This window comes from Xiphophorus couchianus, chromosome 14 (assembly GCF_001444195.1).
Source record: "Xiphophorus couchianus chromosome 14, X_couchianus-1.0, whole genome shotgun sequence".
Lineage (NCBI taxonomy): Eukaryota > Metazoa > Chordata > Actinopteri > Cyprinodontiformes > Poeciliidae > Xiphophorus > Xiphophorus couchianus.
In genome coordinates, this window is record NC_040241.1 from 24,084,688 (window position 1) to 24,188,124 (window position 103,437).

The 103,437-nt window shown below is 40.9% G+C and overlaps 6 protein-coding genes across 7 annotated transcripts; 1 reads left to right on the forward strand and 5 right to left on the reverse strand.

Moving 5' to 3' along the window:
• Positions 1–26,082: 26,082 nt before the first annotated feature.
• On the reverse strand, positions 26,083–40,044 carry rbm46 (RNA binding motif protein 46). The gene is made up of 11 exons (XM_028037689.1): positions 39,919–40,044; positions 38,078–38,260; positions 37,239–37,419; positions 37,005–37,161; positions 36,536–36,665; positions 35,557–35,654; positions 34,682–35,042; positions 30,791–30,990; positions 30,310–30,412; positions 27,519–27,774; positions 26,083–26,810 (listed from the first exon to the last, which is right to left on the reverse strand). The coding sequence occupies exons 1-10, from the start codon at positions 39,935–39,937 to the stop codon at positions 27,521–27,523; spliced, it is 1,686 nt and encodes a 561-aa protein (XP_027893490.1). The 5' UTR covers positions 39,938–40,044; the 3' UTR covers positions 26,083–26,810; positions 27,519–27,520.
• A 791-nt stretch (positions 40,045–40,835) lies between these two features.
• On the reverse strand, positions 40,836–44,045 carry lratb.2 (lecithin retinol acyltransferase b, tandem duplicate 2). The gene is made up of 5 exons (XM_028037395.1): positions 43,594–44,045; positions 43,124–43,229; positions 42,562–42,636; positions 42,143–42,295; positions 40,836–41,163 (listed from the first exon to the last, which is right to left on the reverse strand). Exons 1-5 carry the CDS (start codon positions 43,785–43,787, stop codon positions 41,008–41,010), a joined length of 684 nt encoding a protein of 227 aa, XP_027893196.1. The 5' UTR covers positions 43,788–44,045; the 3' UTR covers positions 40,836–41,007.
• Positions 44,046–45,536: 1,491 nt separating this feature from the next.
• On the reverse strand, positions 45,537–52,241 carry LOC114158010 (lecithin retinol acyltransferase-like). The gene is made up of 2 exons (XM_028039310.1): positions 51,576–52,241; positions 45,537–46,294 (listed from the first exon to the last, which is right to left on the reverse strand). Exons 1-2 carry the CDS (start codon positions 52,134–52,136, stop codon positions 46,142–46,144), a joined length of 714 nt encoding a protein of 237 aa, XP_027895111.1. The 5' UTR covers positions 52,137–52,241; the 3' UTR covers positions 45,537–46,141.
• Positions 52,242–56,357: 4,116 nt separating this feature from the next.
• LOC114157578 (uncharacterized) lies at positions 56,358–82,128 on the reverse strand. Of its 2 annotated transcripts, XM_028038658.1 has the most exons (21): positions 81,796–82,128; positions 81,136–81,236; positions 77,134–77,203; positions 76,926–77,056; positions 76,753–76,841; positions 76,385–76,484; positions 75,329–75,372; positions 74,905–74,982; positions 74,241–74,437; positions 71,728–71,792; positions 71,528–71,634; positions 71,296–71,398; positions 70,416–70,515; positions 67,880–67,919; positions 67,751–67,802; positions 67,516–67,633; positions 66,637–66,720; positions 65,259–65,376; positions 64,200–64,290; positions 60,525–60,626; positions 56,358–56,775 (listed from the first exon to the last, which is right to left on the reverse strand). In XM_028038658.1, exons 1-20 carry the CDS (start codon positions 82,016–82,018, stop codon positions 60,552–60,554), a joined length of 1,986 nt encoding a protein of 661 aa, XP_027894459.1. In that variant the 5' UTR covers positions 82,019–82,128; the 3' UTR covers positions 56,358–56,775; positions 60,525–60,551. The 2 variants fall into 2 exon arrangements, with proteins under 2 accessions (XP_027894459.1, XP_027894458.1); XM_028038657.1 differs by having other exon boundaries at positions 56,359–60,626.
• Positions 78,329–81,019, reverse strand: LOC114157579 (zinc finger BED domain-containing protein 1-like). The gene is made up of 2 exons (XM_028038659.1): positions 79,738–81,019; positions 78,329–79,369 (listed from the first exon to the last, which is right to left on the reverse strand). Exons 1-2 carry the CDS (start codon positions 80,713–80,715, stop codon positions 78,467–78,469), a joined length of 1,881 nt encoding a protein of 626 aa, XP_027894460.1. The 5' UTR covers positions 80,716–81,019; the 3' UTR covers positions 78,329–78,466.
• A 14,425-nt stretch (positions 82,129–96,553) lies between the features above and the next one.
• On the forward strand, positions 96,554–98,352 carry LOC114156859 (uncharacterized). The gene is made up of 2 exons (XM_028037391.1): positions 96,554–96,690; positions 97,431–98,352. The coding sequence occupies exon 2, from the start codon at positions 97,434–97,436 to the stop codon at positions 98,262–98,264; it is 831 nt and encodes a 276-aa protein (XP_027893192.1). The 5' UTR covers positions 96,554–96,690; positions 97,431–97,433; the 3' UTR covers positions 98,265–98,352.
• Positions 98,353–103,437: the final 5,085 nt, after the last annotated feature.

Below are 103,437 nucleotides of genomic sequence, written 5' to 3' on the forward strand. Positions count from 1 at the left end.
ACCATCTGGTTCTACACCATCTGGTTCTACACCACCCAGTTCTACACCATCTGGTTCTACACCACCCAGTTCTACACCACCCAGTTCTACACCACCCAGTTCTACACCACCCGGTTCTACACCATCTGGTTCTACACCATCTGGTTCTACACCACCCGGTTCTACACCATCTGATTCTACACCACCCAGTTCTACACCATCTGGTTCTACACCATCTGGTTCTACACCACCCAGTTCTACACCACCCAGTTCTACACCATCTGGTTCTACACCACCCGGTTCTACACCATCTGGTTCTACACCACCCAGTTCTACACCACCCAGTTCTACACCATCTGGTTCTACACCATCTGGTTCTACACCATCTGGTTCTACACCACCCGGTTCTACACCATCTGATTCTACACCACCCAGTTCTACACCACCCAGTTCTACACCATCTGGTTCTACACCACCCGGTTCTACACCATCTGGTTCTACACCACCCAGTTCTACACCACCCACTTCTACAGTCCTTCAGTGAGAGAAGAGACTTTAAATCCTGCTTGTAGTTTATAAATCACTGAACGGATTAAAGATCTGCTGCTGTTGTATCAACCTTCCAGACCTCTCAGGTTCTGGTTCTGATCTACATCCAGAACCAGAACCAAAAGTGGAGAAGCAGCATTCAGCTTCTATGCACCACAAATCTGGAACAAACTTCCAGAAAACTGCAAAACAGCAGAAACACTGAGTTCCTTTAAATCCAGACTAAAACCCAGCTGGTTAGATTAATATTCAATGAAACATTAATCAATAATCTGATGAGTGATGACACCACTAGGCAAAATGTAATGATTTAATTATTGACTCTGTTTCTATGACTTTGTATTTTTTGATATAAAGCATTTTGAACTGCCTGGTTGCTGAAATGTGGGACATAAATAAACTTGACTGAAATGTTCCCACCTCTGCACAGCTACTGTCAGTAGACAGGTGAACTAAAGTTACTAATCAGGGATTATGACAGTATTTTCTGGGGACTTTTGTGGTATGAAGTGTTTCTCAGCAGAGATGCTGGTTGTTTAAAATCACCAAACAACCAGCTCCAGATTATCTACCAGAGGCGTAAAAACAAATCCGTATAAAAGGACTCAGCCTCCGCAGCCGTCAGTAAGAGCTTCTCCTGCTCCGAAGCTCCTTGGATTCTCCTTTGTTTCCCCAGTAAACTATAAATCCTGCAGGCTATCAGGATGGATTATTCATGTCTGTATTTAGATGCCCTTTAAAGAAACAAACGGCAGCTCCGTGTTTTTCTTTCTGCCTCCAGTTGGGAGCCTGAAAACGCTCCGCAGGATTAACCTTCATCTCACATCACGGTGATCTGCAGGCCTGTCATGTTCTTCCTGCTGAAGTCTGAGAGCGAGTCCAGGTTCTGCTGCCCGATCCTGATATCAGCGCCGCGCAGTGATCCGTCTGCACACAGCGCTGGGTCCGCTTCTCTCCAGCCTTTATTTACAGGGTCAGAGTTCACTGAGCGTGACGCCGTGTTGTCAGGACGCTAATATCTGCTAAGCAACACAGAAGAACTGGACCGTTTTTACCAAACTGCCTCATTTTTTTTAATCACAAGTAGAAATAACTGTTCACATGTTTACCGTTAACTTAATCTGAGAAATAATTAGAGAAGAAGAAAAGCTGAACTGGTTTCCTGCCTCTGCAGTCAAAATGTGACCTCAGCAGAACAACTTCAGGACTTTTCTTCCTCTTCTCGCCTCGGTTCCCCTGAGTTACAACTTCCTCAGTTATTTCCAGTTCAAAGCCTGTGGCGCTCACTCCCAGAACTGGGACCACTGGGATTTAACATTCAGGAATAATCTGTCCGGTTATCTGGCTGCTTCACTCCAACCTTAAGACATGAGATTCACTCCAGCAACTGAACTGTTAGCATTCAGGAAGCTAGCTATGTCAATGGTATATGGAATATCTGATAAAAATGTGTAAATAAATTTAACAATTAATTCATTGTTGGTCCAACAAATCTGACAAGCTGGTAACATGTTAAACAAATAAACCAAAGACTAATGAAGGGAAATGTTTACTCCTTATTGATGTTTTCTGCATATTTTCCTATTTACGTCTTTAAACAACAGACAGCACCGTGTTGTTCCATAAAATATGTTCCCCAAAGTGAAAATGATCAAACTTTTACATGTAAAATCTCTTTTAACGCCCAGAATGTGGAGTTAACACTTAAATCTCTGTGTTTTTACTAAAACATCAATTATTGTTTAAATTCATAGAACTGCATCAAATAAAAACACCTCAACTGATGTAAGTTTTAAATAAAGTACAATGTTTTCAAAACATGCTTTAATTAAAAAAACAACTGAAATCTTTTGGGGCCGCCCCAACACTTGGCGCCCTGGGCTAGAGCCCGTTTCAGCCTGGTCTAAACTCAGGACAGTCCATAACTCATGTTCAGAACATCTATGTTGTTTTATCTATATTTGAACTGAAGCCTGTTCGCTTCTCCTGCACATATAGAAACAACATCAACTTCATTATTTCTTATTTCCACATTTTTAGAATGTAATTTGAATATAAATGAGAAAAACAGTCATTTTCCTGTAAATGTCACCAATAATTTGTTTTGCAAGATGCAAGAAAATAAGTTGACAGCCGTCACTGTTTGAGATGCAAGAGCTGGAGATTGGCAGCGTCACGAGGTTATGATTAGAAAAAAGTTTGTTTTCAAGCCTGAAGGAAGGAAAATATTTACTCTAAATGATTAAAATCATAAATATCCAGTAGAAGAAAGCCTCGTTCAGACATGATGAAGGCTGGCTGCAGGCAGGTTGTAATCGGTCGTTCATTAGACCTGCCGTTAGAGAAACAGGAGAATTGCAGGCTGGGATGTTGATGGAGAGAAAATCCTCCAGCAGATTCAGCCGTTATGGATTTGATCTGCATGTACGAGACGACAACGAGTGAAACGGAAACACTCATCAGCTTTTCAACTTTTCATAAATTTAACCTCAAAGAGCCGAACGAAGCTGATCCAAGTCAATCCATTACAAACAGTCTGGAGAGTTTGACTGGCAAAGAAACTGGTTGTCTAATTTGATGTATTTTTCATATATTGCTTTTATTAGGTAAATATTTATATCAGTACCAGTTACAGTCACTGGCTAAGTTAATATGCATGATCATGAACTGAATAGAGGAATTGAATAATTATTTATGATATGATATGATGGACAACATTGTTGTTAATGACTGAAGGATCCACTAAAATAACTTCAGTTGGACGGAAATAAGTTTGAAAAATTAACCAAAGAAAATCAAACATTGCTTTTTAAATGTGATTAAACACAATTCTTTTAAGAAATAAATAACTGATGTATATTCAATCTGGAAAAGGTTGAATATAATTTGACATTAAACAGTGATTGGCTCAAAATGTTGTGGAAGAAAATATTAAGTTACAGATACAATCATCCACATCCAGGCCTGTTTCATTTGTTTTTGTTTTAAATTATGCAATGTCTGATTTTCATCTTTATTACTATTACTGTCTCAGAAACCATTGCTGCTGTTCCTGCCATGAACAGAGGAGCAACAGTGAAAATCAGTTTTCAATGTGACCTTAAAGGCTCATTTGGTCAAAAATGTTACATTTTGTTCATCATTATTGATTTAAAACCAATTAAAAGGATAAAACATCTTAGAAGATGATTTTTTTTTACATTATTTTTGATGTAAACCAGTTGAAATGTCCTAAAGTTTACCAACCAAAATATGAAGATTATCGTTGGGAGCTGATGAAGTTTAGAAGACGGACGATCAACAGCCACACGATGCAAACTTTAAGAATCCTGGAAAACTGAAAATGGCAACAATATTTATTTTGTTTACCTTCTTTAGCGTAGCAAAGCCTGAGGGAGGGGACAGAGGATAAGCAGTTTAGTGTCTCCTTAATCTATTTAAATGCAGCCAGCAGATTATTGTTAGAAGTGTAGCAGAGATTATCTACAGCCATTCAGGCTTGTGATAAATATCCAGGGATCACTGCTAAAGTTACAGTTTAAATGAAGGACCAGAGGTTAACATCTCTAGGCAGATCAGTAATGACCCAAAGTTAATGAGGTGACAAATAAATGCGTGTTTTATGGGATGAATTACAGTCTGATCAAGGCGGAGGCCTTTAGCACCTCTTGAAAGTTAATTAAAGGTTTTATGAGACATAAAATCCACTGGACAATCATGATGAAATAAACATGATGTACTGGCCTCTGCTAATGGTACCGGCACTGGAAAGTCAAAGTCAGCAGTCCACTTAATCTGCCTGTGTCGTGATTTATCACATGGGACTCCATCGCCTTCACAGCGCTTTAAATTCCTCCCTCCTGGTCTGCAGGCGCCGTTTTCACTTATTTAGCAGATGCTGTAATGTGTTGGCCCTGCGGAGCGTTTGGAGGTTCTAGACTTGATCCCTGGGTTAAAAGCAGCTCAGCGCTGGAGAGATTTCCTGCAGTGTGTTTGTCTCCTGAAGGAACGAAGTGGAATCAGGATTAAGAAAGCGTCGATGACGCACGGCGTCAGCTTGCTCCATCAACGTCTCCGTCGATACCAGCAAACATGAGTGAAGGGCCTGACGACGGCGCTCATCAACGCCCCTTACGGCTGTTATTGGAGGGAGGGCCGCAGGTATCGACTCCACGCCGTGGTGTTGATGATGACGGTTCAGAGCAGTAAAATCAATGAGCTGCTCTATGATGCTCATTTTAGAGGCTCAATCAGCTTTTCACCGGCTCTCAGGGAGCAACAGGCGATGATACAAAACACCTGCTGTGTCTGGCTTTTAGCTTGTTTTGTTCATTTGCCTTTTCAAAACGCTGCGTCGATGTTCAAGCCACTGGAAGCTGATTTCCATTAGACATGAGCAGGAAGACATCAGCTCTACTGATTGTACTCATAACCATAAAGGCAGCATAACAGGCTGTTAAGTGAGAAAAGTTTCTCTGAATCACATCTAACTGGTTTTATACCAGTTAAATGGGAAATCATAACCATTTGACCAACTTCTGCCAGAGTATAAGCATTCATCTTAAACATTAAACATTTGATATTGTGTAATGTTCCTGTTTCCAAAGGTTGTAACACAAACACCTGGTCCAAGATGAGAAGCACCCAGACGTACTGATGCGTCGCTTCAAACTGACTGGAGAAACGTGACACCATGAGGGAACCTGAGAAGGTTCTGCTGAGAAAGCCTGTTTCTGGGCCTTCAGTTTTCACAGATGTTACTTCAGACTGGAGGAACTTTGTTAGGATTTAAGAAAATAGTTTTTTTAATTGTTTTTTCAGACATTTCTATGAATATTTGTGGATGTATTGAAAAAATAAACATGTTACACAAGTCTAAATGTTGGTCAAATAATTGGATTTTGTAAAACATGAAGGTTTGTCTCTTCAATTTAGTGTTTCATTTTTAATGTACTTACTTTCTGAATAGGATCAAGTGGAATTCACTTTTGTTTTTCTAATTTAGCTTCGAGTTCACAGTGTTTTTATTTAACATGTTTCATTTCTGAGGCTGGAGAATCAGAAAATCATCAGAAAGTATTTCAAACCGTCAGTTTCACTGAGAGTTTTAAGCATTCAGCATGTCGAGGCGAGTGACTCTTTATCAGTGAAGCTCTTTATTCAATAGAATGAGATTAATTTTATTATTGGGTTGCTGTGTAATAGTGGCTCACATACGCTGTACATGTGAGACGTGACGTTTTCAGGATTTCATCCACTCCTCTTTGCAGAATTGTTTTAATTTTATCACATTGAAGGAGTTTAAATCCTGAATGGTCAGATCTAAAATTCTTTGTTTCAGTCATTCAGATATAAACTTTCAGTTGTGCTTTGAATTCATAAAACTCTTGAGTTCATTAAGATATTTGGAGGGAAATGTGAAACGGCCCTTTGAGTTTTTCAGTATTTCTATCCATCGTTTTCCATGAATCAATTCAAATTCCTTATTATAATTAAACGGTCTTTGGACCTTAAACGCCTGCCTGCTGCCTGTGATGGAGTATTGATCGTTGCTGTCCTGATTCGCCTCCAGTTGGTATTAAAAGCTTCACCATGAATCACTTTAAATCCTACCTGACAAATACGAGTTTTTAAGCCTTTCGTCTGAAGCTCCATACGTCAGTTAGCCGTTATTTTCAAGGACAAACCACTTTGTGTTTAAAGATTTTCTCCCAATGTGAACACAAGTCGGTCTTTTAAATGTGCAAATAAAATCCATATTCGAATTAAATAAGCCCTTGAAGTGGATTTCTTGTTGTTTGTCTGGTTTACGGTTAGCAGCCGTTGTTTCCAACTCTGAAAGGTTCATCAGAGCCGTGTTGCACAGCCAGATCTCCTGACCTGTTAAGAACAACTAGAATCACCGCCATGAATTTACATGAGCTTTAAGAGCCTCATCTGTATTCATTTAGCAGTTCAGCTGATTAATACGCTCCAGACTTGAAGAGGCGGCGCGGCGGCGCTGACCTCCAGCGACCCGCCGGCTTGTTGAGGGTTCTGCCCTCATGTCACCTTCCTGCTGACGTGAAACCTGACTGTCATCCTGAACAAACAACGAGCCGCAATCTGACATTCAGAGCAGCGTGACCTTTTACTTTACGAACTATTTACATAAGAATCACTGTCAGGACTCAAAGACGGCATGTAAATACCCAGAGGAGAGCAATGCAGAGGAAAAGTGGTACATTGTCATGCAAAAATACATGACATTTCTTTGTCACTGCAGGTATTATTATTTATACTGGTTATGTCAATAACCAGCTGTGTGTTTCTCCCCAATGCACATAAATCAACATGACAACCACTAACAGTAATGCAACAAAGAGCCATCAGAGGAATACACAATGCTAGTTTTCTTACACACACAAACCTTTTATTTGTCAAGTCTAATTTAATAAAAACGCAGGACAATGTGAAATACTATTTATGTATAAAATCTGTTATAATCTGTTAAACATCTTCGGGAAATGTTTTATAAAAGGGAAGGTTGAATTTTACACTAAATTTCAAATACATGGCATCTGAACAACTATGAAAAGATTTTACTGTAACTGGAGTCAAACAAAGGAACAAACTGAATATGGAACTAAAACAATGCCCAAACATCAACCAGATTAAAAATAAATAAATGTTCACAAGTAAATAAGTAATTTTGTTCTAATTATGTGTCATCATCTTTTCTCTGTCCTACTGGTTGCTTGTTTTCCTGTTTTTAAAAACCAGTTTGGAATAAAATAAAAATAAAAATCAAACCAACTGGTTCACCAGCCGATTTTCTCTCTAGTTACAGAAAATCTTCCTGGTTAAGGAGAAATTGATGTAAACTTTGTGCAAACTGTTAAAAGTTTCTGAGCTAAATGAAACGGATCCTGAACCCAGAAATTCTCAGTTCAGTTGTTTCTGAACTGATGAAGTCACTGATTCTTCGGTGTTTTTCTTCGATCTGTTTTCCCAGATAACCAGTCAGTTGTGGCTGGTTGTTGCTCACACCGAAGTTCTGCTTCTGCTGAAGTTTCGTCCTGTTGAACTTTAACAGGTTTCTGCTCTCATGTTCATCCAGGAGGAATTAATGCTGCAAGTCAAAGAATGGAAACAATCTGCTGGGATTCCTTAGATAGAAAACCTTCAACTGAATAATGAGCCAAACTTGATGTAATGTTTGATAAATGGGCAATTTGATTTTGAATCTGTCGAGAAAAGATTATTTATGAATAGGTGCTCTGTATATTGTTGATGCTTGCTTTGCAGACTGCTGGTGCAAAAACCGTGTGAAGCACAAAATTAGAGGATGCAGTAACTCCTCAAAATTTAGACTTAAGGACTTTAAACTCCTCATTCAGACCAAATGCTATTTAAAATATGAAGAAAGCCTTTAGGGCTTCACTTCCGTCCTCAGGGGCATAAATGACACACCAACCACATCCGACCGTGACATTTCCCCTGACTGCCACCAGCCAATCAGAGCAAGGTTTACTCCACAAAGGTTACCCAACGACGTAGCGAAGCAGGAACAACGATGAGGACAAACACTGACGTGATTTCTGAGACTTTTTCCCTTCCTTCCATGAACAAGAGGTCACGTGTCTCTGCGCCGTCGTCAGGGTTCGGTTCTGAGAAGCCTTCGCCTCAACCTTTGCCACACGTCGTCCCCCGTTAGCGTCCTGCGCGGGATTCCTGCACATCCTTTACTAACGAGAAATGCCACCAGGAGAATGTCAAACAAAGGTTTCTGGTGGAACTGAGCGCCGTCAGGCTGCTGTCAGATGGGAAACATTAACTGCTGACTCAATTCGCCATGTCCTTGTTTATACCCAAACCTCCCAGGTTTTAGGTATAAACGATGTTTTGGCAGATTCCAGGACTGGGTATGCATGGAGAGACTGGCGTAGTCCGAGATGAGGGCCTCAGCATCACGTCTGTCATGGACCTCATGGAGTCTGGACTTCTAGGAAAGGGCCATCATTTATATGTGGATCATTTCTACAGTAGCCCTTACTTATTTCAAAAACTGTTTTCCAACAACACTGCTGCATGTGGCGCCGTCCGCCAAAATTGGTGGGATTCCCCAAAACAACACAGAACAACCGTCTGTGGGGAGAAATGAGGCAGATACGGAAAAACGGACTCCTACTGGTCAAGTGGAAGGACTTTAACCAAGGAGGAGACGGTCTGCCGCACCTTTCACAGAGCTGACAGAGGAGAAACCGAGAGGAGAGTCAGGCAGGGCAGTGGGTGGTGAACGAAGTTACTGAGCCTGACTGTGAAAGACTAATAAATTCATGGGAGGAGTCGATTTGTCAGATGCTCTGATCCAATACTATTCAGTCAGAGAAAAGACCATGAAGCGGTATAAGATCTTTTTGTACCATTTCATTGACATTTCTGCTGTGAATAGTTACATCATTTTCAAAATGCTGGCCATAGCAAGAGGGGAAATAACCATTTCTCAGTGAGAAACCAATGGAGGAGATAATAAAGGACAGCAGCAGCTCCTCCTCAACCCGGCACATCCAGGAAACGCAGGCCCAGATAGTTTGGAGGAGCAGCAGGGGACAAGCGGAGGATTTGTTTGTGGTGCAAACAGAAGTTCATTACCAAATAAACCCAGCGGTGTCGTCCACAGTGTGAACCGTTTCTGTCTTCAGCCGGACAGAAACCGTTTCGAAGACTAACACGAAGATCAGGAAGTTCTGCTTCTCTGTGTTGAACATGTTTATTGTTCTCTGGTGGTTTTTCACAATTGTTTATTTGTTCTGCAAGAAAAATCTTTTTTGTACATAGTTTTGTTTTGAAAAATTCTTCTATTTGATAACTGTAATTAAAAAAGTTATTTACACTGTTTTACTAAGTTTCAATAAAAGTTTTCCAGTTGGAGCCAAAATAATAGAATTCAGGTCATTATTATTATACTGTGCACAATAATATACTTCACATATATGCAGGGTAAATGTCATGATCAATGGTTATGTTACATGTAGAAAGTGTCATATAATGGAAATCAGCCATTTAATTTGAACAGATTCCCAGTTATGATGTGAAAAACACATTTAGCAGTGAGGTGACATTTTGAGATAAATATGAAAAAACTTTCCTCTCCGCCTGGTAAACGTCTCACTAACACTTTTATAAAATCAAGACATTTTAAGTGACTCAGAACCAATTTGGTCAATTTTAGAGAAGATGAAGATTTAAATGTCCAAACCACTTTTGCCAACAGGATGAGGTGTGTTTTTTATTTTGGTCATATCGAAATCATTACATTTTTTTGCATCATGAGTCACATGGTCAACAACCGGATGTTACTACTGGCACAAACCAGGAAGAAGAAGAAGAAGGCAGGAAGTAGTTGGAGGATGATGGCAGAGGTAGAATTGTTTCTTATTTAATGGAAATACTGTTTGGGTTTTTTTTATATTAGCAGAATCTCATTTGTGATGGAAACGCAGCCGAGAGGCGTGACGTGATGAGCAGCTCTGCTCTCCAGGTAAATGTTTCTGGTTCTCTGTAGAAAACACAGCAGCGCCGTTTTATTTGCAGTCAGGGAACTGAAACAGCGGCACGTCTCTAAAACAAACATCTCAGAATTACCATGTAGACCTGCTCGTTTCCCTGATTGGCCGCGCCGCGTCCTGCGAGGCGTGGGGACGGAAATCACGCAGCTCGTTCTCCTGACGGCGCCGCGGTTCAGCCGCTGCACACTGATGAGTCTGCACAGGGCAGGGAGTCGAATAATGTGAAGTTATTTCACCGTCATCTCAGAGAGCAGCAGGCTGTGAGTCAGAGGGGCGGACGGGTCGGACGGGTTCTGACAGAAAATCAAAGTTATGGCTCAGTTATGGCCATAAATCCAGGATCTGTACCAACAGTTTCACAAAGAGCAACTGGATGTTTAGGTTGATCAGACAATCTGCAAAAATATTTCATGCAGAAGTTTGATTTCTTTAGGATCTCCCTGAAGCTTTATTTCCAGCACATAAATAAAGTTATGAAACAAATTCATGGATCAGAGACAGAAAATAATAAAAATATCAGCTGCAGGAGATTTTGGCAGAAAGATGAAGGATCGTTTCCAGGCAGGTTGTAGGAGGAACTGAGGCTGATTTACTGTGAGCTGGTTTAAAAAAATAAAATAAAAACGATCCAGTTACTTTAAATGGAAACAAGGAGTGTGTCTGAGGTAAAACGAAAACTGGAACAAATACAACAAAAAACTATTTACAACAAAAAACTATTTACAAACTGGGGCTCATATTAAATAGCTTCCATTACTTATTCACTATTATTATGTAATAGTGTAAAACTTACAGCATTACAACAGCCTGACAGTAAAAGGTTATAAGAAAATGCTTAGAATAGATTAAATTATTACAATGTAATTAACAAGTTAAGATTGAGACTAAATGTTTTTAAGTTTAAATGTAATAATTTGGTAAAACTATCTAATTACAATGTAATTAAACAGCAAAAGGGTTATAATATGAAGTGAATATAAAGTTCAGGGTTACCATGGTAACATCAATTTTACCCAACGATGAGCCACATAGGAGTTGTTGAGATTCACCTGCAGCATTTTCTCTGTAATAGGATCAGATTATGGCTGCAGAGTGAAGGAGGTGGTTCAGATTTCACCTCCACATCCTGTCATTGTTGAGTGGGTTTCTACCCACTCAGTGGGATTCTACCCACTCACTGGGTTTCTACCCACTCACTGGGTTTCTACCCACTCACTGGGATTTTACCCACTCACTGGGTTTCTACCCACTCACTGGGTTTCTACCCACTCACTGGGTTTTTACCCACTCACTGGGTTTCTACCCACTCACTGGGATTTTACCCACTCACTGGGTTTCTACCCACTCACTGGGTTTCTACCCACTCACTGGGTTTTTACCCACTCACTGGGTTTCTACCCACTCACTGGGGGTCTACCCAGTGACTGGGTTTCTACCCACTCACTGGGTTTCTACCCACTCACTGGGTTTCTACCCACTCAGTGGGCAACTTTGTTGTTGTGTGGAAACTCAACCAAACATTGTTGTGAAAATGAGTTCAAAGAACCAACAAGGTCATAAACCTGAAATGAAGACGTTTTACGGACGTTTTACGGACAGACTTGCTGAGGACATCGCCGCGCCGCTGTGGTCGTCTCGGTAACGGCGAGGGATTCTTTTCCTCTCTGCTGAGTTTTGTGACAGAAAACCCAAAACGGAGAGGCTGACACCTGAGAAATGCCACGGAAGGTGCTGGAGCGTTTTATCACGGCCGACGGATCAGATTCAGCTGCGTCGTATCTGAAATGGATCGGACCAGAACCGGCAGGTGTCATCTGTCACCAGAAACAATCAACCCGTCCACTCAATCAAGCTAAAGAAGGTCCGAGTCGTCCAGGACAGAAGTTAATAAAACCGACTGGTTGAGTATTTTAAACGCAGATTTAAATTCTTTACTCGCCTCTAAATTACACCTGAAAGGCGTCCAGAGGAAACTTTAATTACATCCTGATTTTAATCTTTTAATGTTCTTTTAGTCCTTGGGAAGAAAACGGGTCAGGAAAAAATTTAATCGCTTTCCTGGTTGGAGATCTGTTATATTATATTAAGACACAATTATTACACCCGGCGCTGAGACTCTAGTTTATTAAACTATATTACCAAAAGTATTCGCTCACCTGCCTCGACTCACAGATGAACTTCCCATTCATCCCATTCCTCATCCAGAGGGTTCAGTGTGTCGTGTCCTTTGCAGCTGGATCAGCTACATTTCTTCTGTCCACAAGGTTTAGGACTGTTTATGGGGATTTTTGACCATTTCTCCAGAACCGCATTAGTGAGGTCACACACCGATGTTGGACAACAAGGTCTGGTTCTCAGTCTCTGCTCCAATTCATCCCAAAGATATTCTGTTGGGTGGAGGTCAGGACTCTGTGCAGGCCAGTCCACACCAGAGTCTCTGTCCATGTTTTTACAATCAAGCTGCAGGCCTCAGTGATTCATTTTATACAGCTGCAGCAGTGACAGTTATTCAAACACCTGATTCTGATCATTTCATTGCCAAACACTTTTAGCAGTATAACGTAGGAACCTGAACCCTGAGAAAGTTTTCACAGCCACTTGAAGTTGGTTCAGATTCCTAAAGATTGAGCTTCAATAAGGAATCTTGTCAAAAGAAAAACCTGTTTTTGTCTCGGAAGGATTTTTAATATTTGATTAAAAGTGCAAAGCTGGGAAGAAAAGAGAGTAGAAAACTCCAGCGGGTGAAACAAACACAATCAGCCTGTTGTAAAGTCAGGGAGGCGATGGCATCCTGTTTTATATAATAATAAATTAATATGACTATCAAAGGGTCTGGAAGTTCAGCGTTTGTTTGATGGAAGTGTTTTCAAAAGCAGAAACATGTTAGTCTGTCATCTAAACGACTAAAAACCTACAAAATAAGATGTGTACCTTCTCACTTGCTCTATCCTTTTCACCTAATCTATTATTTACAGTATTGATGACACCATGGAGCAGCTTTAGTTCAATGCTTTCTGATATAAACTTGCTAAAAGGACACAAAAATCTGAATGAAAACGTTTGGAAACTCTTGAGGATCAATCTTCAAACGTGGAAACTCTCGTCGCCCGTCATTCCGTGGATCTGAAGCCGAGCGCTTTGCATCAACGAGGCGACGAAGCTGAAACAAAAATCTGTTTAAAAATGAATCACAGGCAGCAGGAGATTCAGGAGGCTGAGAGAGATAAAGTCTGAGGAAACAGCAGCAGCTGATTGGGTTTAATGAAGCTGCTGCTGTGATCCGATCCCGTCTTAATCTCCTCTGTTTGATTTCTCCTTGAAGAGGCACAAAGGAGAAGGAAGTCTAAGGAAGCCTCTTCCATCGAGTCACTGACTCTACAGCAATCTTTCCTCCAGAGCAAGCATGTGGTGACAGTAGAGAGAAATACGTCACTTTAACACATTGGCAAAGCAAAGGGAATACAAAACAATTTGGTATTCACCTGGGGGCTCAGAAAAAAATATTGTTTTCAAGCATTTCCTGATCCTCAGAGAGCAAGAGAAACCCAACGCTGGCAGAGAGAGAGGGAGCAGGACTGAAATAAATCATAATGGAAAAACTTCATTTGGTCATAAAGAATGAAATTTGACATGGTCCAGTTTTTTGACGGACATTTCCATGTCTGCAGAAGGTGAACAGGCCATGTGTTTCCAGCTTTAATGGGAGAATTTTAAAGTCCTGCAGCAGAGAGCAGCACACAGTCAACACAAACATCCACACTTCATGTGGAGACAAAACTCTGAATTTGTCTGAATATTCTGGTTTAAAATCTCCCAAAAGTCCTGAAGCCTAAACTTTGGCCGTATAAACTTCAAACTTCAAACATCAAACTCGGACAGGAATCATTTCTTCCAGTAGGTGAACAGCTTGGTGTCGTCTCTGAATCCACCCAGATCTCCATAAAACCCAGGAAATGTTTCCCTTTTCACCGTTAATGAACAGGAAACCTTTCAGTTCTGGTTCCAGGTGACCGGATGACCTCACACCTCCAGCCCGGTGTGAGACCAGCGGCCTAATTATCCCTGATGCGGAGAAGCCTCTTCATTTTGACGGGGCCTTTTTAGCCCGCCTGTGCTGCTCCTGCGGGAGGTCCGGTCATTATGTTGTTGTGGTGAGTGTCCGGTAAAGTTCAGCGCCGGACTTTCTGCTGTTGTGGGTCCACCCGGCCTCCTCTGCAGCTCTCCTCCAGCTGTTTGTGTGGATTTGCATCTGCTTGTCCAGGCCTGAGTTGGGCTGTTTGTGTCGGAGGAAATGAGCTTATTTCCACCCCAGGACTGAATCAGGAGCTGTTCCGGTACTTTGTGTCGCTGCTGTGTGATTGTGTGACGAGCAAACAGACAGCGGCGGTAATGGAGAGATCGTCTTCAGCGATGTCTGGCCTAGTGTTCTGGGAACCGTCGGCGCTCGGGTGGATCCAATATCTGCTGCAGTAAAAGACTGTGTGAAGGTGAGCAGAGTTAAAGGTTGTCACCTGAGGACGGTTACTCTCCCTCTGTGTTTGGATTTGTTTATTGAGGAAACGGTGACTGGATGCAGACGGACACTTTGGCTCCGGGGAGCCGACTGCAGCTGCCCAATCCTGTTTATCCGACTCCGTCAAGGACACCTTGACTCAGCGAGGGAGTGAAAACTCCCACAGGGGAAAGTAATGATGATAAAAGCACTGGAGAACTTTATTGATTTGAAAAGATTTATAAAGACTTTGCTTGAAATTCAACATCCATCCCCTGACAAATCAGAATCAAGAGCATTTCTGTCAAAAGAAACTGATGAAAGATGATGATGAAAGCCAGAGGAAAACACAAAACAATGCAGGAGGTAGAGAAAAACATCAGGAATAAAAACTATCTGAGGGGAGGCAAAGAGTCGGAGTAATTCCAGATGACGGTTGGTTCTTGTTTATCGGTTCTGTTTCTGGATGCAGAAACAACTCAAACAATCTGCAGGTCAGATTTCAGTGTTTAAAGGAAATCCAGTTCTGGGCTGTTACTTGATCTCATTAATTTCCACAAACCTTCACAAAGTTAAAGATCTGTGAGTCTGAATTTATTAAACATTCTTGATCTTGATCACCCAGTTCATGTGAAGCATGTGAGAAACATGCAAAGGTGACGAGACGAAGTGTCAGTTTGAGCTTCACCAGAGGAATGAACAAAAGAGAAACATGAGTTAGCAGCTGATGTCTGAGTTGGATGAGGATTCAGTCAAAGATGATCTGATTGGTTTTTATAAGCAGAAGCTAAAACAGAAAATTACAAAGAAATGTAAAAATGACAGAGAGATAAATCTTCTGTAATTCACCACCACTGATGGTAGAAAACAGGCGTCTGTAGCAAAGTTTTTTCATACTTTATGTTACATGTCCCGTGATTGTTACCATGGTAACAAAGTGACAAGTCTACAAAAATACATTAAAAGCATAGCAGCAACAAACACAACGGTTAGCATTTGTCATCAAGTTTGCGTCTCATTAATTTGCAAAAGCCTTTTTTATACTAATATTTCCCTGAGCTCTGATTCCTAAACTTTAAACACGAGTTCGTTAAAATGTCTTCAATTAAATCTGCTCACATCTAAATCTGTAGTGTTTTGTATTGCATTTTCACCAAGAGGGCTTTAATATCAAACATTAAATATATAAGAAGTTATATAGATTACTATGTGGACATAATGTAAATAACAGTAGATTCAGACGCGCTCAACGATTTCCTGAATTGAAATGTTTAAGCACTTAAGCTTATCAGCAAACCTTAACCTTAAACAATCAACCTTAAACAAATGAACATGCTTTCCAAAATACTTTTTCTCAGCAGTTAATTTTTTAGTTATCACTCTAAATAAAACACATAACATAGAAACCAATCAGTTTAACGTGGCGACATGCCTTCAAGACAATGCACAGGGCGAACTGACCCACCAACACTAAGCTAGTGGGGCAAACAAATATGGGGCCAAAAGAACCCCACCTTTGTTAGCTAAGCTAGTTCATCGAGCTACCGGGCCAGAAGGGACTTTATATAAATAAAACAATAAATAAAAGTTTAGCATGTCAATAAAATGAAAAAAAAAAACAAACTCTGAGACGACAGGAACTGGAGGACATTTCATTGTTTTGTTTTCAGTCAGAAAATAAGACAAAGCTTTGAGGTTTTGTTGAAAGACGACAGTTTTGTTGTTCATTTTCAAAAATCAAAGTCATTTCCAACAAAGCTGTGACTTTTTAAGGTCAGCTGCCAAATCACGACTTTGTGAAATGAAAGAGTTTAACAGAAGCAGGTTTCTGTGAAACTGGGACTCATTTCAGGGTTTGAAACATTTCAGACTTTTTTATGGTTTGTTTCTGCTGACCTTGTAGCTCTGCCTCTGAATTACAGCTCACAGCAGCGGCCAGCCTGAATACCAATCCTGCGGCTGCCGCCGGCGTTTCTGAGCTCCTGTAACTGCATCAAAGTCTACATGATGGTAATTTACATCACACAGGAGAAAACCGGTCAGCTTCAGAGATTCATCAGCCGTGGAGCTTAACATCATGTTTGACGTCCAGATATCAGAACCTAAGGACTCCTGAGGGACTGAGGTTCAGTTTCAGCTAACGGCTCCTCCGGGTTCTGCTAACCTTGCTCCCATACAAGGTGGGAGATATTTAGGCCGACAAATAGGAGGGAGAGGAGAAACAATTTCCTGACCTGTCAGGTGAGTCTGACAGAGTCCCACTGGAGAAAATCAGCCCGTTTGTCTCTGTGTGTTTGTTAATGCTGGACCCGTTCAAAGTCACCCTGAGGAGCTCGGGTTGGGAATATTTTAATGACCAGGAGGAATCAGAACCGCTAACGTCTACTCCTAACCGTCCAAACGGGTCTTCATGACGGCTCCTCATCCGTTTATCACCGCATCAATCTCAGCCACCTCAGATGAATCTCATGAAATTATTTCCAGCTCAGCACTTCTGTGTGGCGTGATGGATCATGGCAGCGTCATCACAGCTTCAGAGCGTAATGAGGTGAAAGACGAGTTTCATTCCCCTGAAATCAGCCAAACAGAAACAGGACGACTAAAAATCCTGCCGATAACGTCCATCCATCCGGGCTGCACGTTTCTGAAAGGGAGGCTGATCTTTCAGGTCAGCGTCTCTCAAACTGTTTCAGACCGAAGACGACTTCATTTGATGCTCCTCAACACAACATCTTAATATAACTTGAAATGAAAATATTAGTCTCTTAACTCGTTGTCTTTGTTTCTCCTAATGTGAAGGGTGGCGCTGTTTTGAAAATGTGACTGGCCATGAATATGTACATTTGGGGCTTTGAGTCAATTACAGATTCTGAAAGTATCAATGATAGAAAACACACAAAAATCTAAAACTTTCTGTGCTCTTTCAGCCAGTAGCCCAACATAAATCATTTTATTTTCGGTGTTAAGATGCAGTTAGTCAGCGTGGGGCGCAGCGCTGCTCACCGCCTCGTCACAGTCACTTCGCTCTTAGCACAGCCTCAGATCTGCATGCTTGTATTATGCTATGTACGGTAATAATGTTGAAAAACAAAAGCTCTGCAACTTTCCCTGACAAACTTTCCACTGGTATCTTCAGGCTTTATTTTTAGTGACTCGGTTTTCAATATTATCTTCACAATCACTTGGTAAGCTAACTGCAGCGACGCACTTTGAGCTCACATCACCTCTGAGACATTGGCGCCCTGAACAGCTGATTTAAAAAGCCCCTGTGAAAGCATCGCCAGCTCCCTGGAAAATATTCAACCCTCCCACCGAAGTGGGCGGAGCCAAGGTAGACGGAGAGGCGTGGCCCAGTGTGTGTCACATGGTGGTAATTTATAGCACAAATACGTAACTGTTACTTTCAGTTGTTATAAAAACATGACTTAAATAAATTTGACTTTGTAATTTATTGGGCCTCTGTCTCTTTAAAAACTACAGCAGCTGTTTGCTAATTCCTGCTGGCTAGTCTGAAGGAGTGAGGAGGAGCTGCGTCTGGTAGGCGGGGCTAGGCTCACCCAGGCGTTTTGCATAGCTGATTCGTTGCTATGGAGATGAAAGGATTTCTGAAACATGCATGAAAGAATCAAAGCAACACTACAGGGATGTTTTTGATGAGAAATTTATTTTTAAAGTCAATTTTACATAGTGATGCCCTTTTAAAGGATTTAATGAAGGCGTGTTTTGAATAAATTGTTATTGTAATAAAGCATTTTGTTACAAACTGAATGTATTTATGTCCTGCTGAGTCTCACACTCAGACACACCTGCGCCGCTCTGACACACAGATCAGTAATTTTCCAGAGATTTGCTGGTAAAAGGTGGAAACTGTTGCGGATTGTTGCAGAGGGACGGACACTGAGGACACCCAGCAGCCGTCCAGGTGACTCCGGGGGACAGCAGGAGGTGTGACTGTGGACAGTTTGACACCTGCTTAACGGAGCAGAAACTTTGTCAACTTGAGAGGCGAGAGGAATCCCTGAAAGAGCCGCCTGACCTCCAGACACTCCGGCCTCAGTCTGATGGGTCTGGAGGGCGCAGCGGCAACATGGCGGTGACTGGCTGACGCTGCGCCGCCACCGACAGGAAATGAAGCCATGAGCAGTGAGCGAGTATTAGCATGTTAGCCTGAGATGATTTATGGAGCTGCTGGGATAAAATGAAAGATTAACATCAATAAATCATTTCATTCAGTCTGGAAAACTGAAAAAGGCTTTGAAGTAAATTTTAGAGGTTCTGAAAAACAATCTTTTTCATCAAACACATTATTTAACTATGAAATAAATCATAACCTACATTTAGTTTTTACTCTTAAGCTTTTAAATGATTTGACTAGGCACAATATTCCAGGCCAAACCTTCTGTTCATTCAGGAATAAAATGCTGAGTCTCTTCGGTTTGTTGCCTTTCTGAATGTAAATAAAACCATTTTCATAACGAGGATTCGTTAAGGCAGGGCTGTCCAACCTGTGGCGCGGGGGCCATGTGTGGCCCTTTAACTGGTGTTTGTCCTGTACATGTGGTTGATGCAGATGGAGACGTTTTATTTACTAATCAGTAAAATTATTACCATTAGTTATGATTTGTTGCCTTTCCACTCAAACCTGTTTTGTTTTATGAAACGTTGCTACATATAGCAAACATTTTGAAAGAACGTAACAAAATCCTGTTTCTATAGCTAAGAGTCATTTGTTCGATGGAGGACAAAACAATTTAAAAACTAAATGTTTTTATTTCAATAAACCAAATGAGCCAAATCTTTTTTAAGTTCCGGATCTATGATGAATAACGTTCATTTCCTACAAAAAATAATAAATAAATTAAAATTTTATCTGTTTGATTCATTTTTAAAAGTTATTTTTACATATTTTGACTCAGAGAAAGGTTTGTTCTCTCCAGCCTTAAGTTGTTCCTTTAAGCGTCCGGCTGTGAGGTCAGCAGCAGGACTCGGGTTGGTTCACCTGATTAGTGCGGAGCGTCAGGTTGGCCTTCATCTCCGCTGAGCTAACAGGAAGTAGCAGGTCAGGTCTCTGCAGGATGCTAACCCAGCTCCGTCTGAGTCCTGATGGCGTTCCGCCGTTCTCGTTGTTTCCTCATCAAACATTGGTATGCTGTGTAGCCGCCGCTTCCAGCTGCTGTCAGCAGATAAAATAAATCTGTTGCGCAGCGCCGTGTTTGATAAACGGCGTGTCGCGGGCCCCGCAGCCCGGAGGCTGCTGCTTTATCCAGGACAACAGAGACATGAGCGACCGCACTGGAATAATCAGGAAAATGTTGCATAACTCTGACTTTTAGTCCTCACCTCGCTCCACTTCAGTACAAGAAACTCAGAAAAAACCTCAGATTTTTCATAACTTTTTTTCTGAAAAAAAAAAAAACTTCTGAAATGATGCTGGTTCTTAAGCATCATTAATTTAATTTACATCATGAGATAATTTAATTAACAGAACTGGACGCCCCTCAAGCTATGCGACATCAGTTCTGGAGATTTGCTCCTCAAACAGGCGGAGGACGTCTCAGCGGGGGGGCCGGAGAGGTCAGAGACCCTCAGGTCAGAGGTCAGAGACCCTCAGGGCTTCTGCACTGCATCCTGTTGGTTCCTGCTGCAGTTAGTCCCAGTAATGCATCTCCATAAGGATGTCACTTGTTTTTGCATAAATTTGCTCGACAGGAAACATTTTTCACCTTCTGCTGCTGAGTGGGAGGCAGTGGATCCCTTTGGCTTCAGTTTGTCCAACTTACCAACTGCTGCACTGAAATGAAGAAACTTCAGTATTAGATGAGAAAATATGAAGAATTCATGAGTCGTTTTGCAGAAATCAGCCAGTAAATAAAACTTATTCCAACACCAGTTTACAGGAAAGTTTTATTTGGATTTTATGTGATGGAAACAGGAAGTAGGTCATCAGTGTGAAGTCAGACAGATGAGAAGCTCGTCCATCTTTGGTCCCAGTTCAGACGGGATCTAAAATCCCTCCAGTGAGTTCTGGATCTCCTCCCAGAGGGAAATGTCTGGAAAACTCTCAGAGAGGCTTTCTGATCAGACTGATTCCTGTCGGTGTGGAGAAGCGGAGGCTCTACTGAATGACGGAGCTCCTCACCGTCTCCAACCCTGGAGTTTCACCACATGTGACCTCAAAAGATGTTCAGCTGTAACAAAATCAAGAGCAATTCCACCCGTTTAAATTCCTGCTTCATGATCCGGTCCATTTCCGTCACCGCAAAGAGACGGTTCTGGACGTTCTGGACCAACCTGAGATGCCCTGAATCCTTCATACTGCAGCTGAATCAGAAAACTTCCCCATCAGCTGCAGTTTGCTGTAAAGTGACAATGGCTGCATGTTTTCCTCCTTCAGTCTGCTGAGTAGTGAAGATCTCCAGCGCTCTCTGCGACGACCCATCATGCATCTGGCGGCTGCAGAAAGGCTGGCAGGAATGTGCTGAGGGATGTACCTGAAGAGGAATCCGTCTGCGTTTCCCTCTGCAGACAGTCCAATCCAAACTGAAACCGAACAAAAGAGCCTTTTAACATCCGTTTCCTGGGACGCAGTGATGACAAAAACTAATTTCTCTCATTCTACAGTGAGCCGGCGCCGCAGAATAAACCCAGAGCAGGACGAGGAGTCGGTCCTCACGCCGCCAGGAGGCCCCGCTTTCACACACAGGAAGTTCTGTGGAGATCCAACGTGGAATCCTGCTGGGCTGGACTTCAAAGCCTCCGGCTGAACGTGTAGATCAGAAAAAAGCCCGGCTCTCCATGGACCCCCGGGTCTCCTGGGGCCTCCCGCATTCACAGCAGCTGAAATAAATCGCCTCTAATGTAAATCTGCTCTACTGCGCAGCTTCACCCGGTCCTGTGGGACACATTGGTTCTGGACGGTTCTGTTGAAAGTTTAGCTGCGGATAAATGGAGCTGACATTCCAGAGGAGCTCATTAAATTCCCGGTTCGGTTGCCAGTAAAACAGTGACGAGGAGAAAAGGCTTTTAAAGCGTTCCCACTTCCATATATTTACCGTCTGCAGAGCGTGGAGTTCTGGTCCAACGGTCCCACCGCGGTTCTGGCAGAAACTCCTCTGGAGAGCCAACAGAGACCATTAAAAATATCATTTTAATCCGCAGCTCAGAGCTTCTTTGTTAGATACACCGGCAGCCCAACATCCTCCAGTCACCAGATCTCAGAATAAACAAATCTGCAGCAGCAGATTGATGCTATCAGGCTAACATGAAGGAAAACCTCATGATATCATGAGGAATTCAGGCAGTTCTGAGGACAGAAACAGGAATTATTGGAGGCATAATGAGAGTTTATGGTATTAAAACTGAATATTTGACACTAAAGTGAAGCTAGTCCTACTAGCATTGGTGGTTTTTAATGTGGGCGGTTGCACAGGGCGCTAACATGAAAGGGGGCACACAAACATCTTGTTTTTAAAATATATATGTATTTATCAGTGGGTTGAACTCTGAGCAAGTTTTTTATTGCTTTTATGCATGGACAGGGACCCCCGAGTGCCGAGAAGGTACGACTGCTAACTGTTAGCAAACAGAACCTGATCTCCAGTTCTCCTGTTTCCTACATTTAGTGCATTTACTTATGCAAAACCAGGACATTTTAAGGAATCGGGATTTGAGAAACAGCTGTTAGAGGCAGTAGTGGAGGTTTGCCCAGGGCGGCATCCATGAAGGGGCTGAAACTATCAGCGTCTGCATTGCTATGTGTTAGCTACTATGCTAATATCCTGGTCTGCAGGGTTTGGACTGGGTTTTTCTTCCCCGTCTGTCTTGTCACCAGTCAGCAGCATCTCAGTCGTGTTTTTGGGAAAAACTCAACGACCCTCTGAGCCAGCTGTGTAGCCAGCTGTGCAGCCAGCTGTGTAGCCAGCATGTACACAGCTGGCTGCACAGCTGGCTACATGAATGACTGCAGATTAAAGTCCTTGGATTTGATAAAGCTATTCAAATGAAGGCCACTCTGTATTTGGTGATGAAAATATCTGCATTTGCTTTGTAAATGCAGAGCTTCAGGTATTCTAAGCTACTTAAAAAGAAATGAAAGCAGATGGCAGAGCGAGCTGAGGCGTCCACAGAGGTGCCTGACTGTCTGATGAACTCCCAGCGCCGATGAAAACCCAGGGACTGGAAACGAGGAGCCGGGCTCAGGTTTTTGGGCTGACCGAGCAGCAAAGCGTTTCATCGTTTAAAATCAGAGGAGGAATTAGGAGTTCTGCTGCAGACGCACAAAATGAAACATGAACTGTGTCGACTCTGATGCACCGACTCTCCTGCTGACAAGCCAACTGCTCACCCTGATTTTACCCTCCACAAATATTACTCTTCCTCTGATCCTCCTCCTCTTCATCTTTTGGCCCTCTCTCTCTCTCTCTTGCTTTCATCTGTTCTGCAGCTCCTCCTCCTTCCTCTAGTTTTAGGCTCAGCTGGCGGAAAACTAAAAACCTCGTTATCCACTCAAGGATCTAAAACGAAACAAAGGAGCAGATGCATGTTGGAAATGAATGTTGTATTAAATTCTGCTTTACAACTTTTGAGCACTTTGTTTTCATAAAGGAACAAAGTAAAACTGAAAGGATTTAAAAAATAAAATGAGCTTAGATGTATAAATTCTCAGTTTGAACATCTGAACGACATCCAGGTCGGGCTCTACTAGTCGTTAAATGTTTGGACCAGGAAGCAGCAACGACTTGGAGGTCAGGCCACATTAATGACTGACGACCAATTACTGATTCTTCTGAGTACAACTTATTAACCTCTTAATGACTTCATTTTTCTAATGCAGAACTTAGAAAAAAACGTTTTGGAACGTGTGAGAAAAAATGTTTATAAGAAACACGAGAAGTCCAGTTTTTTTTCTCATTTAGTTTGTTCTGTGGGGGTTTGAGCCGTTTCATCCTCTGACGCAGCAGCTCATGTTCCTGAGCAGCACAAAGGAAAAAAGACTCTAATGTGAGTTAAAACAACAACAGCCCCGGTGAAAACAAAGCTGCAGAGCTCTGGGTGTGAAAACAGGAATGGAAACTAAACCCAAGGACGGAGAAGAGAGAGAGAGAGAGGGAAGAACGGAGAAAAAGAGACATTTAGAGGAGAACAAATGCAAATGTGCAGCAGAGAGGAGAAAAGTTGTTTCTGTCCAAACAGCGTTCAAACGCTGACAGGACGCCACTTCCTGGGTTTTATAAAGCCGACCTTCAGAACAGCAGGGCCTAATGTTCGTTACATCAAAATGGCAGACGACTCATTAAACTTTTATTCTGACACATAATTATCCTGATGGAACATGACAGGGATTTTCACTGAGCTCCTAATGCTGCTGAATACAGAAAATAATCCACAAATCAAAGGAGCTGAAAGAGCCGAGTCATCACTTCCATGACGACATGATGGTGAACGTATGAAACTATCAGCAGTTGCTCCGGGTCCATTTCTAATGGGATGGAAAGAGAAGGAAAAGAAGGAGAAAAGAAAAGTCTAAACCTGCAGAGAGAGAAAACAAAACCGAGAAACCACAACAACAAACAACATCAAGTAAAGGTAAAGTCTGATTTAGTCATTTAAATGATATAAAACCCACATAAGATAAAAATGAAATATTTCTATCCTTTCACAGTCAGCATTTGTTAATTAAACTCTACATCTGGACATAAAGAAGACAGACGTCAAGGTCAACTTTATTTTAAAGCACATTTAAAAACAGCAATGTTGCTCCAAAGTGCTTCAAGAGGCAGAAATAAAAACAATTATCAACATACGTGAGTGAAATAACCGCTGATGCAGATGTGGAGGCGAACAGACTGGAGAAGTTTAAAATGTTTGGTAAATAAATGAGTTTTATTTAAAGACTCACCAGCATCTGTTTGTTTTGGCCGGAGAAATGAAACCGTTTCAACATTTAAGCACAAAACATTTCATCTTCAGCTAGATTGATCATCAGCAATCAAAGCCTTCATTTGTTTCACAGCAGCTGAAAACACTTCATGTTTTATCTGTTTTAATAAATAGGGTGACCTTCACACAAATGAATAATTTACTTTGCACAGACCTTTCAAACTCCAGAGCTGCGCGCCTGATTTGTGATTTCCCTTTAGTCTTTGGACTGTTAAATATTTCTTTGCTCAGGTTTAGATTGTTCTGATAATCAAGGCGATTTGAAAGTCGGATTAAAAACATATATTTGTGGTTGTTCATTCACAGCGTCGGGACAAACTCAGATTCAAAATGGCTGTTTGGCTGCAGACTACACACTAAATTAACTCCAACAACGACAAATAAACCACCAGTGAAACAAACATGAATATCGACTTTCTGTGTCGGGAAACAAAAAAAAGAATAAAATAAAAATAAAGAACATTTCTGAGCTGTTCAGCCTGAACAGATCAACGAGAATAAAACACTTGAGCCAAAACAATAAAACTCAGGCTCAGAACAATAAAACACGTTCAGAGCCACAAACGTTTCAGCAGCTGCAGCTGGAAACTCGTCTGTTTGCTCTGAATGAAACTTCAGTTGGTTCAGACGGTCCTCTCGTCTTCTGTGCAGAAACTTTCCCTCCTCCTCCTCCTCATCCTCCTCATCCTCTCCTCTCTCTCATTAACAGGTTAGAAAAACAGCGGCACGTTTTCTCTTCCTTATTACTCAGAATGTTAAAACCGGTTTCTCTACAAACGCAGGAACGTCCTGAAATCTGACCGCAAACAAATAAACCTAAACTAATCTATGCTTTGTATGGAAAGCCATTCTGGCCATTATATTAAATGGAAAAAAATAATTTAAACATAATCATAAAGAAAAACATTTAAATGAAGATTTAAAAAAGACTAATTTATTTGTTCCTGAAAATCCTTAATTAATGAAAGTTTAACTCCTGAAATGCATTTAATGACTTTATGTTAATAAATAAGGCCTTTCAAAATAAAATAATTTTTTTTAAAAATGTTTTACAAATATTAAGTATTTTGTTTCCAAGCATAAATAAGTAATTTGTAAAACAATTTAACAAAAAAAAAGATTATCTCCTTAAATAAATGTAGCTTCAAAATAAAAATAAAAAAGTAAAACATTTGAAAGTGGAAGATCTGAGAAAATGAATAAATGAACTTATTAATAAATAAACTTTAAAATAAGTCACCTAAATCTAAAATTTCAAAAACAAAATACTCCTTCAACAAAAAAGACTTTTTAAATAAGTAATCTTAACAATTAAAACAAAAATCAAAAAAGTATTTTTGAAAAAGGTGCATATTAAATGTAATAATATTCCTTACATACTATTTTAAACCAATAAAAGTGAAAACCGCTGGCCTAAAGTAAGAAAATGTTTATTTTCATTAAATTATTAACTTTATGTATGTGTTCATATTTACCTTATTATTGTACTTTGGAATTGTTTTACAGCCATGTTGTGTTATTACTATTATTAGTAATATAATAGATTCCTGTAGATCGGCTAAAGACATGCCGCCATGTCTGTTAATCATAGAGAATATTAACAGTGAATTATTTCCATATTTTTATCTGAATCTGCAGAGAAAACACAAACAAACCTGTTTAGTTTCTATGGCTTAAAAATAAAGTTTTATTCCTGTTTGACATTTAAACGCTACAGTCTATTTATAATTATTAAATCTGCTTTTTTAGGCCTTTTTTCTGAGAAGTTGAAGCCTTAAAAATCATAAAATGAGTTTTGTTTTGCTTGGAGAAGCTCATGGATTACTCAGGTTTACATGAAAGCGGTGAGCAGCTACAAACGGGGAGATGAATCTGTTTTCAGCTGCTGAGAGGATGAGAGGAAGCGGAGAGGAGGCGGCCATATTATCCCTGCTCCGTCTGAATCATTAGCTCAACACGCCAACATTTCCTGAAAGGCTTCAGAAGTTGGATCTGTGGAGAAAGACGAGCTCTGCTGCTGTTTATGTAACCGGATCTGAGGGCAGGAGGTCAGATCGGGCCGGTTCTGGACTCGGTGGGACATGATGAGGAGACGAGGACAGAGAGACGGGAAGATGAGAGGACGTTCTGAGATCTGACAAACGCCAGGAAAACCAGAGAACCGTTGCGTTAACTCCGAATATCAAACGGAGAGAAGAGAGTGAGCGGCTGGAAACCTGCATGGACACACTGCTGCCTGCCTTCCTCACCCTCCTCTTCCTCCGGGGACGCAGCTCGCTCCCTGGGCGACAAACAACTCCCTGCAATCAGGAAAAAACAAAAACAAACAGTTCCTACACATTCTGTCCAATAGAGGTAAGAAAAGAAGGTTTCCATGGCACCAGGGTGAAGGACAAACCTTCATCAAACAAAAGAGATAAACGGACCATCATCATCATCATCATCATGATGAGTGAGGCTCCTCTATAGAAGCAGCGGTTTGTGTTAACACAATGCCAAGAAGGAAAGACATCAGCAATCAGTAAAAGCTCTATGACGGAAAATACAGTCAAAATGTTTCATTTCATCTCCGGATCGGTTTTAAATTCTGGATTTATAAAGTTACAGCTGATCTCGTTTCTCATTGTTACTTTACCAAGAGGACAGCTTTTCATCCACTTTCTCTTTATTTTCTTCTTCTACTCCATATTCATAAGAGAGTTTCTAATTCCAAGTTTGACCAAAAGTTTTTTTCTCAGAATTTGAACCTTTTTCCTCAGACTTGACTTTTTCTCCAAATTTTGGCTTTTTTCTCAGATTCTGACTTTAATCTGCTGAGATCAAAAGTCAAAATTCTGAATGAAAAAAATGTCTGAATTATTGTTTTTGTCAGTGACCCTAAACATAAAGACCTGCTCTGAGAACATAGCTTAACAAAAATAATCTCTTGTTTCCATTTTGTACAGACGGATGTGAAAACACATTAGCTTGAGGTGAGATAAGTGAAGTGTGGAGAGTTTTAGCCTCACCGTCAGTAGAACGGAGTCTGGGAGTTGAAGTAGAGCCGCTGGGCTTGGGACGCAGCGGGGGAGAAGGCGGAGAGAGAGGGCAGGGGGGAGATGGGGAAGGGCGACGGCGGCGGAGGAGGAGGAGCGGGGAGGCAGGGCGTGAAGGTGCGGCCGCCGCAGCTCAGGAGGCTGGGGCTGCAGTCGGACGGCGACATGGCGAGCGGCGGAGAGAGGCTGCTGGGAGAATCAAAGGAAGCTCCGGTCAGGATGGACGAATCTGGACGGAAACAGAGGAGGTTGGGAATGAGACGCAAAGGTCTGGATAAAACTTCACCTGGTTATGGCAGCAAAAATAAATCATCTGAGGTTCACCAGATTAATAACTTTCCATCAATTAGTATGGAATGATCAACTTCCAGAAAACTGAAAAACTGCCGAAACGCTGAGTTCCTTTAAATCAAGATTGTTAGATTTACTTTTGATTAGAGGTAAATGAAACATTGATCAACATATTTGATTTGTTTTTGCTCAAAGTGTTTATGATGTAAAGAACTTTAAACTTCCTTGTTGCTGAAATGTTTTTCATTAATCAATTTAACTATAATAAACGGAAGAGAAACAAACAGTTTAGTGAGAACAAAATCCAGATGAAACCGTTTTCCTCATGAGAGATTCTTCTTCTTCTTCTTCTGCAGCAGGAGGATTCAGACATGAAGACATCAAGAAGAGATGAAATAGAAATAAATATATTTAAAATAAACCCTATAAGGATATTTTTTATCAGAACCAAAGATATTCAGGCTCCTGTGCAGCAGAGAGGGGATAAAAAATTCATGCAGTTTGAGAGTTTAATAAAAAAATCCTCCAGTGGATGAAACTCCTGCTGCTCTCCTTTGATTAAGCTGGTTCTGGTCCAGAATGAGATTCTCTAAACTCTTTAGATAGGAGCAGCTTTCTGCAGCTCTGACCGATTCTACCACTTTGTCTCTTTTTCCATTTCATGCTGATGTTCGAACTTCATTGGTTCTGGATTAATGGACCGGTCCGGCTCCGTCGCAGAAACACCAAAGTCTGATTTATTTATAGGAAAATGTCGTTCAAAGAAATAAAAATCTAAGAGATTTGACCAAATCTGAGCCTGACATTTCAGACCTGCTGGTTCAGGAAGAAAAAAAACTGAAAAAAAGATTTTTGAACTAAAAATTTTGCGCATTTTGTTGACAAAATAACTTGGTGCTTAATTTTAACATTTAAAATAAAATATCTATAATACAGTTTTTGAATACAATTCAATTAATTAAAGACATGCAATTACCTCATTAAAAATTTGACTTCTAAAACACTAATTAAACCATAAAAGTCGTACAAGTTGCAGGCCTTCAGTCTCTGACTAGACAGAAGAGATTTAAATCAATACTGACATTTTGCTACACGCTGCTTTAATGATGAATTAGTTTTGCATTGCAGAAAAGCCAAAGTTTCAGTGAAATGGAAAATGTCATTTGGATTATTGAGCTGAATGGAAAAGTTTCCTGAGAAAATCTTCCAAAAATCATTTTGGTTCTTAATCCTCAGAGCTGGCAGACAGGAAGTAACACTGGTTACCAACGGTTACCACATAAACCCAAACAGAAACCAACTTAACCGAAAACAGCAGACAAGTTCAGACCAGCCTCCTACTGATGTAGTTAAAGAAGCAACACTGAAACGTTCCCCAGCTTCCAGGTGAGGATCATTAAAACATCTGGAATATTTTAAATGAATCATTAAAAAGTCGGGAATAAATAAAGCCGCTCCACTGGGCGCCAACATGGCCGCCAACATGGCCGCTCTGTCAGCCCTGCTCTCCAGACTATCCAGGTGTTTCTCTTCCAGCCTCGTTGCTCCTTCAGGGTTCAGATGATCTGCTGTGTGATTTGGTAAATCAATGTTCCAGTCTGAGCTGCTGGGACCTAAACAGATGATGGCGGCTGAAACTCCAGCAGCAGCTGCAGTGAGTTTTGAACGTGTGAGTGGAGACGTGCTGCAGGTTGTTATCACCTCATCATTAAAACTAAAGGGTCATTGTTTACGACGCTCAACTCCATCCATAAAACATGCAGCTGCTGTCAGACACACAGGCTGCATATCTCTGCATACGTTTCCGAGCCAGCGCCACGCCCCGCTGACCTTTTAACAAACCGGAGGAAGTGACGCGTGGGGAGCAGCCAGAGTTACGTTCAACACAGCCGCAGGCTGGAATCAGCTCCGGCCACGACTCACCGATCAACTCTGACTCCAAACCTCAGAAAAAACCAGCAGCAGAATCAGATTTCAGTAGGAGGAATAATGGAACCAAAGGGTTTCTGTCCTTTTAAACATTTATGTCATTTTAACCAGATTTTTAATTAAATCAGGAACCAATGTTTGATGAAAGCAGAGATCAGCCAAACTGCAGGCCAGCAGAAATCAGCTCAATTCAAAACTAGTTTATTGATCCCAGACAAAAATTCAATGTCATATTATTCAGAGTTGTAGACACTGATGGCTGTGGACAGGACGGGGCTCCTCTAGCAGTCTGTATTGCAACGTACTCTAGAAGCCTCTGACTGAACACAATCTATATAATTTAATTTCTTTTTTATTCTCTTTAAAACTGATATAAACAGGACTAAAACTGGTTCAGTAAAGAAATGTTTCTGTCCTCAATATCGAATATTTCCATTTCCTTCCTGTTTGTGTCTCAGATTTCCCAGCCAATCAGGCGGCTCCATGTCAGTAGCCCAACATGGACGCCGTGTTCCTGCAGACTGCGGTGTGAGTGAGACGTTACCCAGGTTCCACAGTGTGGTCTGGGCAGCCAGCTCCTTGGCGTCGTCCAGCAGCACACACAGCTTATCAGGGATGTAGGTGGCTCGCGTGGACGGCAGCACCACCTACACACACACACACACACACACACACACACACACACACACACAGAGAGAGAGAGGAATGAAGAATGTGGCCTCGGGTTTCTGTTGTGAAGGTCGGTGTTGTCAGGTTCTGCTGCTGCTTGTTTCTGTAAAAGTGAAGCTTCCTGAGGTGAAGCAGGTGAAGCCAAACCAGATGTTTCTGTTTCACAGCGCTGAACAGCTGCTCTGTGGGATCCTAATGCTTTAGAACAGCTGATCATTAAAGATACGGTTCAGTTCAAGATGTTGGCTCTTCGATAAGTGGGTCATGAACTACAGGCTGCTGTGTAAATATCAAGGTGTGAGAGAGGCTACCAGCACAGCGTGTGTGTGTGGGGCAGTGTGTGTGTGTGTGTGGACCTTGTAGATGAGCAGCAGTTTCCCGTCCTGTCCTGGGGTGGAGTACAGGTGGTACTCGGGTGGAGACCAGCAGTTCTTGTGGCAGTGGTACTCCAGCAGGCTGACGGCCGAGCCGATCTGGCTCTGCTTCAGGGCGAGCAGACTGATGGGCGTCAGGGGGGTGCAGGGCAGCAGGGGGAACATGAAGCGCTCCGGGTCCTCTGAACCACACACACACACACACCATCTATTTAAATCAGATTATTTTAGTAAAACATCCAGGTCACACTAATAACAACAAACTGATGCTAAATTTGTTGAAGAATCAAAAGTTAGTTTCATTTTCTGTACGTCTTCAAAATAGAGTCAGACTGGAGGAAACTGGTTTCCATGGAAACATTGGCAGATAACAAGAAGGCTGAATAGATCATAATAGACGTTTCTGTTTTACTCTATTTTATCAAATTATATCCAGCTTGGTCCAGTTTTATCCAGTATTTATAAAGTTTTATCCAATTTTATCCTGTTTTATTGTGTTTTGATGGACAGTAAAATATGATGCTACAGTGAGTTGTAATAATAAACAGAATTAAAAAGAAATTATAGTAAACACTCTTTCACAACGTCACATCTGCTCCTAACAGTTTTAAACGCCATGAAGATGAAAATAAACTAATGTTAACGCTTGTTGTAAAATAATCTTAGGATAAAAAATGTAAGTCAATGTCAGTTGGAGAGCCAGCAGGCTGTTTTAATTCAGTTTATTTATGCAGCACATCATCTCAATTCAATTTACAAAAAACAAACAAAAACAGAGCAGAGATTTCTAAGCAGCAGCTGAATGTGTGTCTTGTTGTCCAGAACGTCTCGTTTCTGTCCAAAGTGTCATAAAGCCTCACTGAGAGCCTGACGACCCGATTCTGCACTGCGCTGATCATTAAACCCAGAGCCTGGAAATATTGTTGCAACATTTCATCATTTGCTCCATGCTGCTCTCAGAAAATTCAGACATTTTGTTTGGTATTTTGTAAAGTGAGGAGAAGCTCAGAGGAGTTAGCGCTGTCGTACACAGAAGTGGGAGGGAACTGTGGATGAACTGGTACCAGAACCGACCCGTTGATTTATCTGACTTACTGTAACCTGGACACACTGAGCTAAGCTAGTGGTTATATGAGTATCAGTGAATATGTCGCTGCCCTTGTTATGAATGACATTTATGTCTGACAGCTTAAAGCAATAAAGCTGCAGTTCACATTTACAATCTTTCTAATCATCTCAACGAGACCAGAGCTATTTATATGCTAAACAGCTATAAATAATATTTTAATGACTTTTTTCTTGTAGAAAATATTTTAAAAAAGGTACAAAACCCCTGAATGGCCCTGAAGTGATGGGAAGAGGCTCCATGCGAGTCTTTTCTGTCCTGATGTTTGTGACGTTGTTTTGATACGTTTCTGATCCCAGTTGAGTCTAAGCCTGTGTTGAAGCTACAGCTCCTCTGATTAACGACGCTCTTCATCACCTCGTCTCATCTCTTCATTAAGACACCATGATGGAGTGACTGACTTCCTCTTTAGAGGGTTTTTACCCCAGAAAACCTTAGCTCAGCAGCCGAGACGCCCAGATTACCCACAATGCTCTCTGGTAACTGAACCTGACGTCCTGAATAATCACTATTAGCTGTTAGGAGACAAAACATAACTAACTAAGTGTTGCTGATCAGCCCCATCAGTGTAAAACACTTTAATGTCCTGATTAGATGGGGATGAATGCTGCTCTCTGCTTTGGTCTTATTTATGAAACTGATTAGTGTTCAAGATGTTGTGCAACAAATGATGCGTGTTTGTTTGAGAAACACTTTGAAGTTGTTTGGGTAATTATGTCCCTCATTACTCCCCATAGAGGGTTTGTCTCCAGGACAACAGGACGTGGACGGGTTCACGTGTTTAATGGGTGAGACAGTCTCTCACTGTCATTGTTTAGAGATGATTAAGCAACTATTCACTCACTTCCTGCCTGGCAGCCATGTTGTTTGTTTATGTTTGGCTCCATGATTTGTGGAGCGCCTTGAGCTTGGAAGTAAAACTGTCAGACTGGGAATATTTAAAGCTTCAAGCTGATTCAACCTCTGCAGTGAAGTCTGGAGCTCAGGTTCACTTCCTGTTTTAACTAAATATAAACAAGCTGAACTGACTTTAATTAAATATAACTCCATTCACTGCCTCTCTTCCAGGCAGCTTCAGCATCACTAAGTTGGTTTTATTTAGATGTTTTTGTGCTCCTGCTCAGCCTCTACTGATCAGATGTTTTGGTGACTTTAAATGGCTTCCTGCCGGTTTGATGGCTTGGTTTCTGCTACGGCAATGAAAGTAAAGGGACTTTTCCTTTAAGGGATTTTCATTCAACTAACTATTATGTGGTTTAAACTCTCTAAAATCAACTAATCAATTGACCAAACTTCTGACTAACCAACCAACAAACCCACTGACTGAAACATCAGCCAGACCAATAAATCAATAATAGAAACTAACCAACATCAAAATCAGCTGCAGACACGACGACTCACTGACCACCTAACGGTTCAACCAACTGACTGAACGACGATCAGATCAACCAAACTAGAAACCAGCCCAGAGATGACCAACATACAAACTGAAAGTTTTCTGAATACAGACAAATTTCAGCAGGTTTCTTGGCTTTCACTGCCTTCTGTAACTCGATGAATTAATCGTCCAGCCCTTGCTCCCCTGCTGTACCCATCTTTTCGTGGACAATAAAAAAAAATTTGTCCTGATTATTGTTTTTCTCATTATGGAGTTGTTGAGTCCCACTTGCAACAACCTGCAGGCCAGATTTATTGGAAAAAGGATCTTTTGTTTCAGTGTTTTTGTAATCACTCATCACTATTCCATCTCTCCTTCCTGCTATATGTGCTCTACCCACATCCTGCCATGAATCATTCATGGCTCATTTGTGGGAGAGCTCATTTTAAAACTTTTATTTACAGGAAATATCTGCAGGCGTCATGAAAAAGGGTTGTAGCTTCACAGTTGGATTAATACAGAGTGTTTGTAACCTTTATCCTGGAAAGCACAGCCTGCATTTAAAGACAAAGTGGACGTTTGAGGACGTCTCTCCAGAGACACCTTGAGGGCGAAGAAGGTTTTAATATTGGAGAAGCAACGCGGAGCACGAGTGAGCTCTCAGGAGAGGAAGCATGGACGTCCGTGTGGTCAGGCTGAAGGGAAGCCTGGGGTGTTTAGTTTGGTAAGAGGCCTCTTACCAAACTGCTCAGAAACACAAAGGTCAGGATCTGATCTAAAGTCAGAGAATCCAACTCCTCAAACTAAAAGATCAAATCTGTCCTTGTTTGTTTTTATCTGACTTAAAAGCAGTTTTAGGCCATAAAATAAAGTTTAAAAGTGACAGAGGGGCTGTTTGAGATGTTAAAAAAGAAATCTGTCTTAAAGCTGCAGAAGCTAGCATCGCGATCTCTGCTCTTGGTGGCTCAGCCAATCAGCACTAAGCAAAATAAATGCAGCTCCTGGATTGGCCAGCCTGTGGTGTGTCAAGTGTTTCGGCGTCAGCTTGCAGAGCAAATGCTTAAAGGCTGAACTTTGACTAGGCGTGGGGCTTGGCTGTAGAGGTGAACAGGTGTTTGGGGGCGGGGCTCGGCTGTAGAGGTGAACAGGTGTTTGGGGGCGGGGCTCGGCTGTAGAGGTGAACAGGTGTTTGGGGGCGGGGCTCGGCTGTAGAGGTGAACAGGTGTTTGTGTGATTACGTTCAATAAAATGAAAAGAGTTTGAACCATAAAGAGAAACGAAGCTACACCAACAGCCTTTATGTGTTTACAGCAGATGTAAAATCTAATCATGTCTCTAGAGTTTCAGGTTGTGTTCAAGCCTTCCTCACCTCCTCCGTTGTAATAGGGGTTTCCCAAGCGAGTCTGCAGGGGCGTGGCTCTGAGCGAGCAGTGGCCGTCGCCGATGCCCCCCGCGGCCGTGTTTCCCAGGTAACCCCTGGTGTTGTACCTCCGCCCGGCGGCGCTCCCGTCCTTGATCCCGGCCGGCTTGGCCAGGGTGACCTCCACGGTGGCGCCGTCGATCTGGGCGCCGTTCATCAGGGTGAGGGCGGCGATGGCGTCACTGCGGCTGCGGTAGTGGATGAAGGCGTAGTCGGTGAGCTTCTTGACGCGCTCCACGGAGCCGGGTTTGAAGCTGGAGAACTCCCGGTGGAGCGTTTCCTCCGTCGTGTCCATCATCAGGTTACGCACCTGCAGCAGGAGGACAGACAGAGTCAGCTGGCAACAGGTGGGGGGTCACACTTCAGAACCAGTCCTGGTGTTCTCTGTAATGACCGTCAGGCCGTGTGTGTGTGTGTGTGTGTTGACTGTAGGGAGACGCGTCACCCTGCTGAGCTGCTCAGAGGAAAATCAATGACTCACGTCTCCAGGCCTCTAATTGTTTTCCACTTAAAGCTCATCTGAGGAACATTTCAAGCAGCAGCAGCAGTGGGAGTCTCTCCAGGTGGGATCTTCAGCCTTAAACACAGCTCTGATCCGGAGCTTAAATTCACTCCCCACCGGCATGCGGGCCAGGATAATTATGGGGTTTTAATGATTTTCCTTACCTTTCAATGACTTTCAAGAACAAAAACTCTGTAAAATATTTGAGTTTATGGTGATTTTTCTCATTAATCCAAACTGCAGTTTTCTGGTGGAATCCAGGCTCAATATTTGACCAATGTAGCCGTCGTGTTAGCAGGCGGAAACGGACGGGGGTACGTACGTAGAGGACCCGAACACGTTGCATCACCTCCTCATCCACATCCTTCTCCGGCTCCGCCCAGTCCACCTGGATGGAGTGGCCCCACAGCTGGAAGGTTCCTGCAGGAACAACAGAACCAGCTCACAACCAGAACCAGTTGACAACCAGAACACTATGAACTCTGACAGTGGAAACAAGGAGCTGCTCTCGTGTTTCTCAGCTGTTTTCCAGAATAAAAGTCAAATAAATCAGATTGAAAAGGTTTTTCTGGAAGTGTTCTGGTGTGGGCGGGGCTTCAGTCCAGGTGAAGCCACCTGCTGGGCAGCTGAACTTCAGCTTAAACTGGATCCAAATGGATCCATACTGGTGTTGAACTCAAACCCAGTTTGTCCCAAAGGTTCTCCACAGTGATCCAAGAGGCTGACGAAGTCAGATGAAAAACAATAAGCTGTTGGATGATGGGGTGTACTTACTTTTTATCACATCAGTCTCTCATGTTGGCTTCAAGTTTCTTCTGTTGTTTTTGATCATTTCAGATCCGTTTATTACATCCTGATGCATCAAACCCTGAGGAGTTATTGGTAATAAATGTAAACATTAAGCTCTGTGGTTTATATTATATTATATTATATTATATTTAACGTGGTCTTGTTTTACAGTCTGTCTGGACGTTAATTTATGTGTTTATTCAGTTTCTACAGCGCTGATGCTGAGAACTGATTTAGGGATTTGACCTATTCATAAACTCTTTACTGCGCTGCATTCACTGACACCAGGAATTCTGAGTTTCTCCTCACTAACTGGGGAAGATAACGGAGCAGGAAGTAGATTCCATCGAGATCAGGACGACGTCTTTAACTCAGACTGATTCACCTGCTCCATGACTCACCTGCTTCATCATCCTGTTCTTAAAAAGCAGATCACAACAGTGTGTTGCTATGCTGTGCCTCCCCCTGCTGGACGCAGACAGGAAGTGACAGGGGCGGTGTGGAGACAGTACCGGGTATGAGCGTCCTGCGGGCCATGGCAGCCGCCTTGTGGGACTCGTACTCCACGAAGGCGAAGCCTCGGTTGCGGCTCTTATCCATAGAGCTGGGGTAGACGATGACGTCCACCACGCCGTCCGTCACCTGGGAGCACATGCCCCCACACACACACACACACAAACACACACACACACACACTCTGACTCATGAGGACAAGCTGTCACTTTAAATCCAGACACATGACAGCAGCTGCTCTGAGATCAGCTGGACTGACAGGACAGAAGCAGCATAACATGAAACAACCTGGACAGGTGAGCCTCTGAGTGGCTGATCAGGTGGTGTTCACATTCAGGTTTTATGAAAGTTTTTACTGTCCTTTTAACCCTATGATAGAAGGAGGATTTAAAGAAATAGCCCAGGTCCAAGAGTAGCTGAACACATTTAGTTTGAATTGAGTAAAGAGAAACGGTGCGTGTTCCCAACCTTCTTCATCTCCTCCATGATCTCCTCCTTCTTCTTGTCTTTGGGGATGGAGCCGATGAAGAGGCGGCAGTTGTCCAGACTCACGCAGACGCCGATGAACTTCCCGGGTCGGACCTCACAGTTGTCCAGCATCTGGATGGCCCGCTGAGCCGCTTCTCTGGACCAGAACCGACAGCGTCATTCACTAATCTGCTCAGCTCACCTGGCGGGACCGACGCAGTCACGGAGCGCCACCTGTTGGTGTACATGACGAAGGCGTAGCCGCGGTTCTCTCCGCTGAACTCCATCATGAGGCGGAACTCGTAGATCTTGCCGGCCTTCTCGAACAGCGGCACCAGCTCGTCCTCGAACATGTCTCTGGGGATCTTCCCCACGAAGACCTCGCAGCCCCGCGGCGGCGCCGGCCCCTCCCAACCTGGACCGCACAGCCAGGGTCAGAGTCTCATCTACCACAGCTAACAGTTTAAATGTGCAAATGTCAGAGGTCACTAAAATACCCACTACTAAATAGATACAAATTTGCAGCACCCTGCTAAGCTGCATCACTGCCACTAATGACAATCTTTAATAACTGATTATGCAATTTATCAAGTATTCTGACTATTATTCTAATATTCAGATGATCAAATATTCAGATAGCTAATCAATTACTCTGATGATTACTCAAATATTCTGACAAATAATTTAATATTTCATAAAAATTTTGACGATTGATCAATTATTCAATCGTCAATCTGCCAGATAGAAATTTGGCAGATTCTGCTGATTTTTCATAAAACCACTTAATTTTATACAATATTAGAAAAACATAAAAAAAGTTAAATGTGCGTGTGGAAGTGACAGAAATGACTGCTGGACTTCAGCTGTGAGCGTTTATCGTATCATTTATCGTCATAAATTTCTTGTCACGATCAGAATTCTGATTTATTATTTTGGAAAACTGAAAACTTTGTTTTGAAATAAAATGAATTAAAGTTTGTTGTTGTATGATGATAAAATGTTGAAAACATCAGCGCAGTAGAGTGAAGCTTTAATCTCATGGTGTTTTATTTCGTGTTTGGACTCTGGTTTACCTGGCGGCGGGCCGCCGTACTTCCTCTGGCCGTTCTCCTGCACCATGTTGTATCCTGTCTTCTCCATCAGAGCCAGCAGAGCCATCTCCTTCGCACACGACACCCTGAAGTCATCTCTGTTCGCCGGCAGGTCCACGTCCCCGGAGTCCCCGTCCAGGTCCTCGTCGGATGACCTGTCCCCGTCTGTCCAGTGAGAAGCACCGCGGTTAGCATTCTGCAGCTCACCTGCAGCTCACAGCTTGACTGTCATATTAAATGTTACAATAAAGTCTAAATCATTACGAGAAAAAGACAAGAACTCTTCACAATGAACTGGATTACAGACGAATACCTGAGGCTACAGTTCTACTCCTTCTTGTTGAAATTAACTTAGATCATTTACAGAAATACAAAAATACATTAAATCAACATGTTGGTGCTTTTACACAAACATGTTGTGTTTTAAAACATTACAAACTTAGTAATGTTTTCATAAATCACCAGTAGTATTTTTCAATGCATAATAATCCAGTTCTGGTTTCACTGGCCAAACTAAGGGAGGCTGCTTGATAAAAAATAACAACAATTTTTACAGAGTTTGTGTTTTAAAGAATTTGTAACGGGGTTAAAATAATACAATTATTATTATTATTATTATACTCACCCTCTGCAGTTCTTTTAGTTAATCCAAAAATATGAATAAACCTCAAACATGAAGGTTTAAGAAAGTAACCATGAATTTTAGCTTTCTTAGGAAAATATCTATTTATGAGCAACTATTGGGCAACTAAAAGAAAAACACACATTTTCACACCTGACTTTCGCATTTTCATTATTTTCAATTAATATTAACTCAAAACTTTCATATAAACATTTCTGACATTAAAAAACAAAACAATCAGTGACCAATATGGCCGCCCTTCTTTTCAATAACAGCAATCGGGTTCCATTCATTGCCTCCCAGAGAGTTGGACTGGTTTCCTTCACTGGAAATCTCCTATTTAAGACCCACCCACCAGTTCTAATTGGGTTCAGTTCAGGTGAGGAAGGCCCATGCTACCAGTTTTGCTTCTTTTACACATTTATTTTCTAGCAAGAGGAGGAGGAATCGTTTGAAAGAGGGAGACTTCTTCCTGAATCATTGATGGAAGAAAGTGTCTAAAAACTGGCAGAAGGTCTGGAGTTTATTTTGACCCCATCTTCACCCTGAAAAGGTCCGACCAGTTCTTTTTAATCATACCAGTCCATACCAGTCCCCCATCTCCACCTTGTTGACGTTGGACTCAAAGTGAAGCTCTGAGCCCGTTACTGATCAACCCACGGGACCGTCCATCTGGTCCAATAAGAGTCACTCTCGTTTCATCCATTAAATCTTTCAAGTGTTTCTTGCTCCAGTTTAGACACTCCTAATAATAACACACACCTTGATACAGGGTGTTAACCTCTTTAGGCCGCACCCTCCCTTATTATACAACGAAATATCAACTGCTATGCTTAAATTCATTCAAGTTTATCCAGCTTGGAATTGGGAAAAATGCCTCGTAATGATGATACGGTCAAAATTCTCATTTTCCTAAAGATTTCACAGAGAGTGTAGAGCTGATTTAAACCAATAGTGACGAATAAAATAGTTTATCTGAAACTTCAAAATGTTCAAATTCAAATTTTTATCACAATTACATAAACTTTCAGCATCATTATCGTCAAATTAGCAACATTTTCAGCAGCTAAACTTAGATAAACAGCCATTAAAAGTTAGCGAAACATGCTAGCGGCTCACCAATATAAAGACGTTCCGAAAATTTAAGTCAAGTCAAATTATTTCCTAAAACTTTAGCAAACGACTTAAATTAAACTCTTACCGCCTCTGTGCTGTGGCATTGTCCCCTCTGAGTGAATTATTCGCCTTCTTTGCGGTAATAAAACCTCAGGAGAGACGAGCAGAGCTCCGGTCTTCGGTCAAAACTTCGCCGGGAAGAGAAGGAAGGTTGCCTGGCAACGGTGAGAGGAGTTCAGAGCCGTTCGAGGAAACTGATCCTTACGCGACTTACGTTTAGCCAATCAGAGATGAGCTTTTCAGTGCGGAAGCCGGGATCGGATAGATGCGAAAATAAAATAAAATAAAATAAAATAAAATAAAATAAAATAAAAATCCGTCTTTCTTTTCAATTAAGTTTTTTCATTTGCTTTACACCTGTTCTTTTGTCCACTCTAAAACTAATTTGACTTTAAATTAAATTAAATTTGATTCGTAGTGTGGATGGCGAGATGCAGTAGGGGAGCAAATAATAATAAGAAAATGTTATTACTTAATTATTTACTGAATTATTTTCCCTTTAAACTAAAAAACAAACAAAGTAAAACTAAAATAAACTTTAGGTGTCACTATATAAAGCTAAAAACACGAAATTATCTAATCTGTTGAATACTTACATTAACTGAAAGTTGAACAAGAATATAAATTTAAAATCTTACACCAAATAAAAAATGTAAACAAAAACATGAGAGGAATCAAATGTTAAATGAATAAAACTTTTTTGCACATAAAGTTGGAACAATTTTATTCAATTGTAGTTTTATATTATGTGATTGAGAGAGAGATGAATCAATTATGTTGATTTCTCAAGAATAAATCCTATTATCACAATTGTTTTGCAAGAAATGTAAAAATAATATCGTATGAAACAATATTTAGAACGAGTGCAAACCGAAAGAGGTGGATTTATGAGAATGTTCTGGAAAACTCCATCCGTTGATACATCTAAACACTGAACAAATGTAAATAAATACGTTTTATTTAACAGGATATGTTTGAGATCTATTATAAATCATAAACAATGAAAGATTCTGTGATGAAAACAATCAGGACTAATTTAAGCTTCAGATTGGACTGCTGGTCAAAATAAATCATCTCTGAGGATCCGGGTCAGGGTCCGGGTCAGTGTGTCCAGTCAGGAGGCCATCCAGAGGAGGAAGGGCAGCAGAACCGCCAGCAGGACCGACCAGGTGTTCAAAACCCGCAGGTAGACCAGCAGACAAGCAGCCAGCACTGCCGTAACCTTGGCAACGCCTCGACTCAGCAACAGCTTCCTCACCGTCTTACAGAACTGATGGAGACAAACCAGAGAACCGTCAGCGCCGCCATTTTGCTTTCCTCTGCTGTTTTCTATGATCCGACTGTTTTTCTTCATTCCTTCTTTTCTTCTGTCTCACTTCTGTTTGGTTCTGTTGCCAGAAAAAAAACTAACAAGTTTCAGCAAGTTTAAAGCGAAATTGAATATTATTCCTAGAGGGAATAATAATAATAAACAGTTCAAGTTAAACATATTTAAATGAAAAATTGTATCACATAAATCCATGCTACATAAAAACAGCCACTGGATGGCGACATTGCACCGTGCTGGCTCTGACTCTAGAGATCATTCAGTTGTTTATTTAGCTTTTCTCCAAACCAGCTGATAAAATCACGTCTGATTGGCATTTTCCCCTTTTTTCACCACATGACAGTTGGATAGAAGCCAAGCTAATGAAACTCCCTCCGAGCGTTTCTGAGTTCTCAAAGAAAACCAAGAGAATCTGCCTTCTTGACGTTAGCAGTTGTTCCTATGGTGTGGGTCATGACGATTATCCTCTGTGGCTGCAGCAGGTCTGGACATTATGTTCCTGACCTCCACTGAATGAATGTTTGTGTAATCCTGACGTGATTTTCCTTCTCAGCAGCTCCACTGATGCAGTTTCAAGCCCTGTTCTCCGGCTCCATGCTGCCTGGTTCGTTCCTCCTTAATTCCTTCTCAACTCTCAACCTCCTAATCACACAGAAAATCTACTGAAACAATGAAGCTTTCACAGACGAACGGTTGCTGCAATGCAAAGCTTAACCCAAGCAGAGAAAAAGGCTGGTCTGATCGGTGATCGCTGTTAATCTGCCACAGGGAGCAAAGGTTGCAGCTGAAGGTTAAAATGTTGCTGGAAAACCTGAGAACCCACAAAACTGAGTCGCTTTTATCCTCCACCTGGGTTTGTAACTCCCAGTCGGAGAATGGCTGAATTTGGACTGTACTGTAGGGGTTTCCTGTGTAGCGTCACCTGGAAGGTCTGGAAGCTCATGACGGTGCCGTATCGGCAGTACATGACGAAGTGTTCGCAGTTGTACCACAGGAGGCTGTAGGCCACGTCTCCCAGCAGCTTCTCGGCCCGCCGGGCCGCCTCCTCCCCCTGCAGCACTGCACAGCTGCACATCTGAGGGGAGAACACACACAAAACCTGGATTAATACCATCAAGAGAGCTCCAGATTCAGTCAAAATGACCAGGAATAATCCAACATGGATCAGACTCTGGATCAGACCCAGAACCCAGAACTCCCTGCACCTTTAAGAAGCCTTGGTTTATGTCCAGTCAGACAGTCAGCTGGATTCATGGATAAGTAACATAAACCTTTTGTTTCCTACTGTATGAATGACTTCAGAGCTTTAAATACTGAATCAGGGAGTTGAACCAGGGTCACCTTGTCCATGGGGTTGAGGATTATCTCGGCTCCGTAGGCGAAGTCCTCCACTGAGTCCACCCTCACGCTGCCAGCCTGCACACAGGAACAAGTTAGGCTCAGTTCCTCCTTTAACTTAAAGACATTACCAGACATTGATATAAGAGTTAGCAGCTAACTCGACTGATGTCATCTGTTCTGGTCCGGTCGGGTCCACCAGATCAATCTACGCAAAACCAATTGATTTTGCCAAAACCCTGGAGTCTAGAGCCAAACACACAACGAGGGCAGCGAATTAAATCCTATTTAAGGGCCTAATGGGCTCCGAACACAATAAAACAGGCTGATGTGTTTACGAAACAGACACCAAGCCAATGAGTGTTTTTGTTGCGAATTGTAACTGCAGAGCAACACTGCCATCCACAGGCCGCAAGGGAAACTGCAAGATGAACTTTAAACAAAGGGAAGGTTTGATGCTGCCAGTGCTGCTGTGAATGATGATAAAACATTTTTTAAAATCTCTCATAGATCCTTCTAGCTTCAGGAAATAATGAAGGACAAGGCGGAGAAGAGTCCATGTCACCTTTGCCAGTACTCCCAGTATGAGTCTGGTGTTGCTGACCATCTGTTTGAGCCGAAACTGGTTAGTGGAGACGACGGGCATGATGTCGGGGATGAAATGAGCCACTCTGGAGGGAAACATGGAGATAAAAATAAATAAAATAACAGGCAGGCAAAAAAAAGGCAGAACAAAATTAGAGGAATGAAAAATAAATGTTAAAAACGAATAAAAATGGATTGACAGGAAAATTAAAAAATGAAGAAACAGAACAAAAAAGTTAAAAGTAAATTATAAAAAAAGACAAATCAAGAAAGTAACGAAAATGGTAGAAAGACAGAAATGTAAGACGAAAATGAGGAATAGAGAAGAATATTTCAGAAGGTCAGAATGACGTCACACATCAGAAAGAAGCAACGAGGCAAAATAAGAAATATTCTAATATTTTCAACATTTTTACCTCCTGACCAATCAGAGCTCAGCGTCAGACTCACCTGCCTCCTCCCAGGTAAATCCCAAAATGAGTGAAGAGAGTCCGGGGGACTTCCAGCAGGTCTCCCCTCATGAACACCAGGTCATACCTGCTCTTCTCCTCCTCATCATCCTGCTTCTCCTTCTCCTCCTCAGGTGAAGGGTCAACTGTTGCCGAGGAGACGAAGATCAAAGCGAGGAGCCGCAGCGGAAACATGGCGCAGGAGACGCGGGTCGCGGTGAAACTGCAGGTTTTATCCAGCAGGTGGGAGGAGCAGAGAGGAGATGAGAGTCCGATTCTGACCGGAAGTCAGAGGAATTCACCGCAGATAGGGGGCGCTGTTTGCTTTACCTCCAGAGTTCTCAGCTCTGACTTCCTGGGTCCAAAAAGATCAAAACAGGATGAAAACTGACCAAACATTATTGATATGAAAACATATGAAGTATTTCATAGACAACTTTCAAACTACTGTCATAGAAAATCAGAAGAAATTGACAAAAATTAAATAATGTACAAGATTCAACCACTGAAAAGGAAAAAAACAATAAAATTGATTTTTATAAAAACATCAAAGGAGTGAAAAAACTATAACCACATCCTGCTGGTAAAGTTACCTCCTCAACAGATGTTTTAAAAGATATTCCAGATAGATCAATATGACACAGTAACACCTGGAACAAGGTGAGCCAGGGTCTCCATGGCAACCAGAAACACCAGCAAAACAAATCAAACAGATGCAAAACAATGAAACCTGTAAAATCTGCTAACAGGTGAAAAATACCCTTACATTTGAATCTCATGGGATTTTTTTGTAAGTGTTGAAACAAAGAAACAAAGCAATTAAAAATAAAATAAAGCAAAAAATATTAAACTATTAAAAAGGTAAAGCAAGATGAGAACCATATTTTATTTCTGGCATAAAGTCAGAAAATACACATAAAAGACATAATGAACAAAAACAGGTGCAGAAGGAGCACAAAAACACCTCAGTTAGGAATTAGAAACTGCAAGTTTTCTCATCCAACATCAGAGTCTGACCTCACAAATGATCAACGGTCAATAATTTCCACAAAGAAACTCCTACACTTTATGGAAAGTCTTTCCTGGAGATCTGAAGCTGTTTTATCTGCCCGGGTTGGGCTGACGGCGTTTCAGGCTCTACAGATGAAGAACAGGACGTCTTCATCACTGACCCAACGCTGTTATGGGTCTGCAGTCTCCACGCTGGCCAGCAGGGGGCGGCAGGCTCTAAGGAGCCCAACGAAAAGAATCAGGCCAAATAAATCATGTAAAAACTCATAACTTCATTATTATAAACAGATTAGAGTTTTTTTTGTCTGTTTTTAAACTGCATGTAGAGTTTATAAAGTTAATTTTTTTCAAAATAAATTTTAAATACATTACTGAGGTCATCACGTTTATTTACAGTTCAAAATTATTATGATGAACAAAAGTTAACAGGCGTAAGCGACTAAAGACCCGCAGAACCAATAACCATAAATAAAATCAACAAACGCGCCAGATTAAAATAGTTTCCATCCATTTCTTCTCACACAGGGAAGTAAAGGAATATTTGATTTGAAAATCTGTTTTTATTTTCATTTGATTGAATCTGGCAGGTCAGCAACTGTTTCCACTTTTCTCTGCAGCCAGAGGAAAAAATCTTTCATTACAGCAACCAAACCCTGATAACAGCTGAGCAGCGAAACTCAAAACGAGTTCAGTGAGTCATAGGAGATAAAAAAAAATACTTCAAGCAATTTTCAGTTAATTTGGAAAGAAACATGCTGACACAGCTATTTTTATTTTAATGACTTTGCTTTAATCCGTCTTAGTGATGATTTTGAAGAAATTTTAATATTTTAATATGTAAGTGAAAATAAATTAAAGATTTATAGAATAAAATCGAAGTTGGGTAAATTTGTTATAATAAATGTAACAAATGAGGAAAAAAAAACGCAAATCCACTTTTCTTCCATTTTCTTTATTTACACATTAAAACACAATATAACAAGTTATAAAACGGTAAAAAAGTTTGTGACTGTTAGGAAACAATCAGGTCCAGAAGGATATTTACAGATATTTACATCTTCACCAGGTTGCAGAGCTGAAACAAAAAACGAAACAGATTCCTGACATACTGGGTAGAAATGGAGCCAAACTTGATCAAGAACAAGATCAGACTGGAGGGAAAACCAGTCAGATTCACCTGTCAAAGATAAAAATTAGAAACAGAACAGAGTTAATGTGAGATTTTTATCTGTGGTCTGGATGGAGAAAACTTTCAAATCTGAACTAAAATGTTCAGTCGGCTGTTTTGGTTCCTTTCTGTCTTCTGATTGGCTGAAAATCATCAAACGAAGTTTCTATTTAGCAGGAGAGGAAATAAAAACAATAACAGAAAAAAACATAATATCAAAGTGAGAAGTGTCCAAACTAGCAGAAAACGTTTTTACTTCCAGATCGATCAGACGAGGCGACGGTTTCCGTCTCTAAAACCCAAACGGTCTAGTTAAAGGCCAGATGTTTTCCGTCTTCCAGAACAGAGTCTCTGGGTTTGTTCTGGCCTCTTAGCTGGCCATCCACAGGGTGAAGGGGATGAGGGCGGAGGGCAGGGCGGTGCCAGGGGATACGCCCAAACACGCCATGGACAGGAGGCCCAGCAGGCCGGTCAGAACCACGCTGCGCTGGTCCCGGATCAGAGACTTCAGCCACTCACAGAACTGCAGAAAAACACAGAGGACAGAAAAAAACGTTCACATTTTTCACATTAAACACATAACTTATACAAATCTGAAAAGTGTGGGCTGCATTTTCATTTGGATAATTATGGAACCATGTTGGTTTACTTTGCTCATCTAGACACACCTTCACCATTCTGCTCCACATAAAACGTCACATTTCCTGCAAAAATGGACAAATTCTCCCAAACTACATCCTGCATCCTACATTGTGCATCCTACATCCTACATCCTGCATCCTACATCCTGCATCCTGCATCCTACATCCTGCATCCTACATCCTGCATCCTGCATCCTACATCCTGCATCCTACATTGTGCATCCTACATCCTGCATCCTACATCCTGCATCCTGCATCCTACATCCTACATCCTGCATCCTACATCCTGCATCCTACATCCTGCATCCTACATCCTACATCCTGCATCCTGCATCCTACATTGTGCATCCTACATCCTACATCCTACATCCTGCATCCTACATCCTGCATCCTGCATCCTACATCCTGCATCCTACATCCTGCATCCTGCATCCTGCATCCTACATCCTACATCCTGCATCCTACATCCTACATCCTGCATCCTACATTGTGCATCCTACATCCTACATCCTGCATCCTACATCCTGCATCCTGCATCCTACATTGTGCATCCTACATCCTGCATCCTGCATCCTACATCCTACATCCTACATCCTGCATCCTACATCCTACATCCTGCATCCTGCATCCTACATCCTGCATCCTACATCCTGCATCCTGCATCCTACATCCTACATCCTGCATCCTACATTGTGCATCCTACATCCTGCATCCTACATCCTGCATCCTACATTGTGCATCCTACATCCTGCATCCTGCATCCTACATCCTGCATCCTACATCCTACATCCTACATCCTGCATCCTACATCCTACATCCTGCATCCTACATCCTGCATCCTACATCCTACATCCTGCATCCTACATCCTGCATCCTACATACTACATCCTACATCCTGCATCCTGCACCTGCATCCTAAATCCTGCATCCTACATCCTACATCTTACATCCTGCATCCTACATCCTATATCCTGCATCCTACATCCTGCATCCTACATCCTGCATCCTACATCCTACATCCTGCATCCTACATCTTACATCCTGCATCCTACATCCTGCATCCTACATCCTACATCCTGCATCCTACATCCTACATCTTACATCCTGCATCCTACATCCTACATCCAACATCCTGCATCCTATATCCTGCATCCTACATCCTGCATCCTACATCCTGCATCCTACATCTTACATCCTGCATCCTACATCCTGCATCCTACATCCTGCATCTTACATCTTACATCTTACATCCTGCATCCTGCATCCTACATCCTACATCCTACCTGCCACATAAAATCTCACTAAAATAGCAGAAAGTCTTTGATTGTAAAATCATTTACAGGAAAACCTTGATCTATAAAAAAAACCTTCAGAGGAAACACATAGTGCTGAACTGAAAACCGGCTTTTCTAATCCACATTTAACTACTGTTCATAAATGTTAGGAAACATGTTTTTTATTAATCCAGTGCCTAAACATTTGTTTCTTTTAAAGGAAAAACAAAGATTACTCCTTGAACAAAGAATTTTAGCACTTCTGATACTTTTGGACTTGATATAACTCGCTGCTTTTCCACTTGTATTTATATTTTTAGGTTTGCTTTTCATATTTTTTCACACTAAAATCACAAAACTTCCATGTATTTTATCCGCCAGTGAAATATGGCAGTGGCAGCATCATGCTAAGGGGATGCATTTCTTCAGCATGGAATAAGGAAGCTGGTAGGAACTAATCAGATTTGGTCAATCACATAAAAAAAAAATCACTCTGAGGTTGCAACATGTGAACCAGCTCAAGAGGGAATGAATATTTTTGCCAGACTTGCTGCTTTTCAAACTCTGCTTAGAGTTGAAACAATACAGAAACACCAGCAACACAAAACCCCACAGAGGTTTTAGAAACGCTACAAATTATTCCCATATTTGTAAGTAAATGACATTTGAAATGCTAATTACAGCCTTAATAAGAGACAGACTGCGGTTTCCCTCCTGCTGCTGCTGACAGACTTTTCCCTGCATCAAGTTTCACATCCTGTAATTTCCAAGCCAAACATCTGACCTGTGTGCCGCCTCGGAGAGAAGCCTGTAAAGGTTTAAGGAATGGGGGGCCGAGGGCCAACAGGAGCTCTTAAAGGAGCCTCAGAGGGCCCCAGCGTTAAGTAAACATCAGGTTGGATTACCCTCTGCTACCAGGGGTCAGCATGCTGCCACTCTGTTCACAAAGCTCCGGTCAGGTTGAGTTTTAGCTCAGGTTTGTTTTCAAAATGTAAAGAATGCACCATCGTTCTGACATGTAAAGGTTGACTGTGTGAAACTGAAAAACAGCAAAAAGGTAAATATTTATCACCTTTATTCACCTGGATGTTAGTCATAAAAATGTTAATAAACTTTTATAAAACTAAACTTTGAGTCTGGAGGTTTCAGTTGGCTTAAAATAATCACTGATCAAGAAAAGATGCTAGTAGCTTTAAGCAGCTGGGGGTCCTCCGTAATGATTCAACCATCCAGATGGTTTAATCTGGTTAAACTATGTAAACACCAAACAGTCACTGAATGACCTGGGATGACGAAAACATCTTTTATAAACACTTTTCCAAACAAAAAGATTTTTATATATTTTTATTTTATTAAATTTTTGATTTATGGGTTAGGGGGCTGAAAACTTTTCAGTACCTTCAAAACCGTGGTAGTCAGTCAAACTCCTATTTAACGTCAGTATTAGTATTAGGCTGAGTAACAAAGGCTCAAACAGGATGTGAAAAATGAACCTTCATCTGATGTACAGCAGCAGAGATGAGCGAATTTTTCCCAAATCCAGCTGAAGAAGAGTCAAGCTGTCATCTGAGTGAAACACGTCCTGGACCGACCGCAGAGAGGCGTGGTCCTGGTTTAAAGGGCCGGTACGGCTGTCGTCCATCATCATCAGCATCCTCAGCGCAGACTGAGTGACTCTCTGCTGCTGGCAGGCGGCTCAGGTCTGAATGCGGCTCTTGTTCTCAGGACTTTTCCGAGGAGCGACCCAGATTTTCCTGCTCCGTAAACCCGGGTCCAACAGAGGAGGACGGACGTCCTGATTGGCTGCTAAACCTCCATGAGCCATTATTTCCATCCTTAACAGTTCAGTCCTCCTGGTTCACAGCGAGGTTTATCCTTCACATGAAGCCAAGGCAGCATTTCTGAGTCGTTTCACTGATCCGCTTACATTAACGTTAAAATAGTTTCATTTATCAGGCAGAGATTTTTCTGGAAAGATTGTATGAGACGGTCAGATGGAGGAATTAATCATATCAGCATCTATGTAAAAAAATGAGCTGGTTTATTTGCTGCAATATGTTCACTGTGTATTTTTAGTTTAGTTTCTAGAGCAAATATCTTAGAATGCTTGAAATAAGACAAAATGAATACAGAAGTAGCTATTCTGAAATAAAAGCTTGTTTCAAATCAATAATTCCTTAATGTTGATGGAAAAGTTGTAGTTTCACCGGTAAAATATTTAACTTATAACACGGGAAAATGTCTTGTTACAAGTGAAATAATCAGCCAGTGAAATTAGAAGATTTTCATCAATATTAAGGATCAATTGACTTCAAACAGGCTCATATATGTTTTGCTGAAAAGTCACTTTAAGTTATTTCAAGTGAACTGAGATATTTCTGATAGAAGCTAAACCAAAATTACTTGGTAAGATTTTATGCTTTTTGCAGTGTTTTTTATGATATTGCATCATTTTGGAGATAAATATGAGAAACACACATTCAAAAAGGCCATCATGAAGGATAAACCATGCATTTTAATATAAGTAAATAAATAAATGTTGCACTTCATCATAGTTTGTCCTTGCTTACAATCTAATGCATTAAATAGCATTAAATATGCTGTATGAATATCTGTCTCAACTGAGTTTTGGTCCCAGTGAGCAGATTCCATCTTTGAGTTTATCCAGAGCTAACAGGGTCCACAGATTTTCTGCTGTTGCATTTCAGCCCAAATCAGCAGCTTTGTGTGCAAAATAACAACAAATCAGGAAACAAAAGAGTTCAATCCAGCAGAGATTCAGAGTCAAATCTGCTGCAGCCGCCTGAATCATTCACAGATCACAACAAAGTGTTGGGAACCGCTGATGAACAGCAGGTTAGACGTCTGGATGATGGAAAGTTTTTAAAAAAGAGAGTCCTCCTCTGTTAAGGTCTGCTCTGCTGCATGCACAGTGAGTCAGGATAAAGTTGTTTCACTAAAACCTTCAGCGTTTTATGAGGCTGCAAAGTCAAACATGCGTGAACACATGTGGTCTCCTGCTGCAGGACGTTCTGTCCAATAAAACACAGGATCCCTGTGAGCAGGAAACTTCTGCAGACTTTCAGCGACAAGTCAGTACGGCAAGCCATTAACGATAAATATCAGCACAAACAAATGATGTAGAATTCATGATTTAACTTTTAAAGAGGCTATAAAAGATTACGAGGAAATGTTTTAGGAGCGACGGTGGTTTAGTGGGTGGAGGTCTGGACTCAGCCAAGCTGGGTTTGGTTCCAGGCATCAGACCGTTTGATGCCTGATCTCCTCTGTCAACATGGTGCAAAACAGAAACATGAAGCGCCACAAAGATGCTTGTAAAAGATTTTATCTGCTCGTTACATCGCTTTTTCTGTCTGCAGAGAATCAATCATGTTCAGGTCACACAAAGACAGAGTCATGTTCAATAATCAAAACATGGAACCCAAAAAATCCATCAGAATTAGTGTGTGTGTGTGTGTGTGTGTGTGTGTGTGTGGGCTGAAATAATTAACTGGATTAAACAATTATTGAAATAATTGTTAACTAATTTAGTAATCAATTAATCATTAACTGGAGTATACAGACTCAAAAAAGATCAATTGATAAAAAAATAATATACAAAACAGTACAAAAATATCTATATGTTGCATTTAAGACTATATACTTTAGCCTAGTGGTAAAGTTTTAGCATTTTAGGCAATGAATGTTTTTGTTTTAAGTGACTATTCAATTATTTCTATATTAGACAAATAGTGATTTTTGGCAGTAATGGCTTTCCATGCTACGTAATAAAATTAGGTCGAATTAATGCATTTAAAACTTTTGCAGTTTTTTGATAGTTTGGTAAATGAACTGGTGAATGGCTCGGTGGGGTCAAAGGGCAGCTCACCTGGTCGGTCTGCAGGCTCTGCGCGGCCCCGTAGCGGCAGTAAGTGACGAAATGCTCGCAGTTGTTCCACAGCAGGCTGTAGGAAACCCCGCCGACCAGCAGCTCGGCCCGCCGGGCCACCTCCTCCCCGGGCAGCGGGCTGAGCGGCACCGCCCGGTCCATGGCGTTCAGCAGGATCCCGGCTCCGTACGCGAAGTCCTCCACCGAGTCCACCCGGATGCTGGCGCGCTTGGACAGCACGCCGAGCAGCAGCCGGCTGTTGGTCACCATCTGCTGGATCTGCCGGCTGTCGGAGCTCAGCACCGGCAGGATGTCCGGGATCAGGTGCGCCACCCGGTTGTCGCCCAGGTAGATCCCGAAGTGCGTGAAGAGGGTTCGGGGGACCTCCAACAGGTCCCCGCGCTGGAACCTGTGCGGGGCCGCCGCTGCTGCTGCGGGGGGCTGCGGGAGCGGCTCCTCCCGGTCACAGCTGCGGGCCAGCTGCGGGGGCAGCAGGCTGGACAGCTTGATGTGGGCGAGGAGGAAGAGGCGCTCCAGGAGGAAGGTGAGGCTGTCCAGCATGGCGGCGGCAGGATGCGAGTCCGTCCGGCTCCGAGTCTGAGCGGCTCCCCGCGGGAAGCCCGCTTTTACTGCGGGGGCGTGCGGGAGCGGAGCGCGCCCCGTGTGTGTCACAGGGAGAGGGAGGAGAGGAGATACCGGAGACCAGTTAACCCAGTTAACCCAATGAAACCAGTTAACCCAAAATAATCCAGTTAACCCAATGAAACCAGTTAAATCAGTTAACCGACAACCTCCTGTTCATCCATCCATCCATCCATCCATCCATCCATCCCAGGAGAAACCGGTGAGATTCTGTTAAACATGAACTTCAGACCCTCTGAGGCTCCGCCCACACGGAGGTGAACAAGGTAAATTCTTGTAAACTATAAAGAAAGAGTTAAAAACAGGACACAGCGCCACAGAATCGCTGTAGTAGGTCTGCCAGGCCAGTTGGTGGCGCTGTAACTCTCCCACGGAGACGGAGCGGCGATGTCGTTTTAAAAACACGGCTCGCATGTCGACACTGAAACATGAATCTGGCGTTTAGAAATTTTTCTACTTTTCAAACATTTTTAAAAATAATTTCTTTTTAAAATGGTGGCTGTGGATTTCCAGTCTGAACTACCAAACACCTGTCTGTGTGGGCGGGGCCTGAATGCAGCAGGTTTTAATCTGGCTCCTCCAAAACCTCCACGTCTTTAAAATCCACTTCGAAGCATTTCTGGAATCAAAAATCACAAAAACTGAAAGATGAAAACAGGAGAAATAATTGATTTGATCTGCAGTAAAAGCAGAACAGGAATGCTACATTAATAAAGAGTTGATCATGTTTCAGTTGGTTCTGGTTCTGTTTGGCTCCTCTGGGCTCCTGTAGGACCACAGGTTCATGAACCTGGCGCTGACGTTCTGCTGTGGTTGTAACAGAACCGCCTCCGCTCAGCCTGACGCCAACCAAACGCTTCTGAGCCGCAAGTCAGAGCAGCAAATGTTGTTGACGCCGAGTCGTCAGCAGCTCTGTGGGAACCGGGTCGGCCAGGAGCCGCTGCAGGTCCACGTCCTGTTCACACCTGGACCATCCTGGACCGTTTACACCTCACAATGACCTCTGACCTTTTGGCTGCACAGTGTCCTGGATTACAACAACTGGAACAAACTGGTTTAATGAACTGGACCTGTTGGTCGACTGATCCTGTGAACCGGGCCTGATTAAATGAACTGAACCGAGTTGGAAGAATCATTAAAAGTTGGAATGATTCAATGATGACATCACAGATCTCAGGTTTACAGAAAGTCCCGGTTCTGGTGACCACAAAAAAAAATTCTGTAAGTAAACTCACCTCACGTTTTTATCGTCAAACACAAACCAGCCAATCGCTTTGCAGAAACTGGAGGACTTCAGGCTGAAGCTCCAATGGAGCCTCAGAATAAGGAGAAAAAGGTTTAAGTTGCTCAAACTGCTGATTTTAGCTTTTTTTCTTTCACACAACTAACATAAGATTTAAAAAGAATGAACTGAAAAAGAAAAAAAAACTGTCAATATTTGGTTCTGGTTCCAGATGACAGAACCAGAGCAGATGAGCTACAGCAGCAGATGCCTCTCCTCTCAGCTGAGACTGAAGATTAGGGTGCATTCCCAGTTCGCTCCAAAAGCAGGAAGTGGACTACAGTGCAGGGGATTCTGGGTAAATACAACCAAAACAAACGCTAGAGAGCCTAGCGCTAAGGGAGAGATGGCTTGTTGTTTTTTACAAACGACAAATGACAAATATGCAAAAACCTGAAGCCACTCCATTTTTGTTTCCATTTGGTGAAGAAGGAAGTTAGATTTATATTCATATTTTATACTGTATTTTATTTTATTCTGGAGTAACCTCACAACATTGGAAGCTCAAAACATTGTCCTGAGCCGTATGCAACGAAATGTCGTTCTGTATACACCCTGTGCATGCAAAATGACAATAAAGTCAGTCTAAGTCTAAGTCTAAGTTGCACTCAGTGTCTTCAGTGGTTTTTGGTGCAGCGCCCCCACAGGCCAGGAGGGGAACAGGTTGCTCAAAGGGTTTGAGTCAGAGCAGAGAGAAAGAACCACAGCAGCTGGAGATGGAGCAAATGTTATGATTTTGGTCCATAATCAAACCGACTCTAACGGACTAAATCACACAGACTCACCAAAATCAGAAAACAGAGAAATCCTGCTGGTCCAACGAGTTTCAGCAGGAACACACAGACGGTTGGTCAGGACATAAAATCTGTTATAAACAACAAAAACAAAAAAGAAACTATCGCAACCTGCTGTGATGCTTACACTTCTGAAGGAGTCCCTCAAATGTTAGCTTTATTTTCATATCAAGATTATTGAAATAGTTTGTAATTGCTGAGAAAAACAAAATGTAATTTGGATACGTTATTTCAAATTTATTACAAATACTTCAGAAAATCTTGTGAGGTTTAAATTATCTAAAATAATCTAAAGCAAGTAACTGTAGAACCTCATACAGCCGATCCAGCACAGACAGTGAAAACCTGTCTTCATGTCTGAATCTGGACTCAGTTTTCAGCTGATCCTTGTTTTTTTTTCTGATTCATCTCCAGGAAGGAGAACAAACCAAGTTTTGTGTTTCATGTTCATGGTGGTTAAACCGTCTGATTAGCTAAAAGCTACTTGTGATTCACTTCTCATTTTTGTTACCAAAGCTTTTCTTCCGTCTTCCTCCGAATGGGAGAAGAGGATTTGGAAGGATTAGGGGAAGATTATGGAAACGGACCGGGACTCACGCAGTGAGACCCCGCCCCTCCAGCTGGAGCTGAATGAGTGAGGAGAGGTGAGATCTGAAATGCTGAATGGTTGTGTTGATGTGACCCCGACTGAGCGGCTGTGAAGAGGTGAAAGGAGCCGAGTGACGCCTCAGAGAGGAGATGGCAGCTGATCCTCTCACTTCAGGACGGATCGGGTTTCAGGATTTAACCCGACATGCTGCACTGCAAAAACACTCTGGTCCAGTTTAGGGTCCGAATATTTCAGCAAACTTCATATAAGGCAAAACGAACTTACAAGCAACGTTTTAGCAAAACATAGGGATTGTTTAAAATCAATAATTCCTTAATATTGATGAAACAGTAAGACTTTAGTTACTCTGACAGATTATTTAACTTATAACAAGATATTTTCCCCATAAATGAACTAAAATACCAACAGAAAAAAGTTACTTTCAGGTTAGTTTGTCTCAGTTATACTGAGATATTTGCACTAGAAACTTTGGTGTTATTTGCAGCCTGTTTGCACTTCTAAAAGCTGCTTTTTCTTTAAATATTTAAGGAAAAATGATGTTAATAGCTGAACAATTTGGAGTTATGTGGTTCCACAGAAAAACACTCAACCAGAAACAGTTTGGGGTAAAATCTGTATTTATGGATGATTTAAAATGTCTTTACAGCTGAACCTGGATTTGCTATTTTATCAAATTCTTATGTAAAAATGTTGTAAAACATTAAAAATAAGGAATAAAATAAATCTGGCCGTGACGTTTCCATTGTGAATTCCTAAAAGTTCACAAAGACGTTCTAAAGGCTAATTAAGCTCTGATATGTAGAAAACAATAATGTGTAAATCATTAGAAACTACTCTGTTCAGCTTGAAGTTTTCTTCGGTCCTTTTCATGGAGACAAACTTTGGTGACAAAGTGACAAATAAAACCTGGAGGCAGTTTTAGGTTTGGACACAAAGGCAAAACGGGGCTGAAATGAGGACAAAGAGGGAAGATAAACGAGCGGCCAGACGTAATTTATCTCCTTTTCTCAGCCATGACGCCGTGACAGAAAAGTTTGATTAATCTGAGCGTCTGGCTCTTTTGTGTGCAAACCCAATCAGACATGCTGCTGTAAAACTAGCCGATAAAACAACGGGCGAGTCAGGAGGGCTCACAGTGGAGCAAACTGTTCCTTCAGCACATCCCACACATTTCTGTCCAGGAATCTGGGAGCTAAATCCCAACGTTTAGGGCTTTCTGGCGGCCATTAATCAGTCGCCATAAAGGAGCTTCTAGCATCGAATACGTTTGGCGATAAGTGGGACAAGTTGGCAGGAATCCTGTTCAGTCGGAGTGAATGGATGTTTGTTACGTTTGTCTGCAGAAACCAGTTAAAGACGATCAGCTGGGCTCATTTACACAACTTTAGGTTTAAAACATGATTCAGGTTTAAATTTTAAAAAAAGAGCTCAAGATAAAAAAAGAAGAAACTTTAGTTTTGGTAATAACATCTTTAATTTAATCATTTTATCTACAAAATCACTTTCATACATCATGCGTTAAAGGCATTTAAACAGTGAAAAGCTGTGAAACAAAATCTAATTTCTACATTGATTGAATAAAAAAGGCAGGAAGGTGAATCCAGTTTTCTTTAAATGATGCTTAGATTTCACATTTAATACCACCTGATGTTTAATTATGAGGTTAAACTGATTAGAAAATCCCTCGTTTGTCAGGTTAACCAGAGTTTTACCGAAGGCCTCGGGTTGAATAAAGTGCTGCAGCTCTGGCCGTCGTTTGAGTTCACATGTGGAAAAAAAGGAAATGTTTTGTCCAGTTTAATTAAATCTCATTAAAAGAAGTAAAATGTCTCTGGCGTTCCACAGGGCTGCGGTCTCCGACTGTCCTGAAATCTGGAAATTACATTCGTTCTAAACACTGTAAAATATAACGATCAATTACACAAACAGCCTCTTTCAACAGTACTGTAAAATTATTGTTCAACTCTTATTTCATTAGTAGCACTTCTTTAATCCCAGATTAGCAGCTGTGAAAGGCAGAGATGTGTTGGCAACTGCCTGGATCACCATGAAGTTTGGCACAGACAAATATCCACTGTAAGGGAAACCATACCTCTCTTCCTTTAATGAATTATTTTTATGAAGATTTTCCAATCTGTAATCAATAAAAAAGTTGCCTTGGATGTTGCTTCTGGATTGCATTGCTCCTTGAGGCAACATGTTGGAGATCTGACCTCTTCTGTTCGTCGTGGTTTTAGTTGAGTCGTTGAATGTTTGGGCGATTATTAAGAAGGAGTTTTGCCCTTACTGTTTACTTTCAAATGCGTAACCATGGCAACGAGGTAGCGTTTTTCTCCAACTGGGAGCAGCTGAGCAGAAAAACAAATGAGGTGGATTGATTGGCAGCGCTGCCTGGATTTGGAGCTGTTAGCTTGTCATATCTGGCTGCTGTACAGCAAGTCTTCAGTCAGAGGCCTAAACAGCCGTTTCAACACTGACTGCTACTGGAGTTTCTCCCACAGCATCACCATCAAAATGACTCTAAAGATACATTTAATTTCCCTTTGAGAAACAAAACGTATTTCTGACTTGAATTGAAAATTCTTCTGTATATTCAAAGTTTTGCTCTTTTTAATAAATTCAGAAATGAAACCTTAATTCATAAGCTGCAGGAAATCTAAATAACTAAAGAAGATTTGTGTTTATAAAGGTGGATTATTTTGTTCTGTGTTTGTCTGCAGCTCTTAATTTTGGTAAATATTTACGGCGTTCCACAGGGCTCCATTCTTGGACCTTGTTTTTTTTTCTCTCAGAAAAACTGACACAACCATAAAATGACAAAAAGGATCTTAATTTTTACAGTGACATATGGAATCATTTCGAGAACAGAGATACAATTATGTCAAATTATAAAAGATATTTTTCAATATTTGCTTGAAATCACTGCTTTTGTTTATTGCCTTCACCTGTCAAGTTTAAATTTACAATCATTTTCTGGTTTCTTTTTGAGATAACTGAATTACAGAGATTTATTGTTCCAGTTAAAAGCTTGGGCCGGTTCTGAAGAAATTCCCTTGAGGTGTTTTAGATCTGAGAGAGAACGAGATGACACACACACACCCACACCCACACGTGGGCGGGGTCAGAGTGTGTCGCTCACGACTGACGGCGGTGATGTTTGAGATTCCTGGAGACCTGACCCAGATCCTGGCTCTTGGGAAAGTTTATTATGACAAAACGACGTGAGCAAATAACCAATCAGCAGATCCCGTGGAACGCCTTGTTGTTCCCTGGGAAGGAAAACGTGGGACAGATGTGAATCCAGACCTCGTTTTAGTCATGAGGCGTTTTCATATGCAAAGTGGTGACGGCTGTGGTTTTATGAGAACAAGCACTCAAAGATCTTACTGTGACATCCAGCTCTGCACGTCTTGATGCTCTGAAACTAATGCAGACAGATCTGAACTTTTCGTCCTGATTTACTGCCTGCTCTCAATCCTGTCTGAAGAGTTTGACGGGTCGATATTTATTCTGGTTCCACTGTCAGACTTTGATAGTCTGTTTACTGAGCTGCTCTTTCTTTATTGTTTCAGGGAGACTGCTCCATGTGGCTTCTTCACCAAACTTTCTAAAAAAGAAAACAAAGTGTGTGTATGTTTCACGTTTTCTGGTTCTTGGAGTGTTTTGGTGAGAGGTAAACAGAACGGCACCTGAAGAGGTTCCCTGAAAACGGAGGAAGTTTTGGGAGATGATTCAGTTTAAACTGCAGAGCGACTCCGGCTCCCAGCTTCAGTCTGGTTGCAATTATGACAACGCAGACGGAGCGCGGCCGAGTCTGGCTGCAGAGAGAGAGAGAGAGAGAGAGAGAGAGAGAGAGAGACTCGCATTCCTCCGGGGCGCTGAACATCAGAGCCGGGTCGGGTCGAGGTGAACCAGACACCGACGTTCCTGTCGGATGAGAGCGCCACCTCTCATATCTGCCTGGAGCATCTTACGAGGAAACCCAAACCAAAACTCTCCTGTGCTGGGGTCAAAGGTCAGCTCCCCTGAGGTAAAGCGCAGCTAAGAAGGCAGCTAAACCCAAGACTGAGGGTGTAGAAAAGTTAAACTGTTTCTGTTTTTCTTAGTTCTTTAGCAACAATCAGTCTGCAGCTTAAAAACATCCAGCCTGATGTTTTCTTCACATGAACGACCAATAAATGCTTCTTTGTCACATATAAATATTATTTGTGTAAAGGAAACCGTGACAACAGGGCTCCTTTTAAATCCAATTAAATATTCATTTCCACACACCAACATTTTTCACCACTTCTTACATTTTAGAACCGCTACTAGTCAAAACTAACTTCAAATATATTTTTAACTGTTGGAGGGGAATACTGGTGGTGTTACACCTCCAACACAACAAAGGCTGGATCCTATGGAGGGCCAAAAGGGACAAAATTATATAAATAAATACATCATTAAATCTTTAACCAAATGTACCAGGAAATAAATGTTTAACTGCTGTCACTGGAGTTACACAAACCAAGAAATAATCTGCACACTATTATAAGTTTGCATTTTAATAATATGTCCAATGTATTGTCTTAAATTATTTAAATATTTTATTTTACATTTAATTATTTCATTTTGTCCCTTTGGCCCTGTATTTCATAACTTGCTGTCTAATGACTCCTTGCTTTTTACAGTTTCTGCATTTTGCATGTAAAATATTAAAGTTACATCATGATAACTAATGTAAACATAAATGGAGAGAGGTTGGCAGTTAGCATCCCCAGCGATGAGTAAAAGCAGAAACAGTAGAAAACGGTACTGAATCATGTTGCATAGAATGATGAGGCGTTAAGGCCGACACATAACGACCAGCTGAGGAATAAAATATTCTACATATCATCTTTATCAGCTGCTGTGACAAAACAAAACTTATTATTAAAAAATTATTTGATAAATGAGGAAATCTGGACTTGACCTGCAAGTCAGAGTTAGCTAAACATGCTATTATCTCCACCACCTTTTGTACGGAAACGTTCACCTGATTTATCTTCTGGATCAATATGTTTGTAATAACTCAGGATCTTGTATATCCTGTGAATTCCTCCATGCTGATTCTGAGTGAATTATCACTTACGCTGATGACAGGTTTGATTTCTTCCACCAGAAACAATGGCTGCCTTTGATCGGGTTTGATGTTCGCTCTGGTGGGAAATAACTGCAGCTCAGTGGAAATAAAATGATTTAAATTAATGCTGGGTTTGATTTTAGACGCTTCAGTTCTTTTGACAGTGTAGTTAATTTATTTTAAAGAATTCGTTTACTCCCTAATTTCAATAAGGCAAAAAACAACTCACATATTTTGAACTCTGTAAATTTGGCCTTAAAGTTTCAGAGCTTGACTTTACATTTGCTTCAAATACAGGAATAATTTGCCATGAAACTGAGCTGAACAATGGTCATCCAGAGTCAACCTGACTCCATGTCAGGGGAGTTTTTCTTTTGGTTTCCACTGTGGATCAAAGTCTAGTGAATCTGTGCCAAATTTCATGTTATAAGTAAAAAGTCTAATTTTTGTGCATTTCAGCCGATCTGAAGGCGTAAATGATCATCTGTGTTCCTGTTGAGGTCAAATGATTTGTGTCCACCTTCATGTCTGTCAGTGGGACGTTCGTTCAGTCCACCAGGGACTTTAGATCTGGCAGTCCCTTCAGCTTCAGGTCCAGCAGCATCTGTCCGAAGGCTTTTCCCTGGGAAGACCAAACAACAAGCTTTCAGCGCGGGAACCCAACTAACACTCTGATGTGTCTCAGTGTGTGTTTGGCTGTCTGATCTGTGTGTATTGGCACGTTTTCATTCATTTTATTACATCTCAATAAAAACCAGCTTCAGCTTTCCTCTGCACCAGTTAAAGTTACAGAGAAATGGGCGTGCCGTGGTGGCGGAGGGGTCAGCGCGACCCACATTCAGAGGCAACGTGTCCTCAACGCGGCTGTCGCGGGTTCGACTCCCGGACCCGACGACGTTTACCACATGTCTTCCCCCCTCTTCTTCCCCCTTTCCTGTCAGCCTACTTTGAAAAAGGGACACTAGAGCCCACAAAAAGACCCCTTGCGGGGCGATTAAAAAAAACAAACAAAAAAAAAGTTACAGAGAAGTAATAAAGACACACGATCCTCTTCAGACTCCAACTGTTGTTCTTTACCTTTACAGAAAACTCAACACTGTCTCAGATTTTACCCACAGGGTTCCAGTAACTCCACTGTCATAAAGGTTTACCAAAGCTTTAGGAAGCTCCAGATAATGTTCTTTCCTCGTGAAGTGCACCAGTTCCTCCTGCAGCAAGACATAATGCTTCATTCTGATGCGTTTTGATTGATCTTACCACAAACTCATGACTTTCTTTTTATGATTTCTTAAATCTCTCTAGACCTCAGGATCGTCCTGTATTTTTTTATTTGTTGTAACATAAATTTCCCTGTGGGACTTGAATAAACCTCAACCTGAGTACAACATTCATCATCCACCGCCTGATTTAGTGATGCTTTCTGCCTCCATCACCATTAATAGTTCCTACTATAAACACAAAATGCTGCTAATCAAATAATTTAAGAGTGGTTGGAGCATCTTCTATTGCTAATTTATCAGGCTAAGCCATCATCAACTCAACGTGTTAGTGCTCATGTCACCTCAACGAGAAACATGATGTTTAAACGTTGATAGGTTTGTTATAATCTTGTTTTTTTCCAGTCTTTACGGAAACGTCAGTTTTAGATTCATGGGACTGCAGGACGTCTCCAAAAACTGAAATCTTTGTTCCTGAGTTAATTTCCAAACTGTAATCAGGATTTTCAGCTTCTATGCAACACATATCTGGAACAAACTTCCAGAAAACTGCAAAGCAGCCGGAACACCGAGTTCCTTTAAGTCTAGACTAAAAGCGTTGCTTAATGAATGAAACTTTGAACACATTTTACATGTTTTGATGATTTTGAGGACTTGACAAAATGTAATGTTTGTTACTGGTTTCTCAGTTTCATGACTTCATTTTTGTGTTTTTATGAAATGAAGAACTTTGAACTTCCTTGTTGCTGAAACGAGCAACACAAATAAACTGGATTGATTGATTTTATGTTGCTATGGCTTCTTCCTCCCTGTGTGGCCTTTCAGCACCATCTCAGGGTCTTTTGTTTTGTTTTGTTCCTGAGCTTTTTCACACAAAAACCCATTTATCTGACACAGAACCTGAACAGTTCCTTCTCAAGCTGTTTATATGAACAGATGAATAACCTGGAGGAATCAGACTGATGGAGGTCCAGAACTCGCTTTTCTGATATCTGGGCTGATTTTCCCATAATGCCTTGCAATACCTCCTCCACAGGTTTGGCCTGATTTAACTCAAATGGAGCTGACGACCCCCATCTGGGTTTCACTAATTGCTTAAAGGCTTATTCATCAAAGTCCATGTCAACTTCTGAGGCACAAACAAAAGGAAAAAAACATCATTTTCTTATTACTGTGGCATTCAGCAAAATGGAACAACATTCAGGAATGTTGAGTGTTTGTCAGCATCTGAGCTGAATTGGAATCAACCCGTTAATAAACTGTTTCCACATTTTTCCTTCCACATGTGACCAAAACAAAAACAGCCACCAAATGAAGAACATTTTACAATGTTTCAACGCAGCTACTGTCTCAAAATCCTCCACAGATCGACTGTCTTCTGTTCAAATAAACAGGGATTTCCTCACTGAGGAAGTGATTTGATAAAGAGCAGAACCAGCAGTTACTGGTGACCTGACTGGGAACGCCGAGTCCTGCAGAAACATTTTGATGTCTGAGACATAAAACTGAAGCTGTTCAAATAAAACAAAATGAGTTTTTCAATGTTTCACCTTGGATTGAACATTTCGCTGTAAAACAGTAAATGTAGCTCATAAAACATGAGTAGAGATTGTGTCTCAACATGCCAGTTAAGGGAGGTGAAGTCAATAATCTCCCTTTGGGATCAATAAAGAGTTTTTTAATTTGATTTTGTCCAACATGTTGGAAGAACTGAAGGTAAAAAACAAACAGAAGTAAGTTTTCCTCATAGCTTTTAAAGGTGATAAAACTTGATTATTATTATTATTATTCTGGGCTTCAGAGTCATTTTCCATCAACTGAAAACCAACAATTAAAACTTTGAAATTAAATTTAATGGAACCCAGTAAATCCTCCGTCTTGTTCCTGCATTTATGTTGAAGTTATTAATTCATAAAATAACTTTTCTTGCTCTGTTAGAGAACCAAGTTTCAGGATGTTGAAGTTTGAGATTAAATATGATTAAATGTTGAACGTGTTGCAAGATTTAAAGGGAAACAATCATAAAAATTCCCATTTTGCTGGATTTTTGTACTATTTGGGTTTTTACTGCTTCTAAAAACAAAGCAAGCGTTTAAAATAATCAACCAGCTTCTGGCAAAAACTTTGTTTTTTGGTGACTAAAAAATGAACCGTTTCAAAAACGTCACAAATCACAAGGCATTGCAATGTTACCTAGCAACCCCAGAAGCCAGCCTGTTACCTAGCAACCCAAGTTGAGCTCCAGCATGTTTGGTCAGCTGGTTACAATGGCTGCTGGAAAAGACAAGTGTTTTGTTGTTGACTTACCATCTAAACACCATTTGCTGCATTCTTATTGGTTGTGCAGGAGGCTCTACTTCTGCTTTTCACAGATGAATGGATGTATAATTGCACATCTCCATTTTTACATGCGACTGTAAACGTTTTGAGTTGGAGGGGCGTGGCCAGCAGCAACTTATTTGGATTTAAAGTGACAGAGGCCCTAAAACAGCTCATTCTAAACGGAGTTGACTCAAATCTCATCCTCTAAGAATGATTATGTACAGAAATGTAATGAAGATGTTTTGTGTAGACCATAAATCTATTGTAACCTGTTCAAAGAAGCACCTTTAAGGTTTTAGTCACTAATAAGATTTTAAAGGTTGAGTAGAAAATCTGTTTCCTTTTCTTTAACAGGTTTTCTACTTGTTGTTGGTTTAGCTGCAGCTCCCTGACATTCCTCACTGCTGAGTGGACCTTCAGGTGTCTGGACATGTTTAACCTTTCATGTGAGAGGAGAGGTGGTCAAAACAAGGACAGGAAACAGAAACAGGTCCGAAAACAGCTGAATAAGCAGAAAGTTGCCGTCTGTCTGCAGGTTTAGAGGAGAAACTTCAGGTAAAGGTTTGATACCGGGGCCACTTTTTGAAGTGAGCAGACGAAGCTCTAACAGAGTGTGTGTGTGTGTGTGTGTGTGGGTGTGTGTGTGTGTGTGTTACCTGGGGGTCGCTGCGGAGCGAGGCCACCCCTCCCCCTCCCAGGGAACTCGTCAGGACAAAGTTGAGGCCGTGGATCCCCGGCAGAGTGTATCTGGAACCACAAACCCCCACCAGTGAGAACCCAGAGCCCGGCTCAGGCCTGGGCGTGTTTTTCTTGGACCTGCTGTGGGACTTACCAGAAGTTCATGTGTGATGAATGAACGGCTGAATCACCACTACAGTGCAACACGTGTGTCTGTGCACGGCGGCGAACTGCGACCCTCAGAAACAGAGCGGTGTGTTTCTGTAAGCGTTTAAAGGCGAGGCGGCGCGGGGCCGCCTGCAGCGCTAACGAGCAGCAGACGCGCTAACGAAGCGTCTATGGCGGCAGGGGGGCGGCTGGAGGTGTGAAAGGAGCCGCTGGTCAGTCGGATTTACAGCCTGAAAGTCTTTATTGGGCTAATCAGAACCACACCGTGTTCTGAGGCTGAGCTCCAGACTAAACACTCATTTACTTTGAACGTTCAAGCAGCAGAAAGTTCTAACCTGGTTCTCATTGTGTCTGAATTTATGTGAATGTAACTTTAAATGAACAACAACATGTTTATCTAACTAACATACAGAAACAGAAACTAGGAGCTGCGGATCGAAAGCTTCAATCGACATCGGTTTGTTGAACCGGTGAGCGCGCAGAGCGTCTGGCTCTCAGAGGAAACTTCTGCTCTGTTGGGTTTTTTCTGCTGGAATCACTTTGGTGTTTCTGCTGCTTCTTGGTTTCAGCAGAAGTTTCCCTGTTGCGTTTTGATTCCTGGTTCTGTCTCCAGGACGGTCCGGTGTGTAATTAGTGGGGTTAAAACGTTTTTCACATTTTGCCACAGATATAAAGTAGAACTACCAACCTAACCTTACCTGTTGAAATGTTGAAACATTTTTCTGCTCCAGGAACTCAATATTACAGCAAACAGTTTGTTTAAATGTTGCACATCAAGTAGGAACTGTTCAGCGCTCACTGAAGTGTGTTTTATGTTCTATGCTTTCCTGCATTACTTAAAGTCACATGATACAACCCTCTGTACTCACCGTGTGACGGCGTTCTGCACTCCAGGCTCGATCAGGTGAGAGAAGTAGTCCTCCACCACAGAAGAAGTCAGGTGTTTCTTCAGGTAAGGGAAGTAGAGAGGATGGCGAGCGATCACTCCTACAGAGACATTCAAAGGATTCGTTTTAGACTCATTTTCTCAGGTTTTATGCTGATTTAAGTTTAACAGCATCCTCACTTCTACACTCACTTCGTCTGAACCACCCGATCATTTGAAGAGATATATTTGTGCTTTGGGTCAATAGAGCGGCGCAGACAACAAAAGACCTGGAATAGGATAACCAGCCAGTATAAATTGGTGTAGATTGTATGATTTAGTTTGTTTTGTTGTAAACTGGTTATAGGCTGGTATAGACTGAGACAGACTGGGATTGATGGGTACAACTAGCATAAACTGGAACAAACTGATACTGACCCTTTTCAACTATGTGACTGAACCATCGAAGCGCCATGATGGAAGTGAGGGACGGGAGTATTGAACAGAGCGACTGAAATTGTTTTCCTAAGTTGTTTTTGCCACTTTATTCATGGCTTCTACTTTTTCCTGTCGAGGTAATTTGTCTGTGAAGGTAACTCACCTGGTTGGGGCTCATAGATTTACTAGAGGTGGAAACAACTAGCTTAGAACGCGACCCGCACCGCCTCCCTCCTGACATGTTGATCAAATTACCGACTTTGCCTGAATTCAGGCCACATGATTTATATTAACATGTCATAAACAGCGTTTCACCTTAAATCTGAGCAGCATTAAAACCGAACAAAAGACGAGATGAGAGGCGACATGATGGTGCGGCATCGTCTCCATGGTTACCAACGGTTAGACGCGTACCTTCTCCAAAATGTAATATTTGATGTCTTTGTAACCATACTTCTTTATAACGTATATGAACGTTAATCTCCTTACCTTGTAAAAAGTGTTCTCTGTCTGTTTGTGACCATTTATGACGTGAAATCAACTAAATAAAGTGATGTTAGGCTGAACTGGTTGTTTCCTGTCCGTCATGGCGGAGTGGGCGGAGTTTTAAAGAGCGTGACGTCACGTGCAAAAGCTCAGTAGTCTGAGAAACACTGGCATACTGGTGCAGAGTGGGATAGATTGGGACACTGCTGTACTTCATACTGGCAGCACAGCCTGGTTTAAACTGCTATGGATTGATATAATTATTCTTAGAGTTAGAAAGATCAGAACATACAAAAGATAAAATTTAACTACCATTTAATGAGTGGTGGTCTCCCTTCCCTTTTAAATCTCTCTCTGTGGCTCGTTGAACGTTAAAAGCTTGTCTGAGGAGTTCTCAGCATTCTGGATCTGGGTCTTTGGCTCCATTAAAATGCAGCGCTGAGGTTTAACGTTCTCACCGATGTTTGCCGAGTCTCCTTTGTCGCCGCTGCGTGTGAATGCCAGGTCCTCCAGCCGGTAGGTGTGTGGTCCACTGGGCAGGTCTGAAAGGAACCAGAAAGACCTGCGTGTTTGGCCCAGAAACTTGTGGTAAAACAGAGGCAAACACACATTCAGCCTGTTAGCTGTTTGCTTCCTGCCAGTGCTCTGCTCTGTCCTAATGCAACCCATTCAGTTCAAGTTGAAGGCTCTCAACAAACCATGAAAGCTTGTAAAAAGTTGCTAAGAATGCCAAGAATCTATGAAATGGGTGAAAAAACAACGAGTGCACAAAGACATCTGTAATCAGTTAAGACTTAAGAGACCTGTAATCTTTTCAAGTAGCATGTTTGTGCTTTTTAACTGGAGCTACTTCATGTTTTATGGAAGACACTTATGTTCACTTCTGAGTCATGCATATCTGAAAATGAATGCATGCATACAAATATAAACACCAATGACTGTAGTTTGCATGCATGTGGTCAGTGCTGCAGAGTTTTAATTGTTTGATTTTGTAAAGAAGAGCATCTTGACAGTCTGAAGTTCTGCAGAACAAAACGACTGAAAGGAGCGAATGGGTCAGAACCAGCAACACTTGTTCTGTTCCCAGAGGTAAAAACACACAAAGATGAACCTGAATGTCTCTGAAGGGCTGAACAGCTCAAGTCTGACATTATTGATTACATTTTTTAAATTATTTCAACATATCTTTAGGTTTTTTTAAGTTATCTGGAATGAAAATAAATCAGCTGTCTATTCAACAACTACTTCAGTATTGAAGTTAAACTCATAACTCTGATGAATTTTTTACACAATAATCACTAACTGAGTTACTGAGAGAAAATGAAACGTTTGTTCACCTGCGTCCGGCACATCCTGATCAGAGGTGGGAGGAGCTTCACCCTGCGCCTGCTCAGGTGAGTCTGGTCCCACTTCAGCAAGTGACTCTACCAGTTCTCCAGCAACATGGATGTCCACCTGTCTCAGTACATGAAACCTGGAGAGTTAACCTGCGACTCTTCAGCCTCAACCTGAGACATGTTGTGTTGGTTTTCCCATAAACTCCTGACATCAGGTGATCAGAGATAAACTGACCTTTATCTGGGATTTGGGATGCAAGAAGAAAAAGGGTTTCAGGACTGGAGACCTGTGAGTATAAACCAGAAAACAGACTTAAACACGTCGATTCTCCCGGGTTTTTATGTAAAACAGAGAATAACTCACACTCTGGGTCGTCCGCCCACGATGCCGGTGAGTCCAGGAGCTGCAGGGTTTAAATAAAAACAGAGAAAACAAGATGAGAGTCGGAACCGGCCAGAGTCAGGCAGAGTTCACTCCGAGTTGAAAAAGCCCGACCCGAACGCGGCTCAGGAGGTCGTGACCTCTGCTATCTGCAGCCAGCTGAGGAAGACGGCAGGTCAGTAAACCTCAGTCTGTTTACTGCTCACTGACTTCCAAACACCAAAGACGATTAATTAACGGCAGCACGACTTCACCGACTGCAGAGAAACATCCAGAAACTTCTGAATGAACTTTGGCTCACATTTTGGTGTTTCACTCTGCTGCAGATTAATGATAAGGAAGCTGAGGAGCCTTCCTATTGGTTACATTATCTGTTTTATAAATAAATGCAAACACTGAGCACTTCATAAACACCATTACATAATCAGCTGTACAGTCTGAGACTGATGGCCAGAGGAACATTGTGTAATTCACACTTCAGAAATATTTCTTGTTTTTACATAAAAACAGATGACACAGTTAGTGGCGCCTCTGCTGGTAACACCTTGTACTGCAGGTCAGCCTGTCTTTCCCATTTTAAGTTTGGCCAAGACAAATGGGATTCTCCGTCACATCGCTCCTCTACTGCAATTTAAGTTTGAATTTTTCTCAATGGGATATTATACTGCTGCAATAAAAGATTCATTTAAGAGGCCAATAAGTACAGGGGGAAGTTTAACAGAGCGACTACATTTCACTAAACTCGTCTTCCTGAAGCCAACATGATGATTTCTGATGCTGCTTTTTAACTTCATTTAGGACTTTTCATAATGACGACAGCCAAAATATAAAATACATCAAACTGGACATCCCAGTTTGATGAATCTCAGTTTAAGGAGGCAAATTAAAACAATCCGTCACCTAAACCTTACAGCAGAGGAGAAGTTGGACTCGATGTGATGGAAGCCTGAGCTGCTCAGGAAACATCAGGGGAAAATGGAGCCGCCTCAGAACAGACACAAACATCGACCCACATCTGAACTTTCAGGGATTTTTATCAAATTTTACCCCAATGATCAAATAATTTATCAGACAAAGGATCCTCAGAGCCGCCACATCGCCGGAGGATCGTCATGACAACAGGACAGACAGACAGAGACATGAGATTCAGTTTTACGTCTTTTCATTGGCCAGAAACACAAACTACAGGCTGTTCTTAAATTCACTAATTACCATCTGATCTGCTTGGAGGGAAACAGAGTTAAGATGAGTCTTTTCCTCACATAATCAGTTAAATCAGGTTTTTATGCTGCGAAAACACAAAATGTTACCATCTCTATGGTCCAGTTTCTACTGCAAATATATCAGTACACTTCAATTAAAGGGGCAGTATTATGTAAAATCGACTTTTGCATCATGTTGTGATGTTATTCCCTCATCATAAATATACCTGGAGTGTTGCTTTGATTCGTGCACGCATGTTTGAGATCTCCATGGCAACTATTCAACTGTCCAAAACACCTGGGTGGGCCGAGCCCTGGGTGGACCGAGCCCTGGGTGGACCGAGCCCTGAGTAGAACGAGCCCTGGGTGGGCCGAGCCCTGGGTGGACCGAGCCCTGGGTGGGCCGAGCCCTGAGTGGGCCGAGCCCTGGGTGGACAGAGCCCTGGGTGGACCGAGCCCTGGGTGGGCCGAGCCCTGGGTGGACCGAGCCCTGGGTGGACCGAGCCCTGGGTGGGCCGAGCCCCGCCTTGAAGACGAAGCTCCTCCTCAGACCAGCAGTTTCTAGGTTTAGAGCTTCTGTCTCACAGAGCAGCTCCTCCTCCGTTACTCCCACACTCAGCTCCTTCAGACTAGCAGCAGCAATTAGCAAACACCTGGTGGAGCTGCTGAGCTCAGCATAGACTCAGCAGCTCAGCAGCGACTTCTCAGTGAAACACTGATTAAAACATTGTTAAAGTGTTAATAAAGGCTGAGCTTCAGAAAGAGCAGGAGTTTTTAAAGAGACAGAGGCCCAATTTCAAATCATTAAATTACAAAACTAAATTTCTTTAAAGGCATATTTGTTATATATATATATATATATATATATATATATATATACTTATAGTTTTTAACAGTTTTTAACTAACAGTTTTTATAACAACTGAAGTTGACATGGTTAGACTGTGTTATAAAACGGCTTTATGTCCCTTTAAGAAAACAAACTAAGTCACAAATAGCTTTTCAGCAAGATTTAGGACTTTGTTTTAAGTCAATAATTCATTAATATTGATATAAAAAAACTATATCCACTGTCAGATAATTTCACTTGTTCCCCAAAGTTCTAAGCGAAATAATCTAGTTTTTCTTCATCAATATTAAGGAATTATTGACTTAAAACAAACTCCTATATGTTGATGAAAAGTTCTGTCTTATTTAAAATGCAGTAAGACATTTGCACTAGAAACCAGACCAAAATACTCTGTAATATTTGGCGTTTAGATGCAGTTCCTCTGCATGTTGTTAGAGGGAGCCTGTGTGTGGAGCGGTTATCGTACCCATGCCTGTTCCTGCAGGAGCCACCTCCCTGGAGAAGATCTCCAGAGCTTTCTTCTGCTGGTGGTGGACGGCCATCCAGATCACGGCCTCTCTGCAGTCCTGAACACAGACACAGACCAGAGGCAGGTTTAACCGCTGCAGGCTGGCGCCGGCGCCGCTCTGACCTCGGCCTCTACAGGAGGCTCCATGTAGGGCAGCCGAGGTTCACAGCGGCGTCTGTGGCGAATGGAGAACAAGAGAGACACAGAGGGAGTTCAGAGGCTTGAAACAGGCTTAGCTCTGACCCTGACCCAGTTGGTCCAACAACGAGGCGCAGACAGAGGAACGACGCAGCAAAGAACAAAACAGATTCATCTTTTAAATCAATTATGTAAAAGATATGTTGGTAGAAAAAGGCCTGTCACGAAAACAAATGTGGCTGGATGATAAATTGTCAAAGATATTGTGGTAAACGATATTATAGTAACCACATAATGATGCAAGAACACATTCCTTAAGGTGGATAAACTTAATAATACTGTTTTGTTTTGAGACCATTCTCTAGTAATGGTCATAATAATGAAAGAACAATTTCTCAAAAGATTAATAAACTTTAAAGTCTAATGAATATTTAACACTGGAACTGGAAGACATTTTAAATGTCTAAAATAAATAAAACAACAGAAACAACAAATAAAATTACTTATGAAGTCTCTGGAAACAAAGTTATCCTTCAAAATAAAAGCTGGTTGAGACCAAAGAGCCAGACTGAAGACTTTTGTCATCCAGTTTTTGGTAGAAAGAGAAAAATAATAAAAATTGAAATTAGTGGTCTAATCCAATCCAACCGTTACTGGACCTGAACATACAGAATATCAGGTTCTGTTTTGTTTTTCTTACTTTTCTGCGAGCGTTTGGGCCGTACGTGTCTTCAGCTCCAAGAACCTGAATATTAACCGAGTTAAAATCCTCCAGTCCCAACTGCTGAAACATCCTGCTGGTCCTGAACGAACAAAACAAACCAGTTAAACTCAGTCAGTGATGATTTATGTGTTCAACAGACTGAAAAACCCAGAGAACATTAAGAAAATGAGAGGAATCATCCCAACTGGGTCGGTTCTCCTCCACGCACCGTTTGATGATGCTGTCTGCGGTCCGCCGGGCCTTCTCCGCCGCTCTGGGCCCTCCCACCGGACACACCGCTGTCGCTCTGAACCCGTCCATGTAGGTGGCACACACCTGGACGCCAGCAATGACATCACCATTAACCCTTTCCTATGGAGTCCCTTCTCCTCCTGGTGGCGCCCTCTGCTGGTGACGCTGCTTATTTACCTTGTAGTCAGGAGAGGGGGCCAAACCTCTGGCGCCGGTGACTCTGACGGCCCCTCCGTCTACACCTGAAAAACGATTTGTCAACATCTATGAGACAGCAAAAGTTATATTTAAACTATTTCTTAATATTTTTTATTTTCTAAATATTTTTTTTAATTTTTTTTATTATTTTGTAATTATTTTATATTTTTAATAAGCCCATTTAAATTATTTAAGTTTGTTAATTCTTCATTTGTCCGTTTTACATCATTTTTTATTTCTATTTTTATTCTGTGTCCTCTGTTTTCTTCGTATCTGGTTCGTTTGGATCTACGGAGCGGTGGAACTCGTTTTCTCCCGTCCTCCTCTCCGTTTCTGGACGCCGCCTCTCCTCCGGTTTCCTCCTGCAGCCTGAGAACGGCACGCAGCATTTTGTTCACCGCGGTTTGAACCGCGCTGCAGACTGACCCGTCTTGGGTTCCCCAACCCGCCTTGTTAATGTTCAGAGATAAACTGAGTCGGGTCGGCTGGTGGTCAAACGGGCTCTGAAAGTTCGACGAGGTTCAATCAGACTGAAATATTTACATTTTTCAGCAACAGCTGGAAATTCCCATCGCAGCTCAAACATAAACGACGATTCTGACGGTTTTTATGAGGAAAAGATGTACAGATAGTTTAGGTTTCATTTAGTTTTTCTTGCCAAAATTATGGATTATTATGATTAGAATTTGATTTAATAAAGCAACACAGAGGATTGCATAACTGTGAAGTCAAGTGAAAACGTTACATGTTAGAAACATTGAATGAAATTGGTGCTTGAGGATTGTAGTCGGTTTGAACTGAAGCTAGCAGTTTAGCATTAGCTTCCACTAAATATTGTGTTGATAAGCGCTGTAGCATTAGCTTAGCTAATGTTTATGATTAGCGCTTCAGCTTTAGTGCCACTACCTTCTAGTTCGCGGTCTTTTCTAATCTTTATGACTAAATAATGATTGAAATGCCTTGTTGACATCATCTGGAGGGAAAAACTTCCCACTTTTTATTATTCTTTACCTTCTAGATCAGTGTTTCTCAAACTGTGGTCCCCGGACCAGATGTGGTCCGCAGGCGCCCCTACTGGTCCACAATGTACTACATGTAAACAACCGTTTATTTCCTGTGACGTGAGCTCAAAGTGCAATGCTACAGTTAGCTTATCAAAGTATTGTGTTAATAATAATGGATAAATGAATAAGACGAGGAAGAAAATCTGAAGATACTGGCTGAAAGTTTCTCAGGGAGAGTTGCAGAACTTTTGTTTTTGAACATTATTAAGATACATAGCCTGCAGCATACGCCCATGCTGAATGCGATATGACTGTGACGGGGCGGTGAGCAGCGCTGCGCCCCACGCCGACTAACTGCAACTTAACGCCTAAAATAAAATTATATTGCAACATCTACTGGCTGAAAGGAAATGTTTGTTTTTTCTAAAGCAACTCATATTCTAAATTACAAACAGCCTTAAAACATTATTAATGCACACGACACTTGTAGTAAAGAACATTTCTGGTTTCCATGCGTTTTCAATGATTGAAAGTTATTTTCAGAATCTGTAAATAACTCAAAGCGTCCTGAGTCGACTTGTTCATGGTTTTATTGTGGCCAGTCACATTAACAAAACAATGCCACGTTTCACATGAGGAGGAACAAAAACAATCAGCTAACAGACTAATATTTTTATTCCAGGTTATATATATTAAGATGTTGTGTTATTTCAGGGGCAATTTCAAATTTGTTAAAGGGGCAAATGGTCCTCAGCCTGAAAAAGAAACACTGTTCCACTTTGATTTACAGGCATGAAATGAAAACTTCTTCTGTGACTTTTGAGCTTTCAGGACATTTTTTTCTCTGTATAAATTCAGACATCAGAACTTTGTTGCTTTTGAGGGATAAAATGTACAGATATCTTTAAAAACCATGTTTTTTATCTGCTGACTCTGTTCCCTCGTCTTTCCTAACTGAGATGTAACTGGGTCATTGACATACATGCGTGAAATATTCTGGATGTACCAAAACCAAAATGTACACACAGCTCTTATTTACTCAGGCTGAGCAGAGGGAGGGAGACCTGAGGGTGGAATTTCAGAAATCTGGCAACAGTAGTGAAGTTTCTCTCTATCAATCAAGAAAGTCCTGAATTAATGACCAAACAGGCGGAAAATGAGACGTTTTATCAGCGAGGAGGAGCTCAGAAGATGGTTTCTGGGGTTCAAGGGAAGGTTAGGCGCTGCTGCCCAAAGGTTCAGGCAGGGGCTGATGGATCCATGTTTAGGTTTAGGTTTATAAAAGGAAAATCTGTGACTGATAGCTGATAGAGAGTTTAATGGAGGTTCAGAGGAGGGTGAAGGGTTCAGTCAGGGGGCCAAACGAAGCTCCAGATGCATTTGTTTAAGAGTTTTTCAGGGTTATGAAAACAGTCAGCAGTTCAAACTGTGGTCATGTCCTCAGGACTGTGTGTGTGGGAGTGTGTGTGGGTGTGTGTGTTTGGGTACCGGGTAGTTCCTGGATCGCCACCTGGCTGAAATCACAGATGACGTCCGGCAGCAGGTATCTCAGCGGGTCGCCGATCTCGTACACCAGCTGCTCGGCGACGGTTCCGAAGGAGACAAGGCCGCCGGTTTTTGGAGGCTTGGAGAGAACGAAGGATCCGTCGGAGGAACATTCAACCACCGGGAAGCCCATGTTGTCCCTGAGAGGGGAGCAGAGAGCAGCTGTGACCAAAGGGCCAAACGTTACTCTGGAAACAAGATTCCTCAAAACACCGTTATTATTCTAATGAATTGTGTTCTCTAAAGCAAGCTAGGCTAACAGATTAAAAGAGACAAGCTAACTATTACAATGAGTCAGGCTAAAAGCTAATCAGACTTACAGGAACTATAGCAGCTAATTAAAGTCAAACGACACTTAATCAACCTAGCAGGTTCTGAAATTTACTCAAATAGTAAATTGTACTAGTACTGTACTTTATTCTCACAAGATGAGAAATTCTGTAGCTATAAAAAAATATTTGGTTGGCTAAATAGTCCTTCCAGATTCACATAAGTAGCAGGAGCTAACATGTTAACGTTTCTAGTTCAGGTCTGAGGGTTGAGGTCAGATTAAACTTTGGACATGGATGAATGAAAATCAGATTTTTAATAATCCGTTGAAACTCACCAGTCGGGAACTTGGTGCCAGTCGGTGAAGATCCCTCCGGTGCTCTGAGCTCCACACTCAATCAGATGACCTGCAAGGCTGAAACACAAACAACAACGAGAGCTTCAAAAACAATACAAAAACATTCTGTGGTTCAGCATTTATTCTATGTTTTTATTGACATTTCAATTGTTTTTTCTTAATTTTTCCACCAGTCTAATTAATTAAAATTTCTAGATGTTCTTCTGAAAAAATACTAATAATTACGCAGCATTTGTGTTAGAATAAGATTGTTTTTGGTCTGATCTTATTTGTTCGTTGCTTTAAGCTGTACAAAAAAAAACACCTGCATTTACACAGCAAGAAATAAAAACTTATATAGAAAGAATATATATTTATTTTTAAATTCTGCTGGATTTTTTAGTGTGTTTGTGGATTTTTTTACCTTCCTGCTGCAAGCAAGTCGTAATCGTCTCTCTTCCAACCAAACTGCAACAGAAACAGACTTTAAGTTGCATGTGAACAAAACCCAGATTAAAACAACCATAATGTCCTGCGATGGAAACCAAATTATTTTAGCTCATCCACATAAATCTTTAGCCGCAAATAGTTCAGAGGCAACTTGAAACCAAACTTTGCAAAAACAACTGAGTCATCTAAGTCTACATTCTTAACACCAAAAGCTTTTCTCAGTTTTTAAAACTGTCAGTGAAAGGCCAAATATGGCAGAATATTCTATCAGATTTCAAATCCCTCCAAAGACCTTCTAAAAACTACATTTTCATTAGAAAATGCTATGTTTGTAACACTGCTATGTTACATTATGTCCTGCTTGTTTGTTATGCTACAGTATGCTAAGCTATGCTAGGGTGTGATTAGGAACATGATGTTGTTCTATGCTATACTAAGTTATAAAAATAAATGAAATATTTTCTAAATACTATGTAATATGTTCGGCTGTGTACTGATGTTATGATGTGCTATGCTAAGCTACAGAGTGATAGGCTACAACATGCTATGCTATAATATCCTACTTAGCATGCTATAAAGTGCTATGCTATAGCATGCTACGCTACAATGTACTACTGTATGCTATGATGCCTTATGCAATGCTACAGCATGATATGCTACAATGTGATATGCTACAACATGTTGTACCACAGAATGCTATAATGTGTTGTGCTACAGCATTATATGCTACCACATGCTATGCTACGATAAACTGCAGCTATGATGTACTATGCTATGCTAGCGTATTTTGAGTTATGAGATGTATTAATTAAAGAAACACGAGCTACAACTGGAGTTCAGTGCTGGAAACCTGGAGTTGTTAGCATTGTTGCCTAGCAGCAAGCAGGTGCTGGGTTCAAATCCCAACGTGGGATCTTTCTGCATATGGTTTTCAGTAAATATTAGGTTCTTTACGGTAAATTTAGTTGCTTTCTGCGCTTCCTAAAGTCTAAAAGTCTGCAGAAATCCTCTATCTGTAGGTCAGCTGTACCGTGTGCAGGAGCGGTCCCAGAGCCACGGCGCTGTCCACGCAGCGCCCCGTTACCACGACGTCGGCTCCCAGGTCCAGGCAGCGGCGAATCGGCTCGGCCCTGAACACAGAAAGGGAATTGTATTAGAATAGAATAGAATAGAATTCAACTTTATTGTCATTGCACTGTCACAAGTACAAGCAACGAGATGTAGTTTGCATCTATCCAGAAGTGCTCTACAAGATATAAATATTTATTTACAGATGTACAAGACTATGTATGTATGGACTATTAGGATATTGAAGGTAAATTGAAGGCATTTATGGGTCAACAATTATATGATTTATCATATCAGTTTGTCTTTACATCTATATTTACATGTTCGTACCCCAGGTAGGCGTTCATGCTGTGCAGCGTTTTAGGCAGCGGCCGCCTGCCGCCGCCGTCGGCCATCTTTACTTCAGACAGGAGGCTCCTCTGCAGGAGACCAGAGAAGGAGATCAGCTCAGATCAACTTAAAACTCAGAGGTCATGTAGTCAGATCAGAGGACGGGGTCGTACGCTGGGCATGAGGTCATCACCGGTCACCACGGCGACCTTGAGATCCAGCCCCGCCTTTTTGATGACTTCCTGTATGGCCTCGGCGCAGGCCAGCGGGTTCACTCCGCCCGCGTTGCTGACGACACGGATACCTGACGAGCAGAGAGGCCTGCGTTGGCCGTTGCCATGGAGACGGAGGGCTGCTGCCGCTGCTGAGTGGCGGACTCACCTTTCCTGTGGATGTCGTTGATGAACGGAGCCAGAGCCACCTGGACGAAGTCTGGAGCGTAACCCAGGTTCTGCAGGAAGGAGAGAACGAGCTTTAAAGCAGGGACAACAGCACCACCTGCAGGCGCCAAGCTGCAACTGCAGATAAAAATCATGTTCCATCTGATTCACTGATAAAAAATATTTTTACACAGCTCAGTATAGGAACTCATTACTGCCATGAAAAACTAATAAAAGCCCCACAGGAAGTTATAATTTAAAGTTTTGAAGTGGCAATAAAAGTCATAATTATGAAGCAGAAAATCAAAATTATGAATTTCCATTTTTAAATTATGACTGAATTTAATTATTACTTATAATTTCGAAATTATGACTTTCAATCAAATAATTGACTATCTCATAACTATGGCTCAAACTTATAACTTTGAAAGTTGAAATTGACTTTTTATCTCAAAATTTAAATTATGACCTTTTAATCTCAAAATTATGACTTTGAAAGTTGAAATTCAAATTAAAAGCTTCCTGTCAAGCTTTTAATTTTGCTTTTATGGCCGAAATAGACTGTGATAGCTCATAGATTACATTATTTGAAAAAAGTAATTATTATAATTACTGAAACTACTAAAAAGGAAAAAAAAATATTAATGATAAAGAAAAAAATAATTGCCATAAAGTAAAGAAATAAACTGTCTTTATAATTTTCAGATAAAAAGCAAGAAATTACAATACAGAAATTCGAAACAAAATTTAAAAAAAATAAAAAAATGTAAGAATTGTTCAGGAAAATTAAAGAACCAAATACTGAAATTAATACATTTTAATTAAATCTATAGTGTCAACATTTAGAAATGTATGAAAATACAAACACCATTAATAGGCCTGTCACGATATCAAATTTTGCTGAACGATTAATTGTCTCAAAAAACTATTGCGATAGACGATAGTATTGTCTGAAGACCTTTTTACACTGATTTAATGGAAATGACAAAATAATGCATGCGATTTCTTGCCAAAGATGTATATCCTTTATTTTCAAAAGAACACTCAACACTGGAACTGGTTAATAAAATAAAACAAGCAGAAATAAAAATTAAATGGACTCTCGGTCTCTAACAAAAAATGCACTTGAATAAAAACTAAGCACAAGATAAAACCACAGTGGAAATAAAAACTACATTCAACCAAAACAATACAGATTATGAAGTCTGTATATCATTAGATTTAAATAAAGATGGGGAAAACTGCCATTTTACAAACAAATAGTGCAAAGAAACAAGCACATTTTTAAATAAGACCAGATGCCTCAACAATCTTTAGGCATATCTGTAGCTACTTTAGTCAGAGATTCCGAGCAAGAAATACCAACATGTTGAGTTTTGTGGCTTAAGGCAAGATCTCTCAGGAGTAGCAATGTTTCCAGCTGTGCTAAACATTCTCTCTGAACTGGTGCTTGTTGCACAAATGCACATGTATTTTTTAGCCAAGTTTGCCATCAAAGGATATCTTCTTTGATTGTCACACCACCACATCAAGGGATCACAAGAGGCATCAATAGCATCTTCTTGAAGGAACTTTGTCAGTTCTGCATCAGCCTGTTCTCTTTTTGGATATGTAGCTTGTGTCTGAACTGTGAGTTCAGCTCTTCTGTTTTGAAGAAGGTCACTTAGCCTCTTCTTCTTGGTGGGTGGGTCAGCTGTAGATTCATGTTTGTTTCCTCCAGCAGCTTGGCTGGAACCCTCACCACTTGCACCTTCTTCCCTTACTTCTGGCCCTTTTAAGTCCAGTAGCTCTTGCAACAGCTGATGTTTGACATCATCCAATGACCCTGCCTCCTCCATGCTGCCACGGTACCTTGGATCCAAGATGGTGGCCTTTATCAGGAGATTTTGGATGCCAGGTGAGCTATATTTTTCAGTCAGTATCTTGCATACGTTTTGTTTAATACTGGCAGTCATTGTGCTGTCATCAGGGCCTGGAGAGAGAAGGTCGCCTTTAATCAGTTCTAGCACAGGCTTAACAGAGGACACTGTGACGTATGTTTCTCCTGAAAGGACATCTGTAAAGTCAGCCAGTGGCTTCAAAGCTGCATTGATGGACTCCAACACCGCAACATCCTGCCAGGTTGGAGTGAGATGGCTGTGCTTTCTGTCTTGTACCAGGACTCGTCTGATGGCTGGGAGTTGCTCCAACACCCTCTCGATCATCTTCTGTTTAGTGCCCCATCGTGTGACAACATCCTGTGGAATATTGAAAAGGTTTTTATTAGAAAAACATATAGAATTATTATGTTACTCATTTAAGGCAAAGCTTCACCAGTGACGAGTAAAATATTACACCCCTTGTGCTGACAAGTAGAAATAACACCAAAATGGCTCTAGCAAAAGACATTAATACTATATTAGAACCATACTATTTTTTATTAGTTAATTTATTTCAACTTGTTTAAAGAAATGATACTAATTCTCCTTAACAATTTGTGTTGTTATATGTAAAATTATTGCCAGACAACGGTCTTAATTAGATTCTACAGGTCTACATGCTACAAAAATAAAAAATAAATAAACATGGCTCTGAATATTTTGAATAAATGAATTTAAAAACTCACCAGAATGAGATTGTGCTGAGGGAGATTAGCTTCATTCTGTGCCTTCCTCAGATCTCTCTTTTTAAAGAAGCTCAGGTTGAAAGTGTTGACCAAACTTTTACAGAGTCCTATGGCACGTGCTGTACGTTCTTTGTCACTGTCTAGACCATGGGAAACAGCAAGGTGGAGGTTGTGGCCAAAGCAGTTGAGCCATGGCCAGCCAAGATTTCTTATTGCAGCGACAATGTTAGGGCCATTGTCTGTTGTAATGCAGACCAGCTTGTCCTCATCCAGTCCCCAGTCTGCTAAAGCAGATTTCAGGTTTTCTTCCAGGGTGTTAGCAGTATGGTTATCTGGGACATACCTGGTCTCTAAACATTTAGAGTGCAGGGTCCAGTCAGCAGCTATATAGTGAATGGTCAAGCTCATATAAGGAGTCATATTTGAACTTGACCACATATCCGACGTAGCAGAGTAAAATGAAATGTCTTTTATCTCCTTCAGTATGTCCTCTTTAATACTGCTGTAAAGTTGTGGAATTGCCGTTTGTGATATGTATGTTTTTCCGGGGATTTCGTACCGTCTATCAAAAGTTTGCAACATTTTTCGAAATGCCGGCTTTTCAACAATATTAAATGGGAGCATCTCTTTAGCAATTAAGCGAACTACGCTGTCTGTGAGCGCGCACCACTTTGCGCCGTCCTTTTTGTATGCTTCCTGTCGATGAACTGTTTCAATGACGGTGGACTGTCGCGAACTTGAAGACGAAGACGGGCCACCGGTTGTACTTTTCCTCCTCAGCTGGAAAAACTTTACTGGATGGTTGTGCTTTAGGTGCACGTACAAGTTGGTTGTATTGCTACCCTTAGTTGCTACTATTTTATGACAAATGCGACATACCGGCTCGCAAAGGTTCAGCGGTTCGCCTCGGTCATTTGGTTTGAATCCAAAATACTCCCACACTGCGGCAGTTGCGTTCGGCTTTGAAACGAGTTCCATTTCGAGTCCCTCCTCCCCCAATATGAGATAGTGTTTCTTTACCTTGCTAACTCCTCACGGGGCTCTAAAGCTGCAGCAGTACAAAATGATGTGCGCGCTGACTACCTGACGTAATAGTCCCCTCCTCCTCCCTTCTCATTTTTCCCTTCCTAAAAAATGAGGAAGGGAGGGGTCAGTGGATAGCGCCGGAGTTGAGCCTACACATCCAGCGTCATCAATAGAAAGAGAAAAATACAAGCAGAGACGATATGGACGATAAATTAAATGACGTCGATAGGTTTTTTTTATCGTACGATTAATCGATTTACGATTTATCGCGACAGGCCTAACCATTAATAATATTACTAATAAAACTATTATTTGTGTGCTGGTCTGGTTTGCTGAACAGAGTCAGGTGAGTGTTGACCAGGTGAGACTCACAGGCGTCTTGGTCCTGGCGGCGGTGAGCAGAGACATGGTGATCTCACTGAGGTAGTCGAACACCAGGAAGTCCAGCTTCCCGCCGTAGATCAGCTGAGGGGCTGAAAACAGAACCAGAGACCGATCAGCGGGTCCAGACCGAGCAGAACCACCGGTCGTTAACACCGGCGGTCATTCTGGGTCCGGCTGTGTGTTTTTTAAAATGATGTCACAGGGACCAGGACGTGAAAAAGGAGCTGTTTAAAGGCTGGTAAGTGTGTTATGCTCAAAGCCTCTGTTGCCATGGCAACAAGAGGTCAGAAGCCAAAAGCAGAGATCCAGAGGTCAGGTGGAAGAATCCGTTAGTCTGATTTTACCTGGAGGAAAACAAATTGCATCCTTTACTGGAGAGCAGAGCTGATGGGAAGCTACAATATGGTGGCCTAGTCAAAGTAAATTAGTTTGTCACATAGAGTCCCAGTAAACATGGTGTTTAAGGGTGTGCATATTCTGCAAAGCATCATAAAACCAGAAAGCATCCTTAAAGAACCCGCTATTCTGGATCTCTGTGAACCCATTAGAAAGCAGGTTGTTGTTTATAAATCGACCGGAAATGTCCGGCAACTGAGCGGTTCCGCGGCACCGAACCCTGGAAAACTGGAAAATCCCCCCAGTTCTTACCCGACGTGGCCGTGTCCCCCCAGAACCCGGAGGCGCAGCCGATCCGGACCGGTTTGCAGCTGCTGTACCACCTGGATCCGCCTCTGCCGTCCGGGTGGGCTACACCGGGGCTCTGGAATTTGGCTCTGGGAGACAAACTGACGCACTTCTCTGCGCTTCCTCTGCGCCATATCCGCTCCGAGCCTGAGGGGGGAAAGCGGAGGAACCGAGGAAGCCCAGACATGCTTCACAAACCGGCTTAGCTTAGCATGAGACGGGAAAACAGAAAAGAAAAGTCCAAACTTCTACCTCACTACGAGTTCAAGGTGCGCTGGTGCGTCAACAAAAACAGTCCCATTGGAAACGCACCACGAAGGTTCCGCGCTCGAGTAGATTCATAATATTTCAATAATTCTGATCTTTTTATCAGGAGAAAATAGATTTTTCACAACAACTAACGTTTATGCACTTAAAACCTCCTGGCAGAGAGAGTTTCATTTATTATATTATCACAAAACATATTATTGTAATTTTTCTACTGTTTTATTTTAAATAAATTATTTATGTTTGTTAAAATACAAAATAAATAAATGTTAAAATGTTTTAATTCCTTTACCTCTATTATCTATTTAAAAATTCCCAACTGTATTTTTAAATTTATTTGTATTTATTTAATTAGAAATCATATCAAAAGCATAATTATTAATATGCTGTAATTTTACTTTCTTTCTTTTTCATTTTTTTTCCTCCATTCTTTTATATTGTAAAGATTTAGCTAATTACGTTTATTTATTTATTTCTTAAAAGTTGTAATTTCTATATTTAAGTATTCCAGTTAGTTTTATGTTGCAGTATTTATTTTTATTTACTTATTTTTACATTTATTTTGGAATAAGAAACTAAACCAAATCAAAAACCTTCTTAGTTCTCATTTTTAGTTCTTTTTGTACTTCTATTTTTTTTTATTAAAGTGTGATAATAAATGCTTTTATGTTTGTAATATCATCAATATTAAACATCCATTTCTCATATTTAGCCCTGAGACATTGTTAAAGCGCTTGAACTGCTGTAGTTATGTTTCGTTTTAGAGTTTTTGTTTTTGGGAGAAGAAGAAGAAGAAGAAGAAGACGACATTTTGTTCAAATTTAGTTTGTAGTTTTTCCATCCTTGTCTTTGTTGTCCCGTAGATGCTTTAGATGGTGTTTGCATTGACATGCCATATTACACCACAGCTTCATTTGCTGTCTTTGCATACATGCTGGGTTTAGAACGAGGAACATCATACGCTTTTACGTCTCCATTTCAAACTAAATGACAGCTGAAACACTAATGATTTAGTTGGATCTCCACCTTTATAAACTGGAGCATTGGGATGAAATGTTCTGGGTGTCAGCTTTTACTTTTCTAACTTCCTGTCAGGCTTAGCTGTGCAACAGTGCTATCATTAGTTTCTACTATAAAAAAAACCTGATCACTGTTTCTTTAAACAATGAGTCAATGTCAGCCTTATATTAGTGATGTGAAAACACAAACAAACAGCAGATGAGCAACAACAGGAAAAGGTTTTCTAATTATATGAATCTGTTTTAATTAGTAAATGCTTTGCTTCTTCTTTAATGTAAACAAATGTTGCATTATTTTCCACTTTGATTTGTAGTAGTTGTTTGTCCCTAATAGGGTTTCCTCCAATTTAGGTTCATTTCATTTTTCTAACTTCCTGTCAGAAATAGTTGCGCTGCAGTCTTAACACAATCTGTACACAAGAAGATGTGGAATTCTGTGCTGTGCTCCATCAAAAACAATTAATGATTAAAAAAAGATATTGGTGTAATTTTCTAATTGTCTGCTGCAGCCAGCTGTGCTGCAGCATCAATAGCTTGAAAGTAAAATCAGGAGTTTTGACTTGGCTGTGATGCTTTTCCTCATTTTTCTCTTTCTTCCTCCAATCTTTCATAGATAACACTATTTATATCCATAAGTAATAGAAAAAGTCTCATTTTTGAGAATGATTCATTTTAAACACAAACAAAAGAACAAAAATTACAGTTAAGCCCGACAGAGAATTAAATTTAAAACCACAGTGCCATCTTCTGGCGAAATGTGTGCATTGCAACATGACGCAGTACTTTCCATATTTTTTATTAGCAATTTTGAAAAAATGCATGCACTAATTTCTACCAACTTTACAGTGACGTGTTTCTCTGTGTTGATCTGCCACATAAAAAAATGAAAATCATGTTGCTTTTTCAAAACAGCTTCATACATTTATAAAAACCTCGAAATGCAACTGAACCTATAAAATATGAAGTTAAAGTCCATTTGTTTTTAAAGAAACTTATGAAAATGAAATGAACGATGAGCAAACAAAACTCACAGAACAAACTCTGCATGCAAACCGGAGCTGCTTCATTTGTTTAATTCATTAATTAAATGAATAAAAAGGCAGCTTGTTTCTGTTGATCTCTGTTTTATTTGGCACCTGATGGATAACTCTCTGATGAATCTCCTGCAGGCTGATGGTTACATAACTGATGATAAACTCAGTCTGCTAAAATCACACAAACTGACATGTTTATTTGGAGAAAAACATACATAGATGTGCATGGAAACCAGTAGCTTAAAGCTCAGGGTTTATTACGTAAATCATCAGAATATTATACACTGCAGGTCCAAATACAATAAGATTTATCATTTTATTTTTTAAAAATGACAAGATAAAACTTTAACAATGAAATGGATCTGTAAATGGATCTAGTAATTACCAGATTCTTTGTTGTGAGTTCATATCTAGTGTAGCTGAAAACTGATAATTATTCTGATGAGAGAAACTTCTTTGGACTACAATTCTCCAGAAACATCCATTCATCAGATCGAGTCTTTTTCTAGATGCAAACATCCAGAATTATCTGAATATTTTAGGAGTTTTATGCCAGAAGTTTCTAATAAGGCGAGAAATCTCCACAGTCAAGATTCATTTCTTTACTTTTCCTCCTGCATGATTTTTGTTTTGTCTTGAAACGATTTGGTGCCCAACAATCCGGTCTTACATCTGAGTCTTATGAAATAAACATGTTTCCACCACGGCTCACTGTTGATGCGAGGAGCGGCCATCTTGAAACGCAAAGTGGTAACTGGTGGTAGTGGGTTTTAACCCAAAACATTTAAATAGAGGATCATCAGTCATTATCTAACATGCAAATAATATTTATGTTTTAAACAACCAGACGCTAATAACACCTAATAAAGCTTCATCTGTTTGGGAGAAACGCTGCTGGTGAGATTTGTCTCTAATAAATGACATTTTCTGCTGTGTTTTTATTCATTAATATGGTAGAAACGTTCAGATGTTCCAGATGTTTCTACTGATTTTAAATGATGTAACCAATGAAAATTATTGGATTGGATTTGTGACCTTATTATAGAAACATTTCAACTGTATCCTGTTAATATTATGATTTTATTCTGGTAATATTACGACAATATTCTTATACAACTTTGTTCTTGTAATATTTTGAATTTATCATTAAAATATTGTGACTTTATTATCATAATATGACTGTTTTCTCTTAATTTTATTATTTCTTTTTTTTTAGCATGATCCTTATATTGTAGATTTTGATCCATCTTCGTCATAAACTTGTTTCTGATGGTAATTAAAGCTATTTTATGATTCAAGGGAATCTTCTGGGTTTGTAAACAATTAGAAACTTATGAATTTATAAAGGTTGTCCAGGCATGAAGTTGGTTTAAATACCAAACACTTTGATATTTCCTAGCAGTTTTTTGTTTCCACAGTGAACTAAATCCCTCCATGTTTTTAATTTTTCCTCCAGAGGCGACGTCCATCAACTCTTCATCGTTCCACTCAGTCGTTCCTCGGCTCTTCGCCTCCTCTACCTCCTCCGCTGAGGATTTCCACGTCGCGTGCCTGAACTCTCCTGAGAACATGGCCATCTTCATCAACGTTTCCTTCCTCCCGCCTCTTCTTGGGTTTCCAGCAGTGGAGGTGTCAGCGTCTGGCGCCATCAGGCCACTCCGACTTCTTCACCTTCCAGATGGCAGCGGTGGAGGTTACTGGTGTTCTGGGCTCCGTGGTTTATGTTGTGGGAACCCACATGGAGAATGAGGCAGTGGTCCTGTTAGGGATTCTGTTCTGCGTCATTTTTCCCGCCCAGAGCTCCTTCCATGTCCTGACCTGTGTGGATCGCTAACCGGCCGTCGTTCATGCCGTCAAGTACGTCCAGTGGAGCGAATCCATCAAAGCCAGAGTCAGGAACGTCAACACGGCGTCAGTCTGGCTGCTGTGCTCTGGGTTTACTGAAGCTGTACCTGCCTGACTTCCCCTCCGCTCCTCTGCTGCCCTTCCTGGCCGTCTGCTTCCTCATCACCTCGCTCTGCTGCCTGGCCGTGCTCCGCGTTCTGAGGCACCCAGGGCCGAAGGAGCGAGTGGAACCGGTCAAAGCTCCGGGCCTTCAACATGATACGGGCCATAACTGTGACCCAGCTGTTAAGAATAGTTGGATATCTTGTGTCTTTCAGTGATATGATTTCAATAGCTCCAGAACATCTGTGCACGTTTATGGATTCAGGTTTGTGGCTGACGGTCCCCAGCAGTTCGGTTTTACCTCTGCTGTTTCTGAACAAGAAGCTGCCATGTTTCAGGAGGAACTGGAAGAATGTAACGTAGTGAAGTCTGGATTGATACTGAAATACTTCAGATACCAAACCTTTAAGATCAATTCTCAAATAAATAACTAAACAAGAGCTTAAAAAGAGACTCATTTAGGCAAGATCTAAAGTTTTGTTGACATATTTTGTTATGATTTTCTGCTGTTGCTAAAATATCCTAGCTGTAGTAAATGAGGCTGCTCGCTCAATGTACTTCTGAGTTTACCATGAATACGTTAGAGTGATGGTTGTTCTTTTTTAGGAAGCCAAGATTTGAATGACAACACTTTTTGAGCATTATCAGGTAAATTAAATGTTTGCACATAGTATCAGAATCAGACAGTTCCTGCTTCAACTTTACTCAGTATTGGATCAGAAAGCAAATCGATGGTATGGAATATCACTAATGTAGAGAATACAAGTCATGTTTTGTCTAAGAGTCTGATAAAACAAAACAAAATATTAGTTGTTAAATGTTACTGCTAATGCCTTGTTTCCGCCAAGCGGTTCGGGTCGGTGTGGATCAGTACATTACTTTAAGGTCCGGCGTTTTTAGAAGAGCATTTCCACTGCCAGTTAGAAATGTTCTGTTGTTGGTCAGTTACATAGACAGAACACCGAACCGAACCGACCCAAACCGACTGATGGCGTACCACAAGGTAGAGACTTACTGGAGACTCCACTATTTTTCATTAAGGAACTCATGATATTTTCCCAGGCAGTGGTGGACACATGCTAATCCGCTAATGTGCTAGCAGCATAGTTCATTTTTCACTTAGCATGTTAGCATTTTTGGTAACTTTAAAAACATTTGGCGCGCTAAGCTTTTCCCAGATTTTCTCTAAAGCGCTAATTTACTTGGCTGTTTTGCAAACATTCAGTTGAATAAAGTTCAACATCTGTGTTGAAGTTCTGGTTAGCAAACTGTTCATGTTCATGCTCTTATTTTGAAGTGAGCAATTCCATTTCCTCTCCTTATGTTCGCTCTCTTTTTAGCTCCCGATAACTTTATTTAAAACAGGAAACATACAGGAACGAAATAAAACATGGACAGCTGTAAAAAATAAATACAATATCTAAGAATGTTACAGAACATAAAAACTAATGTCTAAATTAAATTGCAGCTCTTACAATTAGCAGAACTAAAATCTTGGCTAGTGATTTTCCAGAACTGAAAACAAAATGGAGGATCTTTGCTGATTTGCATACAATAAACAGCAAAGTTTCTGTTTATTTTGGACTTTAAAAAACCTAAAGCTCATCACTTTTTTACAGGATGTCCTGTGGACGGCAGGGAAGAGAAGAGATCACCTCACTAATGCCGAAATTCACGTTTCTCACACAGACGGCCGTTTGTTGTCTGCAGTGAAAATAAGCTGGTTGTTTTTGCTCACATTGGTTGTCAGCCATGTTGTTTAGGCATTAAAAACCTTTCAGACTCACTTAATCATCAGAATATTATGCACTGCAGAACTGATGAAGCTGTACATCTTAATCTGGTTTATCATAGCAAAAAACTCTATTATGAAAAGTTATTAATAATAACTTCTGTAATAAATGTTTTGTTGTGACTTCATATCAGTAACTTCAGAGTTATTGTAAAGATGTAAATGTAAAGATAAACCTAAAAACTGTGGAAGTAATTCTTTATGAAGCTATAGATCAGAGAAAGATACTTTTCATGTCATATTTAAAGCTGTTTTTACAGCATCATATGGACAAAACATCCTGACAGGTTGATATGAAATAAAGTCCAGAAACAGACAATAAATCAAATTCATAACTCACCAGTGCTTTTTATGATTCCTGGGGAAAAAATCATACATAGAAAAATTACAATAAATCACAAAGTTTGCATCATGCAAATAAGCTGTCAGTTTCCCTCCCATTAGTTAAAACCTAGTGATGAACTTAAACATGTTATTCAACCAGGACGTCTGCTGGACTCAGACAGCAGCAAGAAATCAAACACTGCTCACCGGGTCAGTCTGTTTAATTCATATACAGTATTTATATAATGTATAGAACGGCAGAACTTTGAAAATTACCAAGACTTTTACTCTCTGGAGAAATATTTTGTTTCTCCCAACTAAAACCACTTCCTTCTGCCAAATGCATTTTAAAATATTGATCCTTTGCAACTACGTCACTGATGGGAGTATTGAACAGAGCGACTGAAATTGTTTTCCTAAGTTGTTTTGCCAGATTATTAATAGCTTTTACTTGTCGGAGTTGAGCTAACTTGTCTGTGAAGGTAACACATCTGGATGGGACTCATGGACGGCGGGATTTAGAAAAGTTGGAAACAGCTAGCTTAGAAAGCGACCCGCACCGCCTCCCTCCTGACCTGTTGATCAAATTACCGACTCTGCCTGAATTCACGCCACATGATTTATATTAATATGTCATAAACAGCGTTTCTCCTTAAACTCGAGCAGCATTAAAACCGAACAAGAGACGAGATGCTAACCAGTTTTTTCCCTACATACTAGGCTACATGGCGGTGCGGCACTGTCTCCATGGTTACCAACGGTTAGACGCCTACCTTCTCCATAATGCGATATTAGATATCATCTTCATACTAGCTTATAAAGAATGTGAACATTAATCTTACCTTGTAAAAAGCGTTCGCTGCTAATCCACGTTTACACCGAGGTGACAGTCATAATGATTGACGGCTGACATCCATCTTAAAAGTTATAAAATAAAAGGACAAGTTTGTTTTTCATCCTGGTCTGTTTCTGGCAGCGCACCGCGCAGCATCCTACGGCCATTTGAAAGTGAAGTCTACTAAATAAAAGCGATATTAGACTGTGTGTTTTTAGAGCCACCGTTTGTTTTTCCGTCATGGCGGAGTTCTGGAGAGCGTGACGTCACGTGCAAAGGGTCAATAAAACTTGTTATTGTTTTATCTGCAGGGTGGAAACTTCTTCTCTTCCTCCGCCATGCTGACCAACTCCTCTTCCAGGATCTTCTGCTCCTTTAACGCCTCCCTCCATCCTTTCACCTTCTCCTGCTTCAGCAACATCAACCATCTGATCCATTACTACTGCTTCACCCTCACCGACCTCCTCCTCATCCTCCCTCTCTACCTCTTCATCCTCTGGATGGGTTTCCAGAGATGGCGCTCCAACAGGCCGGCAGCAGGACAGAACAGCCACACAGACGTCCTCACCTACTGGATGGCTGTAACAGAGAGTCTCTCTTCTTTGGGGTTTTTAACGTTCAGTTGTGGCATTGGAACCTGCAGGACAGCCATCATGGTGTATGGTTATTACTTTGTCTCCTTTGGTGCGTCTGCACAGACTGTGTTTCACTGTCTGACCTGCGTGGAGCGCTATCTGGCTGTGGTTCACCCCATATTCTACATGAAGCTGAAGAAGTCACAGGGAATCAGAGTCAGAAACGTCTGCATTGCTGTTGCCTGGCTGATGTGCTTCGGGATGTTTGTTTTGATTCCCACGTTTTACCCACAATTCCCCACCACAGCGTACTTATCCATCTTCGCCTTCGTCATCGTGACTGTGAGTTTCTGCAGCCTGGCTGTCTTCTGTGTCCTGATCTGCTCAGGCATGAAGACGGATCAGACAAAATGGAGGGCGTTCCATACCATCCTGGCCATAACCGCCACGCTGGTGCTGAGGTTATCTGGGCAGAGCGCATCCATGGCCATTCTGCATCCAAACCACATAGTAGAAAATCATTGTGAAATTTTTCTAATCGGGTTCTGGTTGTGTTTGCCAAGCAGTCTGGTTGTACCGCTGCTGTTTCTGCACAGGAACGGGAAGCTAACGTGTCGGGAATGTAACGTCAGACCTTGAGTCACGTCTCAAGAAACTAATCACTGGAATCTGAGTTCTTGCTGTACAATTATGCATAAACATAGAAATAATATCAGGTTTGTCTGTAATAGATGATTAAGCAGAAATTGAAATGTAGATGGATGGAAGATGAATCATATTTTACTAATAAAATGTTAGTGATCAGAATGTGAGAGGTAGATAAATGCTGGACTGAAACAGTCAATGTTTTGTGTTCAGTTTTTTTCTTTTAAAATAAAGCCAACCTGGATGAAAACTCTCTGGATTACTTCTTAACACTTTTCAAATATCTGCATGTTAACATTCATTAGATAGAAACTTCAAAACTTGTTTAAAAAGTGATCTTTGGGGGGGAGGGATGTGCGTCGTGTTCCTTAGACGCTGGAATGTGGGAGGGGGGGAGTTCGGGTGGGGTGGGGGGATGTTATTTGTCTGTTTTGTTCTACCCAGATGCGCATATGGTATTTGTTTGTATCACACAGCATCAAATCTAGCACTTCTGACAATATATGTGTTCAATGACTGATGCTCCTGGTGGGGGGCGGATGAAGGGGAGAAATCTGCAACTGATCTCATGGAATGTAAAAGGTCTTGGTAGTGTAAGGAAGAGGGGGAAAGTTTTTAAACACCTGAAGTCCCTAGCTGCAGACATTGTTTTCCTACAAGAGACCCATATTAGAAAAGACGCACAAGATAGACTACAGTGTAGCTGGGTGTCTCAAATATACCAGTCACCATTTACCTCACACGCTCGTGGTGTGGCCATATTGTTGAGAAAGAATATCCCATTTCAGGCATCATCTGTGGTCAATGACCCTATGGGCAGATATGTGTTGGTAATTGGCACCTTAAATTCGAAACCATTAATTCTCCTTAATGTTTACGGCCCAAATTCAGATGATCCTAATTTTTTTAGAAAAGTTTTTGATCTGCTTCCCGATGATAGCCATTCAAACGTAATAATAGCAGGGGATTTAAACTGTTATATTGACCCCTTTCTTGACAGATCATCTAAACGACCAGCACCTGAAGCGGCGTCTACCAAACTTCTAAATAATCTTCTCAAAGCAAGGAATATGGTTGATATTTGGAGGGCTCAACATCCCACGAGTAGAGAGTACTCATTTTACTCACATGTGCATAAATCCTACAGCAGGATTGATTATTTTCTAATAAGTAACAATCTTATTTCTCAAATCGCTGACTCTAGATACCATAATATACTGATCTCTGACCATTGCCCCCTAGCTATATCACTAAATCTGTCTAAAAATTTTCTGTGAGCTTTAATGGAAGCGTAAATCTAGCTGAGCTGGAAAACAACCTCAATGCAGGTGACATTTTGGAAGAATGTGAAACATTATTTTTTTATCTGGATGAAAAAGGAAAAAACGTGTTAATTTTTGCTAGATTAAATTGATCAAACCTGTCAAACAGCCCCTCCTCTTACAGGATTAAACTTCAGTGTAAATTAATCTCACACCTTCAGGTTGTCGTTAGCATCATTCAGGCTCATTAGCTAAACCAGCTGCCTAACATTCATCATATCGCTATTAGCCATTAGCTTTGCATTCTCCTCATCAGTCAACATGATGTCAGCGGTTTGTTTATCAAACCGCAGCCTTAAAAGATCATAACTTCATTTGGTTGCTCAGCAACCAGCACAGCCAATCGTATCCACAGACTGTTCCGTCATTTCCTGCAACGTTCTGCAGATCTTTACTCCTACATGCCAGGATCTTTATTAAATATTATACAGTTTGTCAAGACTTTACTAAGTTTTAATCTCTTTTATTTTCAGGAATGAACTCTTGAATAATAATAGCATCAGAAGCAGGTCAATCTGTCTCTGTCCATTAGATGATTGGAACATGCAAAGAAGCAAAGGTCTTGTATGTTTTGCACAAACACAAATCCATCATCAATAATCCTCTGACATCCCTGAACAGAAGCTGCTTCACACGTTTCACTTTCTTTAAATGTTTTGGTCATCAGCAGCTTCCAGCTCCGTCCGGCCGAGACGAGTAAAACTCAACTTCACCTGTTCCAGATCTGAATCCAACCAGATTAAATCTGGAGATGGAACCACATTAATCAGGTCAGCAGTAATGAAATCGGGTCGTTAGGAGGTTCTGCTCCATATTCAAATCATCTCTTCAGAAACTCGGACCTCAGCTGTGTAGTCGGTCATTTGTGGTTTTCATGTGATGCAAAACCAGGATTTTGTTTATGACTGAACCTGTTTTATCAATAAATGTTAGGAAGGGAAACGAGTTCATGCCAGACTGGGCAGAGATTTGTTTTTATCTGACTGGACGTTTTACTGCAGGGTAGGTTTGAAACAATTACATTAATCATCTAAAGATGGTTTTAACATTTCACTCATTTTCTATTTCTATGTTTATTGATAATCTGTAGTTAAATTTGACTGAAAATGATCAAATATTGAGAGTTTAAACGGATCTGGATGCATTTAGAAAATAATGTAACTGGATTTTTTATTGAGCTGGTTGTTTAAAATACTTTTGGGACGTCTGTGAATTTATTTTATAACAATATGTGTGAAAACTTCTTTGTAGCGAAACCAACACTAATAATGAGAAGTTTGGTGCAGATTTATGTATTTTAAAAAAAATCAAATTTACATCAACATCATGGTAACAGAAATATGTGAAGAAGCAGAAGGCGACTGAAAAACAGTCATAATTTCAGTATTTTAGACTTTTATCTGGAGAAGTTTTAAGTGAATTTGCTTCAGGAAGAAACACGACATCTTGATATTACACTAGAATCTGTTCATTATTTCATGACTTTTTAATAATGTTCTTGTTTTAAGAAAATACTGTATATATTAAAGCAACAGTGGATAGCGTAAGAGTAGCATTACTTCACATCTTCACTGAAGTAAAACAATATTTGGTAAAAATGTGACTCAAGTCTTGATCAAAACATCAACCAAAATATAAAGTTATATGAAAATATTGGTGTTTTAGAGACAAATAGAAAATTAACTAACAATAATAACAAAATTCAGGCAAAAGAAACATGATTCCCAATCAGTTTCTTCAAAATAAAACTCATGAAACTTGTGAATTGTTGGTTAAAATGATATTATTCTTCATTCAGTGAAGCTGCTCACACCTGGTGGATCAGGAGTTTGGTTCTCCTGTTGAGTTTTGTTTATGAGGAAAATTTTCCTCGACACCCTGAAGGTCACCAGACCCGCCATGCAGTTTGTTTAAATATTCAGCGCTATAATCAACAATTAGTATGTAACATTAATATTTGTGTCACTAACTTCTGGTTCTCAGTGTTATTCAGAAGAAACAACCCAGTTTCCTGTTGGGTTTGGACCAAACCTGAAGGCTGACAAACGTTTTTACTGTTGATTAAAAGTGTTTTCTATATTTCTGTTGTTTTTTTTCTGTTTATTTGCTCATTTTTTTGCAGACCATGTACCTCATCTTTATATCTGCCCCCTCAGTCGTCCCTCCTCTCTTCAACATGTCCAATGTCTCCGTCAATCAGTTTTGGCCAGGATGTAAGTTTTCTGCAGGATTCAAGGTCGTCTACGCGGCGTACGCCTTCATCAACCTGCTGCTCCTCCCGCTCTACGTCTTCATCCTCTGCCTGGGTTTCCAGCGATGGCGCCGTCAGCCATCAGCTGCTGCAGGCGCAGCAATGAGCCACTCCGACTTCTTCACCTACCAGATGATGGTCATTGGGATTTTTGATGTCTTCGGCTCAGCTCTGGTCGTTTTGGGAGGCTACCTGGAATCTCAGATAACGTTCCTGATAGGAATGTATCTGCTAAGCTTCGTTATTCCCAATCAGACCATTTCCCACGTCCTGACCTGCATGGAGCGCTACGCAGCCGTGGTTCACGCCATCGCCTACATGAACCTGAGGGAGGCGGTCAAAGTGAGAGTCAGGAACATCAGCATGGCGGCCGTTTGGCTGATAAGTTTTGGATTCTCTACTTTAATGCTAATGTATCTCAACTTCGCAGCAAACATTCTGCTGCCTTGTTTGGCCATTTGCCTCATTATTGCGTCGTTCTGCTGTCTGTCTGTCCTGCATTTCCTGAGGCGTCCAAAGCCAGGGGGCGCTAGTGGGAACCAGCAGAACCCCAACCAGTCAAAGAAAAGAGCCTTCAACATGATTTTAGCCATAACCGTCACTCTGGCCCTGAGGATGCTGGGTATTCTGCTTTGTGCCGTGGTTAAGAATTTCATTTTAGTTGATGCAGAATATCTGTGTGCACTGATGGACTCAGGGGTTTGGCTGCTGGTGCCCAGCAATCTGGTTTTACCGCTGCTGTTTCTGCACAGAGCAGGAAAGTTGTAGTTTCAGGATGAGAAGAAACAGAACAGCAGGATTCGACTCCAAACTATTTTAGAGCATTTTAGAAGAAAAGGGAAGGAGAAACTCACAAATCAGAAGTCTACAACCTCATTCTGTAGTTTAATGCTTCAATGCGCCGTATATCCTATAAAAATTAACAAATCTTTCTCATGTATAGATTGTTGTTACTGAATGCTGGATTGTTTAAAAATGTTTCAGGAATCTTAGTTTGATGCTTCCTTATTGATCCAGAACATCTGGGTTTGATTCTGTGGTTGGATCTTTGGATTTAGTACATTTTTGGAAACATAAAAGATGTTAGTATTTTTGCTACGCTGTACTTTTGTTTGAGACATTTTATTATTTAGTATCAATACTTTAACTTCAGTAAAATTCCTACTGTGAGTAACTTCACTGAATTACAGTTGCATTATTGTGAAATAAACTGATTTTGGGAAAATATTTATTTTGCTTGATTTTCTTGAGTTTCTTTAAAATTATATATTTTTTTCATTTTGGTCTTTGAAATATTAACATTTCCACATAAATTTACACTTTGGTCCAGAATCATAAACATGATTCTGTAATTTAAAATTTTAACTGACTGGTGATTTAATCAGTTACTCAGTTCTTGAGCTGCTTGTCTACAAAATACTGTTTTACTGTGTAATTTCTCCGATGGCTACTTTCTGCTTTTACTTTAGCAAAAATATGTTGAAGTCGTTCTACTTTTACTCTGTTTTTAGATTACACTAAAGCAGCTCACACTTTCAAACTGGAGCTAAAAAGATCCAAACACATTATTACTAGAAGACATCAAGTATAGATGTCCAGACTGTGATACTTTACAGCAGCATCTTCTACCAAACTGAATCTCTCTGTTCAGAACCACGGCCCGCCTCAGAGCCCAGGTTCACATCAGACCAGAAAAATGATGCGTTCAAACTTTGAAATCCAATTTACTGTGTTTAGCATCAGCAGATAATCAGCAGATAATCAGCAGATAATCTCTGCAATGTTTCGTTAGTCATGACTTTGCAGAATCAGTCAGACATGAATCAGAAGAAACAGAAACTAAAACGCTTCACCAGGAACACATACTGAGAAAATAAATAACACAATAATGATGATAATAATAACAATATTTTCTTATTTCATATTTTGCTTCCTCAGAAGATCAGATTCACAGTTGATATTTAACACCTGAATTCACAGCCTGATTATTGTAAACAGGAAGATTTCCACTGAAATGCAGCCAAAGGAAAGAGCGCCACAGAGAGAAGGTTAAATATTTTAATATGGAACTAAAGGAGAGAAAAGATGTGATAAATAGACATTTATTTTTAAATTATTTTTACAATGTAGCCACAGGAACCAGGATAAAAAGACACAACTTAATTTAAATGTATTTAGTGATTCAGTTATCAACAAAAATGCAAAAGGCTTGAAATTATTGCTTATAATCATAATAAATTACTTACAAAGTATCAAATTCATTTCTTTTTATGCATATACCTTCAATAGTTAAACAACAATACTAATGTTTTAACTCAGGAAGAGTTCAGAAATCCATATTTGGAGGAACAACCAGTGCAGTGGGCTCTTCATTTTTACCAGAGCTTTATTTATAAATCTCTAACTAACTGATGTTACCTCAGAATAATGAACAGTAAGAAACTGATGAAGCAGATAGGAGGGTAAATGCTGCACTTTGTTTCCCCTACAGCTGAAGTGGCAGGAAATCATCAATATCGTCAATATTATTGATCAGCTTTAGAAAGTGAAGCATCAGAAGCAGGTGTAGCAGGTTGAGAAACAGAAAAAGAAAAATGAATACACCCCCTACTTTTGAGTCAGAACTGGTCTTGTCTTTTGTCTTCGTTTTTCTTTTCTTTATTTTTTGCTCCTCTGTATATGGACGTGTTGGTTGTGTGCATGTATCTTCTTGCCAGAGGGGGCGCTCTCGTGCCGCTGCGGGTCTGACAGGGAGAACGAGTTTCCTGGCTCTGCGCATGCGCGGCTCAGAGTAAAGGAGCTCTTGCAGAGTAAAGTTGCACCAACTCGCTTCCTCTGAGAGCCACAGGTAGGATAAAAGGCAACTTTTATAAACCCATTTAAAATGTTCTGTAAATATATAAAGATTAGTTTTGTAATGTTTTTATGACTTATTTGTAATTTGGACAGTTTTATATTAGCGTTGATCTGTTGCTTTTTGTTGTTGGAGCCTCGGGAGTTTGGATTTATTTAAATGGCTTGATTAGTCAATGTTGTGTTTGTATTTGGTAGTGTTGTAGTATTTTTATTTCTCATAAAAGTGTATTTATATTTATTTGTTGTGGGTGTAACCACGGTAACGGTAATAACTGCCCATTCTTGGTGGTTCCTGTGTTGTAGATTGAATGTTTTGTTCAGTTTGATTATGTTAATTTAGGATTAGATTTTCTTACATTTTTTTTTGCTACTATGTTATTTTATTTGTGCATTTAGTTTTATTTTATTTCTTTGTGGAAACTCCAGATCTTGTTGATTGAATTTGAATTGTATTGTAATTGTATTTTTTCATTTATTTGTTTTCCTTTAATTGAAAATGTGTCAGAATAAACGAGCTCTTGCCACAGTAACATTGCATCAACTTGTGATCCACAGATCCTGGTTGCACAGGATTCTTCTGCCTGTGGGTCACTTGGTTCTGGCTCAGATCCAATAGATCTGGTGCCGGAAACAATGACAAAGATATTTATTAGTTCATCTGTCCAACAAAACATGTTGCAAAATCCTCAAGCAGAGAAATTCTAAAGTTCCTCCTGCTGTTGTTTTCTGCAGGTCATGTCTTCGGACCCGTCTCCCTTCAGCTCCTCTGGGGTTCTGATTTATTTGGCCTGCCAGAACTCCACAGGAAACAAAGCCACCAACACCATGTACTCTCTCCTCAGCATCTTCCTCCTTCTGCCGCTCTACATCCTCATCCTCCGCAGGGGCTTCCAGCGATGGAGGCGCTGCCTCAAGTTGAGCCACACCGACTTCATGATCGTCCTGAGATCGGTGCTCAACACCTTCAGCCTGTACATCAACAGTTTCATCACCTTCATGCTGGGGTTGTATTTGTTCAGCATCACGTTACTGACCCAGACGCTGTTCCACGTCCTGACCAGCCTGGAGCGCCACCTGGCGGTCGTTCACGCCGTCACCTACATGCGCCTCAGAGAATCATTCGGACTCAGAGTCAGAAACTTCAGCACCGGTCGTGTTTGGCTGCTGGGGTTCGGCTGGGCCGGAGTCACAGCGTGGTACAGTCCTACGTTTCCCACAACCCCCTTCTTCTCCTTTCTGGGCCTCTGCGTTTCTGCTATGATGTTTTACTGCCTGTCTGTTCTTCGCACTCTAACTGAGTCAAAACCCGGCAAGCGGCAGACGGACCAGTCGAAGCAGAAGGCTTTCCACATGATCGTGATCATAACAGGCGCCCTGCTGCTGCGGGTCGGCAGCCTGTCCTTGTGTCTGGGTCTGACTGAGCTGGTTCCGATGGAGCGAGGGGATCTGTGTGCGGCGATGGACTCAGGAATGTGGCTCACGGTTCCCAGCAGTCTGGTTTTACCGCTGCTGTTTCTGCACAGTGCAAGAACACTGATCTGCAGCCGAATCAAACCTGCAGAGTAAAGAACCAGAGTTAGAAAGTTACTGAGAATGACTGAGGGTTTCAAATGTCACAAAATAAGAATAAAAAAACAAATATACACCCAGTAAACAGTTAGCAGGAATTAATCGATCATATTATCTATTCTGGATTTTAAAAAATGTCAGAATCAGAGGTGGGCAAAATATGCAAAAGTTATACTCAAGTGAGACTAGCAACATGTTTCAACATGTTTTTATTTAAGTAAAAGTAAAAAAGGTTTTGTTAAAAGATCAAGTACCGATTAACTGATCAGAATCATTTAATACTTTAAAATTACATAATCAGACAGACAGAAATATAAAGTTTAGTGGAAAAGTTGGATCAAAATGTTTCATATTAGTAACAAATAATAACAAAATTAGGCAAAATATTTTTTTTCCAAGTCGGTTTCTTTCAGTAAAAAACTGATGAAACTTTAACAGAACCTGCAGGTGTGTCTGAGTCCGGGGAACATTTGGTTTAAACATGTTTGTTTTTCATTCAGTGGGTAGAAATCCAGAAATTTTACTCAAGTAAAAGTAAAAATACTTCATAATAAAATTCATTAAAGTTTAATGTAGTAAAAATACTCTTAAAAGTAAATTTCTTCAAAAAGGTTACTAAAGTAAATGTATCGTTTCCACCCAACTGTGGTCATAATGATGAAATTATGCCAAATTTAATGAAACATCAACTTTGCAGGACCTGCTGGTGGCAGAACTCCATCCGTTTCACAGAATCCACCAGATCCGTCCGAATCAAACGGGACTTTAGTTCCTCACACAACCTGCTACCTTCCAGCTTTATCTGAAGAGAGAAAGACGGAGGTCAATTCTGAGCTTCCTGTTGAGATGGGATTTATTGTTTGGAGAGTTAAGTCACTCAGTCCACCTTAAATCAATTATATTTAGTATTGGAGACATAAAGTGTCAATTAGGACCCAACATTTAATAAATTCAGACACTAAACACAATGTTTAGTCATATTTATGAGCACCTGGTGGAGGATGTGTGATGCTGTAGGCCTCTTTGTCTCTAAAGGCCTTGGGAATCATGTTAGAGTTCATAGCGTAAAAAATGAAATAAAATCTGCCAGAAGAACATGGCATCATTTTCACATTTAACAGATTCCCTTTCAAACCAAATGGTCAAATTGACACAGAAAAGGTTTAACAAAATCTATCGTCTCCTTTAGTTTTACATTTTCCAAAATCTTTTCTTAGGAGTTGCTGAAAAAAATGAGAAGTTAATTGTCTGTGTGTCTCATTTCCCTGCTGATGTTCAGACTCTGTGATAACATTTAATGGAAACTAAAACAACAGAAAGGAGCGGCAGCGAGCCGCCCCTCAGTTCTGACGAACCCTGGGTTCAGATTTGTGTTTTGTTGGTGCAAACATGCAAAGATGTTTGTTTTAGTCCAGACACTGACAGGTTAACATGACGCGTCCTGACAGGAGGCTCATCAGTCACTGTCAGGAGGAAACCGGGAACACAATCATCAGCAATTTGAATACGCAGAGGAATCGTCTGTAAAGGTACTTAAAGCAGGTTTAACATCATTTAATAACAGAAAGCAAGATGTAAAGAATGAAGCATTTTTAACAAGAAATGGACTGAAGTGTTTATTTTCAGAAGATATTGTTCTGAGTTTGTGGAAATAGTCAAACTTGTTCTCAGGAAATTAAAACTTCAGAGTAAATCAGCAGAAAAATGTCAGTTTTTGGTCATTTTGACTGTAAAGATGAAAACAGTTTTATGGGTTTTGTTTCATTGTTCAGTTGAAACATCAACTGAACCCAGAAGATTAAACTGGCTGAGTATAAAAACTGTTATAGATCATATTATTTTAACACTGAAACATTAAAACTGACACGGGGAATATTTGCTTGTTACTCTGACTGAATAAAACCGGTTCTGTTTGGCCCAGTTCATTCAAAAGAACCAACAAGCTTTCACTGAAAACATGAACATCATCAGCATAAAACTTGATCCAGGGACTTTTCTGGCTCTGAGATCTTCAGGTGTTGCAGATTTAAACGTTTCCTCTGGTTTTTCCGTTGACAGATCATGGCTGATAATTCCTCTGGAGTTTCCCTCTCTAATTATTCGGGCTCTCTGTACGAGCAGTGCCAGCTGTCGGTCGGCAGTAGCGTCCTCTTCGGCCTCTACACCGCGTACGTCATGGTCATCCTCGGCCCGCTCTGCGCTCTGATCCTCTTCCTGGGTTTCCAGCGATGGCGGCGCCAGCGCCTCTCGCCTGCAGCGACGGCGATGAGCAACACCGACTTCTTCACCTTCAACGCGATGGCTGTGGAGCTCTTTGAGGTCCTTGGCACCGCCGTGTATACGATAGGGAACCTTTTCACCGGAGAGCCAGCGCTGATGCTGGGTGTGGTTCTTAATGCTCCTCCGATGTTCGGTCTGGTTCTGCTTCACCTGCTGACCTGCCTGGAGCGCTACCTGGCCGTCGTTCACCCCATCGCATACGTGCATGTGAGAGAAGCGGTTCGGGTGCGAATCAGGAACATCAGCTCTGTTGTTGTCTGGCTGTTTTCCTTCGGCAGTTTGGGCGTAACTCGGCAGTATTACCCTGACTACCCTGTCGCTCCGATGTTTTTCCTTCTCTGTGTGGCGATACTCGTCACGCTGCTCTGCTGCGTGTCGGTCCTCCACGCGCTGGTTCGGCCCGGGCCGGGCCAGGAAGGCGGCAAGCAGCAAAACGTCGACCAATCCAAGAAGAGAGCTTTCCAAATGGTCGTGGCGATCACAGGCGCGCTGATTCTACGCTCCGTCGGCCTCCTGTTCTGGTTGGGCGTCGTAAATGTTGAAGCTTTTGGCACAAACCTTCTCTGCATCTTCGTGGATTTGGGAATATGGCTGATGGTTCCCAGCAGTCTAGTTCTTCCATTCCTGTTTTTGCGCAGAGCTGGAAAACTGACCTGCAGTAACCAGACCAGTGAGGCTGGATAAATCAAAAACTAATGTTGGTGTTAAGCTGTTGTCTGGTTTGTCTCTAAGAATAACAACAGCAGCAGCAGCAGCAGAGCTGGTCAGACATTCAGCTTCAATATAATGATTTACCTGCACATTATTTTATCTGATGCATTAACAGGAAATGTACAAAACAACAGAGAAAAAGTTAAATTCTGTTTTTCTAATTGGTTCCAGAGATGATCGTTTGTTAGATGTAGAATAAATGTTTTTAGCAGCTGAAGTAGGAACATTAAAGAGTCGAGTTAGTAACTTTAATATTTATATATTCAGCTGTGAATATCTAATCCAAACTGTTTTAAATGCCTTATGAATAGATTTTGGGAATGTCCTTATGTTGGTCAGGAAATCAGACGAACTCAGATGTTCTAACAGCTGAGAGAAACTGAGGAAAACTAATAAACACAAATTAACTAATTAATCACAAATCAGGTGAAAAAGACTGAACTAAAAGAAATGGAGCAGAACAAAAGAATGAACTAAAAACCTGAACACAGGATGAATGAATATGGCAACACCTTAGTAACAATAATGACCACAGAGAACCAAACTATGGCAAGACCTTTAGAACAAAATCAAGGAAACGATGGAAACAGAATGAAAACCAAACGACCCCATGACCTTTACACCCCACACTGAGCCAACAAACTCTCCCTATTTACTCTGTGTTTTGGTCTAATAATACAACATATATAAGTAAATATAATATTTAAAATCAGTGTGTTGCATTCTGCTTGTCTTATTATTATTATTATTACCCATTTTTTGTCCATTTATTCATGTTCATGTACAGTATATGGAGTTTGATGATGTATTTGAAATGTATTTATTTATTTTTGTTGTGCCGTAAAAAGAAAAATATGTCAATAATGTAGAAGTTACAGCTTCTCTTAATCAGTTTAAATAAAATTTCATGACATTTTTTTCCACACATCCAATAACTGAGAAATAAAAAACTAAATGTTTTATTTGTTTATGTTGTGATTTATTACATAAAGCTCAGAGACATTATGCAACAGGAGGGAATGTGACTCTGATGCAAATTCAAAATGCAAAAACATCTCAGTCATTTTTCTTTTCGCTTATGGAAAAACATAAACACGAAGCGACACCTGTAGAAACTCGTCCTTTTGCTTCACCTGATTTGTTTCTACTTTGGTTGTGGTTTTTCTGTCTGGGCTTGAATTCTCATTTTTCAATCTGTAGCATAAACACATCCTCACCTGATGAAATATGGTGGAAATAAACCAAAATCTCAGCTGATAAAGTTAATAAATGATGAATCATCAGACAGAAAGTCATGATTTTTCTTCAGCCAAGCTTTCGCTGTCCCGTCTCTGATGCTTAATATGTAAATGTTTTATTCTACTTTGCTTTGGTTTGGTCTTCATATTGCAGATTTATCAACAGATGAGAAAAAAACTCTACAGTTCAGAGCTAAAGAGGGAGAAATAAAGCAATAAATATGATTAATATATTTAAATGTACTGAAGAAATGAACATTTAAGCCCAGATTTATTCATACGCCTGCAGATTTATGTTGAAATTAATCTTTTAATTTTACAGACCTGCTAATTCTGACTGGAGGAATATAAATGCATTTATTTATAGAGAATCTAGAGGAAGCTAGAGATGAGGGTGATGGCAGAGAGGCTCACCAAAGATAAATTGTTAAAATATCAGAAAACATTCAGAAAGCTGCTTGGTGGTTTTTTATTAAGGCTTTGATTTCTATAATTACAGTAACAAATCTAACACTAATTATTAAGAAGGGTATAAATGACTCCACATCATTTAAAAAATGTGAATAAAAACTAAAATATAATTTTATTAATCCCACAGTGAATAAAAAAATCTGTTTTTATTTACCTTTTGTGTTGTTTTACTAATGTTTTGATGTATGTTTCATTTAATTTAATCACATTTGTTGAAATAAATGTATTTTTCAACCCAAATGTGCAAAAGCTTGAATAATTTTTGACTTAACTTCTTCAAAACGTTTTATAAAATTCAAGCTGTGCAGCGACCAGAAGTGAAAAACAGGAACAAGACGACGAAAAATCTGCATTTCTAAAATAAAAGTGGTAAAAACTCGGCAGGAAAAATCATTTCTAACCCAAACGGCTGCAGGTCGTGTTTCTCTGAATCAACGACTGATGCTAAGCTAACAAGAAGCTTTTGGTAG

What these genes read in the sequence shown, in the direction of transcription:
- LOC114157578 (XM_028038658.1), bottom strand. Translation starts at nt 82,018, where the DNA reads ATGTCTGGGCTTCCTCGGTTCCTCCGCTTTCCCCCCTCAGGCTCGGAG. An exon ending in CAACGACATCCACAGGAAAG is followed by an intron (nt 77,057 to 77,133) that starts GTGAGTCCGCCA and finishes TCTGCTCGTCAG; the next exon opens with GTATCCGTGTCGTCAGCAAC. An exon ending in TGGCACCAAGTTCCCGACTG is followed by an intron (nt 74,438 to 74,904) that starts GTGAGTTTCAAC and finishes CTCCCCTCTCAG; the next exon opens with GGACAACATGGGCTTCCCGG.
- LOC114157579 (XM_028038659.1), bottom strand. Translation starts at nt 80,715, where the DNA reads ATGGAACTCGTTTCAAAGCCGAACGCAACTGCCGCAGTGTGGGAGTAT. An exon ending in CTCAGCACAATCTCATTCTG is followed by an intron (nt 79,370 to 79,737) that starts GTGAGTTTTTAA and finishes AATATTCCACAG; the next exon opens with GATGTTGTCACACGATGGGG.
- lratb.2 (XM_028037395.1), bottom strand. Translation starts at nt 43,787, where the DNA reads ATGTTTCCGCTGCGGCTCCTCGCTTTGATCTTCGTCTCCTCGGCAACA. An exon ending in TACTGGGAGTACTGGCAAAG is followed by an intron (nt 42,637 to 43,123) that starts GTGACATGGACT and finishes TCCTGTGTGCAG; the next exon opens with GCTGGCAGCGTGAGGGTGGA. An exon ending in TGAGCTTCCAGACCTTCCAG is followed by an intron (nt 41,164 to 42,142) that starts GTGACGCTACAC and finishes TGTCTCCATCAG; the next exon opens with TTCTGTAAGACGGTGAGGAA.
- LOC114156859 (XM_028037391.1), top strand. Translation starts at nt 97,434, where the DNA reads ATGTCTTCGGACCCGTCTCCCTTCAGCTCCTCTGGGGTTCTGATTTAT.
- LOC114158010 (XM_028039310.1), bottom strand. Translation starts at nt 52,136, where the DNA reads ATGCTGGACAGCCTCACCTTCCTCCTGGAGCGCCTCTTCCTCCTCGCC. An exon ending in AGAGCCTGCAGACCGACCAG is followed by an intron (nt 46,295 to 51,575) that starts GTGAGCTGCCCT and finishes GTTTTTCTGCAG; the next exon opens with TTCTGTGAGTGGCTGAAGTC.
- rbm46 (XM_028037689.1), bottom strand. An exon ending in GTACGGCGGCCCGCCGCCAG is followed by an intron (nt 37,420 to 38,077) that starts GTAAACCAGAGT and finishes TGTGCGGTCCAG; the next exon opens with GTTGGGAGGGGCCGGCGCCG. An exon ending in TCATGGAGGAGATGAAGAAG is followed by an intron (nt 36,666 to 37,004) that starts GTTGGGAACACG and finishes ATGTGCTCCCAG; the next exon opens with GTGACGGACGGCGTGGTGGA.